Here is a 144,179-nt window from a genome sequence, read left to right as displayed (position 1 = left end):
ACTGCGCACAGGAGTACAATTAAACCCATGCCGTTTCTGGACACCTTATTGTGTGCCTACCCACTGCCCAGAAATCTGGCCCAGACATATTGCATGCCTTCTGGGAAACGGCTTGATAAGAATTTTACAAACTAATGGAAGTGATGGGAGTATGGGCTGAAACTGCTATGACAAAAAAATATAGGTACTGGGATCTTAAAGCTATCCTGTTACTGTGACCCTAAAGGTTGAGCTTGCATGGCCTAATGGCCAACTAATGTCAATGACCCCAATCCCCATAACCAAGGCCCCAGACCTTTTAACCCATACATAATTCAAGATAGGGACCTGGTTGTCACACGCAGTGCCAAGGATAGAGCCCAGACCTGAGGAGAGCAGGTGGGGGCTGGCAAGCCAAAATAAGCAAGGAATATGTAATCCTCCCTCATTCACCTCTCAAGCTGTTGTAAATTGTGCCCCCCTGAGGCTATGTCAAATTGCCCCTAAAAGAAAACCTTGTACCTCTTCTGTATAAATAAAGCAGACAGCTTTCTCACATGGTCCACGATGATCTTGGAAATGTAGTGGTCCATTTCTTTTCTCTCTATGCCTCTTTCACTCACTCCTCTCAAGTTCCGAACTCAGCTGGAGCTGAACTCCGGCAGTTTGATAAATGAAAAAAAAAAAAAAAAGCATATCCTATCATCTTACTTGTATTAAAAAATATTCTTACATCACTTATTGCTCACTCAAATATACTTTTTCTAGTTTTGATTTTTCATGATACAGTTCCATAGGCTCATGGATTTCCCCTTCCACGCCCCTCATACCTTTTGCCCACAGTATTTTACCCCAAATTATTACAATAGTATAGTCCTTATCAAATGCTTAACCCCAACATTTTATTCAAGAAATTCGCCCCAAAATATATGCCCTACTCATCTTGTAGCATTGACTTACAGAATTCTGTTTAAGAAATATTTTTGATACAGAATTATTTCATTGTTTGAATCATTAGTGATGTTTAGAGAAAAGGAATGATGGTTCATATGCATGGTATCATTCTCAAGCATCTCTTGGATTTAAAGATTTGATTTCCACTATACCTTGAAATGTAAAAACTTGCAGCAACATTGCCCTGTCTCTTGGCTAAGAGTGGCACACTTCCCACACACAGTTGCTTTCTTCTGCATGGTATGTTGCTGTTGCTTTCTGGCTAAACATGCTTGTAGCACTGATGTTTAATCTAAACTGAGCCGTTGCTAATAGCTGGTCCTTAAAGTGACTGACACATTGTTTCTCTAATCCCTTCTATTTTTAGCATCTTCCATCTTTACACTGAGTAAACATTATCCATAGTACTCACTTCATCGACATCTTTCCATTTCTTAAAATAGAATTAAGAACTTTGAAAAAGCTACATGTTCTTTGACCGTTTTCCTTTATTATTTTGTACATTGTTGCAGGGCTATCAATCTGCAGACCATTTGGAAATATGCTTTGATTAAAATGAATGAAATAAGAGACAGCAACAATTAGCCATTTATCCATATGAATTTCATTAAGCCGTATTCACTGAATTATTAAAAAAAAAGAAATGATTCCGTGAATTTCTAATTTTCAGACTATGCTAAATACATATTCTTTATTTTGATCAACTGTGCCATGATAATGCAACATAATCAGGCATTTGAGCTCATTGTGACATGTTCAACTTTGAGCAGTGTTAATTAAGAAGTTGTTTTCACGTTATTAAGTGATGGTTTAATTTAGTGGGGAAGATGATCATATTATTCAGATCAGTGTTTCAGGATTCCAAGTACATTAGACCAAGATGGTTAGAATGAGTGACACAATATTCATCACTAACATTTACACATGGTAAGTTAAATAAAACAAAACACATTTGCCAGTGTATTTGCCTATTGCTGGCCAAATGATGATTTGAATTATTTAATTTTCTTCTAGATAGACACTTCTCTTAATAAAACAAAGATTTACTTTTAGAATGATTTTACAATTCCAAAGCAAACCTCATTTAGCAATATAGTGTTCCCACATAGCTGCAGCCAATTTCCACACTGCTTAACATCTTATATTAGAATGGCTATTGCAATCTCCAAACGTATTCAACTAACTTTATTAACATCTCACAGTAGCATGAAATACTTTGTCATAGTTGATGAAGCACATTCAGCTACCTAACTCTCCTATCCTTGACACAATTCTCAATCTGTAGCAATTACACATGAGGGAACACATGTGGTATTTGTGTTTCAATGAATGACTTCTGTCATTCATCATGATCTCCTCTCTTTTCCATCTCTTTTACGGAAGTTATAGTATTGAATTGTTAATAGCTGCATAATATTCCATTGTGCATGTCTACCACATTTTCTTTACCCACTCATCTGAGGGTATATATACATCATGGTTGATTCTGTAGTTTGGCTACTGTGAAGGATCTACAATAAACATGGCGGAACTAATGTCTCCTTGATAGAATGGTTTTGAGTCATTTGGGTTTTGTAATAGGGAATAAAAGAAAACTAGTTTCAACTTTCAGAGTGACCTTTTTAAGTTAATGCAATGCCTCCTAACGATTAATGTGCACTGCTTCATAATTAACAAGTTTTTGTGATTTACAGTAAGAATAGACCCTGACTGGTAATGAGATTAACATAAATTCAAGACAAATCAAAAATTATACTATAGAACTATAGGATTTTGATCAAGCATAGTCAAAAGTAATCAAAAATTGTAAACTGGATTTTCTTGTAATTCTGATAAAGCACTGCATCTAAACTCTTGCCAAAAATTACAACAAATGTACCTGCAGAGCATTTTTGGTAAAATATACTTAACAGTTTTAAACATCTTTTATTCAATGATATAAAATGGAAACTCCCTATAATTTTTATAATGGGATTATCTTTATCCCAAAAATTAATTAGTGTTATGCTTTCATTGCTAAAGATAACAAACTCTTCATTTGAGGTACATTTATCCACAAACTACTATTTTGGAAAATCTGCCAAAGCCTTTTTTTTCCTCACATAATAATTTTAACAACTGCATTCTGATCATAACATGCAGAGGCTAAACTTTGGTGAGAAGATAGCAAATCAATTATCATATAGTATTCTGGATTTCTAGAAAGTGCATTCAACCTAAGAGTCTGCTTTGTGAGAAATTGTTCCACACGAGGAGTAGCTGAGAACGCGGGAAGCTTCCTGTCCTCCCTCGCCAGCATTTTCCTGTGTCTGTGCTGTTTTATTGAACAATAGCACGTGAAATGTGTCTCTGCTTTCACCGACATTTCCCAAGGAAGGCACCAAGAAATGCGGAGGAAGATTTGATTACAAGTCAATAGAAAACAGAAATGCACCGTGTCCTGAAATGCTGGCCCTCCAATCAGCACGTCTTGGTTGTTGGTACTCCAAGTTCCAATGATGCAACCTGAACAAACATGCTAATACAGACCAAAATTAATTATATTTCTACAATAAATATTAAAAATATGCCCTAAAGACCTCAAATACATGTTATCAATGTTGTCCTAAGGCCTTCAAATGCTTCCAACTGTCAAATATCCATGAAGTACAAAACTTAAATTCATATCCAATTTTATCTTTATGAGTTTAAATATTTTAACTTTTAGATCAAGGTTATTTTAATATGAATTACTTCAGAGTAATAAATGCAAGGTCATCATTTTTGTATAAAAACAAAATCCTATACTTTAAGTATACACACGTATTTATGTAGACTTGGTTTATACAAGGCAGTATGTCTTCAGAAGAGTGAAGAAAATGTAGAGCCTACTTTTCATGCGTCTAAGGATATAATAAAAGTTTGAGATATACTGTTTTTGGTCAACACGTTAGCTCAACTGACCAATCCTCCACTTGCAACCACTGGCAATCTACATGGGTGCCAGTTCCTGTCTGGGTTGCTTGATTTCCATCCAGATCCCTACTTATGGCCTGGAAAAGTGGTAAAGTGTGACCCAAAGCCTTGGGACCCTGCACCCACTTGGGGGACAAGGAAGAAACTCCTGGCTCCTGGCTATTGGCTTCAGATCTAGTCATCTTGTCTGTTTCAGCCACTTGGAGAATGAAGCAGAGAATACAAAATTTTTCTGTGTTCCTCCTCTCTCTAAATCTGCCTTTCCAATAAAAATAAATAAATTTATTTTTAAAGATACAATAATTTATAGACAATGGTAAAACCATGAATTAAGAAATAATATTTGGCAGTTCATGAGTCACGTTTTATTTCCAGCACTACATGTTTGTTTCCATTTACTCCATGAATTTGTAATTCTTGTTTCATTTGCATGTTTTACCATTTTATAGCACATCACAGTGTATGTATCTCAGTAACAAAACAAATGTAATTCATCTTTATCTACTTTTTAGTGTAGCCCTACCATTGTTATTGAAAAACTTTTTGCCAAGAAAATGCATGATTATAGTCATTGTTGTGAAGTTAAAAGAATGGTTGTTTAGTGCTGAGAATATACTTGGATGTTACAAATTCCTTCCTTTTGATACACCTTTCAATTATATGCTAAATTCGTCCACTCTCTTTTGCAGTTGTTTTTTTACATGATGATTGACCACAAAAAATTGAATTCAGTTGACACAGGGACATAATTTGAAAAGATATGCTGACCGAACTCATGTGAGTCACATGATTTTCGAAATTAAATTATAAAACCCTAAAATACCCCAATTGTTTTCCTGCTGCAGCTCTTTCTCTAATTTCAGTGTTATCCAAATGTTTGAGAAAATCGTAATACCTACTAAATCCACTAAAACAAATAAAAATTTTCAGGGTAAAATGTAAACATTGGAATGATCCCAGGAAGCCCTGCTATGTGATTTAACTAAAAAATGTCATGTTAAGCAAAATCTCTGTGCCACAGATCATAGGTGCATTACCAGAGTTGGCATTTATTTCAGATACTTAAATCTAAACATGCTTCAAAAACCTTTTTACATTTTAAGACTTTTGAGACAGAAGTGAACCCTGGCTAGAGGCTCACAGACAACATTGCAGGGGCAGGTGAATAAACTGGACGACACCAAAGTGCTGACACTTGAAGGCATTAGAAAGTTTCCGGGACAGATGAGGTTGAAGGGTCAGCGTAGCAGTGAGAAGGACAATGCAGCAAGGTGAACATGCTATTCTCCACTGCCTCTTTCTTCCGTCACTCACTGCTTCTTAATTGATACTCAGAAGTCAAGAATGAAGGAGACCACTCAGGGCTTCTGGTTGTCTTTCCGATGACGTTGGTTTCTGCACGGTAGTGTTTGGACTTCTTCCATCCCCTGTGGAAGCTCCGGTTGGGGGGGGGTGACCTCAGAGTACTCGGCCTCCGAGGGCATCCAATTCCCTGTGGCCTCCTTGGCAGTTGGGATATAGTCCTTGTTGCTCGTATTAATAGTTTGTGGTGAAGGTCTGGGAGTCTTCATGGTTGGGATCCAAGCTTCCTCCTTACCACCTGCTCCACTCTGGAGTGCCCCCCCTGCTCCACGCACATGACCTCCTGTTAAGAGGTTGTCAGGATCGCACCCGAATCCCCCCTCATGCATTGGTATAGCAGTTTTAGTGTTGTTTAGTGCCGCTTTGAGTCTGTTATCTATGAATTACCAGATTTGATCTTGATAGGCTATTTTGTACTTTTTTCTCACTCTTTTTATGGTCCTGAAAGATTTCCCTGCACTCCCCCCCCATTACAGGTTAACATAGCGTATTGAGGGTATAGTAGGTTTTACAGTTTTTCGATGTAGATCTTAAGTATTCTGACATTAATTGTTGGTTTATAGTCTGCAGAAACAGAAGAACAATAAACGTCCTTCGGGACCAGGGAGGACAGCTTTCTCTGGTCCGAGCCTGGCTCCACCTCTGGACCCCCCCTCCCTCGCAATGACCATCGGGATCGCTTCGAAAACCCCTCATAGCAAACAAACAATCATACAAACTAAAAAAAAAAAAAAAAAAAAAAAAAAAAAAAAAAAAAAAACCTAAAATAAATAAACAACAGAAAGTAGAACTTGAAATCTGACAGGAAAGAGCTGGCATGGATTGGCTCATGCCTCGCTGGGTGGGTCACAAAGATTAGTTTTACTCCTCACCATGGTGTTGAGGATTTTCCTGCACACCCCCCCCCCAAAAAAAAAAAAATGTTCTGCACCTAAAATGTTGACATATATCTTGTTAGAGTTACAAGCCAGTCTGGATTATCCTAAAATCTGCCAAGATCAGCAAAATTTTACTTCAACACAACAACTGGCTAAATACTAAGATGAAATGGACACGAAACAGCTGAATGGTGCCTTATGGCCATTTTAAGGTATAGAGCAGCCGGTCCTGTATATGAACTAAAATTGAAATGTCAATGAGCTAATCATAGGTTGTGGCTAGGACTTGTTTTCCTTTTTTTTTTTTTCTTTTTAATACACTGGTTACTCAAAACCATGTCAACTCCATAACATTGCAAATTGCTGTTGATGTTATATTGGGACTCTTAATTGACTGTGATGATATTCTGCCAGCTCAAACTTCAGACCAGAAAAGGTCTCCCCAAGAAACTGTTCAACCAATCTGGACAATAAGTAGCTGGACTCTATGCTTGGTATATGTTTGCAATGAAAGAATCTTGATTGAATTTGAACTGTAATACTGCATCAAGGTGGAGGAATCCACCGGGGGGAGGGGAGGGGGAGGGAGGGGGGGATTCCCAGAGCCTATGAAACTGTCACATAATGCAAAATAATTAACAATAAAAAAAAAAAGAAAAAAAAAACAAACAAACAAAAAAAAAGAATGAAGGAGATAAAGGCCTCAGAAGTCTCACACAGCTGGAAAACACTGTGACTCAGATGCCCCAGGCTGCACTGGACGGCAGGGTCAAGATGCCAGAGAAATTGCAATCTCTGACAGGTGAACCTGGCATTGTATCGTCAGTTATTTCACAAACTTTGAGCCTCTTTAGCGTTTCCTCTTTCTAGAATCTGATAACCAATCCAAAATTGTGACAGCTAAGGAACTAAACAGACAAGAGGCGGTTCCGCTTTGGCAGAGAATGGAGCAGAACACAGGAAATCAGCGGTGGAGTGAGAAAGCACAACGATTTCTGGAATGCCAGTGTGAAGGGCTCAGCTGGTTCAGCTCTCGGCGATACCAGCATTTAACAGCTGACATATAGGTAACAAGAAGGGCTTTGGTCCCAGTTCTGAGGTGTATAGCAAATAGAGAAACATTCACTCTTTAAGAATAAGTCTGCAATCAACATGCTGTTGTCTGTCACCTGGTCGTAGCCTCCCCTGTCTGACTTGTTATAGCTAAATATGACAGCAAGTGGACTCGAGGGGACGCAAACACAACAGGAACCTTAATCCTCCCCCAGGAAATCAACCAAAGTTCATTTTGCATTCCAAGAAGTGAGGATTCCTGTCATTTATCATGACACTATTCTGAGCAGAAATGGTCCAGAGTAACAGGTCTCCATTTCCTGGCCATGTCTTCACTCAGAGGGAGAGGGCTGCTACAGACCCAGCTCACGCCGGTAGCTCTGATTAGCGCTGATGTGTTCCGAATTCAGTTTTGCTCACTCGTAGAGGAAAGCTGGGTCGGGGATTATCAAGCCCCATCTGCTGCTCCATTGGGGACAGGAACTGATTCTGAGAAAGTGGGTCACCTTGCCTTCAAACAGCTCTGTGAAATTGGCCCAGATGTTATGTCAAGAGAAACCCAAATAGTATAAAGGAGGTCTTGTTGAATGAACTGAAATAGAAGGTGGTAGGTCTATGAAGGCAGTGGAGCAAACAAAACAGTAAAATAGATCAAATGTCTTACATACCAGCAAAAGAGAAAATTCACAAAGGCCCCCTTGGCACTGAACAACTTTCCAAGCCTGACAATATCCTGCCACTGCAGAAGATTTCTGTTTTAAATCAGTCCTTTGTGGAACTGTTTATGCCCAGAGCATTTTTTAAAGAAAGCAAAGCAATTACTTAGCAAATCATAGGAAGTTACTAGATGATTTTTCCTTAGGATTGAGAAGATAATTCTAAAAGCATGATTATATGGCACTGCTGTCAGAAAATTAGGAAATTCATATATAGATAAATATAAGGTCAGAGGTCTAGCAGATACTTATTTGAGAACATTCCTCAGTGCCTACAGTGATGAATCCATGTGGTCTTGACCTAAGAATGAACATCTAGACAAACGATATGTAAGAGTCCACAAATAATCTTTTGGCTGTACATGATGTCCAACTGTAGATACAAGACAGTCTGCTAAAGATGAGCTGTCTTTTCATCAAATGTTGCTGGGATAACTGGTCACCTTTATTCAAGAGAATAAACTTGGCACCTTGTGCACAGCATCTAGAGAAACAACCCCAGATGAGTAATAGGCCTACATGTCTCAGAATAAAATAGATGCATAAAAAAAAGAAATTGAGTGCAGTATGCAATGGAAAGAAAATAATGACATATTTCACAAGGCATTTGCGTTCTAAATACACAAAGAACTCTAAGAATGATTAATTTCAAAATGGCAAAAGTATAGAGAGGAAACTTCATAACATACAAAATATATAATGACAACTAATTAGCGTTTGCTGAACATGATTAGTCTATTTGGAAATACAAGTCAACATCAAAATAACTACCATTTTGCAAACACCATGGCCATAAGAGGCCTCATCACTCCTGACTGGAATATAAAATGGTCTAACTTTATAGGAAAATAGTTTGTATGTTTCTAGAGTATTAAACTTTGAGTTATCATAGATAGATACCACATTTTTACTCCAAGAGATGTCAAAAAAAATTTCCTTTGTAAAACACTGTAAATGTGGGTTCTTGTCAGAATTATGCATAATAGCCAAATGGCAGAAACAACCTAATTACTAATAACTGGACAAATTCATCGCATTCTGTAGTCTAACGGTTGATTTCTTGCAATTGTAACTTACCAAATAATAAAAAGTATAAAGCCCTAAAACATGTAGTGAATAGATGAACACTGAAAAAAAAATCTTGCTAATAGAAACCAATTACAAAAAACAATATGTTCTTACATTTCATTTTTTAAAGCACTCAGGCCATACAATTTGACAATAACTATAGTAGGTGTTCAGTTTCATCTTGGTTTCTCAAAACTGTTCTACAATCACCTAAAAACATTTAGTAGCAAGCATTGCTGTCTGCAGCAATGAAAATGCTCCCACTGTAAGGTTCTGGAAAGAAATGTTGCTCGGGGAGGCAAGCTTGCATTTACAGCCATTTTTACACTTGCAAAATGTTAATTGCGTTGCTGGAACAAAGTAAATATTTCAGGGGTCCCAACCAGGAGCTGGAAAGCCCAGTAGAGCTTTCAATTTAAGGTGTACCAAGACTCAGTACATTATGGGTGTTCTTAGTGTGGAAGGCTGAAAACCTGGACTCTCAGAATGATTCTAGCAGAGGAACTGGAATTTTAGAATGTGTCAAAAAAGATTAATTTAGGTCAAAGCAGTAAAGGGACCCCAATCAGATAATCAAGACTCTACAAAATAATAACAAAAAGGGCATAATTTCTACAGTAAAAATAAAACGGAAGAAAACGGAGCCTTCAATGCAAACAGCAATCTGCCACACGATGGTCTTACTGCAGAAAAATATTTTTAGGAGACTATATTTTGCAGGAAAATTTTCAGAACTTGTTATCAAGCTACGAATGATAGAAACAAAAAGAGCCACATTATTGAATAAAATGACAAAGTAGAACCATACTGCCGTAGAAGCACATACTAAAGTCGATGTGGTATAACATCTATGTGACAAAGTGCTGTAGGTTGGGTGACTTGAAAGTCTGCATTCAGGGGGCTGGGAAGGTAGAGGTCTGGTGAGGACTCCCCTTCCAGTTGTAGACTGCTAGCTTCTTACTGCATTCTGGCAATGGGGCTAGGCTCTTTTCAATCTCCTCTTACAATACTGTGATGGCTGACTTTGTGTGCAAATCTGAGTTCATCTCTGAACTCAGAGATGGCTGGATAACTGTTACTACTTGAGTGTGACTGTGAAAAGGTTAGGGAAATTTCCCTTGCCACTGTGGAGTGTCCTCTATCCTACGAGTGGCCCTAACAGAACACAGTGATAGAGAGAAGTTCTGTTTTGCTCTTTAGCTGGGACACTCATCTTTCACCCTCAGACATTTACAGCTCCTGGTTCTTGGGCGATATGTCAGTACCCCCCAACCCTCTTCCGTGAGCTCTGAGCCTCTTCAAGAGGGCTCCTGCTGACTTCACTCCATATGTTCTATCAATGCAAAATGTTCAGACAAATCTTGCATGTCTGGAATAGACATTATTCTAGAAGCCTTGATTTCATTTATCAAAGATTTGACTAAGCATCAGAGAGAACATTGTGAATAAGGTTTCAATACCATTAAACTTACAAGGTTAACAGGGCCAGGAAATTTAAGTATCGCTAATTCAAGAATAAATCAGAAACAATCTATTTTATATCAGCATAGATGTTGGAGAATTTCAATCATGTGTATTGAATATATTATAAAAAGTGTGTATCAGAGGAGGAAATAGAGCAAGCTGCATTATCCAATAACTTTTCCCATTCTTATAAGGCTATTATTATTTTCTTCAGTGTAATTTGCCTGGCAATGGTTTATTGTAGTACCTCTTTATCGGTAACATGTTTGCTTAGGTTTCATGTTTGAAGGGTTGTGTCATTAGCTTTAGAGTTCTCTGTTCACAACAATTTTTCTCTCAATAGTTAAACATGCTTCCCATTGCATTACAATGCTTTCTTTGGGGAGGTGTTTTTGTTTATTTGCTCCTTATTTATCTTTGGTTTTTATTAAATTCAGTTAGCCCTTTCTTGTCTTGCCCAGTAAATAATTCTTCCTCTACATTGGTTGGTTTTTAGTTTATTTCTGACTGATATGTACGGAGCAGGCTGTGATTGTTCCCTTGTCTTGCAGAGCCATGGTTTAGGATTTCAGTTGGGAAAAAATCAGGGGTATAATTTCTTGGAAGATTTATTCTGTTTCCTCTTTTATGCTTTTGCTTCTCCAGTTAAACATAGATGAGTGCAACTCAAGAAGTGTAGAAAAAGGAAATGAAAAGATGTGCATATTTTCCATGAATATTTTGAAGAGTCTTTAAGCCATTTTGCATTCTCTCAAGTTCTTGAATACTCTTTATTTTTCATACTTTTTAATTGATCATGTGTGGTTATTATTGTCATTGGTTTTCAATTGTACTGGTTCTTTGTCCTGTTCAGTGAGCTGACAAGTCCATTGATATGCCTTAGTGTCTTTTAAAAGATTTTTTCATCTTTCATGTTTCAAATTGGCTTTTATATTTTGTTCTTACTGGTCAGTAAATTTACCTTTGAATATTGGTAGTGTTTCCTTTTATTATATTATTAAAATGCTTATAATATTTTTTTAATCTGGAGGATATTCAAAGTTCATGAAAATCACACTATAGAAATGTATAGGTTTAAAGTGTTTTGTGCCCAAGTGAACTGGAACTTTTCCTTCCATTTTCCCTGACCGTTGTAAGCGCTCTCGTTCACCACCTGATGCTTGCACTCACTGAACTATCTCTGGAGCAGCTTCCACTGTTGCATTCCTTTCTTCAAGGCATGTCACAACTTAGGAGTGTTTCTCACAATTTCTAATGTTCGTTTGAATGTAAGATTTTGAAATACGCTTATATCAAAATGTCACACTGTGGCAAATAAATATATATGATTATCCTGCAAATTTGAAATGGAAATTAAGCTAGCAACATAGCATCAGTGGAGATGAAAGCAGCTAGTGTCAAGTTGCGATGTATTTTAATAATGCATTTATTAGGAAAGGCCGTGGCTCTCCTCTGTCAGGTCATTGGTATGGGTAGCCAGGTCCAGCTGTGTAATGTGTCACTGTTGGAAGCAGCATTTTCCCTTCAGTAGAACATGAAGTGGGACACACATAGTCTGCCCTGAGCTCCCTTACATGTCTACAAGTCCCTGTAGCATTAACCTGGACATCTCTGACAACTGTCTACCAGGAAGTGTTGTCACTGCTTGCTATTCAGTGGAAGGCCCAGGGTATCCACTTGCTTTCTCTATTTGTTCCCTGGCTTGTCTCTAATATAGTGCTTAATCCTTAAGGTATATATTTGTCTAATATTCTGATCACATTTCAGCAGCAGTTGGCCTAGCATATTTATGGATTTCTCCTTGTTCTCTCTATGATTACATTTCAGCAAAATCTTGTCTACTGGGGTCTGTTTTAGCTTAGACACCCTGCCTTTGTCCAAGTGACCCAAAACAGTTGAGTCCAGTTAGAGAGAAGCTTGATGTGTTTTCTCAGACTTCACCTTTTTTTTTGAAACCTCTTTCCGTCTTCTGCTGTGCCTCCCGATTTTTCTCCTGAGCTCTATGTGGAAGGTTGGGTAAGAGAATCAAAATTGTATGCAGATTCTTGATTTTCCTTGGCCTCCCAGGAATTCAGAACTGAGCTCTCTCCACAGGTTTCACAGATGTGATAAATTCCATCAAAGTTCTTACTTGTATCCATACAGTTCCCATTACCTCCTACTGATCTGCCAAAAGTAAGAGCCTCCTGGGCTCCTCCTCCCTAATGATAGACATGTCACTTTTTGCATTTTTTATAGTGTCTTTGCCAAGTAAGCTCTCGGATTTCCTGTACATGATGGTAGAGTGAAAGAAATTCTCTTGTGATTATACTGTAAGAAAATTCTGCTTCATTTTTAAATGTCAATGGCAACACTTGAGAAACAAATATATTAGAAATTGTATCAAATTTAAAAAGGCATGCAATTTGCTTCTGATTTCCTTTACAAGATAACCTGGCAATAATGTGCAGACATCATTAATCTAAGACACCTTCTAATAAGATGAATAATAAAAATAACAGCAGTATGAAAGCAGCTGCGATTATTCAAGTATAGAGATCATGGTCTCTGCCATTTCTCTTAATAACATCCTGGCGGATAGAGAAAACTGTGCGAACAAAGGTGAAGATGGACAGGTAAGAGTCACAGTGGCTACAAAGCTGATGAAAATATTGTCTCAGGAAAATAACTAATACGTTTTTATATGAATAGTATATGTATGTGTATACATGCATGCTCTAGGGATAAGTGCAGTAATAGAAACAGTTGTTTGTTCTACTATCAAAGTTCCAATGTGTGTTCACACACACACACACACACACACACACACACACACGCAGTCCTTTCACAGGAACCAGAAACTCATTCATCTAACATGCTTTTTTGACTGTAGATTGCCCAAAACTGTTTTTCTCCAGATCCTTGTGTTGTCTTTAGATGTTGTTAAATTATAATGTAAGAGATGTTTGTGTGATACTCAGAAGGAAAATGTAATGCCTCGTGCAGCCACATCTTTGGGTTGTTCCTTCTAACCGGCAAAGGAGAGTTTCAATGACAAGCTGTTCATTTAGTTGCAAGCAGGAGTCCAGGTTGCAATCCCTTGATTATGACAATGACAAGTTTCCTTATTGTCAGACCCAAGAAAAAAATAGAAGGAAGTTTAACCTAAATTATGCCTTTTCTTTATTTAAACATTTCAAATTTTCAAACATCAAATGCTATAACAATCAACTTTATCTTTCTTAGTGATAATACACATGTGATGCCTCAAGGATACATTTTGCGTGATTTGGAATTATCCTTGTTTTAATGTGTGTTTTCAATCAGCTATTACAATGTTACTGCAGGGCCTGGCAGCGTGGCCTGGCGGCTAAAGTCCTTGCCTTGAACGCCCCGGGATACCATATGGGCGCCAGTTCTAATCCTACCAGCTCCACTTCCCATCCAGCTCCCTGCTTGTGGCCTGGGAAAGCAGTCGAGGACAGCCCAATGCTTTGGGACACTGCACCCGCGTGGGAGACCTGGAGGAAGTTCCTGGTTCCTGGCTCCAGATTGGCACAGCACCGGCCATTGCGCTCACTTTGGGAGTGAATCATCGGACGGAAGATCTTGCTCTCTGTCTCTCCTACTCTCTGTATATCTGACTTTGTAATAAAAATAAATAAATCTTAAAAAAAAGTAATCCCTTAACAAATGTAGATGTTACATAGTTAGCCTTAGTAATACACATATGAACTAGAAACCCATATATTCATCAACATATGACTAAAAGTATCTACACAGAACACTAGGTCTCCCATACATTTCTTAAATAAAGATGATATGCAGAAATATACATACTGGAATGGAATCGTACAAACAGCGATTTGGGGAGAGGCAAGCTAGCTTCATATAAAATTTTCTAAAAATAGCGTGTATGTAAAATGGATCAATAACACTTTATTAAAGATTTATTTATTTACATAGGAATGTCAGTTTTACAGAGAATGAGAAACTGAGAGACAGAGATCTTCTGTCTACTAGTTCACTTCCCAAATGATATTATCAACTGGAGCTGAGCTGATCCAAAACCCGCAGCCAGCCGCTTCCTCTGGGCTGGTGCAGAGGGCCAAGGACTTGGACCGCCTTATGCAGTTTTCTCAGTCTATAAACAGTGAGCTGAATTGGAGGTGGAACAGCTAGGAATAGAACAGGCACCCATGGAAAGCCCTGTGCTTGTAGGCAGGTGATTAACCCATTGAGTACAGTGGTGACCCTGATCAATGATTTTAAATCAAAACATTTTTTAGGGAAGAATGCTGCTACAAAGTAGGAGTTTATATTATTCAGCGTAAATGAGAGTAAATGGGAAACTTTAGAAATTCCAGGGTAAGCCAAAGCAAAGTGAATATTCGACAAAAGTAATTACGATAAAATTTAGTTATGCCTTAATGTCATTCATCACTTTCTGTTGATAGAAAAAATGGAAGTATAAAATGTGTGTTAGTATCCTGAAGATATATAAAGGCTTAACAGTAAGTTCTCATATTCTTCATCTTCCTAAGGCTTACAAAAATTACAGATTACTTCTTTGTCATGAAAATTCAAGCCCGTACCCTTCATGGTGATGTCTCAACTAACTAGGATAGATTAGTTTGTTATTTATACTAGTCTCTTCGGCCATTGCAGAAGGTATTGGAGATTTATACCTGGGATTAAAGACTAGAGCTTCTAATGGGCATTGAACAAGTGTGCTAGAGCTGATCTCTATAAAAAATAGCTTCCTGGCAAGTGCCGTGTAAGACACAGGTGCAACCCTCTCCAGGTTAATAGCCTGCACTTCCAGCTGCACAAACACATCTTCCTGTGTAACGGTAGTGCATACGACAGTGGGTACTACCATCTTCAAAATGCATTGTTTTCCACTCATTGTTGCACGATTTGTGTCCGTAGTTGTGGCATCTTCATTTTTCTGGCTTTTGCATGTAAGATGTTTGATCCAATCTCTGGTTAAAGGGTCAGGGATTGAGTACATGTTTTCCTTAGTGAACTTTCATGGTAGACATGGATAATAGTTTCTCTAGGATACATATGTATACATTTTCAGTGGAATTATTTGCTCCTACATCCAGAATCTGAAAGTGCAAATTATTCCAAATGTTTTGATTGGAGGACATTTTGATGATAATAATAAGCAATCAGATTCTGGAACTGAAGGGTTTTTTATCTTAATTGATCATAATTTCCTATAATTAGGCTGGAAACATCTGACATTTGCAACAGGGAAAAGGTTCAATAAGCAGTGAAGCATAATTCTGCTAACTGAATGCAGGTATTAAGTATCTACTATTAACAGACATTCTGAAATCTCATCATGCAAAATACATTTCTCTTGAAAACTGTAGTGAATAGTACCTCTCAAGGAAAGGTTTACAAAAAGACTTTAAATGAAGAAGCAGCAAAAATGTATTCAATTGTATGTTCTTCAGTGTGTGAATTTTTATGAATTTGGTACTTTTTTAAAGTATTCCTTGGTTAGGAGGTATAATTTTGTAATTAGAATCTTTATGCTTCTCACTTTCGCTTGGGAGAAAATAGCAACAGATTACTTGCTGAGAGGAAAATTCATCACATTGTATGGTTCATATGTGCCAAGCATTCTGAGATGCAAGGCTTCATTCCCGTCTCTGATTCTGATGTATAGCACGTGGTTCTGTTTCTGGGTCACATACTCTTAGTGGAAACTGCCTAATCTGTGACGCTTCCATTTTTGATGCCACATTGTTTTGTAAGGTTCTGAAATATGTTAACTCATGGCAGAATTTTAGTCCATGTCTGAAAATAGGGGAGATGTGAAGCCATGTATCATGAGGTAACTTATTTTTACAATGAAAGTAAGTAAACAAAATACGTAACACATACCTTGAACTTGAAGCTAGTTTACAGCTGTTTAAAAGATGGCAGAAATGATTGCTTCACATATGTTCTGAAATCCCAAAAAGGAAGTGCTTTCTTGGTAATGCCCAACATGTTGTGGATACTAAATAGGGAACAAAATTTAAAAGCAAAGCTGATAAATTAAAATAACTTCTATACTTTTCGTTGGAAATCCACAGACACATCTCTCAATTATGTGGACTCTGGTATCACACAGGAAACATTTAGATTGTGTTTTGTTTTAATGAGTAGACTCACACTAATATGAAAATATTTCCATGTAATCATAGGGCTGATTTGATAAACACACTGTTTTTACATACAGTCATGTTGGTTTCTAACTAATGCATCATAATATGCTAAAGACAAAGAGATGGTGTGTCTAAAAATCACACCTGAATTCTATGATCAAAACCAATGACTCACTTGAATAACTAGTGGAAATTCATTGCTTGAACCAGTCACAGACTGGTACAGCAAACAGAATCAAAAAGGGCGGGATGATGTAGCATAGCAATGTCTGTACCTCTTTACTTCATAATCTGATTCTATCTTGGAAAATTAATGTAAAGGACAACTGGCTGACTCTTCACACAGATTCGCTCATCAGGAGGTCTGTGAGACTCTACCTCCATTGCTCCTACTCTCAGGATGTGTAGTTTCTGTTTCTTTCTTGTCCAATATTAACTGTATTATATGACATATAACAATAAACACTGGAGATTAGAACTTATCTTAAATGGTTTTTATTTTCCTAAATATTCATAAAAAACAATAAGATGCTGGACTCTATGTTTGGTATACGCTTGCAATGGGGGAATCTCAACTGAACTTGAACTGTGGTTATGCAACAAGGTGGAGGAATCCACCATGGTGGGAGGGTTTGGGGAGGGGTGGGGAGAACCCAAGTACCTATGAAACTGTGTCACATAATACAATGTAATTAATGAATTAAAAATAATAAATAATTTAAAAAAATTTGCCAGTAACACCAGGGCTTCAGGATATCCAGAAACTCCTAAACTCACACTTGGACACTCTTTCTCCTTCTGTGACAATATGATTATAAATTAGTGTTATCTTACCACCTGTAGCAACAATAGCCACAATTTTGCCAAACAATAATTTTTAAAAAATACATAATGTTCTAGCTTCACTGAAGAGAATTTTTAAAATAATATCTGTCCTAGTAAACATCTAATAAAATACATGTAGATAATAAAAAATTATAGATTTATTGAAGCATAAGAACCGGCACCAAACTCCAACCCTAGGAAGAATTTCTTATCACTGAATAATATTTATCCTGTAATGATGAAAGAAAAAAGCAGTCTTAGAAAATTGGAAATATTCATTGTAATACTGGCCATTCATTTTTATTCTTGACTATAAGTGTAGCATTTATTTTCGTTCATATTTTTGCATTTTTCAAAATATCTTACAAGTTGGCATGTTGAGTCATTTTTTTAAGACATTCAAACTTCATGCACTTGTCTCATATTCATTAAGAGTACACAAGTTCAATAAGCAAACTGAGACGCAACACCCCTAAAAAACTAACCTTAATTTTGAGTCAGAAAGAGTGATTATTTATGTGCATCATTGGAACAACCTCATGAATTAAAACATGGCCATTATAGTCTCCAGAGAATGCTGTTTTGTATCTTTTCCCAGTAAATATCAATAACACAAATATAAATCCTGTTTACCTATCAGCATGAATTGATTTTGCCTGTTCCCAAATTACACATAAATACAATTATTCAGCATACATCATTTTATGCCTAACATCCTTCAACAACTATGTCTTAAAATTCATATATCTTAATTTTATAGTACAAAAAATGAGACAAAACCAACCTTAAAATCTCATGTATATATTTGCCCACAATTTTATTTTTGTAGCATGAATTTTTATAGCAGTGCAATATCTTGCTTTTGAATGCCCTATTTATATTTAAATTGTAAAAAGCAATATATTCTAAAACAGGGGTGAGTGCTTCGCCTAGCAATTAGGATGCCATTTGAGATTTTGTCCAAATGAGAATATTTAAATTCAGCCCCTGGCTCCAGCTGATGATTCTACCTTTCTGTGGATGGAAACCTTGTAGGCAACAGATTCAACTGTTGGGTTATCATGATTCATCTGGGAGACCTGTGTTGAATTCCTTGTCCTCAATTCATTTTGCGAGCAGATTAGAAGCCTTCTGTCTGCCTGTCTCTGTCTGTCTGTCTGCCTGTTAAATAAATAGAACACTATTTTTAAACAGGAGTAACAGCATAAAATAGGATATGCATGTCTTACTTTAGATAACCATTTTTCTCACTTGTGTTCAGCATGCTCCACCATTCAGCTAAGCATTACTGTTATGCAGCAGCTCTTATTCAACAAGCATTGCTCACAATGCTCCCCTCATTCTCACCAACGGGTTTATCTTCTCTTTGCAGACATTGGCTTCCTGGCCATTCCGTCACCAGCTCCTTCCTTGGCTAGGTTGTTTATCATTGCTGTTGTTTGATTTTCTTATGTCAAACTTTGAAAAACTGCTTTGATTTCATACTTGTAAAAGTAGATGAATGTTTCCAATACTGGATAAAATATATTTTCAATATATGTCCATCTAATTTTTTGAAAAACGTGTCTTGTTTTTCAGAATCTGAGTGTCCCATGTTGCATTCACATTTCCACAATGTATTATTCATTGGTTTTCTCTCCCGTGAATTGTGTTCCATGCACCTAGTCTCTTTTCCTTTTAGATTTTTGAGAGATTTTCTTATTGACTCAGAAAAACAGTTTATTTCTAATATAATGACTAAAGAACTGCCTTAAGTATTATAAATCTAACGTATGTTTTGTGCCATCTTACAAATATTTGCTTGTTTTTAAATAAACAGAGACTGTTTTGGACTGAAGGCTGGAGGCATCTCCTGCACTGTGGCAGGGACCCACGCCCTTGGACCACCACTGGCACCACCACAAACTGATCAGGAAGGAGCAGGGCAGCCAGCACTCTCAAGAGAGTCCAGCTTCAGTGCCACAGTGCCAACACCACTCTTCCATCTTTAAAAACTAATTTTCCACTAAACACATAATACTTAGAATTCATCAAACATACACCTCAATTAAAAGGCTTTTAAATTTGGGGATAGTCCAATATAAAATATAAAATTACACAATAATGTTTTGTCTATATAAACACTTACATTAATTCAAGAGTATATGTCCAGGGGTGGTGTGGTGATGAAACAATTTAAGCGAATCCCTGCAATAGGATTGATTTGAATACTGGCAACTATACATCCAATCTATTTGAATCTGAGAAAGCAGTCAAAAACGATCAGAGTACTTGGATCCTAACCACACAAGGGAGAACTGGATTGAGGCCCAGGCTCCTGGTTCAGCCCTGGCTAGTGAAGCCATTTAGGGAATGAACCAAGAGATAGAGGCTCGCTCACGCTCTCTCTCTCTCTTTCCCTCCTCTCTCTCTTATCCTATCCCCCCTTTTCCGTGTGCTCCTCTCCCCTTCCCCAACTCTTTCATTCAACTTTCAATTAAATGAATCTTTTGTTTTGAAGAGTATATATCAAAAATCAAAATATTAAGGTATGTCCATTAAAAATATATATGAAGAAAAGCACTAAATTACATTAATTAATTAAACTCAAAGCAACAAAGTATAAAAGTAGAGTTTCTTAGGAGCTTATTATTGTGAATACAGTTTGGTATACATTCCAGGAAAAGGTAGTGTTAATACAATAAAAAGTTACATTGAAATTAAAAACTTGTATGATTAAAATGGGATAATGCCATCATAGATGTACTCGTACTTAACATTAGAAAAGTTTACTCAAAATTATTGATTTAATTTAAATTCAAAACAATTCACTGAGGAGAATCATAGCTCCTTCCTGGTGTTTTAACTAGATTTAGTATTTTGAATTGTTATTCATTTTAAAATATGTGTTAGGTAGAAGCTGAAAGTGAAAATTAAAAAGGAGAAGTTTTACAATTATAACAAGAAATAACAATGAATGTGTGTGTGTGTGTGTGTGTGTGTGTAGTGAGTTTGTATGTTAAATATTTTAAACTGGGACAGGTGCTATGGCTCAATTATCTAATCCTCCACCTGCAATCACTGGCGTTGCATATGGGCATCCGTTCTTTCCTGGCTGCTCCACTTTCGATCAAGGCCTTTACTTACGGCCTAGAAAAGTGGTAGAGGGTGGCAGGACCCTGCAACTACATGACAGACCTAAAGGAATCTCCTGGCTCTAGATTGGCTCAGCTCTGGCCATTGAGGCCATTTAACAAGTGAACCAGTGTATGCAAGATCTGTCTCTCCTTCTCTTTGTGTATCTGGCTTTCCAATAAAAAGAAATACTTTAAAATATATTTTATACCTAAATTATATGATGACACGAAGTTAATATGTAACATAATGTTCCACTTAATAACCTAAATTTTATTTCACTGTATTAGTAATAATCTTTAAAAAATAGATAAGCCTTGTAGTAGTGTGTCATGGCGGTAATTGGAGACCATAATGGAATAACAGGATACTAGTAAAAAATGAACAAAGAAAATCGTCACAATTTACAAACATAAAATATTCCATCATTTTAACAATTATTAAATGTGAATTTATAAATCATTAATGAACAATACATTTTATAGTTTAAGTGAAACACAAATGTATCACTTTGCCTTCAATTTCAATTTTTTGATACCCAAATGCCGATTCAGTTTTTCTTTTGGTTTCTTGTAAATGAGTACCTGCAGTTCAGTATGAGCTCTTCAATAGAAATATATAAGCTGGGTTAGAGATCCCAGCGTACCAAGCAATTGCTTCTTTGATATGTTGTTGCCCTAGAGTCCGGAAACTTACACTATAAATTTTTCAGTTGATCCAGTCCCATGCCTCAAACAGGTGCTTACAAGTAACGGTTAGGAATGGCTAATATTGTGCTTGTCTGCAGAGTGAAGGCCATGTCCCACTGCCACTTCTTTTCAAACATCACTGCAGACTCCTTCAGAATGTCAAGGGAAAAGAAATAGACATGGAAAATTAACTGTAACTCCAGGTCAAATTGGAGCAGTCATTTCTGTTAGTGAATTTTCTATTTTTCTCTTTCTTAAGGTTATGAAATATTGTTTGGCTTATATAAACATTTCATAAAGAGCTAATGTACATACTTGCAAAGAAGACATTTTCACTTATTATAAAAGTCAGTTATTCAAAGTATCGCCATGTAAGAATTTGTCAGTGAACATTTGAGAAGTATTTTGTAAGGAAAGCCACATACATTCCCATTTCATTCCCTTTCTTTCTTCAGATGCCAAGGTGTTATCTTGCTTTAAAGTGTCTTGCTGTACATTTCTGAAAGTACAGCTCTCCACAAAGCACACATGTCAGAACGATCAAGAAATCCCAGTCCCCTGTGCTTTGCTTTTCTCAAAGTTTCAGCCACTGATGACAGACAATTCACAAGATTATCACATTTTTTAATAAAATTTTAGTTTTGAATTGAAGATAAAGAGAATATTTTTTGAATCTTGGTGATCTTCCTATAAGCCTATTTTCTATGATCTTACTGAGATGGAAACTGTGCTCCATGCATTTTAAAGATGTTGGTGAAAGTGAAGAACATGGCTATAGGCAAGGTCAGATGAGGTCATCAGGAATGTGAAACTCTTTGCAATTTTTCTCACTTGGGTACAAATGCCTACTATAGGAATATGCATAATTTCATTATGTGATCATATATAATGTATATGTATATATTTATTTGCCAGACTGCTTCACTTATGACTCATATAGATGATGAAAGATATGCTGTACCTTTCTTGTTTGAATTTCTGTATTCAACTAAATGCCTAAAATATAAATTCTCAATTGCTTCTTTCACTGATTCACTGAGGAAATAACAGAAATACAGATATCGTTTGTGGCTTATCCCCACCAAATATGGATTCCCCTCGTGTTTTTACTACAGCAGCTGTTGCCTTGGCTTGCAACAGAATCACGGTAGAATGTGCCCACTCCTACCAGGGGCTGTCTGTGACGTCTTCTTCCAATAGTTGTCTTTGCCTTCATCGCCTCAGTAACTCAAGTCAAATTATGTGTAAGTCATCATGAATTTTTAGTGATTATTCTTGAAATTACTGTGCTAAAGAACTAGCATTATTTAAAAATTCATCATACCTAAAATGTATGCAGCTTCCTGATGCATTTCATCCTGTGCTTGGAATATGCCTGTCTATGGAGTGGAAGCACTGTCTAGGTCTGCTCTCTCTCAATCAAGCTCAGTGCATGGAACACACAAGGCATCTGTATGCTCTGTTTTGAATGAATGGCCAGCACTCAAATATCCAGTCTTGAAGAGGTGTCTTGTTATCAGATGCAGTGTGCCACAGTGTATGTATAGGATAAAGGTTATAAATAAGTATGTCTCACAAGATTCTCAACTAAAAGCTCATGTGTCAGGTGTAGCCATTTCATGTACTTTCATTTGATAGCAGAGTCGGCCAACCAGTGTAATTAACAGATTATCCAAATCTGAATTATGGGTTTGCTAAACAAAACTATGTGCAAAATTGGATCTTTTTCTTGAGTCTGGTACTACAGGAGTAGTTTTAAAATGTTTAGAAATACTCCACATCTCTGAGAAGACCTTGGGCATTTTGGTGTCTCTGTAGCATGCAACATTAGAAAACTTGTGGCTTACCCACTTTCTAATTACCAGATTTCAGTATTTAGATGGCCTGATTACTGATGGTAAAGACAGGAGAATTTGTCTCTAAGATACTTTTACTTTTCTAACAATCATTTATATACTTTGACTAGGACACATAAAACAATTCATTCTATTTCAGGGTTGTGTTTTAGTTTACTTAAATCAAACCGTCATATTTATATATGAACTTGAAACATTTGTGTTCAAAAATTGCAAATATTGTAAAATTGTTTGATCTTGAGCTTTCATTCATAGTGTCTCGAAGAGATTGTGGAAAAATAGAAATCTAATCATTCCTTTTACCTGCTAACCACGTGTGACAAAATTGACCTAGGCAAGATCACAACAAAATAAACTTAATACCAAGACAGGAACTCACCTGGCCCAAGCTCCCTGAGATATTTCTTGAAGTATATATTTTAGAATATATAAGAACAAGCACACTAGACTGTTTTCCTTCTGCATTCATCATGTGCTACAAACCTTCATCCAATCCAATAAGGGAAACACATCCTTGAATTACGCTTCCTATGACCAGTAGTAACACATAAACTATGTGGATTTTGAAAGAACTGATGGAGTCCTCAATTGTGCAAAAGGGAAATGTGAAAAATGGAGTAAGAAGTCAATAAATCACATTGAATAGTTAACGTAGGCCTATCTCTAAGTGGTCAACCCCAAGACAGATGTCACACACATTCAATCAACTCTAACGATTTACTACACAGAGTTAGCACGCTCCTGTCACACACTTTTCCCTGAATCTATTAATTGTATGGGTAGACCGAAAGTCTAGGATGAAACTTCCTTAGTCTGAGCGATAGAATTACAGTTCAGGGGTGCATTAATTGCTCTTTCACATATAAGACTGCTACCAGCAAAGTATTGACATTCAGAGGAACAGCTTTCCTTCACTTTCATTTTTCTATAATTCACAAGTCCTTTGTATTATATATTTATGTGACTATATTTTTATTGCAATCTTTGAGGAAATATTCCTTCTTGTATAATGTACTTGCATAACTATCTCTAAGTGTAAAATATAAGGAAATTTTTGTTGGAAAAATAATTAAAGCCAAGCCCAGCATTGTGACATAGCAAGCTAAGCATCTGCATACAATACCAGCATCTCATGTGGGTACCACATTGAGAACTGGCTGCTCTGCACCCAGCCCAGGACCCTATTCATGTGCCTGGGGAAACAGTAGAGGATGGCTTGAGTCACTGCCCCATGTGATAGAGAAGGAGGACCCTCCAGGCTTTAGACTGGGTCAGTTTTGGCCATTCAGCCATTTGAGTAATGAGTGAGCCAATAGACGTCAGATTCTCTTTATCTCTCTTCTTTCTGTCTTTCTCTCTTTGCGTGTGTGTGTCTCCTCTCTTTGTAGCTCTGGTTTTCAAGTAAAAAAATAAACCTTAAAACATTAAAATCATTTTACAATTAATTTCGATTTTTTTTGTATTTGTTCCAGTATCATTAAGTTATTTGCATATATATACCATAAATAGATCATTATATAATATAAATTGATGAGTCTCATCTGTTTTGTTAATTTTTTAAAGTTTTATTTATTTGAATTGCAGAGAAAGAATTAGAGATTGGAAGAGAGGGGGGGGGAGAGAATGGGAGAGATTTCACATATTGGTTCACTTCCCCAAATGACACCACCACTCAGGAGTGGGCCAAGCTGAGGCCAGGAGTTTCATTCTGACTTTGCAGGTGGGAGCAGGGCCAAAACACTTATTACATCTTCTACTGCTTTCCCAGGAACATTAGCAGGGAGAAGGTTTGAAACTGGAGCAACCAGGACACAAACTGGCACCCATCTGGGATGCTAGTATTACAGGCAGAGACTGAAGTTGCAATCCCAGGAGCCAGGACACTCTGGTGACATTTTTAGGAACAATAATTTAGGAACCTACTTCAAAAATGCTTCTTGTAAACTAAAAGTATTCCTCGTTAAAACTCAGAACTGTCAATACTTATTTAAATTTGGTTTTATGAAAGTATTCTCTGAGTTTCTTGAATATTCTTTTTGATAAAAAATTGCAACATTTGCTTTTGATAGATCTAAGAAGAAAAGCTCAAAATAATTAAACAAAATTGAATTATGTCTGGTATTGTACTTTAAATGTAAGTTCCTAGAAGGAAAGCATGATATTCCCTGTAGATTAATTTAATTCAGATCAAGCCCATAAATTTTTCATATTATGGAAATAATCAACTTGTAAGCATCAAAAGCAATCTAAATCAAGTGATATTTTATTTAAATGTACTAAGAACAAAAAGTATTCACTGCTCCTTCCATAAAAAATATGAAATTCATCACTTTTTATTTCAAGCTTTAATTTTGGCTGAAGTAAACATATTGAGATGAATAGCAGTCCTGCTCAGAATGTTAAGCTCACATTCCTGAGTAATTTAAGCAAGGTGTGATAGAACATGTAAATGAGGTAAACATAAAAAGTAACAATAATGTTCCTCTTTTTTAGTAATCACCTTAACAAAACACAACAGCATGTTTTCCCTAGTTCTTAAGTCAAATATTCAGATGTAAATAACTAAATATTTGTCCATTTTATAACTCACTTGCCAAACTGAGAAAAGCATTGATATGAAAAACACCCTGAAAAAAGAGAAGGTATTACGATTGTTTTTGTAGTTTTGTAAGAGTGTTGGGAGCATTTAAAAGTGATCCTTTATTGAAATGAGAAGGACTGGAAGTTTGTGTGGACAAGGTTACCTATCTTGGGAGATTCATGAGGTGTGTGTGGCTGGTCTCAACTAAATGTGAGAGGCTAGATCCTGTCTAATTATTCTGACCCTGACTTCCTAAAGTTGTGACAATTGCTTCATAAAACAATACTTATCTTTTCCGAAGGCAATTACCCAGATAGAATAATGGACTCGCAGTCTCTTGAAGTCCTGGGGAGGACACTGGCTTTGCAATTCACTATGCAGGTTGGGTGTCTGCTGTGCAGAATATGTACTGAGCTCCTGATTTTCATGGCATAAGTACCTGGTAGTATGTGGTAAAGATTATCAGAAAAGTGGCCATAGTCATACCCAGCTCACCCCGTCATTTGTGATTCAAGACTTACTATTTATATTAGGGTTAGTAATCTCCTTTCTGAAAAGCAAACATTTTGACAAGTGGTATAATGCCAAGGCATTGTTTTGAGGGTGGAAACAGCATTTGCCCACTCTGAGTTACAACCTTCCTTGAAACCTTGGGATGGCCCACTATTGTTTACATTATTGGCTGGGGTTTCAACCTTCATTGCCATGTCCATCTATGGTTTTGACTATAAAATAGAACAGAGGTAATTGCCTGGACACAGGGTGTGATAAGCCAGTAGTGAGAGTTGAAGTACAAGAGCACCATGCAAACAAGAACACTTAGGGTTGAAGGGCTGATTCTCCCCATCCTGAAACCCAACGCACCAAGGTTCTAATTAAAAAGACTTCTGGGATACATAATGGGAAAGAACATTTAATTACATTCTCTGAAAAAGCCTGCCGAATAAATTTCACAGCTTGAAATGTTATTCCTTTATATTTGTCTGCATTTTTCTCACGTTCATGGCCTGTTTCTATTTCTTCTCTCCTGACAACAGGCCATATAATAAATACACGTTCAGCACTGTGTGGCCTCAGTTTCTACATTCTAAGAAACCCAGACAAAATACTCCTGATGAACACAATTATGTTGATAGAATATAGAGGTGCAGCTATAGAAAATAGATTCTATTTAGTATAAATCTGATATGTGGGAGTATATGAAGACAACTAACCATAATTATCAACCCTTCTAGTTAAATACAAGATAAGTGTAACCCTTATTTGCATTCTTTGTGCATAATTCATTTGCAACTTTAAGACATTTTACCTTTATTAAATGTATTTAAACTTAATTTTGTGAGAAAAAGCTTCAACATCAAGCATAGTACATGGCATGTATTCTTTGCAGAAAGCAATTCTCAGAGTAATTAATACAGTCAGACAATGGAGTTTCCTTCATAAAAGAAGTTATTTAGGATCGCAAGTGCCCTTTATAATACTTGTTCATTTTTACAATAGACCTTATTATACAGACTCCAAAGAATTGTCTAAAGTCAAAAGAAATGACTTTTAAGGAAAAGGAGTGTGTGTATGTGTGCGTGTATACACGGTCACTTGCTTTTTTCCTCCAGTTTTAAAATAGCAAATTCACATTCTTCATCCTTAGATATTATATCCTGACTTAAGGGCTTAAGGAACTTCTAATCCAAATTGTCTATTATTAATACTGTATATGCGTCTATTTGCACACATAAACTGTTGAAATTTCAGATTATTCTTAAATATCTAGTATGAACAATTTCTTATGAAGTGTGAAGAATTAAAGAGCATTCCTGCAATATTTGATGTGTCACTTTGTTTCTAGTTTTATCACAATACTACAAATGATGCTGTATTATTCCACTTCCTATTTATTCTTTCAATTAATATATATAAAATTAATTCTTCATAGTTGTGCACCTAAGATTAGCCACACAACTTTTTATTCTATGTGTTAATTTGTGTGCAGATATGTATATAATTATATGTGCATGAATATATATCTATGAATAAAGATGAATAAAGTACATTCTATGTTAAATTTATTACTGGAACAGAAAGAAAGACAAGAGAAAGACAGACAGATTGGTCTTCCATTTGCTGATTGATTTCTCAAGTGCCCACAATAGCTGCTGCTGAAGCTGCTGGCTAGATCGAAGCCATGAGTCAGAAATATAATCTGCATCTCACATATGAGATGTTATCTCCTGACTCCCAGGAGGTGCATTAGCAGGTAACTTTGTATAGGGAACAGAGCTGGGAATGGAACTGTGCATTCCAACAGGGGCTTCAGACTTCAAAGTGATGTCTTAACCACTACACCAAATGTCATCCCAGTAGAATTTGGTATTTTATCAGGACTGTGTAATTTGGGCTCCTTGTTTTCTTTTTTTAAGATTTATTTTTCACTTGAAAGCAAGTTTACAGAGAGAAGGAGAGATGGATAAAAGTCCTCCTTCCGATGATTCACACCCCAAAAGCCACAGTGGCTACAGCTAAACAAATCCAAAGCCAGAGCCAGGAACTTACTCTGGGTCTCCCATTTGGGTGCAGGGGCCCAAAGGCCTTGGGTCATTCTGCACTTCTTTCTCAGTATACGTGTTTGTAATGTATCCTTTAGAGCATGATGACTCAAAAACTGGTGTCATGTCAAAGAGGGATATGTGATGTCTCAAGAATTTTTTTCCTTGGAAAACTAAGAAAAAATAATAATTCAATTTAATGTTTCACTGGAACATGTGGGTTCTGGGAGCATGCAGGGGAGCTGATGTGAGTAGATCCAGATGTGCGTACCTCATTGTATATTTCTTTAGTGAGATTAAGCACAAAAATAGACTATGAAATATTGTGTTATTTAAAACCCTAGTTTAAGGATTGGCATTGTGGCTTAATAGGTAAAGGCTCTGCCTGTGATATCAGACTAACATCCCACGTAGGTGCCAGTTGCAGACCTGGCTGTCACACCTCTAATCCAGCTCCCTGATGATGCTCCTGGGAAGTAGAAGATAGGTCAAGTCCTTGGGCCCCTGCACCTATACAGGAGATCTGAAAAAAAGAATCTCTGGTTTCAGCCTAGCAGAGCATGGGCCATTACAGCTAGTTGGGGAATGAACCAGTGGTAAGAAGATCTCTATATCACTTAGCTTTCCTTTCTCTGTGTTACTCTGACTTTTAAGTAAATAAATACATAAATCTTCAAAAGCAATCTGTTTCGCAGCAACATTGTGGATGCCCTGTTTGAGATTCATGCTGATTTTCCTGATGCAGCCTGCAACGAACATTTGTATTATTAAAAAATGGGCAATGCTCCCCTCACCCGCAAGGCTTGCTGAGTAACAATAAAGAGGTTTCAGATTTTACTACTTAGACTTCTTGTTCTCTATTATTCTATCACAGCTACGTTTCTAAAGTTACACAAGTTTTCCCTCATTTTGCAAATCTTGTAAACATTCTCTCAAGAAGAACGCAAAGTGGAAATGAACAAGGACTGAGTTGTTTTTGTAAAAGACAAGGTACACTAGTGAGTGAAATAAGAGCTTCTACAGGGGACCTCCAACACCAGGTGGAATATTTTGCACTAAGATAGCTTTGGCAATGTCAAGGTGTGCTAAACTTTTGGATGGTTATTGATGGCTACTATACACAGGTTCTAACGATGTCCATGGTGAAAATCACTGTCTGCCAAGTGCAGCTCTGTGTCTTTCTGATTATCACACCAAACCTCTGCTCTGTACTCATTCTGAACTCCGTGGGCTCCTCAACCCCAGGGCAGAGAACTACGATCTGGATCAGTTTAGAAGTTTTTTTCTCTTGAATTTTATTCTTGGCTTAAATAAGTATTCTTTGTTCTCCAGTTCCTGTCTAACAATTGTTACTTCTTTTCAAAACTCTGGAACAAGTAAGGAAACGTGTAAGTTAATGTTCAAACTATAAACGTTACGTATGTATTAGAACTAGGATAAACTAAAAGACACCAAGTTCAAGTTGTTCTAAAAGGTATAATACAGAAGGAATTTTCCTAAGATGTTTGCTCTTGGACACAGTAAGTATAAAGCAGATGGCTGTTCCTCAGTTGAAATCTTCCTTCTAGAAGACTGCCCATTTGTTTGTCTGATACTTGTTTGGAATAAGGACAAGTATCATTGTAAATCAGCAAGCCATCTGGCTGGAGACATCTTTTTATATAAATTATTTTATTTTGAGATATGTTTCATTGATGTATAATGATTGCACATTTTGGGGGGTGCAATGTAGAATTGAAACATACTAACAGTATAAGCAGAACAAGCCAGGAAATCAGTCCTTCCATTTTCTTATCTCTCCTTTGTGGGGGAAGCCTACCAGCTGCTTACCATCTTCAGTCATTCCATTGTGCTGGGGAGGATTGGCATCATCTTCCTCCTTCCCAATCTTGTACCTGCCATCCACCTTTTTATTCTCCCTCCCCCAAACTTTCCAGTTTCTCAATGCCACTGCACCAAGTTCAGATTGAATATGTATTTTGTTTTAAATTTCCCTCATGACAGAGAATATATAATAGTGTCTTTCAATGTCTGACTTCACTTATATTACCTTGATGATTGGATGAGAGCAGGCAACTAAATATGACAGGGACCAGATTGGAATTTGAATACCCAGAAGATGAGACTTTCGCCTTAGGATAGTGTGAAGCACAGATCTCCAACATCTATTTGTGGCAAAAATTATTTTTGCCAAAGAGACCAGCAGAGCTAGATAGAAAGGGACAGACTGGGCGATAATTACTTTTTTCTGTTAAGTCTAATGGTTGGGCTTTCCCTGTCACAATAAGGTCATCTGTCTCCTCACTGGGCCAGCACTAGAGGATTTTTACTTTTTACAAAAGTGCCCTGTCAAATATGGCCGATAAACATGTGGGCACAGGATGAAGTTGATAGTCTTACATCACTGACTGTATATTGGATAAAGTCTTGCCAGAAGGTTGAGGTTCAGATGTTTAGATGTGAGCCTGTGCTGTTCCAATAAATATTCCTTGTTGTTAAGAAGCAGCAATGCAAAGTGGTCTTTATAAAAGCATGCAAGAAACACAATGCAAGGATATCTCTCAGGTAAGAAATCTGGAGTAGGAACAGGTCAGATAATGATATGACTTAGAAAATTGCCAAAGTATGGGGAATCTGTCTGCTCCAAGATAAAACTGTGACAGCAAACAGTATTTTTAACGTGAAATGAGAGTAAGGGATAACATTAGGACCCAAAGAAATGGGAACGCATGCACTTCCTGCACCATCCAGTGCTATTCCAAAATCATAGTTGAATATTTGATGTTCCCGTTAAGTGTGCAAAATATACTGTCTTTCAAAAATTGTGTTAATATAAGAAGGTGAAATATTTAAGTAAGTGTCTTAATATTGGTTACATATTGAAATGATAATAGAGCAAATTTATTGGGCAGAATAAATTCATGTAAACTAGTTTCACCATTAGTTTTATCTTTCCTAATTTAGACTTCTAGAAAATGTAAGGTTGTATATACATGGCTCGGATTTGTGGCTGTTTTATGTTTCTAATTACCAGTGCAAATGTATTTTCTAAAATATTAAAGTGCAAAGTGAAATTACATTATACTGAAAAAATTCAGACATAATCAAAGATATCTCTAACCTGAATTATTTTCCAGTGAGTTACAATGTTGTTACCAGAAACACAATGTTTGTCAATCCAGTTTGGTCCATTGTCCAAATTTAAGCCAATAGACCACAGACTGAACAGAGAGCAAATGTTATAAAACAACACTAAGCAGATATTAGAAACCAGCGCGCCACCATCCGATAACTGAAACTGGACACTAAAAGTAGTTGCAGCATTCCAGAGAAAGTACCTGGAAGGGACAGCAATTTCTCATCATTATTAAAAGTAGAATCTAAGAAATACAATTTTCTGGTGAGCAAATCAGGTAACAGTCAAAGTCATTGATGTAAGCCAAGATGGGATCTCTCTCTCTCTCTCTCTCTCTCTCTCTCTCTCTCTCTCTCTCTCTCTCTCTCTCTCTCCGTTTTATGGTTTGCCTTTATGATAAAAATAATGCAGTTTATTTCCTCACACTTTTTCTGCAGAATCTCACTATTACTGATTTTGTTTGACGCCATCATTGTGTTGCTGCATGGTGAGGATGGACACATTATTTAGTGACAGAGGGATAGTTTTGGAAATCACAAACAGAATGCATCTTACAAACCACATAATGCTATATGAGATTTATGTTCTTTTCGGAAATTATAATTTCCAACGTAGTTACAAATAGAGTATAGTTGTAGTAGTGAATTTGCTGCAATTGAGTATAGATAATAGGAAAATATAATAATAAATATATGCTGGGCAATATAAAGTATTTCAGTATAGATGCTTAACTATTCAAGGAAGTTTTCGGCCCACTTATTCTGATAGTGCATACTTCCCTTTATTTGCACAGTTTTCACGTTGTGGTCTCAGGAATCTAAAATCAGGTTTTCCTTTCTCCTCCCTTCCCAGATACACTATGAAGTAATTTTTACTAATAAACATATCTATATGGAACCTGAAACTGTTGTGAGAAATGTAGAAAAATAGGAAAAAGATGAGACGGAGGGAGATAAAATAGAGAAAGGAGCAGAAGAAGGGATGGAAGAAAACTAAGTGAGGACTCTTTCTTAGAAGAGTTCTGAAACAATTTTTGTGATTGCATAAATAGCAACCCTTTCACCCATAATCCAATGTTTACCCAAAGCAAATAGTTCTGGTGTTTGCACTCCAATAACTCTAATTCTCAGGTTTTATTGAAAATAAACTATCTCCTGCTTTTCAACTCTTTGCTCAGCTATATTGGGGCTTATGGCTTTGAGTTTTCGTATATGCAATCTCATGTAAGAGTAGGTGTTGAGTCCATGTGTTAAGGACTTCTTGGGACCAGTGTCAGAATACCTGGGAGTCCAGGCATTGCTTCCTGATTCCAATCTCCGCTCAATGGCAGGCTGGGAAGCAGCAGCTGATGGCTCAGATCCTTTGGTCCTCACGCCCAGGTTAGACCCTCAGGTCGATCCTGAGGCTTCTGGCTTCAGCCTAATCCAGCGCCAGCTTTATTGTGGGCATTTGGTGAGTCAACAGGAAAGGGAAAACTCTTCATTCTTTGTGTCTCTATTTCTTTACCTATTAAATAAACTACATTATTAAAACTATTCTATAACTAGTTTATAGCTTGTTATACATATTTCTTAACATGTTATAACATTAATCTCTAGAAAATATTGGTTGTAACTTTAGTTTGCTGCAGATGCCCATGCTTCTGTTTTTCAGAATGGAAAACGGAAAACAAGATTATCTATCCAAAAGACCGAGCGACAGGGCAGGATGCAGGATTCAACTCAGGTTTCCCTTTTATGTAGCAGGGACTCCACTACTTGCACAATCAGCTGCTACCTGTCCAAGTGTGTCAGCAGGGATCTGCGTAGTAAATGGAGTAAAGCGGCAATGCCAGTCCCACATGCTGTAGCTTAACGCACTCTGCCACAGTGCTGCTCCAGGAAACCTTGATTTTTAATGGTGGAATTCGAATGTATGAAAATTATCTCATACTATGGATCTGATCAGACTACTCATGAGCCTAAGCTCTATTGGCAATTTACATATGTGATACAAACTTCCTGTTCAAATGCCAATCATGTTTCAGCACCCTGACTCCTGCTGCACTAATACAGAATGACAAGTTATTTTCAAGTGCATCATGAAACCATATTGACGATGGGATTTGATTGCCCATACATTAGCTTATTTTTCTGAAGATGTTGGATTGCAATTAGAACGTATAGCAAACTTATGCATATTGAAATTAAGCAAATGATAACACACGGAGAACATCATGATAAGGTGTATATGTAGAAAGAAAAATATGCAAAATCAGACTATCTAGAAAAAAACTGTGGTTGTTGGCTTTATTATAAAGAAAAACTCACACTGATTTTCATTGTTGTTTTATTTTCATAACACATCAAATTCATGTAAAATGACAAGTATATTTAGGGCCTGGCGGCGTGGCCTAGCAGCTAAAGTCCTCACCTTGAAAGCACCCAGGTCCCATATGGGCGCCGGTTCTAATCCCTGCAACTCTACTTCCCTTCCAGCTCCCTGTTTGTGGCCTGGGAAAGCAGTCGAGGATGGCCCAATGCCTTGGGACCCTGCACCCGTGTGGGAGACCCGGAAGAGGTTCCAGGTTCCAGGCTTCGGATTGGCGCAGCACTGGCCGTTGCGGCTCACTTGGGGAGTGAATCATCGGACGGAAGATCTTCCTGTCTCTCCTCTCTGTATATCTGACTTTCCAATAAAAATAAATAATAAATCTTAAAACAAAGATGTCACATGGGTTATGTGGCAGCTTACAGAGTGTTGGTGTCTGAAAATGCATTAGTATGAGCTAAAGCAAAAGACGATTTCAAACAAGGAGCTTAAAATTAGTAAAGGGCCAGCTACCGTAAGATATTAAACCTTGACATCGTAATGACTCATTTTTTAGAAACCATGCTATCTTTGTTCAGCTGCAGGTGCATATGGGTTGATATTTATTGGACAGATAATATAGCTCCTCACCAAACAGAAAATCGTTGTGGACCCAACCTGGTTAGAATGTACTTTGCCTGTGTCCTCACCAATTGTCTATTGTTAGATTACTTGGCTATTCCCACCTGCACAGGACAGTGTACGTGCCGGAAAGCTGTGGGCTCACACAGAAAGGATTGTCTTCTCAGAGTTTTCTGGTCTCACCCAAAGCACTTCAGGAAGCACTGATATTCAGAAATCATCCAAAGGCAACATAATCAGGGTGACCCTGCTGTACTACAGATCAAATGCACAGACAGTACGTGGATTGTAGGTGGGGAGACAGAAGGTGTTCTGGTACAGGGCCCTGAATAAATAGAAAAATGAAAGCAAATGGGTAGAGCAGAAAAGTATCATTATGGACTAGGAAAGTAAGAAGTGTACACAAGGGATTGACTTAGTGACTAGATATTATGAGTACTATTCTCAGTTGAGTCAAATATTGGGTTTCCATACTTGTACTTCTGTAGCTCACCAATGGGTGCTGGGATTAGGGTCAAATCTAGTAAGAAACAGGGAGGACTAAGAATCCATGTCTTATTGCTCACAGCTGAGTGAGGTCAGGTGTCATCCTATGACCAATCACATATCAACATTCTACTAATTTCATTAACTTTTTAAGTTCAGAGAGTGTATCAGATATGACACTTGCTCTTTATTTGTTGATACAAAAATAACTAAAAAGAGTCCTTCCTTCTAAATATTTCCAATTATCTGTGAGAATAAGTTTTCTGTTTACATTTTACATTGAGAAATTTTATTGTAGTATTATTTAAAAAGCTCACATTTAGTGAACTGCTTCATTAAAAGTGTTAAAAATTATGATTTCTAAAAATAATTTTAAACTCTGAATATCCGCTGATTTTAGCTGAATGATTTTCATATTAAGTAAAATTTAATCAATTCAATCTTTTAAGCATTTATTTATTTTTATTGGAAAGTCAGATATACAGAGAGGAGGAGAGACAGAGAGGAAGATCTTCCGTCCAATGAATTCACTCCCCAAGTGAGCCGCAACGGCCGATGCTTTGCCAATCCAAAACCAGGAGCCAGGAGTTTTTTCCAGATCTCCCAGGCAGGTGCAGCGTCTCAAGGCTTTTGGACTTCCTCAATTGCTTTACCAGGCCACAAGCAGGAAGCTGGATGGGAAGCAGGGCTGCTGTGACAAGATCCTGGCATATATAAGGTGAGGACTTCAGACACTAGGCTACCACATTGGGCCCGAAATTTCCTAAAAATAAGTGATTTCCATTAATATAAGGGTCCAGATGATTACACTTTGATAAATAATTAAATTAGACTATTCTGTGGGTCCCTCAAAAATTTTGTATTATGTGTAGAGATAAACATAGTTATAACCACTTAAATATGACTTAATCAAATAAAAATAGATACATGTAACTTCTTTCTATTTGTTTACAATAGTTTGGCAATGCGAAGCCATGTGTTGACATTGATGATCACTATAGTTGTTAATGACTAAAACGACACAACAATTATCATCACAATTAAGTTTCTTAATATCAGCATTACTCTGACAGTAAAATGTAGGCTTACACAATTGGAAAAAGTGAAATTTATGAAATCAATAACATTGTTTTAATAATCCAGTTAACTCTTAATATGATCAAGTTAGCTAAATGTAGGGAGACGGATACAAAGTTCTTTTTAAGAATCTATTTTAAACGAAAAAAAAAAAGACTATTTCAGTGCTTCCCCATGAATATAATAATGAGAAAATAAATTAAGTGAATATGTACTTGGCCTTTGCCTGAGTGCTGAATCTGATGGCCATTTTGGCTGTAATCCCAATAAACTGAGAAAAGAAAATCAGTTAATAGGCATATAAACGCACATAGACTCCAAACATGTGAACATCAAGCAAATGAATCAAATATGGGTTACGCCACCTTGCACCATGTGCACCATTCAACAGAAATTTCTGGTGAAAGATGTTGAACATAACAGAAATAAATGAGGCAACTGCCTTCCCGCCTAACTTGGTATTCACCATCCAGCAGCGAAGCATGAGGGCTGTGGAGCAGCACTGAGAGCTGGGAAAGATTGTGATGAATGAATGATCCTGGGCTTGGACGCAATCCAGATGAGCCGTGACGGACAGCATTACATAACCTAACAGTCTAGCTGAGACAGGAGGAGAGGAGACAAAATCACATTATGAAGCTCCAAAAAAAGGTGGAACATAACTTCAGACACTTTTTTAGCTTCGTATTTTTGGAATTAACACAGCTTACAGTAGTGGTCACAGTTGAGACTAGACATGAGCAATTGAATCAAGCATCAATAATTGAAAAATCTAATTCTCCACTCTACGCATTGCTATTCCTGTGGCTACCCCTTCAAATTTACCTTGGATTGATAATATCCAGGCTCTGATGTCTCTATACTAGGTATTTCACAGTCTAGGGAAAGCATTTTATCCAAGCTTATTCAACCCAGAATAAGCCCTACTTTGAAACCCAGCCCATCCCTCCTATTTGTGAAAGCTCTGAAATCTCACTTGTTTTAGAATTCATAGCCAACTCCATTGAAAACGTACAGCAATATCCTAAATCTCATTATTTGTTATCAATAACCCCCCAAGTGGCTGCAACTGGTCAGAGCTGTGACGATTCAAAACCAGGAGCCTGGCGCCTCTTCCAGGTCTCCCACACAGGTGCAGGGAGCTGGAAGGGAAGCAGGGTTGCCGGCATTAGAACCGACACCCATATGGGATCCCAGCGCGTTCAAGGCGAGGACTTTAGCTGCTGAGCTACCTAGTCAGACCCTTACTTCACCTCTTGTTAGAAGCCAGCTTTCACATGACTGGCACGTGGTAACTTTTATAAAGAAAAGTCAACCTATGTATACGTAATGTAATGGTTAGATAAGAATAATTGACCTATCATCTCAATCATTTACTATTTCTCTGTGTTGAGACATTTCCTCTTCAGAATTTGTATGTTTTGTAATACGCAATTAGGTGTTTTCACCACAGCAATCCTACTAGGCAGCCCAACATCATAAGGCACCCCTCCGGTCCAACTACAACAGCTATAAGTTGATGCTCCGCTCTTCCCCTGCCTCCCACAACGCCTTTCCCTATTCCAGTGCGTCCCACCACACCCCCACCCCTGCCTCCAGTGTTTCCTACCACCACCCCCACCCCTGCCTCCAGTGCGTCCCAACACACCCCCACCGCTGCCTCCAGGGCCTCCCACCACACCCTTTCCTGGTTCCAGTACCTTCTACCACAGTCTCTCATGTTTGTAGTGCCTCCCACCACACCCTCCTTTTGTTCCAATGCCCACTCTTGCTTGCTACTCTTATAAGGTGAACTTGACTTCCACATTAAAATGAGGTATGTAATATTTATATTTTCCTTTCTGACATTTCACTTTTGTATTGTCATTCAGTTCCATCCCTGCTGCAATATAAGAGCTTCATTTTCTTTATGACTGGATGATAGTCGACTATATATCTTTATGCATATATTCACATATCACATGCACATATATATACACTTCTGTGCATATATACACATGCATATATGTGTGTAAGTCTCCTTTATTCATTCATTATTTCATTGAAGGTTGTCTGTTGAGACTGATATCCCAGGAAATATGATAATGTCTCTTTGAAATTCTGATTTCCTTTCCCTTTTGCCTAAACCCAGGAGTGCGAATGCGTGATAATAAACATAGAATTGCTTTTCCTACTTAATTGCCAGATTGTTATTTTTGGTCACTTTAATATGATAGGTTCTGGGATCACTCTTTGCTTTTCAGTTTCCAAATTGACATATTGCTACAGAAAATAAGCAATCATCTCTTAAAACTTTGTTGGAAATCATCTTAATACCATTACTCTGTATTACTATGTTACTGATACATAATTGAATTATCTGCTCAGAACATTTATTAAGTATTATATTAGGCATTCAGATAAAGACAAAAACTAATATACATATATACATATAAATACATATATATTTCTTCTCATTGATTTAGGTATATACCAAAGAACAATAAGAAAACCTGATAATTCTTAACATAGACATCTGAAAAAACAATGGAGATCCTGAATTTAATGTTTTTAATGCAGCGTGTGCTGTTCATTTCTCCTCCTGCGTTGTTCCCTTTCTTACTTTCTCTGTTGCTCTTCGCTTCATACATATAAATACATACAACATAAAAAGAAGATCCAGAAAAATATGCATAGGTTTAAAACTACCTTGAACCAAGGCAAATTTCTGTGTTACCATTTTCCCACATGAGCTGTGTCAGGAGATTGATTATGTTGAAGCCTCATTGGAACTTTTAAAATTTGTTTCAAATTTACCTTTGATAGGGCCTGGCGGCATGGCCTAGCGGCTAAAGTCCTCACCTTAAACAAGCCCGGATCCCATATGGGCGCCAGTTCTAATCCCGGCAGCTCCACTTCCCATCCAGCTCCCTGCTTGTGGCCTGGGAAAGCAGTCGAGGATGGCCCAATGCATTGGGACACTGCATCCGCGTGGGAGACCCGGAAGAAGTTCCAGGTTCCAGGCTTCGGACTGGCGCAGCACCGGCCACTGAGGCTCACTTGGGGAGTGAATCATTGGACGGAAGATCTTCCTCTCTGTCTCTCCTCCTCTCTGTATATCTGACTGTGTAATAAAAATATATAAATCTTAAAAAATTACATTTGATAACTGAAAAGATTTGCTTTGGAATTCATGATATTTCTGTGATAAACAAAGGAAACCTATTTTGGATAATTCTGATCATACACTTTACAAACTTCTTTGATGATCATGGCTTTCCTACCCTGGGTTTTCTGCACCTGTGTTCTAGTCACACCTCTCTCTAGAATGATTCACTCAGGTTAACAGCCCCAATAACTCAATAGTCTCACAGCTTCTACAGCATGTCTTCAACTGTTTTATTCTGAGACCTTCTTTGAGGCCATGCAATCAATATATTAAAATAAGACATGTGCATTATAATCATTTTAAGTTGAATGATATGAAACTGTAGAAAAAATTAAAAGCTGGTTTGAAAACACTAGTTATATTCATTTGTGTTTATTTGGGGTAGTAATATTATTGCGATTTTATGATCAATGGAAAACATTTTTGACAAAGGGAATTGTGAATTTTTAAAGGTTTAAAAATCACAGAATGCAGTCCAAAAATACATGACATAATTTCCACTAACAAACAACAAAGTCTTTGGTATACTAGGGGGAAAAAGGTCCTTTTGATGGAGACAAAAATCAGAAGTTTGCTTATTTTATTCCTTTAGAACACAAACAGAAGTCCATTTATCCAGCAGTTCTACCAGAGAATAAATACTTCACTTTGAGTATAATATTCTAAGATTATATATAGTAGACTTAAATGTAAAAAAAAGTCTGAAAGACATGAATGTAGCAAACAAGTTACAAAGAAAAATAAGTGAACCAATCATCATGTGCTGAGAAGACCACACCCAACAATGATAATCCCAAGAGAGAGGCCAGTGTGCCTGATGGAACCAGGAAGGCAGGTGTTGATGGGACAAGCTTGGGACACTGATGGCAGCTATGATGTTGACCATAAGAATCAATCAGATGTTATACTTCACAATTTGCAAAGGAAAAACAAATTGGAAACAGTTAAATAGCTTCCTTCATATGCATGTGATGAGGTAATGTACAATCAAAAATAAATAAGTATTTAAACTAGAGATGTGGCTATGTAAATAAACATGGGTTTATCTGAAGACTGTAATAAGATATGGACCGGAAGCCTGAAAATGTAAAAACAGGTATATATGAATTTACTACCTGCTAAGCTAGCAGCAAGTAACTGATTTATATTCATGAATCCACTGAATTGTTCAGCAGAGCCAAAAATTGTTATTATATTTTCAGCAAAGTAATGCTCAGCATGATGATCTCAAAACTGAAAAAAATTCTTACTGATTTTATTTCAAAAAGGTTTTAAGGTGCACATATTAAAACTGTAAAAGCAGAAAATATGTGTGATGACATCTGTTTCATTCATTGAAAGGAAATTGTAGAATGATCTCTAATTTTGAAAACAAAAAAAAACAAAAATATATTGTCAAATTATTTTTAGTCTATCAAACAAATACTGGTAAAATAAACTGAACAAAATAATTTTAAACCTAAATATGTTTAAATGTTCTGAATTATTGGTTAAATTAAGGAAACTTTTTTTAAAGATTTATTTATTTTTATTGGAAAGTCAGATATACAGAGAGGAGGAGAGACAGAGAGGAAGATCTTCCGTCCAATGAATTCACTCCCCAAGTGAGCCGCAACGGCAGATGCTTTGCCAATCCAAAGCCAGGAGCCAGGAGCTCTTCCAGGTCTCCAACGCGGGTGCAGGTCCCAAGGCTTTGGACAGTCCTCAACTGCTTTCCCAGGCCACAAGCAGGGAGCTGGATGGGAAGTGGAGCTGCCAGAGTTAGAACCGGCACCCATATGGGATCCGGGTGCGTTCAAGGAGAGGACCTTAATCAATATGCTATCATGCTGGGCCCAAATTAAGGAAACTTTTAAATATGTACAAATAAGTTCTGAGAGCATAATATTGAACACATTTAATTGCCTAATTTAAATCAAGTGTTACATATAATGTGCAGCTATTATAAAGTCAAGTGTCACCCAAATGTGAAAACTTTCTGTGAACAAATATATCTTTAAAGTACTATTATGGTTCATGGAAGATTTGTGTCCGTTTGGTTTGTACGTTCTGCGCTTAATTTTTTTTTCTAATTTCAAACTTTTCAGCCAATGCAAGTTCCTGACATATTTATTTTGAATACATCCCTCATCTATAGCATCCCCACTTAACAATCTATACATAAAATGTGTACCTGGGAGTTACTGAATTTGTACATGGGACATTATATAAACCTTATAATAAATCCTTTTAATTTGCTACTGTTACACCAATTGTAAATGTTTATTTTATTTTATTTTGAAAGACCAAGTGTCAAAAAGAGAGGGAGAGACAGAGATCCTCCACTCTCTGGCTGACTCCCCAAATAGCCACGGTGACTGTGGCTGGACCATCTTGGGCTGCTTCCCCTGGCGCATTAGCTGGGAGCTAGGTCCTGGTGAGTGCGACTTGTGCATATTCCCAAACTGGAGTCTGGCATTTCAGGAGAGGCTTTGCCTCACGGTGGGACAACGCTGGTGCACTACGTTCATCTTACAAAGTGGAAAGAGAAACTCATAAAAGCCTTACTACTTAACTGACCATTTATTAAGAAGTGACAGGAGAATTTATCGCTCCATGGTAAGGCTTATACTTGTACCTATCATTATATGTGAAATGCTTTGATTTGCTTACAAACTCATCTTTTATTTTCACTCATTTCTCCATTTATGGGTGATTTTGATTATATTGTTTGGGTGAAATCCCTTCCTGAAGGTCAATAGCGTATACATTCAAAGTTAAATGTTGAAGTGAAGGCACTCCTATCATTTTATAAACTTTATGTAGCACTTAATAAATCATTTTGAACATCCTTAGAATTGGTTAACACAATAACAAGTTTGAAAAAAAAGTGTATATATATAGTTTGTGTATCTGAAAAAAATGAAGATACACAGAGACATATCCCTTTTCCTGAATTGCTCTTCAGATGGCTGTAACGGTCAGGGCTAGGCCAGAATGAAAACAGGACTTGAGAACTCAGTCAAGTTCTCTCCCACGGGTAGCAGTTTCTGTTGCTTGGGTCATCATCTCATGCTGCTCCAGCATGCCTCTGATTAGGAGCCTTCATTGAGAAGGGCAGCTGAGACTTGGTGCTTGACCATCTGGTATGACATGTAGGCTTCCTAAGTGATCTCTTAGTCACTTACCAAATCCCCAACCCAGTAACAGGTGTCTACGTTTTTCATGTGATCCACCTTTTCCAAGGGATGGACATTGGATGTCTACACTCTGGTGGAATACCTGGATGTGAGACCTGGCTTCACTTCGGATCCAGTTTCCTACACACCCTGAGAGGTAGCACCTGAAAGATCAAGGCCTTCCGTTCTACTTCACATGGGGAACTTCTAGCTGAATTTTTAGCTCCTGGCTTTAGTGCCCTTAAATCCTGACTGTTGCAAGCATGAACAAATGCTGGTGAGATCCATTCTCATTCTCTCTGTATCTCTGCCTTTCAAATAAGTAAAATAAGTTCAAGGTTTAAAAGCCCAAATTTTCAACTTAGCACTTGTATCACTTTCAGAATGAGGAATCATTTTCTTCAATGTAGCTTTCTTCAAATAGTACATTTGTATAAACCAGCATATCCTTGATTGTTGGAATGGGGTGATCAATGTCCCTTGATTGCCGAGTGTGCTTTGTGGTCACTGTTTACATGATCGGATGGGAAGAGGGAGATATTACCAGAGAATGGACAAAAATCAACAGCAGGTCTACAATTTGATTGCTGACAGCAAGATAGTAATCAAGAAGATGAATAGACGAGAAATTCCTAAACAAACTACCTTGATCCTGACTACTACTGAGAAGTATAATGCTATTGGAAATGCGACTGGATTCTATAAGCAAATAAAACAAACCATTTAAGAGACCAGGGTTTTTACCAGAAGCTTTCGTCACCCACAAGGAGACCAGTGATTTTCTTGCCTTTAAAATGTTGTTTATATGATTTTTAGTTTTCATAGTACTGACATAATTTTTACATAAGCCATGAATATCATACCAATAATAATTTAGATGTCTTTTTCTCGATACAGAGATTTTTTTTTTAAAGTTTGATTGTCCAGGCCTCGCGTCTATGAATAAATACAATAGTTGCATACAGAACAAAGCCTTTACTTTTGTTATATTGCGTGGTCTTCAACAAAGTTAAGCTATTCAAACATCTCTATTTAACCTGTTTTTTTTTCTCTTTTGCATAGGAAACTAGGATATTCGATTTTTTCATGCATAAATATAATTTCTGAAACAATGAGAAGGCGCATAATCTGAAAATGAATCTGAGGCATTCTCATCAAAGGCAGAAAAACAAATTGGAGGCCATGTTTGTAGCAGGGTCCAGTATTGTAGCGTAGTGCATGAAGCCATCATCTGCAACACCAGTATTCCACATAGGCAATGTTTCGGGTCCTGGATCTTCTTGTTATGACCCAGTTCCCTGCAAATATCCTGAGAAACCAGAGGGAGATGGCCCAGGTGCCTGGGTCACTACGTCTGCCTGTGAGATCTCCGGGCTTTGGCGTGGCTCTCTCCTGGCCTTTGTGGCGATTTAGGGAATGAACCAAATGGTGAATGATCTCTCTCTCTCTCTCTCTCTCTCTCTCTCTCTCTCTCTGTATCATTGTCTCTTTCCCTCTCTCTGTAACTCTGACTTCCAAATAAATAAGTAATCTTTAAGAGAAAGAAGCTGTCTCTGAGAGGTAGGCAACAGTTTTTCTGGCCAAAGGGATATACAGAGGACTTCAGAATAAACATAAGAGGTCAGCACTTTCACATGGTAGCAAAAATCCTATAACATTTAGAGAGTAAATTATCACCCAACATGTCCCTGGCTGACCACTTGTTTATAGAGCAGAAGTCTTTAGGTCGGTCTACCTTGAGGAGACATTTGCAATGCAGTTTCTTGGTTCCATGTTCACAGGTTCTGTTTCTTTCTGACTCATGAGTAATGAGCAGGAGCCACAGAAATGCCATTGGTTCTGTTGTCATGTACATGATGATATTTAGCGTGCCCTGAAGCAAATGTTTTAGTGTTTTGATCATATTGTAATATACATGATCTGGTTGAACGCCATGTTGAAGTTTTTCCTTGACCTAATTTACACTGGATCAGGGATGGAGGAAAAGTGAGAACAGACGTCTTCATAACCATTAATTGTCACAAATGTCATTATCATAATGCCAGAGAAATATTTCATCTTGTATCTGCCATTAAAACACATACAACTCAAAGAAATGCTTTCCCTGCTTCCGTTGCTTTATCTGGAAAGGTGAAATCCACTTTCAACTATTTAAGAAATTGTTACTCTAGTGTGTGCTTCTCTGACACACTGTTTTGAGTTAAAGGCACTGGAAAAACAGCAGTTACAAGAAGGTCCCTTTGACCTTTATACTGTTTCTTCAAAGCAGAAGATGAAGCTCCGCTGGGAAGTCCGTCCTCCCTATCTTCGGACGTAATTACCATTCTTGTCAGCAAGGGCAGGCTTGGGAGGTCAAATAAAAGCTCTACCAAGAAAACTTTCTTTCTTCGTTGCATCCCATTCCGTTGGTTTCCTTTTCCGTTCCCCTTTGCCTTACCACACACTGGTAATGTGTCTAGCTGGTCTATGTCAAGTTAAGACCCCACTGGCCTAAATCAAGTTAATTTTTCACACCATATATTTAAAAAAGATTAAACCCTGAGGCTAGAAAAGAAGTTTGCTTCCCTCACATTTGTAGGTGTTAATACAGAGCTGGTGATCCATACACTGCACTTCTCAGAGTTATTAGTTATAAGGGGCCAGCCTTGCGGTGTAGTGGGGTAAACAACCATCTGTAGTAAGATAGCCATCAGTTGCGATGTAACATCCCTTATTTGCAACAGTTTGGGTCCTAACTGCGCCATTTCTGATCCAGCTCTCTATTGATGCAGCTGGGAAAACAGAAATAGATATCCCAAGTACTCTGGCTCTTGTTCCCCTGTGGGAGACCTGAACGAAGCTCCTACGGCTGCCTTCGGCCCAGGCTTGATCGTTGCACCCATTTGGGAAAGTGAATTAACAGATGGAAGAAAATGTTATTTTTATTATGCCAGAAAGCTTTTTCTTTTTGTTATTCTTGTAAAGAATTTGTCTTACTTTCTATCAGTACTATAGGACAAAACAGTAAATTATTTGTGGATAAAGTTTTCCAGGAAAAGGAATATCTATCAGTTAATGGTTTGTGGTTTATCTCAAAAGAATTTGACATGTGGCTGTGCCTAAGTGCAGTGGAGGATGGCAATGTTGCTTCATTTCACCCAGACGCAAATGGAGCAGTAGAACATTTTTTCACATCATTAACCAGGCAGCCTTGCAAACTCAAAGTTGCAAGAAAAGTGGAGTTTGACACACTGTTTGGTAGCTTTACTTCTTTACATTGTAAACGACTGTTTTTCACTTTAAATAGCTCTTGCACATCAGTGTGAACTGAAACAGGCAGGCAAGAGTACTTCTCATTATAAAAGACAAGTAGAGCTCTGATAAATTTCCAGAAAGTCATTAACATTTTGGGGGGCCTGACACGATAGTCTAGTGGCTAAAATCGTTTCTTTGTATGCACCAGGATCCAATATGGGTGCCAGTTCATATCCCGGTGCCCCCACTTCCCTTCCAGCTGCTTGTCTGTGGCCTGGGAAAGCAGTCAAGGATGGTCCAAGTCTTTGGGAACCTGTACCCACATGGGAGACCCAGAAGAAGCTCCTGGCTCCTGGCTTCGGATTGGAGCAGCTCCAGCCATTGTGACCAATTGGGAGGTGAATCATCAGACAGAAGATCTTCACCTCTATTTCTCCTCCTCTCTGTATACCTGACTTTCCAATAAAAAGCGATGAATAAATCTTTAAAAAATCAAAAACTCCCATTTTTTAAAAGAAAAAGATCCATGGCACTTGTTAAAGATAGGCTGGCTTATTCAGAGTGTGCCAGAGGTAGCTCTAGGCCCCAGAAATGACTTTGCACTTGGAGAAAAACTGGACTCAACTCCAACAAGAATAAGTTGACATCTACAGACATGAGTAGGGCGGAGCTTAGTGGATGAAAAACTATAAAGCAGCTGCAGAAGGGAGAGACTGCCACCAGACAGCACAGCCGGATCGCGGCTGAAGTCTCTGGTCAGGTGACAGGTTGAAGACAGATGCCAAACCTGGAGTGTGCCAATGCACAGCCTCGGGGGTTCTTTCAAAGAGAATTCTACAAGGAAAGAAAGGAAAGACCCCGTCTGACAGAGGGCAAAGGGACATGCAATAGTTTTGATGGAAAGAGACAACCTGAGTCACTTTTCATGGCAAACATTATGTTTGTTTCTTTGAGCAAAATCCGTATTTAAGAGACTCTAGACTGAAGCGGGAGCTTAGAGAATCAAAGGTGAGGACAGTAGCCACTGAAACATTGCACTGGACCTGTTTCAATATTTTTAAAAATCATTTTTCTGTACCTTGTAAGCTTGGATCTTTTCATGTTTCTACACCTGATTCTGTTTTATTCCTGTGCTATTTTTGAAAGATGGCATTGTTTCCCTACTGTTTGTTCTTGACATCATTGAAACAATTCAGATATAAATATGTCAGTTGGCATGAAATTGCATCATTTACAAGTCAATGAATAAACCTAGAGCACATAATCTATATTTTAAAATAGTATTCATAGTATGATTGTCTATTCTTAATTTGAAAAGTAATTTCTGTTAGTTCCTATTAATGGCACTTGAATTCTTCTAGGTATAATGTATTAAAATCTTAATTGCAGCTTTAATCAGCATATGTTTATATATTATTTACAATATATTTGATTTCTATTAATAACATTGTATGCAATCTGCGTGTATGTGCTTTTATTGTTTATATATAATACAATTATGTGTGTATAAATAGAAATTTTATTAAAATAAATGAGACTTATTTCATAGTTAAATTATTAAAAAGATTACTGTAGATCCTTCCCTCCACCACTTCATGAGATTAAGATTATAGGATGTAAACTCTAGAGTGGGCGTTTAGTGTAACCTCTGAATAGCTGTGTGGGTTCCCTGCATTCCATATCAAATTTCTGAGTTCAACTCCAATCTCTGCTCCTGATCAACCTCAGACTAGGGCATAACACAGAAGGCAGTAGGTCACGAAGCAGGTGTTTGGATCTTATGCCCCACATGGGAGGCCCCGCTTGAGTTCCAGGATTCTGCAAGGAGCTAGTTCAGAAGCATAGTAGGTGGAGCTTGAACTGCTTTGCCAATAAAGCATGTTGTTACTACAAGAAGTAGTTTGATTAACTGACGTTCAACAGCCAATCAAGTTTTTCTTCATAATGAAAATCTACTATTTCATCAGTCCCGTTAAAAACTATCTTACCAGAGCTATAATTCTGAAACTTTATCATATATTTTTGTGATATTAGAACCCAAAGATCTGTGCTGATAATATGATGCTCTGTTACAAGTATGTTGTGTTTGGAATTGTTAGGCTCAAGCATATTTTGGAGTAGTTATAAAATAAACTGCTTTCAAAGCTCATCACTTTTTTATTTCTTTTTGATATAAACATCATTTTCATGTACAATATAGGAACTGCTTTGGGAAGTCTGTTTAGAAGCTGTTATAATAAAAACATGTGACAGCTGTTAATGATGGAGAAGCGATCTAATCCTCTCCCTGTGGGGCTGGAATCCCCCATGGGCTGCTGTCTGAGTGTTAGCTGCCCCAATCCTAATGGAACAGACTGGGAAAGTAGAGGATGCCCCAAGTCCTTGCAGCCCTGTACCCGTGTAAGAGATCTAGAAGTGCCTGGCTCAAGATCAATCCAGTTTCATTGGCTGTAGCAATCTGGAGTTAAACTAGCAGTTGGAAGATCTTTGTCTCTCTCCCTCTCTCTCTTTCTCTCTCTAACTCTCCCCCTCTGTGTCTATCCCTTTCTCTAACTCATTTAAGTAAAAACACATAAATCTTTTTGAAAAGTGATAGTACTACAGTTCTTGAACATTCTAATTTTATTCAATTAAACCATTGAAAATAAAATACTTCTAGAAATATATCAAATACATGGATCAATATAAATTCATAAAGAATTAGATATATTTACCTTGAATTGACCATGAAGCAATGTCTACATTTATCAGGATATTTTGTCTCACCAAGTTTAAAAACTTTGTGTTAATTAGAAACAAAATATTATTTTTTGAATTTTTATTTAGTCCAGGATTAAGCTTGTGGTTACAAAATGGAAAGTGTCATTGTGAAAATTAAAGGAAAAATTGAAAAAAAAAAAAGAGGAGATAGGGTAGGAATATTGGGGAACAGTGGGGAGATGATGATATGCTCTTCAAACTGTACATGAGATGTGAAATCTGTTTCCTTTATATGAATAAATAACAAGTAATCACTTAGTTGTCAAAATTGCAAATAAACAATATTAACTATATGGTAAAATACTGAAGCTAACAACAATAGTTATTTGCATTTCTGGTTTTAGTGATGATGATAAGGATTTTACAAGTGTGTATTTACTACATGAAAGCAAATATGATGACCAAAATGAAAGCTATGGAAATGCAGCGTTTTTAACATGTTTTAAATCACTCAAGTTTCTGAAAATATAAGTGGTAAGATAAGAAAAAGGATATGTTTGTCAAGCATAAGCACAAGAAAGTTGCTAGAATTGCCTGTAACTGACAAGGTCGTGCTCTTGCCAACTGATCTGGTCAGGCCTGTTGGAATGATGGCAAAGGACTTGAGCAGTGACAGAGAGGAGAGACGCTTAACGTGGCTAACATGGCCTCAGTCAGTCTACGAAATACGCGTCCTGATTCTGAATTCCACCGTATAACAATCTTTAGTTTATTTGCAAAGACCAGTAAAGGTTGTTTTATTTTTATAGATAACCCTTTTCGCTTTTAGGCAGTATTTCTTACAGCAGTTGCAGGTATGACTTGGATAACTTTGTTTTTTGATAGACTGATAGATAAAAGTATGGTTTTTGCTGAGATACCTGGCACAGTTACATCAAAGCATCATAAAAAGGAAAACCGTGGATGTTTTCATGACAATTGGAGAACATGGTTTAGCATATCACAGTATTGAGAGTTTTTAAAAATAAGAACATAAAAAGAAATAAAATATAGAAACATCAAAAAGATAATTAAAATGTTTTATTTAAAATTATAATGGCAATTTCATGGACATGAAGTCTGTAGAGACTGTAACTTAAAAATTATATATAGAGAACAAATGCTCCAAAATCATTTTTCACTTTCTTTTTAATTGTTTAGTATATGGAATATATTTATGATACATAGTATGATAGTTTGATCAATCAATCAACAATCAATTGTTGAAATATATCTAGCATATACATTAACTCATGCATAAATAACATGAAAAATAGCTAAGTATCAAATATTTGAAATTATGAATGCAATATCAAACAAGAATCTTTACTAGAACAGATAGAGGAAATGTCTTGAAATTCAGTAATTTGCATCCTCAAGTTATGTTTTTTATGCTTAATTGTGTTAACTGTAACCTTCTGTGCTTTCCCATGAACTTCAGAATTACTAGTTATAGTTCTATAAAGAATGTACTTTGCATTTTTTTGGAAACTGCATTAAATCTGAAAATTTATTTGGATATTATGGGTACTTTAATATGATTAACGCCTTCCGAATTTGAATGTCTAAAGACTTTTCATTGTTTTGTATCTCTTTTCAACATCATTTGTCAGTTTGTAATTTAAACTGTAAAAATCTTTCATACTCTTGGTTAAATTTATTATGAAGCATTTTGGTTTTAGTGGCTTTTGTGAATAGAATTGCTCTCATAATTTCCAAGCAAGTTCATTCCACTTTCCAGTTATTTTTGTGTTTTGATTTTGTTTCTTGTGACTTTGTCAGTTCTAATTGTCTCATGGTGGAGCCTTCAGATTTCTTTCTATATAAAATTATGTCATCTGCATATGCAAAATTGTTTGACTTCTTTCTTGCCTCCTTGAACGATTTTATTCCATCTGTTGCCTAAAGACTCCTGCAATTATTTCGAGTATTATATTAAATAATTATTGTGAGGGCAGAAACAATTCTCTATCTACTTCTAAGTTTTAGAAGTCTTTTATAGCTTTTCCTCATTCAATCCAATGTTGCTTGTTCAGTTGTTATATGTAACCTAATTTTATGACTAATAAGTTCAGTTTTATACTATAATGAAACAGATGCTGGATTCCATCAGAAGCATTGTTTTGTATTTGTTGAATTTGTGCTATGATTTTTATCCTTTCTTCTGTTCATGTGCTGTTTTACAGAGATAGCTTTACATATACTGAGCTATCCCTACAGCTGGAAAGATTCCACTTGATCAGGGTCAACCATATTTTGTGTATGTTGTTGATTTGCATTGGCCATTTTTTGAAAATATTGGCATTGGCTATTAGTCTATAATTTTCTGTTTGTTGGGTTCTTGTTTGGGATTGAGGTCAAGATTGTGAATTAATTTTAGAAGAATCTCTTTCAATCATTTGGTGTAATTCAGGAATTGTTTTAAGTTCCTTAAAAATGTGATAGAAATCAGCAGTGAAGCCCTCTGTCCCTAGTCTATTCTTTATTGGTGAATTTCTTCTTGTTGACTCACTGTAATTTTTATTTGTTCTTTCAGTTTTTTCAGTAATTTTAGAAAGTTTTGAGTCAAGAATTTGTCCATTGCTTTTAGATATTCAGATTTGCTGGCATGAATTTGTTTACAGTAGTCATGAATGCTTCGTTATATTTCTATTGTATCAACTTTGCTATTTCTTTCCAACTATAATAACACTTAGGTCTCCTTTTTTTTAAGTTATGTTAGTTTCTCTGATTTTTTTTTTTTTTTACATTTTCCAAACACCCACATTTTGCTTCAGGACTTTCTACTAGTTTTTATTACACTTCTTTCTACGTTAACTTTTACTGTCTCTTTTCTTCTACAGGCATTTAGATTGCCACGATTTTTTAAAGCCCTTGGGATACATTGATACATTATTTAATATGATTTGGCTTTGGTGTGGGTACTTTTTAAGAAAGACTTCCTTAGCACTGCTTTTGCTGAATACTATAAATTTTGTACTGTTTTGCTTTCTTTTTCAATAGGTGTAGGGAATTTTAAAGTTTACTTTACATGCCTAAGGATGCATTTTCCATTCAAGAACCTGCTATGCAGTTATACATGTGTTTGTATAATTACTAGTTTCTCTTACATATTTCATTTTTTGTTCTATTGCGTTTAATTTTTTTTGTCTTAATTTGTTGATATATACAGTCCATTCTAGAGCGATTGTCATGTGCCAGTGGAAAGCAGCAGTGTTGTACAGCTGCTCTATGGACTATCCTGTAAACTCATGCTAGGTCCCTTTCATGCAGAGCAGATGGTTGTTAATATTTCTGGAGGCTTACAAAGGCAGAGAAACAGAGATAGGGAGGAAAAAAGAAGGAAAGGAGAAAGAGAGATCATTGATCAATCTACTCTCTGTTACTTCACTCCACAATTACTCACAGGAGCCAGGGATGGGCCAGGCCAGTAATCAGAAACTGTATCTGGATCATTCACAAAGGTATCAGGTACTGAAATATTTGGGCTATCATTTGTTGAGACTACAACAGGGTTGCTGCAATGCAGTGCAGTGCTGGCATCACGGCCTTGTTTTTGTTTGTTTGTTGATATTTATGCTTATTGTTGATAACTAATGACTTTCCATTAAACATCTTTTTATTTCCAGTATTCTACATGGCAAGAAAAAAAATAACTATCTCAACAAAATTGTGTTAAAGGATGCTACCCATAAGAAAAAAAAAAAAAAAGAATACTGTTATACCACTTTTGACATACCAGTTGTTGTGAACCTGATTAATTCTCTCAGTTTTACTTGGCTTGGAAAGTATTTATTTCTCCTTCATTTATAAAATATGATTTCTCTAGGAAAAGTGACACTGAACAGTATGTTTTTCCTTGCAAAATTTAGAATTTACTCTTCTAATGCCCTTTGGACTGTAACGATCCTGTAGAAAATGATATTCCTAACCTACTCAGTGTTTTTTTGACTCAGTGCTTTGCTCTTACATCTGCCTTCAAGTCCAGATTCCCTTCCTTCCATTTGATAAGCTTTTTACTCGCTTTTCCTGTTTGACTTACTGAGTTTTCTTTTCCAAATTTTGGTTAGTTTCAAGAAGTTTCTTCTCTAAATACCCTCATCCCTATCATGTTTCTTCCAGGTCTCCCACGTGGATGCAGGGTCCCAAGGCCTTGGGCCGTCCTGGCCTGCTTTCCCAGGCCACAAGCAGGGAGCTGGATGGGAAGTGGAGCTGCCGGGATTAGAACCGGTGCCCATGCGGGATCCTGTTGCGTTCAAGGTGAGGACTTCAGCCTCTACACTATCGCATTGGGCCCATTTGTTGCTTTTCTATGTAATGATTTACAAGCTAATTATAACCTGTACTGGTAGACATCATTGAATTTCAGGAAGAATTATTTGATAGAAGGAATGGACTTGTTTAGGAGAAGGGCTATGTGTGAGACAGGGTCTAGCAAGTTCAAGGCTCTAGACAGAATGCCTCTTCTTCAAGGAACATGTAGGATTTTTGCATCATTAGGGAGCAGGCATTCGGCTGCGTCAAGACGATAGGCAGCTATAGTTACGAGGAATAACCCAAGTTTTACAAGTGTGAAGACATGGAGAATACAGTTCATGTACGAGAATATATATTTATATATGTATGTATGTATATATGTATGCCTGTCTACCTAAAGAAAAGGCAGACAGCAAACTATTTTCTAGGAATCAGATGTTCTTAAAGGGCTGTGTTTCCTCAGGATCAGATATTTTTGTGTCATGTTTAATAAGAAATTAATTTTTCATAGCAGTGGCATGAAAATGGGCTTAATACTTCTTTTTAATAAACTGTTTTACCTATATGATATATTTGTACATATATACATACAAGCATTAGTATGTTTCACTTTTAGTATTGTATAATATTTACTGTTTAAATTGTATATATAAACACTTCTTTATCATGTGCTTACTGTATATTTTGTTTGTGTATAAGAATATTTATTTCTATATTACCTGCTAGGAACCCTTCCTATGGCATCTCAATGGTGCGTAGTGAAATGCTCATGTTTTCTTCAAAACAGTTAAGTTATAATACAGAGAGGATTCAGTAACTCACGAAAGAATGTGTTCTTTGTCCAGCAACCAGTGTTGACTTACAAACCTCCCTCGATAAGAGATCCGCGCAATCTTCTGTACCTTGTAATGACTCATCTCAAAGGGAACGGCCATATGGCCGCACAGTGTTTAGGCAGGGAGGGACACATCAGCTGACTTTGTCTCCATTCACTCTTGGTTTTTATGAGGCAGATCTAAGTTGACTGATTTTATTATCAGCAAAAGTTATTGGTTGATTCAATTTAGTTTGTTTGGGATAAGAACTTTGATACTGGAAGACCATGTTATTTATAAACATCTCATGATGGAATCAACACCTGGTTTTAGGGAGAAAATTTATTATGACTTCCATAGGCAACTGTGCTTCACAAACACTTATTTTAGAAAGACAATTTTCTGTGAATTTTCACAAAGGGTAAGGAAGGTAAGACATGCTTGTTTTAATCATTTGAATTCTTTCAAGGAAAATTTTCTAAAGCGTAATTACATGTCATCTCTAAATTTAAGAAAAACAGCAACATAAAAATCTGTGATCAGAAATGCATGCTCTTAAACGATAAACAACTTACAGTAAAAAAAGGAGTTTATCGAATGACAAGAGGATTTTTAACGACATATGAAACATCTATTTAAAGACACAAGACATTTGCGGAGAATTTGTGATTTGAATAATCTCATTTCTGGATTTAAAGCTGCAGCTATTCTAAAGCTGTCATTTGCCCTTAGCTAAGATATAAATTCAATGAAATTCCAGTTACGAATGCTAGGCACAGAAGTTTCCTTAAAGCATAATAACTCACAGGGACATTTTATACCAGATATTTTGAGGCTTTTTAAAGTCACATAATTAAAACCATTTTACTGCAACATAACAGAATACATTTTAGTAGTACAAATTATATGAATTGTTTTTGGTTAGGAAGCAGCAAAGAAAATCAATAGGGTGCAATGTTATGTACATAACAGGAATATAAGAGACAAAGCTTTGTGGGAAATATTGAGCTCATAAATCATTTCTTCATGCAAAGTAAATTTCAATAAATGAAATATATGTAAAAATAATGAGAACTTTAAATGTGGATTATGAAAGTGAATTCTTTTGTGATTATGGTGCCAGATATTTATCATGATAACTATGTTAGTGGGTTTTTTTTTTTTTTTGGCGGTGGGCGGGAGGGTGCACATATAAACATTATTGACAGGTAGATACACAAGTATTGAATGGATGTCAATAATTAAAAATCTTTAATAATCAGAAAAGTGAAACATTTCAGGCAAGGGCTGTTTTTGATATAAGACACATACTGCCTGATGTTGGTAGTTCATAGGGAAGAGAGACGCATAGTTAGAGACTTGGCGTATACCAGTTAGAGCATGTCTCCTTCGGTTAGTGTCTTGGGGTTACACGTTATGCACCCTGAAGAATGCATCTGAGATCGGAGCACCAGCGTTCTCAGACCGAGGGAGCAGTATCTTTATTTCTTTTAATTTCTTCCAAACTATACACAATTATATCTAAAATTTAGAGATCTGTTGATAGACTTCCTCAAAATGAAAATCTTGATGATGATATACTCAGTCAAAATAGCTTCCTTGGTTGCTTCACCTATTTCCACGCACAGCTGTACCTGTATATCTAGTGTTGAAATCTGAAAGTCACCCCTTGGCTTCTTATTGTCTCTTCTGACTATGGTCAAGCCATTCAGGGCTCCCTCTCATGGCAGTAACCACAAGATTCCAAAAGGAACACAGAGAACCATCCTTGTGTTGAAAAGAGTGTTCAGGTATTTGCTTTTACTAGTTTTCTGCTTATTTTCGTCAAAATAAATCATTATGCAGAGAATGGAGAATGGATACAGAGTTAACTAAAGAGACAGAAACTGAACATTATTGTAGTCCCTAACAACTCTCTGTGGAGAAAACACTCAAGGACTCCTCATTACAGAGACAATACTATAATGTCATCGGATTAAGACTGTGCTCTGCATCAAACAAGAAATTATCAGAAAACCTCAAATATTCCTCCCCTGTGCAAATGCAAAAATGCAGTAATTCCTGTCTAGATCAGCAACATGTATCAAGGTTATAAACAATGATGAAATGGATTTTATAAATAGGACTGCTAGGAAAAATGGAAAATAGAATGATTTAATGTACCACCTTGCAGACAATGAGGGGAAAAGAAACCACAAACACTTCCAATAACTGCATAGCCGTAAGTATGTTGAAATCAATGTTTATACATATAAAAATGTCCAGGAAACTAGAAGAATAGAAATTCTAAAAACTGACACAGAAAATCTCAGAAAAACCTACAGGTCACTTCTCTGCAGGTAAAAACATTGAATTCATTTTCTCAAAGATTTTGAAGATAACAAGGGTTTTTCCCTTCACTTTTTTTTCCATTCAGCATTGCAAAAGTTAGAGATGCTGCGAGGGAAACCCATAGAAAGTTACATATTGGAAAGAAAGAAGAAAATTTCCTTCCTGAATAACTGCTTTGTGTACATAGAAAATTTTAAAGATTCTATTATAAATGTTCCAGAAATGATTTGAATAAGGTTAGAGATTACAACCTATTTATCAAAAAAATTAACAATTTATTTCATCTTACTTCTGCATTTTTTAAACCTCTAGACTTTATTTTTGAGGAAGAGATGAAAACAAAAAGTAAATGCTCTGGAAAGGAATAAATACATAATTACAAGGGATAATATTAATTTGAAAAGGAATACTGAACTGATAGAATTCTGTTTCCTTCCCCAAATTCCTAGTCCCTTGTGTACATTTCATTCTAATCCTGGAGGTATGGATGGAACATTGAATACACATGTATGTTTAAATAGATAGATAGATAGATAGATAGATAGATAGATAGATAGATAGATATGAAGCTCCACTTCTATGATTGACTTTTGGCTTGCCTTGTATACACAAAGGAATTCCTCAGAGATGACCATAATTTACTTCCAAATCATATTACTTTGAGACAAGGATACTGAAATCACCCTAAGGAATGTGAGACATGCACACGTGTCCTCAAGGCAGATGGAGTCTTCCAGGATGGAATCCATTCTGGGGGAGACCATACAGCAAGGATCAGAAGGACACTTCGACCACAGGTAGCCAGACATTGCCGATGCACTTTCCCCTGGTACTGGGAACTGATTTCTGCAAACAATCTCGTAGAACCTCCAAGATCTATCCCATGTACAGACTCCAGATGAGGAGTTAGCCAGATCATACTTTGATTTCATGTTGTTGTTGCATGTTCTATCTCTTATGTATGAAAATTAGGCTAAAATAGCATGCTTTTTTTATCTCACTAAGTTTCTGATTATTTGCTTTAAGGCAACTGAAAACTATCAGCAAAATAAATATAAATGTAATTATATAGCAGTGTTGGTTAAACACAGAACAGCTTATGAAAACATTCTTGTAAAGTCAGGAATAAAACAAGAACCATTTTTGCTGCCTGAGCTTTGCTGATTGGTCTGCTGATGAACTGAATAAAGTGAATAAACAATTAGGACTTCAGAAAAAAAATGTTTACCGTTTGGAAATGATGATACATCTGAAAATTGGACTATGAAATTCTGTAGACTTGCATGATTTACCCAATTTAGAGACCGTTTGGAAGGGGGATATTTAATCATGATCTTTAATATAATTTCATTCTATCATTTACTAAAAGGGCAGCCTGTATTTTTTTATGGAGAAAGAAAAAAATTTTTTTCTTTTTTCAAACAAAGAAGCTGCCTAGGCATGCAGACAGATACGGTGTGGATAAAGTGACAGTGCCATGTTTTTTTTTTTGTTTTTTTTTTTTAACCTAGATCTTTCTAAAAGTTAACTTGAATTCTAGGAAAATTCCTAATAGACTTTTTAATTTTCTTTGGTGGAGCTTACCAAAGTAGAACTGGATGATAAAACGTGGGGAAAACTATAATCCCTGCAAAAAAAGTGAAGGAGAAAATGTGAGCGCGCTGCCTTATCAAATATCAGAATTTACTGCAAATGTGGTGAAAACCAAGACAATTCAGGATTGGCGCCGATGTGACAAATGGGCTCACAGAACAAAATACTGAAAAACTAGTGTCTGTTTTCACAGAAACGACATATTGCATACACATTATGGCAGAAAAATGGACATGGATCAGCTGTTCAATAAAGCAAATAGATGATTATCCATTGGGAAAAATAATTTACTTCCACACTCAGAGATTTGTTCCATTAAGAGTATGTAGCTAAGTGCAAACGTAAGCACACACACACACACACACACAAACACCATACAAACAATCCTTCACACACACACACAAACAATTCTTCACATTTTTTAGAGTACATTACATAATGTCTTTGTGACTTTTAGGGAAGGAAGGACTTTCTGAAGAGAAATAAAGAACAACAAAAGACTTGGCATAAACCAGTTAAGAAAAACAAGGATTAAAAATTAATAAATCTATTTCCTTTGCCTCCTTATGAAGTGCAAAGCCTTTGACCTCAGATAGGAAAATAAAAAAAAAACCTTAAAACAATTAATAAATCTTTGTGAGTCAGAACAATCACATATTGAAAGATGAAATTTGATACAGATAATTCACAAGAATTTAATAGAATGAAATAAGGAGGATAATACGATAAGTCTGATTAGCTCTCTTCCTTTCATGCAACCTGATAACTAAAAGACAGGTAAGGATTAATGTAAAAGGAATCTCAAATCCTGCTCTGGCACTGGAACTGGCTGAACTTGACCTGGCTAGTCCTTTAGCTAGCTCATGAATAATGGGAGACTGAAAAAACTATCCTGTGCAAATTTCTGCATGTCAAAATATTTTACGGTAATTTTTATTTTTTGCTGTGTGTATTATTTAACAGGGAGAGGAATGGGTGGGAAAGAGAGATTAAAAATAGGCTTCTGGGCCCGGCGGCGTGGCCTAGCGGCTAAAGTCCTCGCCTTGAAAGCCCCGGGATCCGTTATGGACGCCGGTTCTAATCCCGGCAGCTCCACTTTCCATCCAGCTCCCTGCCTGTGGCCTGGGAAAGCAGTTGAGCACTGCCCAAGGCTTTAGGACCCTGCGCCCCCGTGGGAGACCCGGAAGAGGTTCCTGGTTCCCGGCTTCGGATCGGCGCGTCGGCCCATTGCGGCTCACTTTGGGAGTGAAACATCGATGGAAGATCTTCCTCTCTGTCTCTCCTCCTCTCTGTATATCCGGCTTTCCGATAACAATAAAAAAAAAAATCTAAAAAAAAAAAAAAATAGGTTTCTCACATATTGGTTCATCCCCAAATTTCTATAGCAGTGAGGGCTGCAGGCTGAATTGGGGAAATGGAATTAATCTAGGTCTCTTACATGGGTGGCTACAGCCCAACCAACTGAGCCATCACTCTGGCCTCCTGGGACAGTGTGATAGGAAGCTACAGTAAGAGCAGAGCCTGGCCTCGGGATACTCCAGTGTGAGATGGAACATCAGGTTGAACACCCGTCACCTATTGTTTTTAAATGTTAAATTTTATTTTAATGTTTCACTTTATCTTTAAATCATTTCTTTTAAAAAGATTGTATTTATTTTTATGGAAAGGCAGATTTGTGGAGAGGAGGCACAGAGAGAAGTTCATTGCCTCAGCGGCTGGAGCTGAGCCAGTCTCAAGCCAGGAGCCAAGAGTTTCCTCCAGGTCTCACACACTGGTGCAGGGTCCCAAGGACTTCAGCTACCCTCTACTGCTTTCCTGTCCAGCCAGCCCTTAAACATTTTTTTTTCTTCTGCTTCTTTAACTGTGGCTCCTGTAGGGTGTGTAGTGGTAAATCATCATGATACTGATGCGCATGTCCCTAATGGTTAGAAGTGATAAGCATCTTTCAGGCACTCAGCCATTATCATTGCTTCTTTGGAAAAATATCCATTCTAGATCTTCTGGATACTTAAAAAATATATAATTTCTACCACAGAGCTATAGGAATTCTGTATTAATTTAGGTAGCAAACCAGAATCTCTTCTTTGTTTTTTTTATTTATTAATTACATTGTATCATGTGACACAGTTTCATAGGTACTGGGATTCTCCCCACCCCTCTCCTAACCCTCCCACCATGGTGGATTCCTCCACCTTGTTGCATAACCATAGTTCAAGTTCAGTTGAGATTCCCTCATTGCAAGCATATACCAAACATAGAGTCCAGCATCTTATTGTCCAGTCAAGTTCAACGGCTTCTTAGGTATACCCTCTCTGGTTTGAAGACAGAGCCAGCAGAATATCATCCCGATCAATTAAGAGCTCCAACATACCATCAGTAAAAATTTACATCATTATGGAATTAATTGACATAGTAATGAGTAGGCAATACGTTAAAAATAAATGCGAGTTCTTAACCACCTTCTGTGACCACCTCATTGACATTTCAATTTTAGTTTATACACAACATATAACATACATAACATGTTATACATAACATCATATCATCTTAAATTAAGGCAAACATGTGGCATTTAACCTTTTGGGATTGGCTCATTTCCCTTAGCAAACAAGCCATTCAAGAAATGGGCATGGGAAATAGGCAGATACTTCACAAAGGAAAAACCCAAATGGCAAATAAACATATGAAAAAATGTTCAAGTTCCCTGGCAATAAGGGAAATCCAAATTAAAACATCAATGAGGTACCACCTAACGCCAGTAAGACTGGCCCACATGAATAAAAGAACCAACAACACTTGCTGGCGAGGTTGCAGAGAAAAGGGAACCCTACTCCACTGCTGGTGGGGCTGCAGGCTGGTACAGCCTCTATGGAAATCAGTATGGAGAACATTCAAACAACTCAAAATCAACATACCGTATGATCCAGCAATAGCACTCCTAGGAATATATCCAGAACACTTGTTTTATGAGAAACCAACATGCACCCCTATGTTCATAGCAGCACAATCAGTAATTGCAAAAACATGGAAGCAGCCAAAATGCCCATCAGCAGAGGATTGGATAAGAAAGCTATGGTTCATCTACTCCATGGAATACTACTCAGCTATTAAAAAACACAAAATGCAGTTCTTTGTGGCCAAATGGGCCCAACTGGAAACCAGAATCTCTTCTTTGTAAACATTTTCGCAGCCAGCAGATGTCCTGCTTCCTCTCGGCCACGGTCTTGGTGATTCAGCTTAGTAGACCAAAATCAAGTCATAAGCCTTAAAACCAAAAATAAACGCTACTACACTAAGCTTCAATTTTCTTTTCATGACAAACACAACAGGTTTTTTTTAGTTAAATTTTAACTAGCACATTCAAATTTCCATGAGATACTGTGTGAGTTACCATGCAATGTTTTGACACATGTTTAATATTCATTCAGGATAAATGTATCTATCTCTTCAGTCCTTTATCATTTAGTTTCGATTAACAACTGATTTTTCGGCATGTTATATTTTGTACCTTGCAACTTTACTGAATATATTCCTACAATTTTGTCATGACATATTCTTTCTGATATAACTGACTTTTAATATTAAAAGATTATGTTTACATTTTACTACCCGAATGGGAGATTCTTGTGGTAACAGATTTTAGTTTCCTGATGTTACAGCTGCTGTTTCCCAGGTTCTTGTGTCTGGAAGGAGACAGTGCAGAGGCATGTAAGATTATGAGCGTGCTCTGAGAACTGCGGTCCCCATATCAGGTCCCCTGCAGTTCACCCCGCCTGCATCCCATCTATGCCCTGCTTGGTCTCTTTGAGTATTTCCTGGGTCCAAGTGTTTTCGTAGGTACTATTCCTTCAACAATAGCATGGTTTGCAAATATTTTTTTTTCCCATTCTATCTCTTTCCTTTTTACTTTTTTGAGATTTTCCATTGCAGTGCAGACGATTCTTAGCTTGGTATAGTCCTATTTTGTCTTTTTTCTTCTTCTGTTGCTGTCTGTGCTCTGGGATCTTTTACAGGGAGTCTTTGCCTATGCCAATAACTTACAGAGGCTCCCTCATGATTTCCCATTAATAGTTTTATGATAGCAGTTTAGGAAGTTAGATCTTTCTTTGATCCATTTAGAGATGGTTTTTGTAAAAGTTTAAGGTATCCTTCCAGCTTCTGAATGTGTAAATTAACTTTTCCCAGAGTCATTTGAGAAGAGATTGTGCTTTCTGTGTGTGTTGACTTTAGCTTGCTTGTCAAAGATCGGTTGGTTGTAGGTAGGTGAGTTGGTTTCTGGGGCTTCTTTTCTGCTCTTTGTCTGTGTTTGTGACAGTACTAAGGGTTTGACTTAGTATGACTGCCCTGCAGTACATCATGTAGTCCATTACTGAAATGGTTTGGGCTTTGTTTTTGTTATTTAAGGTCACTTCAACTCTTTGTATTTACTTGATGTGATTCATACCATCATTTTTTTGTCGATCTGAGAATAGCACTCTTGCTGTTTTAATTGGGAATGCATTGAGACATTAAATTGCCTTGAGAAATACGGACAGTTTGAGAGTAATTCTTCCAATCCATGAACATGGAAGACTTTTCTGTATTTTTGTGTCTTCTTACATTTCTTTCTTTAATGATTTGTGATTTGTGTTGTAGACATCTTTCAAATTTCTTCTTTAAATTTATTCTGAGATATTTAATTTTTTGTAGATATTATGAGCAGGACTGGTTATATACATTTTTTTTCTCAGCCATGGCATTGAATGTGGATCCAAAGGCTAATGGTTTTGTTGGTTTGATTTCATATTCTGCAAATTTTTCAAACACTGTTAGCAGTTTCCATAATCTTACTGGAATCTTTTATTCCCTTATATAGAAGATCATGCCATCACAAACAGAGATAATTTGACTTTTTTCTTTTTAATTGTATCCTTTTGATTTGTATTTTCTTGCCTAATGGCTCTGATTAAAACTTGGAGAAGTATATGGAATTGCAATAGTGAAAGTGATGATTCTTATCTGATTCTGCATCTTTATGGGAATGTTTCCAACTTTTCTCCATTCTACATGTACTGGCTCTTGGTTTCATCTATTGCTTTGATTGTGTTGAGGTATATTATTTCTGTACCCAAAGGTTTTTTTTTTCCAATCATGAAAGCATGTTGCATTTTAACAAGTGATTTATCTGCATCTGTTAAGATAATCAAGTGGTTTTATTCTTTAATGTGTTAATATTATTCATCATTTATTAATTTGCCTATGTAGACTACCTCCTGCATATCAAGTAAACTTGGTTTAGATAAATGACTTTTTAATGTGTTGTTTGATTTGAATAGTTTTTGTTGTTGTTGTTGAGAGTTTTTGCATCTATGTTCACCATGGATTTTCTTCTATAATTCTTACTTTGTGTTTTTATTTCTGGTTTAGGCATTAAGGTACCTCTGACCTCATAGAAGCAGTTTGAGAAGATTCACTCTCATTCAGTTCTTTTAAAAAGTTTGAGAAGAATTAGAAATAGGGCTTTTTAAAAAGTATTTGTGGGGCCCGGCGGCGTGGCCTAGCGGCTAAAGTCCTCGCCTTGAAAGCCCCGGGATCCCATATGGGCGCCGGTTCTAATCCCAGCAGCTCCACTTCCCATCCAGCTCCCTGCTTGTGGCCTGGGAAAGCAGTTGAGGACAGCCCAATGCATTGGGACACTGCACCCGCGTGGGAGACCTGGAAGAGGTTCCAGGTTCCTGGCTTCGGATCGGCGCGCATCGGCCCGTTGCGGCTCACTTGGGGAGTGAATCATCGGACGGAAGATCTTCCTCTCTGTCTCTCCTCTGTATATATCTGGCTGTAATAAAATGAATAAAATCTTTAAAAAAAAAAAAAAAAGTATTTGTGGAGCTCAGCAGTGGAGCCTTCTGGCCCTGGGTATGGCTTCCGTGGACGGACTGTTCGTGAGCCCATCCCCACCCTGACCTGTTTAGATGGACTGCTCCTCTCCAATCATAATTGTTTGTTTCATTCTCTCCACTAGTTTCAGGGAGGTTTTTTTAGTTTTCGTCTAAGACCTTGAGGTGCATTTCTTTCAGATGCCTTTTCAGATTTGTTGACGCAGGGACTAATGGTTATAAACTCTGTGCTGAACACCGCTTTTTGCTTTTTGGGCTTTCTTTTTGTTTGTTTGTTTGTTTATTGCTTTTGTCTGTGGAGCTTCTAATGATTTGTCTTCCAGCTCAAGCGTTATTTCTTCTACCTTATCAATTTGTTAAAGACTTTTCACTGTATCTTCCATTTGATATATAAAGAATTATTATTTTCTGATAATCCAGCTTAATTTATCTTTAGTATCTATAACTCCCATCAGAATTTTGCATGCTTGTCTTCTATGGATTTAATTAATTCATATATGTGCTTATTTGCATTTTTGAATAATATTATTCCAATTCTTTGGAATTCCTTTTCAGGCATTTCATCTTCTCTATGTTCATACATGCTAATATTGAAGTGTTATTTTTGTTCCCTGTGGGAGTCATGTTGTCTTCCCTGTTCATGATTCTTGTATTTCCACATTTTTTAGGCCTTAGAAACTTCTTTTTTGTTAGAAGCTTGTTGGTTTTCTCCTGTTAGGACTTTGATCTTTGAAATATGTCTTTTCGGCTTAATGGAGGATCGGTTGTTTAAGTGGATATCCACAGGTGTAAGCAGGGTGGGGCCAGGGAGCTCCGATCAGTGCCGGATCAGAGTGTAGGTAACACTCCAGGCTGATAGCCAAGCTGGACGTCATTGATCTCTATTATCTAAGCAGGGTGTGTGCCGATAGCCAAGCTGGACGTCATTGATCTCTATTATCTAAGCAGGGTGTCTGCTTGCATAATTACAGTGCAGTCCTCTCTGTGAAGGAGAACCAGCTACCCAGGGTGAACACAAAGAGCTTTAGTACTTCACCCAGATAGATGCATAACTTCACAAAGAATCTGTGTGTCCCTCAGTTTAAGTGTGGAATAATGAGGCTCCTGTGCCAACACAGTGGCTGGCCAGAGCTCTAGCAATACCCCACAGTCCAGTCAGAATGTTCTCAGAATCACAGGGCGTAGGTCTCCCAAAGTCCTAGGGAACAGAGAAGCCACTTTCAGCCCAACAAGTCACCTCCATTCACAGGAAAAAACAAACAAAACCAACCAAACAACAAAAAAAATGGCATTCCCAGAATCCTAAGTGGTAGAAATGTGTCAGGACTCTGCCTTCCCACTGCCTTGATAGAGCGAGGGGAAGGGAACGCATAATGTGTCTATGTAGAGATCCTGCCCTGTGCCAGCCCTCCTAGATAGACTCCAAGTCGATGGGGACCAGGGTTTCACCACTCCAATAAAATCCTCCAAATATCTGGACCACAACCACCTATATTATTGTTATTAAGATGGCATTTCCTCCAATCCTCCATGCAGGTTGCTGGGTGACCAAGAAGTCACCTTCTTAATGCTGCACATGCTGCGTGCCCCACTCACTCTTTAATGTACAGTCTCAGCTAAAATCTTTATTGCAAATATCTCTAAAACTGTCCCTTGAGAATGCATTTTTTTCTCCTTTTACATGTTTTTTTTCTTTTTCTGTAATCAAAGTTAGAGTATCCTGGGTCATTATGAAATCTTTCATAGTTGATATGTTGCTTTGATTTCTCTGTACATCTACATAAATAATCTCCGTTGCTGTCATGTAGTTTTGAAAAAAAAAGTCAATTTGTTTCATCATTCTTCATGCCTTAATAAATAAATCATTGTTTTTGAAGGCAAACATGCCGTGCCTCTAAACTTTAAAAAATATTTTTTAGAATTAACCTTGAAAGTCGTTAATATTACCCTCTTGAGGTCAGTATTTCTTTGCAATATTCATGAACTTCCATTTCTTTGGGGGCAGAAGAGAAAAGGAACTTGGAGTTTTTTTTTAAGTCTACTCATTCTCTGTTTCTGAATCCTTGTCAAAATCTTTCTGCTGAACTCAAATTTGCCTGATTTTCAGAACCACGTTATACTTCCAATCTTCTTATTTATTGCAAGAAGCAATAAAAATTCACTATCATGCTCAGTGCTTCTGCATTCCTTATATTTGTGATTCTCCTGAGGAAAGATGAATATGAATTGGTAATGAGCTTGGATTTACAATCAACACAGCCTTAAAGGTCATCATGCAATAAGATCAACTTAAAAAATGAGAAGTCCAAGTAATAAACAAAATCTTTCATAAAAAAAGGTCAAAGCTCTTTGATAATCAGCTAAGTAAGGTGTTTTCATTTATGCCCCTATGAACAGAGCTTAAGATAGTAGAAAATGTTTAGTAAGTAATTTGCTAATAAAGATCATTAGCAGGACTGAATAATCTACAAAGAAGTGTGGTCATTGATAGCCATCAATACTGACTGCAGAAAGATGATATTTAGGAAATTACGTGGTATGTGAGTATATGGTTATTTAAAATCAGTTATCTCCTGTTATTATTTAAGCTTATTATATGTGCATGAAAAATGAACATATGAACAAAGGAAATAAAAGCCACCCAAAATAGGAAATGATAATATTTTCATAATATCACTGAATGGTATAAAAAAGAGACACTGAGATTGTGTGCAATAATGATTTCTTTGCAAAGCCCTTCACTTGCATTGGATGGATTTAACCACATTATGTGACTGCTAGGTATCCTTAACAAAGCAATTTCTGTTTCTCCATAACAAATCCTTATTTATTTAATAAATCCTGTATTGATTTTCATAAAATCATCTTTCATAAATTTATCTTTCAATGATTTAAGATTTTTTTAAACTGGAAAGCCAGATTTACAGAGAGAAGAAAATACAGAAAGAAATATTTTCCATCCACCGGTTCGCTCCCCAGGTAGCCACAACATCCAATACTGTGCAGATCTGAAGCCAAGAGCCAGGTGCTTCTTGTGGGTTTCCCACAGGAGTGCAGGGTCCCATGGCTTTGGGCCATCCTCTACTGCTTACCCAGGCCACAATCAAGAGCTGTATTGGAAGTGGAGCAGCAGGGACACAAAATGGAAGCCTTATATGAAATCGCAGGACGTACAAGGTGAAGATTTAGCTACTGAGCCATTGTACCATGTCTGTGAAATAATCTTTCATAGTGAGAGAATATTAACATTTCTGTTTAATTTCCTCCAAGATTTTTTGTATGGTTATATTCCTAGAAGTAAAGATATCACAATAATGCATATATATATATATATATATATATATATATATATATATAAAACCTTTGTTAATGTTTCTTTTTTTTTTAATTGGAAAGTAAGATATGGAAAGAGGTGAAGAGACAGAGAGGAAGATCTTTCGTCTGCTGCTCACTACCAAAGTGGCTGCAACAGCCTTAGCTGTGCCGATCCGAAGCCAGGAGCCTGGAGTCTCTTCCTGGTCTCCCACGCGGATGCAGGGGTCCAAGGCTTTGGGCTGTCCTCGACTGTTTTCCCAGGCTACAAGAACGGAGCTTGGGGCACGACGCCGGGGTCTAGCGGCTAAAGTCCTCGCCTAGAACAAGCCAGGATCCCATATGGACACCGGTTCTAATCACGGCGGCTCCACTTCCCATCCAGCTCCCTGCTTGTGGCCTGGGAAAGCAGTAGGGAAGGGCCCAAGACTTTGGGATCCTGCACCCACGTGGGAGACCCGCAAGAGGTTCCTGGTTCCCAGCTTCGGATCGGCACAGCACCAGCCGTTGCGCTCACTTGGTGAGTGACTCATGGGATGAAAGATCTTCCTCTCTGTCTCTCCTCCTCTCTGTATATCTGACTTTGTAACAAAAATAAATACATCTTAAAAAAAAAAAAAAAAAAAACAGGGGAGCTTGATGGGAAGTGGGACTGCCAGGATTAGAACCTGTACCCATATGGCCCTATATGACCTTTTAAAATACTGTCTTCCAGACAATGCCTGACACTTAACAAGGCAACATAGTTAATGGAAAAAAATGGATTGAAAGTTGTCTAGATTTTTGACATCCATGTAAGCAAATAAACACCTATTTGCCAACTATGCTTATGCTATGTGACGGTTCATTCTCAGTACTAAGATGCTGCTAATGCTTATCAACAATATCTCTTTTAAAATTAACAGGATAAGTGTAATGTTTGACATTAAAAAGAGATAATGATTGGATAAGTACTAAGGGCCATGATACCTAATGAGAGAGTGGTAAAATATGAAGCAGTTGCTGATTAATAATTACTGCTTTTACAATCAGATAAAGCCGAGGACAATTTTCATGACCCCTAATTACACCTGTGTAGTGATTTGCTGAACTGCCTATAACACAAGCTCTCATTTGTAAGACAGATTGCAGTGACATCATCAACTTGTGTTTAGAATTAAATGAAAACCCTAGTGGCCCACAAGGAGTTCCGCATGTGTGATTGTTCTGCCGTAAGATGTTGATGTGAATTATCGAAAAATAACACATAAGAGAACCTATATAATTTATCATGTACTTCGGTACAGGAAAATAATCAACTGCAATTTATTTTTATATATCTCACTTGATTGCTGTAGAATAATGAAAATGTTATGTATTTTAAGCCAGATGAAACCCGTGGGAAATTTTTCCCTTGTAAATCCACTCGGGGGAAATAAGAGAAACTGCAAATTCTTTGATTATTTTGACAAAAAAAAAACTACTCTTTCATTCCTCATAGCTCTTAAGAACTATTCATGATCATTTTTAAAGTCAATGTATTGGGAACAGATGAATATACCTCGATTCAATGAATACTCACTTAATCTGAATATTTTTCCTGCAAAGGAAAATTGTATGTAATTTAGGTACCATTTAAAATCAGTATTGTATGTATTTTTCAGAGGTTCCAACTTTTGTCGCAGTTGTCTCTGCTAATATCTGCAAAATTTTTTCTTGCAAGTGTAGCATCATTATACTAGAAGTTTGCTAGAATGTGCCATATATATGAAAACGTAGGGAGATAGCCATCTTCATTGTCTGCTCACCATCAGCCATGATTTGTTCATGTCAATGCTGTGTGAAGATTTCTTTTTCTTATCAGCCATAAGGAACACTCTCTTTTTACTCCAGGTTGTATGGTATTCTGTGTGATGCTTGGAGTAGTACTGTGAGTTCTACTATGTATCTCCTAATTTAAATTTGCTTACGTTTTTGGAAACGTAGGCCATAAAGATGAAAATTAGAAAGCAAAATGATACATTATGTTTTTAATAAATCCTGTGGATTAAATGTTTAGCTTAAGAGAACATAAAATAACGGATGGGTTTGTCAGAAGCGCATTCCCTTGGGCTGTGACATTTTTAGGTTTGCGAGCAGAGAGACAGAGAATCATGAAGTAGGAGTAAATACAGTGTGGTTCAGAGAAGTAGGATTCTGCTATTTCAGTGTATCCTGACACTGCAGGCATGGATTATGGTGTAGCTAAATGATAGGGAACAATACGCAACAGGGGGTATAAAATTTTCAACAAAACAGATTGAGAAAGTATAGAAATTCACTAGCAAAGGTGAAAGCCCGGGAATTATTCTGATTTCAAGGGTGAGTCATAGAAAATTTTCAGTTAGAATAATGCCATTATCTAATTCATCTGTAGTGTGATTGTGACTAGTTTGTATTGCCTCTCAGATGGGAGGACATTGAAAGGGAAAGGAAATAGAGCTGATGGGAATCATTCAGATGACAGAGAGAAGTAGAAATTGAACAAGCATGATACGGACAACATGAGGAAGACTTCTGCTAGACAGCCTTCCATATTAATGCCTACAAAGCACTTAAAATCGGAAAAATACAAATCTGCCATGATAAGGTTTGAAGACATCAACTGGTAAATAATCATGGCCATCTCATACAAAGTATCATTCTCAACATCTTATTTGAATATTGCAAGCATAGATATGGTATAGTGGGAAGGCAAAGACTGAAAAAGTATTCCTTAAGCAAAGTCAAGTTTCAACCTCTGACTTTTGAGAAAAAAGATTTAACCAATGAAATGAAGATGGCAGATATAAGCCTGCATGTGAACAACCATGCTTATGGAAGGGTGAGGGTGGCACGTAGGATTCATAAATGAGAATTTGTACTCCTCTATGCTTTATTTTACTTGGAAACATAAAGGAGCATGTTGTACTTGGTGATCACAGTGGATTCAAGAACAAAGAAGCTTCATCTCTAGGAGGATACATACTGCCAATAAGTTCTTAGCCACATGGGTGCATGGCCCCAAACACCAGGGTTGTCCTCTGCTGCTTTTCCAGGTTTTAAGCATAGAGCTAAATGGAAAGTGGAGCATCCAGGACATAAAATGTCATCCACATGGGATACTGGCTCCATAAGGCATAGGATTAATCTGTCGCACCACCACATCTGACCCCGGGCTCATGGGAAAGAGCTCTAGTACTTTAACATTGAGCAGATGGACTGTCAGTGTGGTGTAATGAACGATGCCTCTGCCTGCAGTGCTGGGATAATCTGTGAACAGTGGTTTGAGTCCTGGCTGATTCACTTCTGATTCACTTCCTTGCTAGACAGCCTTAAACAGCAGAAGATGGCCCAGGTGTGTGTGTGTGTGTGTGTGTGTCTCCAGTAAAAATTAGTCAATGTGTTGAAGAGACATCTGCCCTTGCATTTTTACTGTAGCATTACTCATAATAGCCTAGAAATAGAAGCAACCTCTATTCACTGATGAATGGGTAAAAATAGTGGTACTTACACCCAGTGTAACACTCTTTAGTCTTAAAAAAAAACTGACAATTAGTAAGCAAACGTAGACATGGAGAGAAGTAAGTAAAACCACTTGATGCAGTACAACCTAACACGTTGGCTTTTCCAACTCTTGTTTCCCCATATATGATCAGAAAATTCTGCTGATCCAAAAGAGATGAGTTTTTGGCTTCCTGCAAGCAGGAGGGATGTTGTCTTAACAGCACTATATATAGTGACTTGCATGGGAAACAGCCTTGCTGTATGGGATGTTTGGGTTCTGGGTCATGGTGTTTTATGCAGGTGTCTTAAGGTAAGTGTCTGTGATTTACTGATAACCGTTTCTCAGTTCTCAGAATGGCTGACCACAGTGTTCACCACACTGTTAGCAGCCTGGAGGCGGACCTCACAGGTGAGCCATTTGTTAAGTGGTGAGGAAGCCAAGGAAGCTGCTCTGTGGTCAGAAGCAGGCTGTATACATGCACCCTCAGTCTGCTGCCAAAGAGGATCACTGTGTGCGTGGAGGCATTCAGTCAGGAACTTATTAACTGTAGATTGTTCAATCTAATCCTTCTTGGAAAATCTCTTGCAGAAGCAACTATCAGAGTCACATTCATGCAGACAGTCTATATTCTCTGTACAATCCAAATTAGGTAGGCTGTGTTCCTAGTGAGTACATATTTTGAGAAGTTTCAGCACATCTGAGGGTCTAATTAAATAATTTATTATAACTAGTGAATTGTAGAAACGCCAAGTTTTTAGTATTTTAGTACTTTCCAATGATCATATTTTATTTTTTTTTAAAGATTTATTTATTTATTGTTACAAAGTCAGATACACAGAGAGGAGGAGAGACAGAGAGGAAGATCTTCCGTCCCATGAGTCACTCACCAAGTGAGCGCAACAGCCGGTGCTGTGCCGATCCGAAGCTGGGAACCAGGAACCTCTTGCGGGTCTCCCACGTGGGTGCAGGGTCCCAAAGCTTTGGGCCATCCTCGACTGCTTTCCCAGGCCACAAGCAGGGAACTGGATGGGAAGCAGGGCCGCCAGGATTAGAACCGGTGTCCATATGGGGATCCTGGCTTGTTCAAGGCGAGGACTTTAGCCACTAGGCCACACCACCGGGCCCTAATGATCATATTTTATTAAAAATGGACCAAACTGTAGAATCGTAAGAAACTCTTTGCTTTTTCTTATTTTGTTTTCATTTTTGTTTCTCTTTCTTTCCGTGTCTTTTGTATTTCCCTTATATTTTGATGTTAAAGGTCATGTACAAAATACTACACATACAGCCCACTTATGCTGACCTTTGGCTCCTTAAAGATCACAAGACAGTATACTCCTAAACCATATGAAATACTTGTGACGCTTTTCTTAAACAGGTGTTATTTTTCTCTGAGTACTGAGTTCAGATGTTCATGAATTATCTGCATTCACATTTGCAAATGAAGGCATTTCACTGAAATTACCCAGTGCCACAAACAATGCAAGGAAGTGTGGACATAAGGTAAAACTCAGTTCCTCTGGATATTAATACAGTTCAGTGTGAATAGTAATTACATGTCTCAGATAATCTTGAAAATAGATATTTGTTATTATACCATTTTTAAATTATCCAAAGATCCTGGAATTTTCATTGTTGATTGTTTTTATTACCATCAAGACATGCGTGAAAAGAAAAGAGTTTCTTTATGAAAGACGTTCGCCCTTTGTTTCCGTGTGACATGTTTATTTAGTGTGTCAGAGCAGGCAGACGTCCTCTACCAGCGTGTAATTCACCCAGTGCTTGCCTGAGGATTGGCAACTCTCGTCAAAGAGTAAAAATATGAGATTAGCATGGCAATTTTTTTTTATTTAGAATAGAGATTTTTTTCTTTGAATCACAAAAATATTTTAGTGGAGCTTTATTCATTTCCTTGGGAAGAGAATGTGGTTTGTGTGTTCTGCACGTACTGACTTGGGGTCTGTGAAGACCGTTTGAAGGTTAGTGATAATTGGAATGCAAATATCTGGAAAGGACACAGTTCTGATGATCATTAGAGGGTGTGTACAAGCTCGCATTGTGTTAAACAGAGAAAATAAAATTCAAATAAATGAGTCCCATTTGTGAATACATGTTTACATTTCAGAATTTTGACATTAGAGAAAATCTTCAAGGAAACCCTTCCTTTGATTTAACTTCTATTCAAATTTACTTTCTAGATATGGTAATAAAACCACATATTAGACGTCTTGCTGTCTTCCTTGGCCACTCCAGGTTCATCCTCCACTTCCTTTACTCTCACTCTGGTTTTCAAGTTTTTTTTTTTTTTAATGCATTCCATATTCCGCATCACCATGCTTTTTGCGGCAACTTTCTGCTTGTCAATTAGCTAAGCTATATTTATATAGCTTACATATATTTGCTGATATTATATGCTAATACATATATGAAGAATTCCCTTCATTGAACATTTACAAGTCAGGTTTGACCATTAAAAAAAGTTTTGTAAGATTTGCAAGGCAGAAAAAAAAAAAAAAAGATCCATTTTTGGGCTCTGAAAAAAAAAAACCTGGCATTTGCCAATAGGTTTCAATTTGCACATTAACCACCCTTGTCAGTGTTGGGGCAACAGCTGACTGCACACTTTCAAGAGCTGCCCAATTGCCACCATTGGCACTTCAGATACAATCCTGAGCCAGGTTTACTTGCAGCTCCACAAAGCTTGTCCCTTTCAGTGGACAAGGGATTGGGACATGCATCTGCTTCCCCAGGTTGTAAGGAGGGAATGAAGATTAGAGTTGTGAACTAACTGATTCAGGAAGGATTAGATTTTGCTCTAAAAGGACTACTGACAAAGATAAAGTAGCATGAATCGTTTTGAACGAGCATAGAACACTGAGCTATTGATTTTTTGCATAAATGATCAAGACAGAATAACACCATTAGGGAAAATAAGCATTAGCAAAATAAATCAACGAATAGTCATCTCTTAGAAAGTAAATTTAGTCACGACTGTCACTTCCTAAGAGGCAGAGGCACAAAATAGCCTTGACTGTTGGGTAGAATGTATGCATAGTCTAAAAAACTTCGCTTCCAATCATTGTTCTGTTATGTTACAAACATGGAGCTGTCAGAGCAACATGATGCCAGAAATCAATAGTCCCTCATCATATTTTTGGGTGTGATCATCCAGTTTCCTACAGCAGACCAGGCTATCATACAAAGCACAGAAAATTGTTCTTGCTGAAATAGATGGTTACATTTGATGTGAACTTGTCTTCTTTAATATAAAGTGTCTGTTAAATACAGCATCCATGAGTACTGAAACAATAGATAAGATGGAGATCTTTAAAATTGTGTGTGTATGTGTGTGCACGTGCTTATTACAGAGACTAGGAAGAGATGTTCCATCTGCTAGTTCACTCTCTAAATGACCACAGATGGTTGGGGCTGGGCCAATCCAGGTACTTGGGTCTTCTGTTTATTTGGATATACAGAGCTAGTTTATTTAAAACCTAGGCTTCTGCCAAATGTTTAATATTTTCATGCTGTCCTATAATAATTTTCATCAAAAATGTATTCTCAAACTCCGTGTAAATAAGTCACCTAGACATCTTAAGAGATGAAGAATCTTTGGACATATGCTAATAATTTGCTTCAGTGGATTTGATAAGGGACCAAGGAGTCTGTATTATAGAAAATGACCAGGCAACACTGGTTCATGCATTCTGCTGAGGCTCAGTCAAACCTATCACTAAGTCAAATTAAGTAAGATGCAGCAAATTTCTACTCTAGGTAAACTACACAGTTTGCGAAACTTGTGTAGATGCTATGTGAGATACTGCCATTAAAGGAGCTGATTGACTGCAGTTCTTTGCTTGAAGCTTGCTCCCCATCCCAAGCCATGTTCAGGTTGGATTAGACAGCAAAACTACAACTTAAAATAACCCTTTAGGATGAAAGAAAACACAGCAAAGGTTGAGAAATTTCTTTCTACTAAAGGCAGTAACACTGCCTGATATCCTCACAATGCCTTACACTTTCAAAGTGTTTTCAAATATTATTTCATTTAATTCTCACACTGAAGGAGCTGGGAACGGAGTCTGGATTTTTCTGTGCCTGCACCAGGGGTAAAATGTGCCACAACAGCACAGACTTAGACTTACCTCATGGCACCTTCTGGTTGGGATCTCAGCTGATCAAAGGTTGCAGGGGCTCTCTAAGGACATAGAGCCAAGCACGGGGAAAGGAAACACTCTGTTGATCGCTTAAAATTTGTAAAGGTCAGAAACACTGAGCTAGCATGTTGTCTTTGTTTTAGAGAACAGTTCTAGAAACAAGAAAACAATCCACGGATTCAATGACATCTACATGGGAGATTTATGCATTAGCAGTAAAAAATAAAAGTAAATGAAACAAATTTATTTGGATGTAAGGATTTAAAATCCATTATTAAATTGGTGAAGAACAGTTAGCGATTGGCAAAGGTACATTATATTTTGCAGAAGTTGGTGAGCTATTATTTTGATTATGATTCTTTGAGAAGGTAAATATCCTGAAGCCACACTGGCAACTTCTGCTATGTGTTTATTAAAGACAGTATTAAAGACAAAACTAACAGAAATAGGTTTGACTCCAACTATTTTTTGTGGAATCACGAGTGAACACAAGAACAGAAATTCTGTGGTGTGTTTGACTCAACACTTCACATGATTTGATCACTGGTAAAAATTAGATTTTCCTCCCAGTATGCGTTGGTATTCATCATGCAGAGCCATCAAGAGTGCTCCTTTTTCTACACCACACATAGATGACTCAAGATCAACTCTGTAAAATTAATTTCAAATTATCTTTCTTGTGCAAACAATCTTCTAGCTTTTACCCAAGACACGTGGTGATGCAGTCTAATCAGTATATCCAGCAGAAATGAAACGTACAGAGGTTTTATGGCCACCTGTATGTATGGGTTTAGACTGTAACATTAAACATAGCTTACTTACTGCAGATTCATTGGTGAGTTGGAAACTATGTAAAGTTGACTTCTTTAGAAAAACTTTTATTGTCATCTACTTGAAAAGCAGGACTGGAGAGTCATTCTATCCACTGGTTCATTCCCCCAGATGCCTGTAGTAATCAGGCCAAAGGCTTGAATCAGAAACTTCAACAAGCACTTTTGTAAGGTGAGATAGTCCAAAGGGAGGGGTTAACTCACTACACCAGTTGAAAATCTGTCCCTAATGAGTGTCCTTCCTTTTATATATAAAAAAAATAAATAAAAGGATGTATTTATTTGAAAGGCAGAGTCGCAGAGTGAGGGAGAGATTGAAAGAAAGAGATTTCTATTTTTCTATTTGAAACTCAAGTGATCACAACAGTTAAGACTAGGACCAATCAAAGTCAGGAAGCCTGACCTTCACTTGGTCCCTACATGGGAGAAGGGACCCAAGAATTTAGATCATCTCCCACTTCTTTCTTACGGACATTCACAGGACCTAGGTCTTCAGTGGGTACTGCAATACAATGTTGGCTTCTCCTGTAGCAGCATAGCTAGCTGTACCTCTGTAAGGTTACCTCCCCACTTCCAACAACTCCCCTTGTTGAAGAAGTGGTCTACCTGCTTTTTGCATTCTCGTGTCAGAGCGAAAGCCCAAGAACAAAGCCAACTGAATAGATTTGCTGATGTATTGTTTGCTGTCATCCCTTGCTGGGTAATGCTAGTCACAGAAATGGGATCAAAGTCCCTAGCAGAAGAGATTCTAAGTTCACATCATATGGTCTGGATACAGAAAATGAATATTTGACGCAATAATACTACCAATGTTATTTACTGAAATCTCTGTGTGTCAAACACGTGAACCACAAGTACAATTGTAAAACTGCATAGTGAGATTCATAGAGGTAATGTTATTTAGATGATTGAAAGAGAATTTGAGGCTTTCATGTGGTCTCCTGTGTTTTACAGTATTGGTTTTAAACAATGTAATTTACACAACTGTCAGCAAATATGAAGAAAATACCTTTAAGCTGCTATAGAAAATACGACTCTAAACTATGTACATATTTTTGCAGCAAATGGTGACTTGCTTACAAAGGAACAAAGGCGAATTATCCCCTCCACCTCTTTGCAATGCCTAGGAACTTTACTGATCTCTCTGCATTTGCTTTTTGCTCCAGTTACTTGGATATGTACTTATTATAGTCAGAAACCTTTTATATGAAAATATTTACCAAAAATGTTTGGAAAACATTAAATTTCATAGATTAAATCTTGTCAATCTGTTAAATCTTACTTGATCTGTCCATAAATTAAATCCTTAGTTCTTTACATGTTCCAAATACATACATATATTATACAAAATATACTGTGTTGCAAAATGTCAAGTCAATTCAAGCATTTAAATATGATTTTCATCATTTTAACTACATAGTTTTTAAAATAATCAATTAAGGGCCTGGTGTGGTAACCTATTGGCTAAAGTCCTTGCGTTGGGTGCACTGGGATATCATATGTATCCATGCTGTTCCACTTTCCATCCAGCTCCCTTATTGTGGCCTGGGAAAGCAGTAGCGGACAACCCAAAGCTTTGGGACCCTGCACCCATGTGGGAGACCCGGAAAAACTCCTGGCTCCTGGCTTTAGTTCAGCTCAGCTCTGGCCTTTGCGGCCGCTTGGGGAGTAAACCAGCAGATGGAGGATCTTTGTCTCTCCTTCTCTCTGTAAATGTCCTTTCCAATTAAAATAAAGAAATGTTTTTAAAGATCAATTATATGTAATTTATGTCATGAGTGAAATTTCTCTAAGTATTGACTGAATTTATCCATAAAGCCTTTTGAATCTCATAGTTTATTGCAATCAGCCATATAAAAATTAATTTTGTATTTTCTATGCCCTGACAACAAGTATGCTTTTATTGCTACAAATGAAGCCATCTTTTATTGTGAGCTTAAAAGTGAAAAAGTACAGTTTCACATCTAGCCAAAATCACAGTCACAGAAATGGCTTATTCTTATGACAGTTCCTTCTCCCACCAGATTCTTCTCATTGCAATATGATATTTTAAATGGCACTGTAAAAAAATATCATAGCTGTTGAGCCCGGCGGCATGGCCTAGCGGCTAAAGTCCTCGCCTTGAACAAGCCGGGATCCCATATAGGCGTCGATTCGAATCCTGGGAGTTCCACTTCCCATCCAGCTCCCTGCTTGTGACCTGGGAAAGTAATCGAGAATGGCCCAAAGCTTTGGGACCCTGCACCCGCGTGGGAGACCCGAAAGAGGTTCCTGGTTCCCGGCTTCGGATCGGCGCAGTACCGGCCGTTGTGCTCACTTGGTGAGTGACTCATGGGACGGAAGATCTTCCTCTCTGTCTCTCCTCCTTTCTGTATACCTGACTTTGTAATAAAAATAAATAAATCTTTTTAAAAATATCATAGCTGTAAAACACGGGCCTCTTACAATGTCATCCTTTGATCCTTGGTCATTTGGCTGTCTCTGAGTCTGCAAAATCTCTTGTTTATGGAGGGTAGTAAAAAACAAAAGCCCTTCAATAAAAATGGTGTTATGTGTGGCATGCATCAGCAAACTACATGCTCTTGATTTCACAGGCAGTTCACGACACCAAACAGTGATACAAAAATATACGCACACATGCACAAATATATAATTTTATGCATATGGATAATGTTATGGCACGTAAAGACCAGATACAATTTTTTTTAATCAAAAACCTTCTTTATGTAAATTTATAATGTGAATCATAAAAATTTGTGTAATGTATGAAGTGCAACAATTTAATGTCTTGTATTCATCTACAGTTATCATTTTTCCTCTGGTCATACTGCAAAATCTAGTCACTGTCACTTTAAACACAAGGTCATTTTCCTCCACTTTTGAAGTCTAGCTTAAATCTCAGATTTTTTGAGTCCAAAGTTTGCCAATCTGGAGGACTCACTTCCTTGTGGTCACCTAATGTGTTTCTATAGGAAAACCTTCCAAAAATTATTTATTTTAGAGAGTGTCAATGTCATTTAATGTATACATAATCATAAAGGACTTGGTTTAATGCCTTGTAGAGAAGGTTGGGAGATAAATTATTTGACCTTTTTGTATAACAAAGATTTACAGTAATCTTTATGAGCACACATTTTATATATAAATTAAAATGAACAGAAATACAATTAAATACCACCATTTACAATGTTTTCTTTATGCGGTGTTTCCTGTAACATGCGTAATAGTTATTAACATTAATTTCTTTTATCAGATAAGGATCTGCGCTATGCTACTTATAGCATAGCATGCTAACTTTATAGCATGCTAATATATCTATGAAGGAAATATCAAGGTTCGTATTTTACACAAGGATAGAATTATCTCAAATTTTTGTAACAGTTGACTGGCACTACAATCTGTCAAGAGAAACAGCTGATTTTGGTAGCAGAACTGACAAATGCCAGGTCAATTTCTTTGACGACCCTACTGCTGTTCAAAAGGTTTGTTCAGAAAAATGCTATCTGTCTATGAGCTTTTTGAAGACCCACTCACACGTGCATGTGTGTATATACACATGCATAAATACGTAAAGGTAGAACAGTACGAACTTATATTGTAAATGCTGCTTTTCCATTTTTTCTTAAACTTATTTCATTATTCTTCATCATTGCTGCCTATACAACTTAATAATAGAAGAGATCAAGACATTTATACCACAGAAAAACATACTGCGCAAGTAGTTTTTAAGATCTATTTTAGTTTTGTTTGATTCACAGAGTTACCCAGAAGGAGAGAAGGATAGAGAGAGAGAGCGATTCCCCATCCTCTGGCTCACTCTTCAAATATAATAGCCACAATGACCAAGAGTGGGGCCACTCTGAAGCCTAGAGACTGGAACCTCCTTTGGTCACAGGAGCATAAAGACTTGATCCATTCTCTGTTGCTCTCCCTGGCATAAGCCAAGGGCTTGATTACAAGTGGATTTGCTGGGACAGGAAACCATGACTACACAGGATGCAAGTGCCACAGGCAGAAACCTAGCCTGCAGTGTTAAAATGTCAGATTCTGAAGTAATTTTAGTGAAAATGTCAAGTATTTGTAGCTAGGCGCTGTGTTACTAAAAGTTACTTACATTCAAGAAGCAAGAAAATGCAAGATAAATCAGTCTAGGAAACCTATAAGCTGTAGACTTAGAAGACAGATGTCACAGAGATAAGAGCTTTTGTTTGTATTGTCATTACTTACTTTTTATGATGCCAAATTGATGTTCCCTCATGTATGGATTCTTGTCTATACTTACTAACTTTGGGGGACTGCACCTGCAAGCTACAATAATCTTTGCTTATGCCACTGAGCTTTGCAACAGTAAAAACATAGGAAATGTTTTCTATGCTATTGTTCAATCCATGTTTCCTTTAAATTGAAAGAAAGCAAAATCATGGAACATGGAATAATCAATACAGTGAATTACAGTTTAGGGAATGTCACAGAAAGAGAGGGAAAGGAAAGGGGTGAAAGGGAGGGAACAGGAAACAAAGAGGAAAGGGAAGAGGAAAGAGGAATAATTGAAGGAAGCAAAGAGAATTCCTATCTACTAGTTCAAAATAGTTGGGGCTGGGCCATACCAAAGCAAAGGGCAGAGTTCTACTTGGGTGCCCTACTTGGAAGGCGGTTCCCAAGCATTTGAGCCATCTCCTGCTGCCTTTTCTGGTACATTAGAAGGAAGCTGGACTGTAAGTTGAGCAACTATGATTTCAACCAACAAGCTTCACATAGAAAAGAATATTGTATCAATCTGCTTAACTCACCGCTCTACAGTGCCAGCCTTTTCGCTTCTATTTACTTAAGTTTCCCTTTTTAATAAATGATACACTACCTTTTGTGTCTTGAGTTTTAATAAAGACAACATGTCAATTTAAAAAGAATCAATTAATTTTATTTTTCCACTATTATCTTTCCAATTTCGGTATCTTATCTGCTACTTTGAAATAATTATTTATTTATTCCAAATGCAATGTGATAGAGAGAAGGAGAACAGAGACAGTCTGTCTGCTAGTGCCTTCCCCAGAAGCCACAGCCGACAGCATGGGGCTCGGTCAGAATCAGGATGCAGGAACTCCCTCCAGGCCTGCCATGGAGGTAGCTAGGGCCCTGGAATTCAAGCCATCCTCCCTTGCTTACCAGGAGCCTAGGCAGGAATTTCCATGGAACACAAAGCTTCAGGAACCTTACTATGCTCTGATTGGGATGCTGGTGCCCCATCCAATGGCATATCCCCTGTGTCACCCCAAGGCTCGCTTACTGTGACTTCAGCAATGTTCTCATGGTGATTTTAGTTAGGAACCTAAAAATGAAATGTTTGAGAGATTAAAAACAAAGAAGAAAACAAAACAAACAGAAGCAACAAAAATGCCATGGCTATGAAATTATAACAAATGACACTGTCAGTGAAGTCTTAGATGTGAATAGTACTTGTCAGATGCGATTACCAAAGCAGCTAACAAGTGTGCAACTATTTTTCTGGTTCAACATATATTCAGGAACCAAACTGCTGGGCCAGATATTATTTGCAAATCTGCTAACTATATTATTAAAGAATTATTTATTTATTTATTTATTTATTTATTTATTTATTTATAGTAATAAGGACCTTATCAAATATTTTAATGATGTGTAAAATGAATTTCTATAATATCATAGAAGCATTTGGAAGGTATTAGAGGGATAAAAATCTAATTTAAACACATTAAATAATGAAGTCTGTATATATCTAGGAAGACATGGGAAGTCAGAATCATAGCTGGTTTAATTGATACAGGCGTGCACACATGAAGAATTCCAAGTCTTTTCTGTTTAGACAGGCTATGTGAATTAATCTCTGAGTTTCAGATTATTCATTTATTTTCTAGTGTTGCGAATTATGCTAATTTGCCAGATGACCATGCACTTACTTAAGATTATGTTAAAAAAAAAAAAAGATCAATCCAGAATAATCTGACTTAAAAATTGCCATTTCCAACAGAGTATATTGTATTGGAGCACTTATTTTATTTTTTGAAATATTGTATGGCTGACTTTCAGTACCAAGCAGAGTCTATATTTATTCAGCCAAAGGAAGAATAAATAATGACATAGATAACAGAAAACACGAGAAACACAAAAGAAACCTGTCTGGCATTTGCTACTTAAGTAGCTCCTGTATTGTGTATATTATCTAGGAAACAATAATAACTTTACAGATTTATGAGTTTTGTATTTGTGGGATTTAGATCAATATTGTTCCCTTAGATTTTACTTCCATTTGAACTGCAAAATACCGGTTCTTATCATTACAAAAACTTAGTTCCTGATATTCCTTAGAGATCCATGGGCTCCTATAATAAAAACCTTTTGGGAAATGACACAATTGTACAGTTTTATCACATATGAATGAGGAATAAAAATGTGGGACAAGAAATATGCCATGAACATATTATGGTGTGTGTGCTAAGTGAACATTTTAGTGTAATTTTTTTGTTAAAAATTTCAAGGTGTGGTCACTACTGTGATAGGACTTTCTTCAAAATTAAATGTACTTCCTTTGTATCATAGAATTTGGAAATGGAAATGGCTAATGATTTTATATAAAAATGATTATGTGATATTTCTTGTATAGGACTTTAAGCATAAGGAATATGTGAGGAGTAGTAAGAGCTGGATGCTCAGAAACTAACCAAAGTGAAGACATCAACTTCTCTGCTAATGAGGAGACAGTGGCACATCCACCACAAGAAGGTGCGGAGTTATGAGCAGGGCAACAGGTGGCAGTTACCCTGACCTGCTCTTGTGAGCCAATCAAACCACGAGAAGGAGATGTGTGATAGACTATCTTCTGAGAAAATGCCACAAGAGCAGTCACAAACTATCGTCAACCCCTTTATTCAAACATTACCCTGAGGCAGTTGCGTATATGCCATCCCACGTATATTTCAAAAGTCATATATTAACGCAGTTTTTGGCCACACATTAACTATCCAGTGGACCTCAGTGTACGGACCGTATCCCATCAACTGTCACTCAGCTTACCCAAATGGTATTCTTTGGTCCACTTCCATGTTTTTTCAGTGGTGAGTTTTATGTATGTGAAGGACTGAGGTTCTGAATATGGCAAGTGTCTGTCTTCATGGATAAGTGCGCTAGCAAGGCCACAATCGGGATGGAGAAGCTGCTGTTTCTCCAGATAGCCTCTTCCCACCATCCTTCACCTCACAAACAAGCATCTCTTTTTGGACATGAGTCATTTTCCCTTCTTTAAGATTTTGTCCTTGTTTTAATGATTAAATGGTAACTTTAGACATGGATCCCTTTTGTTTATCCCACTTGGAAGGTGAATTTCTCAACTGTAATGGTCATTAGTATTTTCATCTCACTTGGAAAGTATTTTGTCATTGCATCTTCAAATATTCCTTGTGATTCTCTTGGTGGTTCACTCCTAATACCCCCCACTGTGCCTCTGTTCCCTGGTTAGAGGTGTCCTGCAGCTCTCTAAGAAACTATTCAGAATTCATTTTTTTTCTTTCTTTACAGAAAAGATAATATCTATTGAGCTTTCCTCACGTTTGCCAAATCTTTCCTTCCCCCATGAAAATCTGCTGTTTAGCTATTATAGTGATTTTTTAAAAAGATTTATTTTTATTGCAAAATCAGATATGCATAGAGGAGGAGAGACAAAGAGGAAGATCTTCCATCCGATGATTCACTCCCTAAGCGAACACAACGGCCAGAGCTGAGCCGACTTGAAGCCAGGAGCCAGGAGCTTCCTCTGATTCTCCCACGTGGGTGCAGGTTCCCAAGGCTTTGGGAAGTCCTAGATTGCCTTCCCAGGCCACAAGCAGGAAGCTGGATGGGAAGCAGGAATGCCGGGATTAGATCCAGCGCCCATATGGGATCCCGGCATGTTCAAGGTGAGGACTTCAGCTGCTAGGCCAATACGCCAGGCCGTACTACAATGATTTTTAAAACATATTTCAGATATTGGAATATTCCAAATTGTCATATTGTTTTAAAATATAAATTCTCTTTACAAATTTCTTTCATTTGATGAAATATTAATGCATTAGCCCCCTTCTTTAAATACAATTTCCTATGTTTTAAAAGAGAGTTATAATTCTGTAGGATTTGTGTTACTGTTCAATTTTCAAGCAGTACTGGCTTGTTTTCCTTTGTTATGGATCATTCATTTCTAGAATTCAGCTTGTCTCTTATTTTTTTTTAATTTGGCTGATTATATTAGAAACCCTGGAGCCTGACAACTTTCCCCCAGGGGCAATCGTTATTGCTATTTCATAGATTTTCTAAGATATCTGCATCAAAAAAAGTATACTACTTGAAACCCTGGTAATCTTACCCAATGGCAGTGTGTAGCCAGTGATATCTTTGCATATTTTTTGTGCTTTTCAGCTCTCAGACATACTGGTTCATCCGAGTGAATGATGTGCTAGGATGTATGAAAACTCGAGTTCTAGCACCTTCAGCCTATACTGTTTCTGCTCATTGCCAAACTGTACGCGCAGCGGCAGAACATTCAGTTTTCGGGCAGCTTGCAAGCCTGCGTCAGCTTTTTCATTTTCCCTTGATGAGGACTTCTGTGCAGCTAATGTTGAGATGGTTTCTCAGGTCTGGGCAGTCTCTCATGAATGTGCTTAAACCTGGGTGCCGGCGCACTGGAGGCAGTCAGTTAAGTCTCTGTGCCATTGACATTCTCTTTGGGTGCCTATTAGAGTTCCAGCTGCTCCACTTCCAATTCAGCACTATGCTGATGTGCCAGGGAAAGCAACAAAAGATAGCCCAAACCCGGCAGCTCTGCAACCATGTGAGAAATCTGGAAGAAGCTCCTGGTTTTTGTGACCAATTGGGGAGTGTGTGTGTGTGTGTGTGTGTGTCCTTCTCCCTGTGTAGTTTTATTTTCTGAACAAATCACTAAAGTAGAATAAAATAAAGCAGAAGTTCTTACTGCAAGTGCAGCCGTCCCTGTTACTGGGGTGTCATACCAGGACCACTGGGCCTGTTCTCCCAATTATTCTTACTTATCTTGTGGTTTGTCTATTTCCTGTCACAACTGTTCTCACAGCTTTTCCTGGCTGGGCTGCAGTGTTTGCTCCCGGGATTATTTATAATGAGACGTAAGTTGCTCCAGACAGCATATCTCCCCAGGCTTCTTAATTTTGTGTAGTTGTGCCTTTTTTCTGTTCTTTCCACATCAAGTCGGCTCCTTCTGCCTGGGAAGCTGAGTCCTCCCTGGCCTGGCCTACCTTAGTGCAACCTGTGAATGGAGCTGTTGGAAGCAGAATTAGAAGCACAACAGACCACACTCTGACTTTACTGAGACGCATCTGTTTTTCCTTGAATTCAGGTTCTCACTCTCTGGGACGTCTTTGTAAACCACCAGGATCCTGTGAGGTTTCATTGTGAGGGCAGGAGTGTCGTGCCCAGGTGCTTTGCAAGTCAGCACCACTACCACTCCTTTTGGCAAATTTTCTCAAGATGAACTGTAGTGTCCCCTGGGTTCTAAAGGCATGCACCTGTTTTACCATTGATGATTAGCTTAGTTCTTAGCACTGATTTTTCTTCTAACTTTCAATATAGAAGAGATTCTTTCCAGTATTCTATTAACTGGGTAGAGTTGGCATAGATACAGATGTACTTATATATTCTTTCTCTTATTCTTCCATGCATCCAGTGCAAGCTTTTTTGAAATTACAGATTCTCACTTTTTAGTATTTTACTGTCATACTCATCAAACCTACATACCCTTACATGATTTCCTGTGCCCTGAGTGATGACACCGTTCTGTAACATGAGAACAAATCTCCCTTGAGTCCCAGCTGAAGCTTAGATTTCTCCAACACTGTACCACACTGATGTGAGTGCGTCCCTGGCTGCTTTCCCAAGTGACAGCGTTTCTTTGTTATGAGAAGTCAGAAAAACAGTTGCATGGCCCACTTGTGACTGATATTGAAGTAAATGCCAGAAATGAGATAATGAAGTAGTATGTTAGAAGAGTTACTGCAATTGGAAAAAATCCAGTAAATGGAGTGGGAGGAAGAGATCAAAAAATTTTTAAGCAGAATTCTGGAAATATGGGACAATTACAAGCATAGCAGATGCACAAAAAGTAAGAGCTAAGCAAATGCCTTAGGGTCTGGGGGAAAGCCAAGCGGTTGAGGCCTTCCACAAGGAGCAGAAAGAAGGATCTAACTAAGGAATGTGTTCAGAATCGTTGATATGCAGCACAATACAGTGACTGAATAAGCCAAGAGTTAAAAAAAAAAAAAAAAAGAAAAGAAATAGCATGTTAAGCCAAAAAGCTGGGTCCAGCTACATGGGATACGTGGCTAATATCTAAATGTTAGCACTTCTTCTAAGTTGTCCTAACTTATTAGAGTAATGAAGCGATATTGTGCTATTTCTATTTTAAAAGAATCATTTCATCTTAAGCATCTTTAACACTGAGCAGACTTTCAGTGTTAAAGTTAGACTGTTCATTTCAGCTACCAAATTGGACATTATGGGGTATTAATAGCTTGAGCAATGAAAATCACTGATTCAGCTTATATTATGAGAGTAGAACTAGCAGAATTTTCCATTATATACTGAACATAATATTTCTAAACAAAGTTTCTTTATTTTTATTTGAATGAGTTGCAGAAAGAGAGTGAGAAACAGAAAGAGAGCTCTCCATGTGCTAACATGTAATGTCTGATATTTTTATAATCTACACATATACTCACCCACTCATGCAACACATATTTTTTTCGGGGTGGGAATGGAATTAAGAGACAAATTTATGTTGATGCGAAAAAATTTGAAATCAGTATACATGACGATTCATCAAAATGTTGATGAAAATTCATATTATGTAAAACCATTGTATGGATTTCAAAAGAGCTTTCACCAAAATCAAATTATCTTTTGAATACTTTTTTCCACAAAGTTTTTTGAAATATCCCTCCCTCCAAATGAGATGAGCTCAGAGTACATGAGAGAGTGCAGCACTTGCCCACATTTTGAACTTGTTTGCATACAGTTCATATGTGAAGTTTCGGGGCACTAAGATATCATGTAAAACACCAGTGTCAGGATGGAAGAGGAAGGCTCAGAATGGAGCTCCAATCACACAGCGCAGAGGAAAGGCACTAACGAGGCAACAAGACAGGATGCATGGCCTGGAAGCCCATGAGGAAGAAAACACGGACAGGGAAGGGCTGCTGCTCTGCTCTGCATGGAGAAAGCACACAACTTGGCCTGGACCTTGGTTAGGTGCCTCCCTGTATTTACAACTCAACTGTATAAAGTGTGCATTGAGAAGTTTAATCTCCTGTCTCAGGAAGATGGAGCTAGTAAATCTGAATTACTGAATATGAGGCACTTTGAGAAAATCCATATTGTTAAAGTTCTGCATTTTATTTCTTCATCAGTTGCATAACAAAAAAAATTTCTCTTGGAATATTTATAATACTTTGAAAGTGAAATTTAAGAGAGAGAAAGAGACAGAGAAAGCATTTTGTTGTGGGAAGGACATATCTCATAGAATCCTCAATTTGGATTAAGTGACTCATTCAAGTACTGATTAGGTCAACAAATGCTCTTAATGGTACTAGGAAATATTCTAGATGTTCATGGTAATTTGGTGAGCATAGCTGACAGTAACTTTGTGGAGGCTGTAATCAGAAAAAAAAATAGATACTAAGTTAGCAATGGCACAAAGATGCTCTGAAGTGTATGATGCTTAATTTGAGGCACAAACACTGGAATAAAAGTCATAATGGGAAGAAACTTTAGTCACATGAAAATAGTCCATCTTAGATGTTGATTATTAAATTGTAAACTTCAAGATCAGGGATGATTACCCTCCCGATTCTAAGCAGCTTGAAATGACCCAGGTTTGAAATTGCATATCTTTGTGAGTGTGTGAATAAGCACTTTCCCAATGCGAGTAGCCTGTAAGCATTACGTACTGTCAAATATGCCTTTGACCCCAGAAGATTATGGAACAACTCTGGATTAAAGCTAAATTGCTATTTCAAATATCCTGCAGGATTTTGTTTTCTAGAGAGCCAGCTGTTTTGAAGCATGGCAGCACATACATAAATGATTGGCTAAGTTTCTGTTGCATATGGATGTTCTGACAGCAAGTACTTTGTGTGAAAATGCAAATTAGCTCATTAGTTTGGAGATAAAGTAATTAATGCTGCACTATAACCAGACATAAAGATTCAAAGGATAGAATGATCACAAAAATTCTTCTCAAATGAAGGTGGATAAATATTGCTTAAAATTTTATAAGGGACATAAACCAAAACCATTAATGATATTTAATTAAATATCTATCCCTTTTTAATTATGTTAAACCTTAAAATAAATACAAACATAGATATGAGAACACTGATCATTTATTTCTGGCTGTGGGAATTTGCATACTTGACTATGCAACACTTAAGATAATGAGGGAACAGAGATATTTGAAGCTCTGTTTGGGGGTGGACTCTGCCCTTAACCCTACATCACCAAGGTGACCGCTCCTTGCGAGTTACAACTCGTTGTAAAAGATGATGACCTATACAATGGAGACAACAATAGAAAAGTGACTACATAAAAATCTTCATTCAGTTTTTCCTTACTTTAATTATCCATACACATCTCTTGCTTTTCTTTTATTTACGTGCCTCTGCTGGAATAAAGACTAAATGCAAACCAAGGTAATTCAGGATTTCAGGTGGTCTTGTTATCCCAGTAGCTTGATGATTAACTGAGTGTTCTAACATTTGTAGAACTGCTGTGTATGGATGTGTAGCTGAGACTGCTGTCCATCCATGTCACTTGAGTGAACTTCCCAAGACATTTCTGAAATCCTGGCATCTCCAAGACCTTTCTTAAATGTGTAAGTGCATTCGTAAAAAATACAAGGTTAAGCTATTAAAGCTGTTGTCCAAATATAGCCTGCAAATTCTTCAATGAGATTTTTCTGTGTAACCTCTTCACCACTGTTGTTTCAATTTTTTGTACCATTTTTTTTCACATTGCATCACAGCTCTGGGATGATCCCAAATTTTTGATGCACAATGACTAGTGGACAAAATGACAATATCTAAATATTGACCTGCTTATCTTTCTCCAATGCATTTATTTCTTCTCTAAAAGCAAGACTCTGCATCGACTAAATATTTTAAAGCTGCTTTTTATTGCACTGGATTATGTTCTTTCCTCCACAATATTTTAAGTAGAGATATAAGTGCCCTCCACTTGTCTTGGCATAAAGGTTTGTTTTTTTTTTTTTTAATTAAAAAAAATTTGTGGTATTGTTCCATCGGCACAGCAATCCCCACTTCTATCTTCCTATGACCTCCTTATTGTTTTCCCCAATATTAATACAGTAGTAAATTCCTTCAGCAACAGTTACAAGTCTGACATTCTGCTATTCAAGTGTATCATTGTACATTGTAGGTATAGATCATGGAAGAGCATTTGTATATAGAAAATACATCCTAAGACATATGCAACAGTTTCATTGGGTGTCTTCCTTTTCTTCTGCAGTAGAAACCCATGTCCTAACTTCCCTATATGCGAGTCTCTATTCTACAGTTTATATTTGAGAAAATTTGCATACACATATTTTCCTGTATATCGGTTTATATTTTGCATAAACGTCACCTTACATGAAGAGAAGATGATACTTGTCCTTCTGAGATTGGCTTATTTCACTTAGCATAATGGTCTCTAGTTGGGACCATTTTGTTGCAAATGGTAGAGTTTCACTCTTTTTAATGCCTAAGTAGTATTCCATGGAGTAGATGTACCATAGTTTCTGCATCCATTCCTATTTCAATGGCCATTAAGGTTGTTTTCATGTCTTCACTATTATAGACGGTGTGGCTGTAAATGTAGGGTTACAAGTCACTCTCTCACATACAGCTTTCACTTCCTTGGTATGTATTTCCAGGAGTGGGATAGACAGAACCATTTTCATTCATGTGAACAGTCTCTATACAGATTTCCACAGTGGCTATAATAGTAGGCCAACAGTGGAGTAGGATACTTTCTTACCCATATCAACTCTGGAACGGGTTATTAATAGACTTCTGATCCTAGGTCAATATCATGGAGCTAGGTGGAACCTCAGTGTTGTTTTTATTTGTATTTCCCAGAGAGCTATGCAGCCTGAGAATTTTTTCATGTATCTGTTAGCCATTTGATTTTATTTTTTTGAAAAATATCTGTTCATTTCTTTCTCCCACTTTGTTCTCAGGGTTGTTTGTTTGCTATCATTAAATTTCTGAAGCTCTTTGAAAATCCTGGAAACTAATCCCTTATGGGTTGTGTGATGTACAAAGCTTTTCTTGTATTCTGTTGATTGCTTCTTTACTCTGTTGATCATCCCCTTCGCTGTACAGAAGCTTTTTTGTTTGATGTAGTATCATTTGTTTATTTTGGCTCTGACTGCTTATGTTTTAGGTGACTTATCTAAGAAATATCCCCCCATCATATCTTGAGAATGCTTTCTAAGTTTTCTTCTAATAGTTTGACGGTTTCAGGGTACAGAGGTAGGTACTTGATCCATTTAGAGCTGTATTTTGTCTAGGTTGCAGATAGGGGTCTTCCTTCTTACTCCTATGCATTGCTATCCAACGATCCCAACAGCATTGTTGAAGAGACTAAACTATTCTCTGGCATATTTTCAATTCTCTTGTCTAAGATCAGTTGCCTACACATGTGTGGGCTCAACTCAGTAATTTCTATTCCATTTGATCTTCTTTGCTTCTGTATCAGACCATTTTGATGATGACTTTCCTGTAGCATGTCTTGTGATTCCTCCAATTTTATTTTCACTCTTCAGGATAGCTTTGACTGTTCATAATTTCTTGTGTTCCCAGGTGAACTTTTTTGTCATCTTTTCTATTTCTGAAAAGAATGTCATTGGGGGTTTGGTTTGGATCACATTGTATAAGTATTTACTCTGGTAGTATGGACATTTTGATGATGTTGATTTTTCCAATCCAAAAACATGGTAAATTTCCCCATCTTTTAATATCTTTTTCTATTTCTTTCATTAATATTTTATAATTTTAATCGTAGATGTCTCCCACATCTTTTGTTATATTTGTTCCAGTGCACTTAGGGTTTCTCTCTGCTATTTTAAAGAGAACTGTAATTACAATTTCATTTGCAGTCATGGAGTTATTTGTGTGTACTAAGACCATGCCACATTCTTTTATAAGCTCCAAGAATTTCTTTATTGAGTCTTTTGATTCTCCTTTGTATAGAGCCATGTCATCTGTGAACAGGGATAATTTTAATTCCTTATTTCATATCTGAATTCCTTTTATTTCTCTTTCCTTTCCAATAGCTCTAGGGAGGACTCTGATACGATGTTGAATAACAGTGGTGAGAGTGAAAATTCTTATCTAGTTCCAGATCACAGTGGAAAATCTTCCAGTCTTTTTCCACTCACGATGAAGCTGTCACTGGGGTTTTCACGCATTACTTCGTGTTTTAGAAAGTTCCTTCTGTGCCCAATTTGCTTAGGGTTTTTAGGATGAAATGGTGTTGGATTTTATCAAATGCCTTCTCAGTATCTACTGAGATGATCATATGGTCTCTATTTTTCAGTTTGTGAATGTGGTTTATCACATTTAATTTGTGTATGTTGAAGCATTGATATTAACCTTTGGTTCTCAGCATCACTTTCAAAAATAGCATTAGATAACTTCAAAAAAACAGTTCCAAAAATTATACAAAACTCAGAAAAATGAAAATATTGCCATTTTCTATATTTAACTGAGGATATCCCTTAATGTCTCACAGGTAATTCACAAGGACAATTTTCTACTATGGAGCAAGAAAACATTGTCTATGATGCCTAGTGCTGAAACACAGTCCCTGTCTTTTACAAGTTTTATGACATTGTATTTATTTCAAAAACTGACAGGCAGAAAGACGGGAAGTGCCTATCTGGTGGCTCATTTCTCAGATTTCCTAATGGCCAGGCTGGGCTGGGACTGCTTGTCTGTATATGCATGCACTCTGTTCTGTGTTCCTTTATGAGATGGCCAGCCAGTGTGGCAAAAAAAAAAAAAAAGAAAAAGAAAACAGGAAAATAAGGCAACTGGCACTCACAGTTCCTGTGCCCACAAGAAACCTGCACCTTTCAGGATAAGTCAGGGAGGCATCAGGCCAGTGAGAAGGAGAGCCCAGGCAGAGGTCTTGCTGTAGCTTATCTTGAGGTTTCTGTGAGAAAACATAGCCGAGGAAGCACGCTTGGATGGGCAGTCTTCATCTCGGCAATTGGTTTGCAACTAGAGACATGATCTTTCCTCTGGAACCCGGTCCTGAGAGGAGTAACAGAAGGAGGATTGTTTGTTGCTCTGGCTAGCCTCCTAAAGTAGGTGACCCTCCACATTGGTTACTTGTACATCAGAGGCGTTAGCCTGCCTGAGATCATTCAATGTTTTTAATGCATGTAAAGGACCTACTATGCAGAAACATCAAAACACAAGCAGTGAAATGTGTAACATTCTGGTTTTTAAAGAGGCCTTTGTGGTGTAATTGGTTAAGCCACCAATTGTAATACCAGCATCATATATTTGAATACCAGTTTGAGTCTCAAATACTTCTGATCAGGCTCCCCAATAATGTGCCTGGAAAGGCAGCTAATGATGGGTATATTACCTTGGAACATTGCCACACCCATGTGGGTAACCAGGGTAGAGGCTTCTGGCTTCAACTTGGTCCAGCTCTGCTGTCTGGCTGTTTATACATGTGAAGAGTGAACCATCAGATGGAGGATTCTGTCTCTCTAGAGAGAGAGATAGAGATAGAGATACAGATAGAGAGATAGAGAGAGAGAGAGATCTGTATTTCTCTCTCTGTGTGGGTGAGGAGCATGTGACTTTGTCTTTGAATGAAGTTAATGTACCTGTTCTAAAAATCGTTCTTGGGGGAAGCCATAATCTTTAGTCATAAAACAAAGAGAAAGGAATGTGTTTAGTATGTTCCGACTCTGGGTTGGCATCGTTCTCCACAAAACCAGAGACTGAAAGGTGATGTACTGTTTACACAGATGAGAAGAAAATGTATGGGAGGAAATTATTATAAAAATGAAAAATGTTTTATTTCCAAGTGTATGAAAATGAATGCTAACTAAATAATTTATGTGCTCTTTCCCCAGCATACATTAATTTGTCTGTATCCACAGCCTTGGTTTCAGAAATCGTGCAGTTCGTCATTTCACCTGAATTTTACGGTTTGCCTTCTTTTAGTCTATGCTGATGAAGTGAAAATGCTATTTCAGAATGGGACATATTCATTTCACTAATCAATTAGCTTTTACTTTGTATGCATCTGTGAGAGAAACAGATTTTTTTTCTAAATTTCAGTAACAACTAACTATTGCCAGAGGTGGATTATTTATTTCCCCAAAACAAACTGCAGTAATTTTATCCACTCAAATCCATGTCAGAAATTAATAAATTACTAAAATTAAAGGAATACCAAAAGGCTATAATGTGCACATTGACATTCATTTACTTCAAAATTTAAAAGGAAGGCAGCTTCTTTAAAATGTGTGGGTTTTATTTATTTCCATATCCTAAGTCAAGTTTTAAACCAATAAATATATATAAATGAATATAACTCTAGCTTATATTACAACTGCATAGCTATTGATGGGTTGCAATAGAACAGAAGTTACTAAATGCTGCAAAATTATTCAGAACACACTTGCTGGAAAGAACAATAACTTCTGCTACTCAACATCCACTTTTTCAAAATAAAACAAGATTTATTTATTTGAGGTGCAGAGCAGCGGAGAGGGGGAAGAGTGAGAGGTCTTCAATCAGCTCACTCATCCCTTAAGTGGATTCCAGGCTATGCTGAGTTAAGCCAAAGCCAGGATGTAGGAACTTGCTCCAGGGCTCTCGCATGGGTGTAGGGACCCAAGAACATGGGCCAGCCTGCTCTGCTTTCCCAGGCCATTAGCAGGGATCCGAATTAGAAGTGGAGCAGCCAGAGCACAAAACGCTGCCCACATGGGATGCCAGCACTTTAGATGCAGCTGAACTCTGTTTTCATAGTGCAGGCACCTGAACAGCCACCCTCAATCACAGAACAATGAATGTGTCATTTTAACCCCATGTCTTTTCTCTGTATTTTTGATAGGAGAAAGACACATGGCCTTGATATATCATAAAATGTTCAGAATACTGGAGCATGTACTTGGATAAATGAAAGTGTAGCTTAACCTTAAAGCACCTGGCTGATACAGAATAGCTTTTCTTGTAACCATGGAATTTTGTGTCAGTGTAACTCATCTCTGAACATCAATCCTAGATTCTTTTTTTTTTCTTTAATATTCATTTATTCATTAATTACATTGCATTACATGACTGGGATTCCCCCCCCTTCACTCCAAACCCTTCCCCCATCATGAATTCCTTCACCTTGATGCATAACCACAGCTCAAGTTCCGTTGAGATTCCCTAATTAAAAGTTTACACCATACAGAGTCCAGCATCCCACTTGTCCAGTTCAAGTTCAACGGCCTCTTAGGGAGGCCCTCTCAGGTTTGTAGGCAGAGCCAGCAGAGCGTCACCTCGATCAATTAGAAGCTCCAACATATCATCAGCAACAGTCCAGGTATGATGAGGCTGGTGCAGAGTCCACTGATTGACATAGTCCGTCTTAGGGTTTCCCCTTGTCCAGTTTTTCGCTGCAAGCATAAAGCTGAGGTGGTTGATTCATCTACTCCATTTTCCATCTTTTTTTGATTAATGCTTTGATTCCTCCATTTTGTTCAGGGGAATCCCCCTAAAAAAAACTTTGAGGCATTCCCAGTCCAGGCTCCTACATGTACTACTAGCAAGCACAGTGCCCGCCACCGTCCATCACTCCGATCAGCTGAAATGTGCTTTTTATTTATACTCCTAGAAGCATTTTAAAATTGATTTTTAACATTTCATATTCCCTTTACATATAGATATTATATATATATTTACAATGTACAAGCACACACTCATATATATATATACATGCACACATGTCTACATTATTTTTCTTGAGAACAGAGAGATCAATATCACATAATACAGGATTTATGATAAAATAGAGGGAAATATTATCACATAAATAGTCTGAAGATAATATTTGAAGAATTTATATACCAAGCAATATGACACCCACATCCCACACAATTTTGACCTCCCTATAAATATTAAGAATGTGTGTTATTCATCTTTCTGTGTCTGGCTTACCTCGCTTCTGCTCTGACTAGTGCGAAGCTAACTCTTCTGGATCCCACGTAGATGTAGATCAGAGAACCTATTCCTGTGGCGTACCATGTCATCCAGCCTCATTTGTGATATGGCAAATGGTGAAGTTTCATCCATGGTGCGGCTGTGTGTTTGGCTCTCAGTTTTCTTGATTCATCCATTGATGGACAGGTTGCCTCCATGTCTTTCTGTTAACATTCATTCTATGAGCATGGGATTCTGGACAGACTGCAGTTGAGTCACAGTAGGCAGTGAGACCGTGTGGGTTCCCTGCTTCAGAAATGGCTGTATTGATCTACATTGCAGCTAAAAGTAAGAAAAGTTCCTTATTCTCCATGTCCTCACCAACACTGACCTTTCATCTTGCTGATGTCACACCCTAAACCTAAGTTAGAATATCAGTGTGAGGTTTATTTTTTCTTAATTTTTCTTCTGGCTCTACCAATATTTCTGGGACAAGGTTAAAAATTCTATTCCATTTTGAGTTGATGCCGATATACTTCGTGAGATAATGAACATTTTATTTATTGGAATGAGGATTGGTATAAAACTCCCTATTTCTTACAAATGTGCTCTTTCAAATATACATACTTGGTACCTTCTCATAATATTCAATTAAAATATTACAACAAATAGATATATCTTAAGATGAAGTAGCAAATGACATATAAGCAAATGCTGCTTAAGTAAACCCTGTGGGAGTTTGCCAATGACATAAATTAAAAGACAAAGGAAAGGAGGTGTCTCCATGAATTTATTAAATGCATTTATTATTCAAGACTGTTACTATTGAAGATTCAATGATACTAAAATGCAGAATTTGGAAAATGGAATGACCACACACACACACACTCATTCTCAACATCAACTGCCATCCAGGCAATGCAATGCAAATTGTTCCAGTTACATCGATTATTATCAAAATGACACAAATGAGTAATGGCTGAAAGGACTGTAAGAAAAACATCCTTTTATACTCTGGATGGACATTAATCTAATCATTATAACACACTATGACTGTTGCATAAAACACTGAGGTTGAGCTGCCACGTGACCCACTTACCCCACTTCAGGTTACATATCTTAAGTTTACAAAATTGGCGTAAGAAAGAGACACCTGCACCCTCATGTTAATTGTATCATTATTTACAATAGGCAAGATACGGTTTTAACCTAACATGACCATTCATAGATGAGTGGGAACAGATAATGTGGCGGATTAACATGATGAAATATTAGCTGACCATTTGTAAGAAGGAAATCTTGACATTGGCAGCACAACTGTTGGACCCACAGTTCATTAGTAGAATGGCCCTTACATACATATGAGTTGGATTTAAAATTGTGCATTGGAATCAAACCCAAATAAGCTTCACCAGTCAAATGGTGTATGCCATTTATTTTTGTTTTGTTTTGTTTTTGTTGTTGTTGTTGTTGTCTTCTAGTAATTTTACAATTTCAGAGCATATGCTTAAAATTTTAATGCATTTTGGATTTAGTTTTGTGTATGGTGTGAGATGCCAAACAAGATCAAGGAACTGGTAAGGATAGTAGATTAATGAGTGTCTGGGTGCTTTGCAGCAGTGTGTCAGCTCTGCTCACAATAAAGTGTTGTTTTTCTGTTTTTTGGTTTTTTTTTTTTTTTTAAGTAACTAGAAGTGAAAATCTGGTGGATTCAGCACAAAGTAATGACTAACATATGGAATGGGTAGTTGCTTGGTATGTTTAGTCACGCTATGTTTATGTATCAAAATGTCGTCGTGTATCCAATAGAATGTGCTTGTAGTAATCCAAAATCTAAAACTTATTATAAGTAAAAGTATTTACACTAAAAGTATAAACTAAAATGTAAAGGAAAGTTAATTTTTATTTTTCATATGCTTTTATTATTAACTGCTTTAAGTGGAATCTACACACACTAAAATGCATAATCTTTCAGAAATAAAGTCACCATCATGGTTTACTATTGGAAGCTAGACAAAATTAGGCACGTTTAGGATGGTATGGCCATAGACACTATTGGAAGCTAGATTTGTATGATTTCAAATAGCAAAAAAAAAAAAGCTTTTTTCGAATTACAATATCAACTGCATGTTAAGCATAAAATAATATGCCAAAATTTTTCTCCTATTTGTGACTTCAGTGATTAAGAGAATATGGTTTTTGTTTGTTTCTATTAAATATCTGTATTAGGTATCTATTATTTCAGGTTAATAAGAAATACGCAATGCTAAATGGCTACTAACACTACTCCAAAATTAGATTCAAAATGTGGATCTGAGACCTTTCATTGAGATCTCTCCCTAATTCCACAGCAACATGTCGAATACAGAACCATTTTATTGATGAAAATGGAAATGCTTGCTCTGCGCTGTACGTGAAAAGTCAAAGCTATTTTATATCTGCTTCTACAAGACATTTTACTTCCATGAAATACCTTGATTAATATTTTATAAGAATAGATTTATTCCTTAAATTTTATTTTTTAGAACTTTGCCCTTTCACGTTTATCTGATTCTAAGAAATCTTATTCCATGTCTTCTTCTGAAATAGCAAAATGCCAGGGGTGGAGGAAGCTGTTAAGACAGCATGCCACCTGGTGAGTTCTTGGATACCCAGACAGGCATCTACACCTGCTTGGCACACAACTGTGAATTAAGCAGCCAATATTTCTACAACTCAAAAGCACAAAACCTTGTATATTTTCTTTTCCTTTATTTGTGTATTTATACACTCATAGTATACATGCTGTTAAATCCCAAAACTGTAATAAATAATTTGATTTTCAGTGAACGCACATGATATGGTAAATTTTAAACAAAGTGCAATAAATTGTAATGTACATTATTTATAACTTTGCTTGAAATAATTATGAGTACATGATTTCAGTGGGCTTATTTTTGCCTGAGGTATTTTCCATGCTTGGAAATGACATGCAATAGTTTCCAAAGAAATTAGCAACACAACCAGATGAGTGCATGAAAGCAATGATCAGTAACCAATACTAAAGGATCACACAGCAATACTACTTTCCTATTTATTGATGAATAAGCTGAAGCAGTATCACTAAAACCTATGTATGGTTATAACTTACTCATGGCCTATTTGATACATTCATTATAAGCCTTAGTACTTGATGTGTTTGATACATTTTTACTCAAAATCTCCAAATATTATAGTAAGTTTCATGATACTATAACACAGAAAGTCACAGGTAAGGTGAGTATTAAAGTACCATACATGATTGAGGAGTTGACATAATTGCAGTGATCATGGCCTTTAAAAGCTGTCCATTTTCAAGACACATTTCACAAATACAATCTGAACAGAAAAACAAAAGAAAACAAGATGTAACAATATGCGAATGTACATGCAAACACGTAAGAGTAAAAAATACTCGGTGTGCCTTATTAATATGTAAGAATAAGTTTGAGACAAAAGTTTTACTTGAGCAAATCACAAGAATATATTAATATTAAACCGGAATATATAAAGCAACATATTCTAAATGTAGGTTCCACACATTAAATATTTGAAAATTAATACAGTGAACACTCACATGTAAGTATTTTAACTAATATTTCTGGGTTCAGAACTGAGAAAACAGAACTCAGCATGAATTGCTAGGGGTGAATGTCTGTAAGGGCATGCCCGTACTGCGTATCAGAAGTGTTTGGATCAACATTCTGGTTCCATTCCCAATTTCAAACTCCCAGTACTGTGCATCCCGGGAAGCAGCAGCTCGGTGGTTCTTCCTCTTTCAACCTGACGGGCCCTCTGGACCATGTCCCTGGCTCCTAGCTCTGCAACCTACTCACTTTGCAGAGTGAACTAGAGCAGGGAAGCTCTAAAAATAATAATAGTAGTAATTAATTGATGAGTTAATTAACTTTAAGAAGCTGGGTAGAATTAAAAACATGCAAACATGGGGAAACATTGAAATATTTCATATAGGTTTTTAAAATTTAAAACAAAGTTTATAGTTTCTGGCAGGTGACAAGAGTCACTCATGCCAATGCAGACCAAAACACTTTACTAACTGGACCGAGTACTAGTAAAATTGGGGGAAAAAAATCTGTTAATTAGATTTTCATAACTAAAACTGATTCATCAGAAGTACAGCTACTATTACAAGTAATAAGTATTTATGCTATATACATACATATGAAAAACCTGCAGTGTCTGAAAAGAGAATGTATTATCAGGAAATTGGATCAGAAGCAGAGAAAACAGGGCTTAACTGGTGTTGTGACGACACAGGATGGGGCATCCAAAGCAACAGCTAACTTGCTGCTCTGCAATGCCCGCCCTGCGAAGTACAGTATTTTATGGGAATAAAATCACTTCTATAAAATGCAGTGATACAGTGTTAAGAAGTGGAAAAAGTAGGAAAAAATAAGCTAACAAGTAAAGCATTGCTGTTTTCAGTGACTGGTAATTATTGACAAAGTGCAAACCCAGAAGGTGAAGCTAGCGCTTGTTGAACAGGAGGCACTTGTGCATTCGTTTGAAGGTTTTAGAAGTGACCCATGTGGCTTGCAATAGAGGATAATCTCGGTAGGAGGAGAAGGTAACAGCAGAAATGAGACATTACTTCATCTCTTCTGTATAAAAGAAAATAATTCAAGGTGATTACAGAGAAGTAATTGCAGGAAAAAATGTAGAGTTTAAGCCAAGAAGTGACGAAGTAAGGGGCCTTGTAAACAACATGAAAATATGAGCTACCGTGCCAAGAGTTTAAGCAAAGATGTGGTGTGCTTCGAAAAGATAAAGCCAATATGATTTGCAAATTCAATAAATGGAGCTCAAGTGGAGAATCAGCAATGGATTCAAGACATTCTGAAGAATGCAGACTTCAACCAAGGAGAAGTGAGTATAAACTAAATTTCAAGGAGGGATCAGCTCCACGGTGCCTTGACGACTATGAAACATGTTGAAGCAGTTGTTCACGGGGATTTGAAAACACACTTGGGAGCTCAGGCATGAGGCTACAAGTGCGTATCTGCATTTAAAAGTTTTCATTCTCTATGTGCTGTGTCCACGGAGCTAGAGATTACCTGAAAAGAACTGTAGAAACAAAGAGGAGAGCTTCAGGGACTGAGAGCTCCCAGGAGATTCCAGATTGTTAGTTTAGGGGGACACTGGGACAATGAAAGGTGATACAAGGCAAAATAGTTAGGGTGAAACAGGACTCACTGAAAGTCAAATGGGAAAAGCTTGTTAAGGAAGAAGTCCAGCTGTGCCAAAATCTTGCTCTGCATCTGGCAGATGTGTTAAGAAAGCTGATGAAGACAATGATCGCAGAAGCAACTCCACAGTGGACAATGGTTTCTTTGGTTCTTATACTGATACAGGTTGCATTGTTGTAACATGTAGTGAGTGAATCATTATGGCTCACAGATTTCATTGAAGGTCAAATGAAAAACAGCTTTGTAAAAAGATTTTGTATATTAAATGAGTTTAAAAGATTGCATTAAATAAAACAGAAAGAATACTATTTATGCAGCATACCTTAAAAGACAGGCTCACTGTCTTACTGTTCACTTCCATGTTACAGTCCTATGGGCCTGCTGATACCATGGGGTCGATGCCCTTGGACAAGGCAATGTATTGCATAGAAGTAGTTTGTACCCTTCTTTAGTAACGCGGCTTCATCCCAATGGTTCAGGAAGTCTTTACAACATCAGTGTCCATATAAACACCTCTCAAAGCAGAGAAAACTATAAGCATGGTCTGCAAAATGACAACACAGTCACATGGACACATGTCATCTGAGCATACACACTGACCACGTGGCCATGAACTATCTTATCAAAGATCCAACACACTAACAAATTGACGAAGAAGTGTCTTATTTGAATCTCACACAAGGAAACAAACCCTTACATTTTTAGACTAACAATCTAAGATAGACTAACCATCAGTAAATAAAAACTGTGAATCATTTAAAAATATTTTAAAATCTATAAATAACAGAAAATTATGTAAAATATTAATGTCCATATTCATCTGATGAATTTGCTTCAGTGGAACTGGAGAAACACTGCAGGGAGTAATTTTTCTCTTAGAGTCTGAGTCTATTATTTTGTCACCCAATTAGTCACCCCACCAACCCTTAGATTGCTCCTCTGATGTCAGACTGCTGCTGATAACAAGTTTGCAAGTAATTTGAGCCATCTTTGCTTCTGTTATTAGTACTTTTACCTGTCATAGATTCCTTTGAGATATGTCAGAGTAGCTTGAATAATCAGGGTTAAGCATACTTAATTGTATGTATGATTTTAATACTTTCTATCCCATTAAAATGTCTTACAAATGAATAGTAATCTAGTTCATGATGAGCAAATGAATATGTCTTCTTCTTTCAACAACTCCAACTTGACCTAGTGCAAAAAAGGTGTCATTTCCAGATGAGACGCAAAGCAGGAAGCACAATTTTAGTGAAATAAAGCAATGAGAATTTAAGAAGTTAGGTAGGTATAATCAAGTTAATGTAGAAAGTATAGAAATGTTTAACTTGCTTCAATGTGTTACAGGTAAATAAAGGTTGACAGAAAACATATTTCATAGGAGAATTCTGTCATTCTGATTTAAAAATATTTAAAAATATCAAATATTTAAAAATATCAAAGAAGGAAAAAGAAAAAAAGACTAGTCATTACAATCATTGATAATAATTGTTCTAATACCTCAGTTCTCAGAGTGCTGACTTTAGCTGTTTATTGTTTGTTCTACCAGACAATCATGGCTATGGATAAGCCTGAAGAATCTGCTAGAAGAAACTGTCAAAGAACGGGCTGTGCAGAAAAGAAACAATATCGTGGATAAAGGGGGAAGGTGTGTCTCAGCGGTTCCTCAGATCCTTCTGAAAACTAGAGTGCAGTTCCCCAAACATCGAGACAGAGTCCATGGTCTCCCACCCACCTCCTTCCTATGGCAGATCACGTACAGTTAATTTACCCACAGGTGTCCCCGTTCACCCAAACACCTGCACACGCATAGAAAGTAACATCCTGAAGAGCACATATGGAAGGACCAACCTGTGCTTCCATATTTTTTTTAATTTCCTTCACTTTTCATGAAAGAAAAATGTATAAGAATACAAATAAAAAGTATTTGAACTTAAAAAATATGGCAACAAAAATAAAGTATAAAGCATTTTTATGTAGTGGTTTTCTACATAAGAATCTATAGATTGGATGGAATAATTTATACTGAAACTGAAGAGATGCTCCAGGTCTCCAAAATGTCCGAAGTAGAAAACAGCATTCATTTCTGCAATTAATATTTTTTGGAAATAGTATATATCATACCAAGATATATGATTAAACTTTGGAGCAAAATGGATGAGATGTGTCTTTATTTCCTTTTTTTTTTTTTTTTTTGGTATACTTAAATAATGACATTTTGAAAAGAAAGAAAGTAGCCTAGGAGAGTGGAGATTAGAGAATCTTTACCTTCTACAGCTTACTGGCTTTCTTAGATTTACCCAAGGAGCCAGCCATTAACTAGTGACCTGAGTATGAATCAGGGAGTTTGCTGCTGCAGAGCATGCTGCCTGTTCAGGATGAAACCAGAAACCTCATGAGGCATCTGGAGATCATTTAATTGGATGTTTATAGAGCAGGAAGGACAAGATGCGGCTGCTGGTGGCTCTGAGTGCTAGTTGAGATCTGTGTGTGTTGCTGTGGGTTTAGTTAGATGACGACTCACCTTCACGGCTCTAGGATTCAGATGGGAAACAAAAACTGTGTCTTACCATACACTTCCATATAAATTAATTTATGAGCTGTGTCAGATGCATTTAGATGGTTTAATGTCCAGGACGTAGCTTGAATAACCACAGGGAAGGATACTGTCAGGCAATTGAATAGGCAGAATCAAAGTAACACTAGGAGGGTGGTTGATAAGCTTAAAGAAATATGTTAAAAAAAACATTTAAAAGCAAATAGAATTCCAAACTGAGAAGCTGGAATATGATCAAAGCTAACTTATAACAGTAGAAAAAGATGATACTACACTTTGATAGTCCCCAAATTTATAGATAGTAAAAAGGAAGATTTTAAAACTAATACAGTGCATGTGTGCTTAGAAAGCATAGTCATATATAATTGAATCTAAGTATAAAGCACTGAAAATGACATTTATTTAAAAATTCAGAAATCAATAAGCATATGTTTATAATACCATAAAATAGTATCAGTGTATTTGAAAAATTAAATTTCAATAAAAATGCTAATGTTTAATTAATAGAATTACTTAACTTGAATAAAAGTTGACTTTTCTAAGTTCAAAATATTTATTTGAATTACAGTATATTTATTTATTTGAAAGTCAGAGATAGAGATCTATGTGTTACTTCATTCCCAAAATGGCCATAAAATTCAGGGCTGGGTCAATCCAAAGCCAGGAGCTAGGCGCTCCCTCCGGGTCTCCCATGTGGTTCGCTGATACCCAGGCACTGGCACCATCACCCGCTTCCTTCTAGGCAGGAGCTGCCTTTGTACCAGAGAGATGATAGGCTATTAGAACCCTAACTGGCAGTGTAACCAATTATACAATGATACCTACCTCTGGATACATTGCAAAGAAAAATTGGCAGGTGTTCTGAACTTCACATATTTCATTTATATAATTTTGAGGCGTCATTACTTGGTAAGATATTAAGGATGTAGAAAATGGTGCGTATGACGTGGTGGTTTCATTACAGAAATGCAGGGACGTTTCAATGTTAGAAACTCTACGGAAATAATTCATCGTGATGCATATTTAGAGAAGCAAACCCATTTGGATATTCCAAGAAAAACTGAAAGTCATTCGATAACATTAACCAAGCATTCGTGAGATTGACTTCTTTAAAAAGAGAGAAAAAAAAGAAAACTGACTTAGGAAAAAAAAAGCACCAATGCTTAACATTGCGAGGTGATTAAGAATGCTATTACTGTCAAAAAAAAGTTTACTTTCTCCCATCATTGCAGCCTTTGACATTCTTCAGTTGCCATGCAATGAAAGAAGATAAGTGAATGCCGTGTTTGAGCATAGAAGTTGGGAAAGGTGCAGTCAAAACCCACGAGGGCACATTCAAGAGAGCCACATCACAAGCATTAGTAGAAACCCCAGAGACAAGGACCTTGCCCGTGCATTCCACTTCCTCTAAAAGGAACCACTAAGACCCAATGCATAGGTATGAGTTTGCTTCTACTATACACAAATGATCCCAAATCCAAGCTCAAAGTGGTTCAGCACAGATATTGCAGGCAAAATAGAGGTTGATCAGTGGATGAAATATCTTTCCGTCTAGCTCTCTTCCTTTTTCTATCATTTTAGTTTTCAAATAAAAATAAGTAAAATTTGAAAGTTGGCAGTGTTAGCAAAAACTTCATTTTTAGAATTTGATCTTTCACAACTATAACACTTTAATGAAATTTAATGCAGAACATGCATAGAAATGCATAGATATCATGTGCAAGTTGTGTACAGACGTAGTGTACTAACATGAGAAAATGATTTGAAAAGAAACTGAAGACAAACCATGTGGATTACAAATACATGTGAATTTCATGTATCTCAGAGTTCTCTACTGTGTCTATAGAATTGTTTAGAGCATTTAATAAGTTAAAAAAATGTACTTGGAACTGCAAATGGTAACCGTTCCTCAATGTAAAAATGTAGAATGGTTTCATTTGAAAATACAATGTAAACCTTTGGAAAGCTGACAAAGATTACAAGGTTTAGGTGAAAGATTAAATGCTAAAGAGAGAGTCAGTGATTTTTTTTTTCAAATGGAAAACGATTATGTCTATAGTAAATATAGTACCTTACAGAGAAAGTAATTGTGTCATAGATGCAGATGAGATCAGTCATTCAGTACTCTATGTCAGGCACTTGTTCGGTGCTGCATGCCAATGAAGCAGCAAAAGAACAGACACAAGTCCTTGAGTGGATCCTAGAGTTGTACTAAGTGAGCTAAATCATCTATGGCATTGTAATAACTATGAGCTTGATTCTAATCATCCGTGTTTATGTGGATAAGCGTCCTTTTGTCGTTTATTTTAGTCTGACAGTGTGGCTTGCCATACTATTTTCTAGATATGTCAATTTCTTGAATAGAATAGAGGAGCTATTTTTATTGAGCTTTGCTATTTTAAATGATATACACAATTATAACATTTATAGGGTACCATATGATGTCCTGATAGATATGCACGTTGAATCATGTTCAAATCAAGGTGACTGTGAACTCTTCACTCTTCAGGATTTTCTGTCCTTCTGGTGCAAACATTTGAAATTCTTTCTGCTGTTTTTGTAGAAGCATAAATAGCACTCTGTTGAAATGTACAGTCTCTCTGTTGTGCAATAACACACAGCTTCTTTATCATATCCGCAAATTAATAACCATCAACATGCTCAACTCTCCCTCCCTGGCCTCTGCCATCCACAGGCTACTCTCAAATTCTAAGATTACCGTGTTCAATATTGTACATACTTGCATTCATGTTTTATCATATAACCTTTATCTTCACTCCAGCTCCATATTGTTGGAAGTAATATTATTTTACTTCTGGTGACTCAACAGCATTCTGTTGCTTGTGTGTACTGGGCTTTTTTATGTGCACATCAGTGATGGACACTTTTTACTACCTGTACATGACAGATAGCTCTTCAAAAGACTGAATTTGTTTTCCTTGGAAATGCACTGCTGGAATCCACGGTAGCTCCATCGTTAGCTTTTCAAAGAACTCTCATATGTTTTTCACAATGATTGTGGTCACTTACGTTGCAACAATCTTCTACAGCTTTATCTTTTCTCCATGTACTCATCAATCCCTATCTTTTATCTTTTTGTAAATGCCAGTCTCACTGATACTTTACCTCACTCTTCACTCCTAAGACCTCTGAAAACAAAAATAGTATTTATTCAGCTTTGTATTCCCGTGACCATGGGCCAGAATAAAAGTATAAGTGAATAAAAGCATACTTTCACTAGGTCTTTCAAAAACGGAGATAGGTAGTATTTTAAAATGTAATTGTAATATATTTATTATATATGTATTTATAAAAATGTAATATATAAAAATTACTGATTTTAATAAATTCTCAAAAAAACAAGTGCAGAGAAGCAAATTTGTACAAATGTTAGAGAAATAACAGCATGTGAAATTCAGTTCAGAGGAAGAAACAAACTAAATTACATACTATTATATATTTTGAGCTTTTTAGTAGCTGTTTTACAACAAAAACTTCTTATGGTCAATTTTAACTTATTTAAATGTATCTTAAGATGTGAATTTTCTCATGTTTACATAATTATGCTTTTATGTGATATATCAATGCTGACTTTATTAAATAGAAATGAAAATATTCAAACAGAAATGTTCACTCTTAACACTATATCATCAGCTTTTTATTCATCTTCTTTAAACTTCACATTATATTTGAAGAAATAGGTGAAGGAATTTAAATTCACAAAGGTCATGTAATTAGCCCAACACCATACATTTGTGAAGCTTTTGAGTTAGTGTTGAGCTACAATTTGCATTTATCTAAAGCTTATGCTCATTAGCATCTATTTTTCATAATTGGATAATGGAAAATGTAGAGATGGAAACGAGGAGCTGAGTCCTAACAAATATTTTAATTGCATTGAAATTACATTTTCTATTCAGTATTTCTCTATGTTTACTGTTACACATGTATAGATGAACATGTGTTTTAAATTTAAAATTGGAGAGCCCAGCATGGCAGCATAGTGGCTAAAGTCCTCCCCATGTACAAGCTGGAATCCCACATGGGTGCCAGTTCATATCCGGACTGTCTTGCTTCCCATCCAGCTCCCTGCCTGTGGCATGGGAAAGTAGTAGAGGATGGCCCGAAGCCTTGGAACGCTGAACCAGCATGAGAGACCTGGAAGAAGCTCCAGGCTCCTGGCTTCAGATTGCCTCAGCACCAGCCATTGGGGCCACTAGGGAAGTGAACCAGCAGATGGAAGATCTTCTTCTCTGTCTCACCTTCCTTTGTATATCTGACTTTCGAAGAAAAATAAATAAATCTCTAAAAAAAAATTTAAAATTATGAACAAATGGCTTTAGTTACCATGCATGTTTACACATACTCTGTTATTATTGTCAAGATTTTATGATGCTCATCTTTGGTGGTATATGTAATTATGATCTGCCTATAAAATTGAAGACTTAGGTGGTTTTACATTTTTATACAAAGAAACAAACCTGCATTAAATGGTGTTACCTGCCTCTAGTATATGTAAACAAGGATGAAATCATTGGATGGCTGTCACGGGAGGCTTTGTGTATCTTTCATTTTGCAAGACACTGCCAGGTTGGCATTAAGTTTATTTGGCAAGCTCACATTCCCACCAGCATCCAGACATTTCCCCTGTCCATGCTCAGTAATAGTTGTTATTATCAGACTCAGATTTTTCCAACATGAGGCCACGAAGATCTTTTGACACAATTGATTTCTGCCAATTTCTCCGAAACACCTAAATATTCACCTAAAAGAAAACTTTCAAACTCAAAACCAGAAACAAAGAAGGCTAAATCTATTAGGTACAAACAAACTGGAAAAAAGTTTAAGCAGAGTTGGCATATACACATTGGCATTTACTGGAGGAAACCCTCCATAGGTAAGGCTGTTTTTATAAATTTCAAAAGCAACAGGAAAATATTCAGCTGGCTATGCATCATTAATTAGGGGCTGGAGTGGAGTGCCAACTTGCTACCAATTAACTTACAGCATGCATTCTTACTGTTTGTCATCTTGTCCATCTCTAAATAAGAATAAATTGGGAATTTTTTTTTCTGTAACAGAAAATTTCCCACTAAAATGTCTAAAAATAAGAATGCAAGACTATGTTTTCAGAGAGATTTATTTCTGTCCCAGTGAAATGAATGTGTACCTTGTATTTGAATTGTCAGTCATCAAGGCAAGCCTACAGTAGCCATGAGAACTGCAGCAACAGCAGTCTATGTTGTCATTAACACGTCTCTCTTATTTCTAAGAAATCATTAAACCTTCAAAACTTTAAACTCACTAGCAGCATATCCCCATGAGTTACAAATATAAAAGCTGATTTCCTTTCACGTGTTCTAAGAAATTATGGATCCTATATTTACCTGATGTATATGACAAAATAAATCATCGTAAGTAATTTTATTTCTAAACATTCAAAATGTTATTCCTCCATGAAACAATAAAATATATGCCATATGTGTTATGTAAAATTTACAAGAATGTGTTGATATCTGGCTGCATATTTTAATCTTATTTCTTATGAGCTATAATAAGCCTTTGAAACATTGTTTTTCTAATTTGAGTATTTTGATATATGGATTAAGTTGTACAATTCCCTTAAAGGGCCTAAATTACTGTCTGTTTTTAAAGCATAAAGCAGAAAATGACAGGTCTGTAATAACTTTTTATCATACTTAGACATTTTTGAGTGAAAGTTCTGACCCATAATAATATAAATAACTCAGAATAATTCAAATTTTAAAAACTTGAGCCTCTTAAATTACAGTATCAGAATCCATCTTAAAAGTGAAATGCCGTTAAGGTGACCTTCAATTATGAACTATGACTTCTGAGTAGAACTAATTACACCCCATAAAAAAATGAAGCTCTTTTGTAAAGAGGCTTCCTTACTTTATTGAATTCAAAGTAAACCTAAAAAATCGTCGACACAAAACAGAACAGCAAAAAATTATATATATATATATACAATTTTACAGCAAAACAGTTTCTAAGCTATCAATATTCATTTCTAGCATAAAAAAGGATTCTGTTGAGGTGGGCATGCTTCCCAGTGCTTAGTCTACATAGAAGATTGTTATTTTTAGTGTTTCTAAGGTATTAGCTTTAAAAAATTCAAATACTTTAATGTAAGAGATCATTTTTTGTTTGCAGTGTTTCTTTTTTTAAAAAAAATTGCATTGCGGGCCTGGCGGAGTGGCCTAGCCACTAAAGTCCTCGCCTTGAACGCCCCGGGATCCCATATGGGCGCCGGTTCTAATCCCGGCAGCTCCACTTCCCATCCAGCTCCCTGCTTGTGGCCTGGGAAAGCAGTTGAGGACGGCCCAATGCATTGGGACCCTGCACCCGCGTGGGAGACCTGGAAGAGGTTCCTGGTTCCCGGCTTCGGATCGGCGCGCACCGGCCCGTTGCGGCTCACTTTGGGAGTGAAACATCGGATGGAAGATCTTCCTCTCTGTCTCTCCTCCTCTCTGTATATCCGGCTTTCCAATAATAATAAAATCTTTTAAAAAAAATTGCATTGCATCATGTGACACAGTTTTATAGGCTCTGGGATTCCCCCCGCACCTCCCCAAACCCTCCCCCCATGGTGGATTCCTCCACCTTGTTGCATTACCACAGTTCAAGTTCAGTTGAGATTCTTCCATTGCAAGCATCTACCAAGCATCTAGAGTCCAGCATTTTATTGTCCAGATAAGTTCAACGGCTTGTTGGGGAGACCATCTCTGGTCTGAAAGTAGAGCCAGCAGAGTATCATCCCGTTCAATTAAAAGCCCCAACATGTCATCAGCAACAATTTGTAATGTTATGGAGTTAATTGACATAGTATTGATAACCAATATGCTAAAAAAAAATGCAAGTTCTTAACCACATCCTGTGACTTCTACATTGACATTTCAATTTTAGTTTATATACAACTGGGTTCTATACACCTTAAAATGGCTATAGATTACTATTCAGCTGTCTCGTGTCTATTTTCATTACAGTATTTAGCAGTTTATTGTGTTGAAGCATAATTTTGCTGAACCAGACTTTTTCTTTAGAATAACTTTAGTATCTGCTTGAAAGCTTGTGGAAAAATATCAATTTCCTAACAAATAATTTTAAGTATGGATATTAACATAATTATTGTTCACTCAGAAGTCAATTTGTAAAAATAGATGGGGAGAAACAAAAGAAAAACAGGAATGGCTTTGAGTCTGTCAAATTTTTTAAAATGTAAGTGATTAAAACCCAGATACAGGCATCAAAATAATTTCAACCCACCCTTCCTGTACATGTATGCATGAAGGATCTTCAATCACTGAAACAGTACTCAGGGAATCATTTTGATAATACATAAAGCAGCATATATTGAAAATGTATATATGAATGGGGTAACCGAATATAAGCAAAATATTTCTCAGCAAACACTACCATCCCAAGTAGACACTTGGAAAATAAGTATTCCCAAATTGTGTTAGCAAAACTAAAATTTTGTGTACTGAGAATACTCAGGCATTTCAGTATAGCTGTTTTCTCCGCATTTGCAGAGTGGTGTGATTTCCCATATAGCATCCATTTAATAGCTCCAATAGCTTCTGTTATTGATAAAGTATCACACTTAAGATTCAAATGAATGATTGAGTGCTTTTTGCCCCATGGAAGACCACTGGAGATAGGAGATGACCAGGATTCAATCAACCAACCAATTGAAGCTTACATGCAGGGTTATAAACAGGAAGTCCAGTGCGTTAGAAACAGTAACCCCATTGGTTCTCCCAACCTCCATAGCCAACAATCAACTTATAGATCAGTTTTAGATACAATGTTTCCTGAGGAGAGCAATCTTCAAACCTGACCTGATCTGATGGCAGTGACCCCTAACCGGTTCTCTCAGTTCCCCACTGCAAGGTGGCGGCCTTCCAGGAAGAGGAAGCAGGAGAAGTAGGACATGAACATCTGGCCCCAAGCTGTCTGTCAGCCATCCGGTGACAGCAGGGTCTCACTTTGCCAAGCCTCCTTCTGGTTTCCCGGGGGAGCAGTGTGCTGTGCCCTCATGATCTCTGGCACAGGCAAGGATGTCTTGGATCCACAGAGGACTACCCACAAACGATGCCATTATTTCTCTTTTCGGGATTACACATAAATTTAAGAGAATAACGTGGTGTCATGAACTCAAGCACTTGGGACATCATCAACTGCCTTCCTGGGTTTCATAGTAACAGAAAGCTGGAATGGAGAGCATAGGCAGAACCAAAGCCTCAGCTCTCGGGCAAGGGTAGACGATTAACTGCTCTGCAAATTGCCCAGTCACTGATGTGATGCCCTCTGTAAGTAAGATGCTCTTTTCTTTCCCTCTGGCTTCTGTGATTTCTCTGTATCATTGTTTTTACAGCTTAAATATAGAATCATGGGTAAGACCTGCGGGGGACACCTACCAACCTAAGACAGGGTGTAGAGTTGGAAGCTTTGCCACCCAATGATGGGTAAGGAGATAGTCCTGCTGTGGGCTACCTAAGACAGGCATGGCCTCAATTAAATAAAAAGAGGGGAGTTGTGGGGAGTGGCCGACCCCACATGAATTAGGGGCTTCAAGATGGCGGCTGGCCGAGTGCCAGGAGGTGGGACTTGTTCCCGCCAGGAGGCAACCAGGAAGTCACAAGGATAGGCTAATTCTCTCTGGCTGCGATTGGCGATTGCTGGCCTATCAGATAGCGCCCCGTGGACCATGTGCAGAAGTGATTGGTGGAAGAACTATATTTAAGCAGCTCGTTTTTGGCAATAAAGCCCTTTTTGGTTCGGCAAAAAAAAAATATATATATATATATATATAGAATCATGACATGAGGATGTTTTACCATGTATTTTGCCTTGGATTCTCTGAACTTCCTGGATCTGTGGTTTGGTGTCTGTCATGGGAAAGTCTCAGCCTTTGCTGTTTTTAATAATTTCCTGTTCCTTTATTCTTATGTCTCATATTTGATGACGAACATGTTACACTTTCCAGAATTATTCTATTGTTCATATATGTATGTATGTATATACATTTTCTCTTTCACTTTATTTAATTTTCACTTTTAAGATTGCAGTGTTTCTATTGGCATAGTTTCAGGTACATGGATGCTTTGCTCGGTCCTATCTAGTGGATGAATACATCTATAACTCAGTTCTAATGCTGTTGGTTTCAGCATGCCCTTCAGATTATTTCTTAGTGGGTTTTGTTTTATTGTGTGTATAAAGAATTTCACTTTTATTATGGTTGGAGATTTGTCACAAAATGCGAAATATAGAAATTTCCACTTAAGCCAACTATATATATCAGACTTCTATTATCATGACAGCATTGCATTTCTTCCTTTTAGCATGTCTTGTGATATTTCATTGAGGACTGGGTGCTGTGAAACAGGGCTATGGAGAGTCAGTGTTACATGTGAGGTTTTGTATGGCAAGGAGTCAGTGTGTTGAGATTTGTTGGGGCTGGAAATGTCAGGGGTTCGGATTTCCTCTAGCGCCCTTATTTTTGTTTCATCGGTGGCCATCAATTTTTGCAAGTGACCATGTTTTAAGTATAGCTTAACTGTTACACATCTTCCTATTGTAAGTACCCTTCATTTTCTGGACTCCCCACTGATGTGGAAGTGTAAGAGGCAGTGGTCATTCTCTGACCCTTTGGCTGAGTCTCTGCATGCCATCAGCCTGTGCTTCATGACTGTAGAACTTTCACAGGGATTCTAATAATTTCCCTACTCTCCAATTTTCAAGACAGTAGTTTGTCATGTGACTTCAGCTTTCTTACAGAGAAAAAAAAGCTTCAGTTGTCAGTTTGTTAAGCTTCTTATATGTTGTAAAAACTGAATGATGACTAGCAAACTCTTAGTATATTGGGTAAGAAATTAGAAAAGTTTGCCTGTTTGCACATAGAATTTTCATATCGGGGTGGCCGTTAGGCTTTGCAACTGAAACGTTGCTTGGGCTTGGGACTTGTTTTCCCATACTGCAGTGTCCAGATTCTAGTCTCATGCTTCTAGAATTTTAGCTTCCTGTTCATGCGGAACCTGGAGGGCAACAGGTGACTGCACATCTTCCTGGGTTCTTCTGATCCATTGCAAGTTCCTGGATTCTGCCTGGTGCACTCCAGTTTCATTGTGGCATTCGGGCTGAAGCAGCTGTGGCTCTCTGTTGGTGTTCACTCACTCAGTCTTTCTGTTGAACACTATTAAATAACTTTGAAAAGTTTGAACAACTGAGTAAATTTGTACTAACTCCACATTTCCTGTTTCCTTTAACCTCAAGAACATGGCTATATTGAACAACTATTGTTATTTCATGCCTGTCTGTTTGTTTGTTTAGTTACTTATTTTGGTCTGAATTCTAACTTTCAAACTGTTCATGGGATGTTTTAAAATTAAAGGTTATGATTGAATATAATATATCATTATTTATGCACAGGTGTTTGAAGCAAACAACCCAATTAATTCTTTTTGTTTCCTTGTGCCTCTCCTTTACTGCATCATCACTTTAACACTTTCTAATCTTTCTGAAATGCCACCATTGTCACTTATATATGTTGGTGCTAAATCAACATGCAAAAATATAAAGAAATACAAATATCCTGCACCTTAACTTTCAACAATAATATATTTATCAGTTACTTGAAATGTACAGTTACAGAAAGCTTGAACTATGGATAGACACTGTGGGGAAAAGGATTTCTATCTGTTGGTTCAGTTCCCAAATGGCCACAATGACGGGAGTCAAGCCAACCTTCAGCCAGGAACCAAGAGATTCTTCTTTTTTTAAAAAAAAAAAAAGATTTTTTATTTTTATTACAAAGTCAGATATACAGAGAGGAGGAGAGACAGAGAGGAAGATCTTCCATCCAATGATTCACTCCCCAAGTGAGCCGCAACAGGCCGGTGCGCGCCAATCCAATGCCAGGAACCTGGAACCTCTTCCAGGTCTCCCACGCGGGTGCAGGGTCCCAATGCATTGGGCCATCCTCGACTGCTTTCCCAGGCCACAAGCAGGGAGCTGGATGGGAAGTGGAGCTGCCAGGATTAGAACAGGCGCCAATATGGGATCCCGGGGCGTTCAGGGCGAGAACTTTAGCCGCTAGGCCAAGCCGCAGGGCCCAAGAGTTTCTTCTTGACCTCCCACGTATCTGCCAGGGTCTTTGCAGGGGCCTTTGCAAGGGTTCTTTGCAAGGGTTCTTGGTCCATCTCCAACAACTGCATTGCTAAAAACCAAAATTATTTCATGAAATTTGGAATAAGATAGCTTCTGGCTCATTCAACAAGCAACAATCTTTTGCATATCAAACTCCTTTGTTAATTTTTTGTATAATTTAAAATAACTTTGGTTACTAAAGGCATTTAACCTACACAATTGGGCAGGATCATTTCCTAAAGAATGTGGAAAATTAATTTGATTTTCAAGATTCTTCTTAAAGTTCAATGACCAGATGCAGTCCCTGATGCATTTATTATCCTGGCCTTATTTCTCAGTACTGATTTTTGAATGAATAGCTTGGTCCATATACAGTTTTCACCCTTTGTCTAACCTTGATGGAATTCTCTGAAAGGGAGCCTGCTTATGGCTCAATACAATATACCTCAATGACACATTTTATTAGCATCTTGGTACCCCATTGTTAGTAATACTCAGGATTGTTTCAGCATACCAGACAAAATTACTTATTGATGATAATACCAGCAGAACAGAAGACTGAAGGATAAATCTAAACGTTGACAAAATCCTTCAAAATTTTTAGGAAAACAAATAGGTACACAAACATGTTGAGTAGAATCAAGTACGTCATTTTGAGACTTCAGGGTACCAGTCATAATGTTGCATATTTAGGATGTCAGTAGCATTTTCTTTCTTCTTTGTTATTGTATCTCAACACTAAACAACTTCTCTCTCTCTCTCTATATATATATATATATATGTATATATATAATATATAATATATATTATAATCCTTGCTTTCTGCCTTTCAACCTAAATGCATCAGTGTTCAAAGTGCCAAAATTTGTCTGAAATGTTTCCCAGCTGCTCCCCTTTCAATTCAACTTCCTGCCTGTGGCCTGGGAAAGCAGGCCCAAAGCCCAAAGTCTTGAGACTCTGCAACTGCATGGGAGACCCAGAAGAAGCTCCAGACTCCTGGCTTAAGATAGGCTCAACTCTGGCCATTCCGACCATTCGGAGAGTGAAGCAAGCAGCAGATGGACAATCTTTTCACCGTACCTCCTTCTCTCTGCATATCTGCCTTTCCAATAAAAATAAATCAATCTGCCATTTTCTATGCCACAATGACTTATGAACGTATGACTGTTTATGAAGAACTACGCTGTTGTACTAATACAGAGGAAATCAGTTTAGAGGGAGAGGTTTTGGAAATCCCAGTGCCTATGGAACTGTATCATAAAGCAATAATAATAACAAATGAAAAAAAATGGATAAACAAATTCACTCTGTAAAAGTCCACAAAGGCTACAACTGGGCCAGGAGAAAGGCAGAAGCCAGATAACTCTACCCAGATTTTCCAAGTCTGAGCCAGAGATTTACACCGTGAAAAATTTCAAACTGTTCACAGGGTGTGTGCTTCTAGAAAACTGGAATCAAGTCGAGCTCACCAGAACTCAAACCAAGGTGTGTCCAATGGCTATGGAAGTGCACATCATCTACTTATATGCAAAAAGCAAGTAAGGAAAAGGGAAGAAAATAAAATTTCAGTCTAAAAGTATAATTAGGTGCATAGGAAAATGGGTTGATATTTCATCAGATGCAAATTTTAAGAGATTTCAGAGAAAGCCCAATGATTTCATCTTATTAATTAATTCTTACTTCCCTACTTGGAAATTCAAATCTATATATTGATTTTCAGTGCGGGGTAAATTTTAAAACCAAAAAAAAAAAAAAAAAAAGAAAAGAAAAAGCTTCAAATCGATGGATTGGCTTTGATAAATCATTTTCAATTCAAAAACTTCTAGTTAGGAAATCTTTATACTTCTTCCAATATAACATTCGGTTGTATGTTAGATTTCAGTTTCCACTGTCAAGTTTAAGTTATATTTTAACTACATATATTCATTTCACAGCATATGGCAATCGAAGTAACTTTTAAATCAGGGAATGGCTTCATATATGCTCCATGTAAAATAAAATGATAACTTCATGTGTGTGTTCCTGTCGATGGTCCTAGCCTATTCTCTCGCCCATCGACCTAAACTGCTGGTGAGGGTACCGTCTTCCTATTAGAAATCTGATTGTGACCTTTCAGGCCCTGTCGTCAGCACTGGCAAAGCGTGGACCGGGAGGACTCCTGGGAGGAACAGTCCCTGCTTTGCACAGGTGCACAGCCAGCCATGGCCTCCCTGATGGGTGAGCAGAAGTCTCAGGTTCCAGGGGCCAGCTTGTGTTCTTCACACCTTTGCATCCTCAGCTTGCTGGCTACATCTTGGGTCTGTTTATTTGAGAACCTGGGCAGAGAGGTCAGTGGCTTCTGTAGTGAATCCTCCTGAAAAATCAAAGCGGGAAGCAAGACCAAAAAATAAATTGAATCTTTGCCTTCCTTGTATTTGTGTTCCTATTCCCACCCTTCCAGCTTCTCCCATCTCCCAGCCTGAAATTCCTACTTTGGACTTCGTCAACAATAACATGATCCCTGCACTAGTTTTAATCCACTTGACCATCCACTCACGTGCCTTTTTATGAGAAAAGATGGAACAAAGATAGGTCATGATTCCTCTGGCTTCTAAACTTGTTTCAGTACCAGGGTGCTATTAGCCCCGCCCACATTCCTACCTCCTCACCCTAACTTCAGCAGAGCCCCTCACAGCGAAATGAGATGTGAGAAATTCTTGACAAAAACTTCTGTTTAATGAGTGTGGGTAGGAAATCTCTACCTGCACTTAAAAGAAGCTATTGTCAGGCCTGGCGCAGTGGCCTAGCGGCTGAAGACCTTGCCTTGCACGTGCCAAGATCCCATATAGACACCGGTTCTAATCCCAGTGGCCCCGCTTCCCATCCAGTTCTCTGCTTGTTGCCTGGGAAAGCAGTCGATGACAGCCCAAAGCTTTGGGACCCTGCACCCATGTGGGAGACCCGGAAGAGGCTCTGGGCTCCTGGCCTCTGATCGGTGAAGGTTGGGCCGTTGGGGCCGCTTTGGGAGTGAATTATCAGACAGATCTTTCTCTCTATCTCTCCTCCTGTCTCTATATATCTGACTTTGCAATAAAAATAAATAAATCTTAAGAAAAGCATTTGCAGTAAATTCATTACCCCCTATCACTGTCATTGGCATCCACTTGTTTATATTCATATGACATTTAGCTTTTTGTAACACAAATCTTTTAAATTCTGTTCTATGCCTCAGTCACCTGAAGAACATATTCCTACCTAATCATTAAGGAGCGTGATCATAAATATGTTTTGTAATATTCCAGATTGAATGTCTGAGAACCTTTAGTGCTTTAAAGGTCAATTGCTACCCTAGATTTTGCAAAAGGTGGATATTGTGGACTCACCCTGAGCTAGAACTAACCATTGGACATACATCAGCTACTGTAGTAATTATTCCTTAGAAGGTACTTATGGCATCTTTAGTATTTGGTCATATGTTTTCAGTTAGACTAGAGCTTGTAATGATCAATGAATTATTTTTTGATTATTTTGAAGGCAGGCAACAAGAGAAAGAAACAGACACAGACTAGCAGAGAGGTCCTTTTTACTCTTTCAATCCCTAAATTCTTATAATTGGCAGACAGGACTGGGCAAGGCGAAACCAACAGCCAGGAACCAGCATAGGTCACCCACAGGGATAGCAGGGACTCTAGTTCTTGAGTCATCAACTGCTGCCTCCTGGGGTCGGCATTGGCAGGAATCTGGAATAACACAGTGAGGACTCAACTCCAGGCCATCTGACCTGGGATGTAGGCATCCCACGAAGCATGTTAATTGCTAAGTCCAGTGCTACCCAGCGCCTGCAGCTCATCGGATATTTTCTCCTGTGTTATAGAAACAACATGAACTGAGCTCCTTGGAGCTGCACCCTTGACCTTTGCAAAGGTACTGTTTTAGTTACAATTTTGTTCAAGGAAATTGATACATTGCTTGCTATTTGCCAATGATAAATAAATAATAATGCTTATTTTATATATTAAATATTAACTTTGATTCCTGCTATAAATAAGCAGAATTTAGAAATTATGAAAACCCAGTGTTTGTCACTTGTTTCTGTTTTTTTAATTTGAATATACTTTTATTATATTTTTGACAATCTTTACATAGTTAATTAGGGTAAAAAGGCACAAGGGAAATAGGAAAGTGGGTAAGACTATTTCCATATTGTTTCCTTCATATATCTGAGGTAAAGGGAATATTGAGGGAGAAGCCCCACCCAGTCTCCCACCCACCCACCCCAGGTCCAGATGTGGGGCATACTCTGAGGTACTTGGTCAAGTGGTTTTGATAGTTCACCAGTTATGAATCGCTGCCAATCTCACTACTCCAAGCACGATAAAGTCGTTGAAGAATCCACTGATTGACATAGTCCATCATAGAGTCTCCATTTGTCTTGTATGTACCACCAAGTTCAGGGGCCGCCACAGCCCATCGCCCCAATCAGCTGCTGGTTGCAATTGCTGGGTTGGTTCTGTTTTCAGCCCCGACTTCCACTGGAACCAAAGGGTGTTGCAGTCCAGCCTGGTTCCGCTCAGCACATACTCGGTCCTCACATAAACCAGTGGGAGCTGCAGCCTAGTCAGAACGGCCCACAATAACCCCCACCGGGCCCACCCCTACCCTGGTTTGCCAGTATGTGTGGCAGACTAGTCCAGTCTGTCCCACATCCCATTTGACTCTCCTACATGTCAATGGCTATTGAAGCTTAGTTCCATCTAATCAGCTCAACTATCCAGCCCTCACGGATGTGGTTGAGTGCATCTCTGTCTAGACACCCCAGCCCCTGTCCTAGTTTTTTTTGTGTGTGTGCCCTTCCATGGGAGTGGTAACCCAAGAGGGAGCAGCCCACTATTTCCCTCCCAGATCTCTCTCACTCCCGGATTATGCACTCTCCAGGTGGTTCTGTGGTTAGACTTCACAGAATTAGCTCCCAGTGCCAGCTGATGTTGCGGCTAAGCCCCAACAACCCTCACCCACTCTAATTGTAGATTGCACCAGTAGGAATAATCAGCCCAGCCTGACTTTTCCCTGATCTAGGCCACATGAGACGCACAGGTGTTGTAGCCCTGCCTAGTCTGGCCTGCCCCCATCCCAGCTCATGCTCTCCAGTGGGAGTAGCTGTCCAGCAAGGGAACCACCCCTTCCTCCCCCACAGGCTCTGCCCCCTCCCTTCCTGGTTCTTACGCATGCTGGATGGGCGCTATAGTCACATCCGGTACAGGCAAACTCACCCTGGCATTCCGTAGTGTGGACTGGTTTTTGTCATGACCAAACCCAGCTTGACCTACACTCTGTTCCGGTGCTCAGATTTGCCAGTGGATGACATGAACTGATTCAGCCTGGTCTGCCCCCAACCCATGCCAAATGTATGCCAGTGGGAAACTTTCCATGGCCTCTTCTGGGCTATTTCCTATCAAGCTTCTTGCGCTTACCTGCAGGGTCTGTGTCCTGTCAGAGGAGTTGCCCAGGCTTCTCCATCAGAACCCCTCCCAATGCCATATTTTGCGCATACCAGTGGGTCCATGAGCCAGCCCTACTCAGTTCACCTCCTGTCCTAGCAGGAACAGTGGCTTGTCCTGACTGGCCTTCAACCCAAGCTGGTTCTTGCTGTTGGATGGTTCAGCCCAGCCATGGCTCGTCCATACCCACATACGGCTCACACATGGTTCAATAGGGGTTGAGATCTAGCCTAGTCCGTCCCACTACTACCCTGGTCCTCCAGGACACCAGGCGGTGTTGGGATCTGGCCCAGCTTGGTGCATCCAGTCCCAGTCCAGACTTGCACCAAGGGAAACTACAACTGTTTCCTGACCAGGACGAAGCCCCCATTCCACGCGCCCCTTGGTGGGAACCTCAACCCAGTTAGGGTGTCCCCTTAGCTCCCCAACCGGGCCTGTTCCCAGCCATAGATCACGCGCATGCCAGTGGTTGCTCTGACTCAGTTTGATTCAGCTCCTCACCAGTTGCGGCTTCTGCCTTAGACACTGTGGCTTAGCATCCCTGACTCACGCAGACCAGTAGGTGCAAGAGCCTAGCTTGGCATGACCGGTGTTCCATCCTGGTTTCTAGTTTTGCTTGTAGTCTAAGGTTTGCTCAGTCCTGCCCAGTACATCCCGTTCCATTACCAATTCACACGTTAGCCAGCCGTTGGAGCTACTTTGCCCAGCTTGCCCAGCCCCCAGGTCTGGACCACAGGTTCACCAGCGGGAGCTATGGTCACTTATTTCTATATTGAAATCTATAGCTTATTAGTACTGAAAAGGTATTGTAATAGTTTAATCCCTCTGAAGTATTCTTGCTTTCTGTTTCACTAAAAAAAAAAAAAACACAGCGATCCATCTGTGTTGAGAGATGAAGTATATTTGGTGAAATATTTATATTCTGAATGCATTATATGTGATTCATATTAATCTATTTATATTTTTAAATTGGTTTTGCATTTGGTAAAGAGAGCATGTTAAAAAGTCTAACTCTGAAATAATGCCTGCCACATGAAATCTGCAAGTTATTATGGGAGCATATAACCAGCTCAAGTATAAATTTTTAATTTATATAAATAGAACAGATTTCGTATGTAAATATCAATCACATGACGATACGCTCCGTGATCACAAACCTCTTCATTCCTTGTCATTCCCTTTTCATTTTCGGAATAACATGCTTTCAATTTACTTTATACCCAAAGGCTAATCCTCCATTAAACAAAGAATTCATCAAGCAAAATGTAAGAAGACTATTGTTCAAACTCAAAATATTAAGTTCACTCATTTATTTGTGTATGCCTATACACACACACACACACACATATATATAACATGTTGCATTCTATACATTAGTATGAATCAAAGAACACATGTTTGTTTTGGATTTGGCTTTTTCACTAGCTAAAATATAACTGCTAGGTACATCTGCAGGATGCATTTTTGATCATATAAATTTAAAATAATTCTAGATGTGTGTTTATGATAGGGATCAATGATCCATAAGCAGATAACCAAACTCCTCTTTGGGCAATTTGAAAATTCAATTATCTTGTTATTAATGTATGATTATTCATTTAGCAATATAATGTTAAACACTGTATGCCTCAAAAAGTTCCAAGAGTATTCAGTGGCAGACTTTTCGTTTAAATCTTGTGCCACACAGCTGTTCTTAATATTCTCTGTGATCTTTTCTTTAAGGATGTTAGGTCATGCATATTATTTTCTACCTATATTATTATTGCTTTCTTCAAACAAAATTATTCTTAACAGATGCAACATTACAATAATGAATGACCAGAAATAGCAAAAAAATTTTTAAAATAACTATGTACTAGGTAAGCTAAAGCCCAAATCATTGTTAGCATGAGCTTATGCAGTCCTGTCAGTATTTAGAACAGCTGGAGGAAAAGGGGCTAAAGTAGTTTTGTCACAAATATCATTTCATGGTTTTGACAGACATAGGAATTCTCAGAATGTTCAGAATTGTTCCTTTCTCAAAGCTGTAATTAGGGATGTGATTTCATTCATTCATTCATTCATTCAATCATTTTCATGCTATGACATTTGAAAATGCCTGGTTGTATATCATTCTGTGTCACACATGATGAGAATCCCGAAGTATATTTGCATTTTAAATTCTTCAATATTAAGTAATTTCTACTCAATGCATTCTAGACATTGTAGAATTTGGACTTTTTCACTTTAATCAGACAGAATTAGACAGTAGTATGTGCAAATATTATTTTTCCTTTAAAAAGTTTTGTAAGTTTGAAGTGTTTGATCTCCAAAATGAAATCATAGCAGATTGCAAAACCAGAGTAAATGTCATAAATATGAATAGATGAATAGAATCAAATATCTCCAAAAATAAAACATCTTATACCCTTGCTGACAGTATTTTAAGAAATCTCAGTATTCTTAAAACCTTAATCTCTATCTTTATTTTGAACATTTAAAATTCAAAATGTATCACCTACATTTTGACAACTGTATCATGTACATGCAGTTATGCCTAGAACAAAAGAAATCTCTGAGGGCAATTATCACAGAGAAAATAGGAGAGACTGATGATTTGGCATAACACAACCTGTGTTTCTCAATGAAACACGTGTTTCTGATTTTATCTTAAAAGAGGCTTGGACAGTATCTCTCAATACAAACAAAAAAGAACAAAGATTCAACCTAAGCTCAGAACCTAAAAAGGAAAGGCAGTCCAATTTTGTTAAGTTTCTTGTGGGTTGCCACTGTGTGTTTCTATGAAAGCAATGTCATTGGTTCCTTCTTTCACTGGATATATGATGTGATAAGTGCGCAATACACAAACTATAATGATCAAAATGTTGAAGTGTTCAATGCTTGGGAAAGTATAGAGTGTTGTAAGCACAAGGGAGGTAAGGATGTGGTCGCAGGATGTGTGCCGACATAGAAGAAATGGTACCTATCCTACCATGTTGAAACAGTAGATGAGTATTTTAGAAACGATCAAAAATGTGCATTTCATTGGGATGTTTTCTTATAAATACATGGTGAATCTTGGCTATATTGTTTGTATGCTTGTTCAAAAGACAGTAAGGTATTTGTTCAAATATAAGCATAACAACCCCAGGTATAGTCAAAGTACATCTTCTTTGTCAATATTAGCACTTTTTTCTTTGTCTACATTTACACATTTTATAACTTATTTTATTATTTTCCCAAATAAAAATCATATATCTGTGAATCCATAACTTTTGGCCTTAGCTTCTCCTGGCTCTTGACATTCACTTAAATGTGTAAAAATTCAGATCTTTACCTACATGAATCATGTTTTAAAGGTCCGGTAACTGTACACTGCTCTTAGCTTCCACTGGATGCAGAAGCTTACAGGCATTGTGGAGAGTAAAGCAGCAAATCCTGAATTCTGACTGAAAGAAAGGTGTTTGCAGGTAAATACTCAAATGCACCTATACCTTACATTTACGCGAGCTGATTGACTTGGTCATTTCATCTAAAAGCAAATTTGCTTTATAAATTAGCAATTTATATCCAAGACTTTAAATGTAATCATCCTAATAAAATGGTTCCTCTCAATGAATTAATTTTACATGCCAAATAAATATAGAGATTATGAACAAATGAAACAGAAGGTTCACAATTGTAACTCAATAAGAGCACCTAGAAACTGATCAAATGCACCAAAGTTTCATCATAACAAATTAAATCAGAGTTTCTCAGGGTGGGACCTAGACACCAATACACTACAACACTTCAGAAATTAATTGATTATCGGATTTCACTTGGGGACATTTACATTGTAGTCATTGTAAATTTCCTGTATTGTGCTTGAAAGTTACCTTGATTCCCACAAATCACATGTATGTAAGGATGTATATGTGCACACACAGATATTCAACCAAGTATGCGACAGTCTTTCCTTAAGTTTATGAAAACATGCATCGTGAGAAACCTATGCATGGATTTCAACTTGTTCTGTAACCGAACAAGCATTTTCCCATTCCATTTGCAGGAGCATTTTGAAGGCTCCTCGTAAATTATAAGTATATATGTATACACACAGATATATACATATATGTGTGTGTGTGTATGTGAACACAGGAACTAAAATACATAGACATGATTATCTGTTAATATATTGTGTTTTATAATTTCATTTCATTAGATTTGTCAACATTATTGAAGGTGCTACAAATATTTCCTATATATCTGGCCCTCTGACTTCTGACACTAAGTGAACATTTGCCACAACTAATAAATCAAGATGAGTCTCTTATTACAAAATCCTGTACTTGGTCCAGACTTCACTTGTTTTCCTGCAAATGTACTCTTGCTCTTTCTAGATGTGAGTCCACAGGTCTAACCAGATTCCTGTTAGCTTTAACACCTGCTCTGCATTTTCTTACACTTATGATCTTCACAGTTTTGAGAAGTTCTGTTTAAGTGGCTTATAGTTTGCAATATCCCTCAATGTAAAAATATCTTAAGTTTTCCCCATGTTTAGAACGCATTTGTGGTCCTAGGAAGAAGACCATGAAGGTGAATTAGAGGCGAGTGTCTAGGACAGTTGTTGAAACTGTTCTTGTGATGATCAGGACCCGCATTGCCTGGTTGAATCCTCATTCTACCTCCAACTCCAGGTTCTTGCTACAGCATGCTTTGGGAAGTAACAGGTAACAGTTTCTGTATACATAAATCTCTGCCAGCTAGTGGGTAGAAGTGAACTGAATCCTAGATTTCAGATTTCAGAGTCATTCAATATAGACTACTGTATACATTTGAGGAAGAAAGAAGATGGAAGATCTCTTTCTGTGCCTTTCTCTGTCAGTATTGTTTTCATTTTCAAACAAGAAAAAATGCAATTTTTAAAAAAGTGAACACTTTTTTATTCATTTTTTATTTTATTGGAAAGGCAGATTTACAAAGAGAAGGAGGGATTGAAATATTTCCCATCTATTGGTTCATTTCCCAAATGACTACAACAAGCTGACCCACCACCAAGACACCACAATGAGACCTATAAACTTGACCTATAAACTTGACTGGTGAGTTGGTTCAAAGGGAACATTTTAAAGCAATGTATTTATTTGTTTAGTTATTCAGTTATTTAAATGTAGAGTATCAGAAACAGGAGTGATGGACAGATAGAGATAGGACGAGGTGTAAGAGAATGAATGAATCTGTCCTCCACTGGTTCCAATCTCCAAATAAGCATAAAAGCCATGCCAGGCTAAAACCAATGTCAGCAATGCCCACGTCACCATGTACCCCAGTCAAGCAGAGGGACTAGAGTTGAAAAGAAGACAACACGCACTGGGTCATTTGTGTAAAGAGAATGCCATTTATTTGAACTTCAGCCTGCGCTTTTATACTCTGCCTAGTTCCTCCCAGTATTTTTCCAATCCTAAAATCCCCCAGGGGCATCTTGACAAATGGGAAGCAGGGAAGCAGGAACTTGTGGTTAAGCCAGGGGCTAAATGTATTGGCCAAGATTATGCATCCTGTGACCCCTTGAGAAACAAACTAAGCTGTGGAGTTAACCCTTGGGAGACCGGGCCCTGCAAGCCAAGAGCCAGGTATTTTATCCAGCTTTCCCATAAGGGTTACAGGACTTAAACTCTTATACACTCCCTCCCAGGCACCTAAGTAGCAAGTTGGAGGTGGAGCAGAGATATATTAAAAACCTACACTCCATTACAGAATGCTAGTGTAACAATTTGTAGCTTAACTCACTAGACCTCAATGCCAGCCCATATGTAGTAGATTTAAAAACCATTCTATTGTTAGCCATAGACGCGGCATGACATCTTCCAAGACCTTTGCAAATTGAATTTTAAACCAAGAAAGAATGCCTTGTGTTTTCAGCCAAATGTATTGTCAATCTGTGTATTTGTGAAAATAGTAAAATGATTTCATCTCCCATTTTCTGTTAACAGAACACAGTGTATCACCATTTCTTCCCACTGTCCTTCCCATTCTCAAATAGATAACTTGGTTTTTACAATTGCATCTTTTCATTGTTGCTATTTCCAAGGAGTTCCCTTTAAATTGAGAGTAAGATTTGACATCTTTTGCTTTAGGACACCATGCACTGGAATCTCTCCCTAGTACTGTGATGTGTTATGCCACCTGCTGCAATTGATTCACAGCCCAGTTGCAACTGTTGCTGCAATGGTTGCTCACACAGCACTCAGCTCTATGTAATTTCTCAAACATGGCTTCCTTGACTGCTTGAAAAAAAATTGCCTGCATCCTGCGTGGCAACCAAATTGCTCTTAGCTTGTCTGATCACGTTTTATCTTCATCCAGAATGATGGCCTGTTGAAAAAACGGAAGTTTTGCTGTCATAATCACAGCCATTTCCTTAAACTAAAGACGACAGCTAGTTCAGGGTAGTGGAACTGATAATGTGCACCTCATAAACAATATTTGCAGCTGTCTATTTAAATATCATTTTTCTCACTAATTTACTTGGCTTTATCCACTAAATTTTGTTTCCTTTAGGAAACTAATCTTTGCTGCCTTGGTACCTCTTTGACCTTACATGTTGTATCATGAAATTGCCATACCCTGCATCCCATCCCACCTCCTTCGATGATTATTACTATTGCTACAGCTATTACTTCTACTACCACTTCTGTTACTACTACTACTACTACTAATAATGATAATAATAATGATTCCTTTGCTCCCTCCCCCTCCTTCCTTTCATCATCATCCTTGCTTATCCTTCTTTTTCTTCTTTCTTCCTACTTTCTTCTCTTCCTGTTCCTTGTTAGCTTCTTTTCCTTTCTTTTTGCTTTTTATAAGTTGTTAGAGTTGAGCTTTAAGGAATTACTTCTTTGTCATCTGAATCTCCTGATACAGAGCATTGGTAACCTGGTACCTGCCCAGTTATCAGGGATTTGGATCCTTCTGTATTTTGTTTTTCTTCATCCGGTGTTAATGTTGTGATTCAAAGTTGTTGCCTCAGCATCACATCCGAAAAGCAGCAAGCAGAGAACAAGGGAAGCTTCTATTTACTTCCTGTGGCTGAAAGTAGATTCGATGGCTTCTGCTGATATCACAGGGAAGTTGTACAGTTGGTCTTCATGATGTAATTTACATATGACTTCTATAACTCAGCAGTTCTTCTCCCAACAATAAGATGGGCTGAATCATGGTGAATCCAAACATTCAGCCACGCCACTTAGAAGATACTCATTATTCTCTTTTGTGGAATCATATTTCAGAGCCAAAAAGTCACACACATTCTCAGAATGCAGATTGTTTTTCTATATTTTGTGTTTACTTCAGCCTCTTCTTGCTCTATGATAATTTCCATCTTCCACAGAAAATGTCTATTTCATCACATTTCTGCATGCTTCATACAGCTGGAATTTTATAAGTATTGAATAACTATAATTTCAGGAGATAGGCATTAAGGATTGCTTAGAAATACTTTCAGCCATATATAGTGAAAGGATTCGGCTTGAAGGATTATTATCTTGTGTAACCTTTTGTACTATTTGTAACAAAGATAGTAAGTTGAAACAATGTCTTACAAAAGAGTTAGATTTTTTGAAATATATTTTCTGTGTGATATCAATAAATAAATGATCATTTCAAAGTTTTAGTTTCCTGTTTAAAACTACAATATAGAGGTAAATAAAATGTTTGAAAATGATAAATTTTATTTGTTAGCATATCATATAGAAAATTAAATTCTATGAAAATATTGAGTGAAATTCTGATTTAAATCAGCAGGCTCATTTCAGAGAAACTTACATTGCATGAATGTATTGTTTATGTTAGTGTTGCCATCTTTGATTTTCTGTTCAATGATATCAATTCTCTATAACATCTGGCACAGTTTGAATGCAAATTGCAAAACAGTATAGAAAAGAAGAACAAAAGTTTTTAACCTTCATCTATATGCCTGCAATGTAACAGCTAGTTTATATTTATTATCAGTTTCAATGAGTAAGGCTCTTAATACATTGAAATGAATTACAGGTGTTCAGAGTCCTATTTTTGCTGGACAGATGCCTCTATTTCAAAACATAAGATTAAATAACTTTTTATAACTTTTTGAGGTTATTCATGTGTTCAGGTTTTAAAGAGATCATAAAATAGTGCAAAATGTGCAGGGTTGCTGTTCTGGAAAACATGGACAGCAATCATGGTCAAAAACATGCTGTTGGCCTCCCTGTTTAACATTATTTTCATTGCATTGCCAGAACAATAAAATGAAACTAAATTAAAGCTGCATTATCTGAATTAATGCTTATAAAATGTTACAGATGCTTTGCATGAAGGAATTGCTACAAGATTCTAAGGAACACTATTATTGATGAAAGAATTCACTGTGTGGAAAATCTAAAAATCAATAAAATATAATTTTGTATTATGAAAAGTTTAGTATGGTGTCTTACTCTATTATTAGAAATTTTTTTTAAAAAGAAAGAAAGAAAATGAATGCCAGGGCTCAGCATGTTAGCCTATAGGTTAAATCCTCATTTTGCACGTCCGGGGTCACATATGCACACCAGTTCATGTCCCAGCTGCAGCTCTTCCAATCCAGCTCCCTGCATATGGCCATGGAAAGCAGTAGAGGATGGCCCAAAGCCTTGGGACTCTGTATCCACATGGGAAACCTGGAAGAGGCTCCTGGCTCCTCAATTGGGATTGGTTCAGCTCTGGCCACAATGGCTATTTGGGGGAGTGAACCAATGGATGGAAACTCTCTTTCTCTCTCTCTGTCTATCTATCTATCTCTCCTTCTCTCTGTAAATCTGACTTTCCAATAAAATTACTTACATCTTGGTTCAGTTGTGGGGTTGGGTGGTGGGAGCTTTCAGCAGCATAGTGGCTTCTGAGGGTACCTGAGCCAGGTCGGACTCAATGCTTGGGACGCTGGCCACAGTCATCACTGGGAAGTGGTGAAGGAGTTCCAGGGTTGCCCAGGTTTGAAAGGTTTATCACCTCAGGGTAAGTACACCTTGAGGGAATCTCTCATGAATTAGGCTAGGTCCCCGGTTCTGTTCTACTGCCACCACCTTGCTGCAGAAGGGACCTAGGGGGAGTTCGGCCACAGGGCTTGGGTGGTGGGAGCTTCCAGCAGCATAGTGGCTGCTGGGGATACCTGAGCCAGGTCAGACTTAAAGTTTGGGGCCCTGGCCATGGCCACTGCTGCCAAGCGATGAGCGAGTCCTGGACTTTGGGCAGCCAGCACACCAGGTAGTACTGGTCTCTGTCCGCTGACTGCCCGGCAGTGAGTTCTATGGTCTTGGGGATATATAATAGCTGCCTAGGGACATCCATGGATAAGGCCACTGTGCGCATAGATGAGGAATGAATACTGTCTGACACCCAGCAATGGGGTCACTGTACTTGCAAGTAAGCGAGAAGTTTGAGGCCTGGTGGTTTGTAGAGGAGAGACCCAAAGATTTGCATCAATCAGAATGATTCACCAGCCACAGGGGAGTCCTGAGATAGGCTATTAGTGCAGAACATTGCTTATCCCCACACGCCAGTCCATATGAAATTTATGGCTGGGGGCCTATCTGGCAGGGCTAGATCCAAGCACCTAACTGAGTGTCAGAGCAGGGGACGGGTCAAATTAGGCAGGGTCATCACACTGACCAGCACGTGAGAGAACCAGGTCCAGAGGTAGATTCTGCAGGGAATAAGTGGGTCAAACCTGTGGAAATACAAGTCCCGCTGGCTTAGCTCAAGAGTTGGGGTGGTGATGTGCTGAACAGGTGTTAAAATGCAATGTGCCAACACTCATAGATATTGGGGCTGAGAATAGGATGGGCAGGTCCAAGCTGTTCCACCTGCAGGTGCATCCTAAAACAGGGGGTATTGTGGACTGGCCCACAACATCCTCCAGGTCATACAAACGCCAAGATGGAGGGGGAGGCTATGCCGGGTAAGGGCTTACCACATGCTGGCACATGTGAGATCTGGGTTTGGGAGTGTGCCAAGGGGGGAACTTGGGATACTCCCTATGGGGCCATACTCCTGCTTATGAGTATGTGACCCAGGTCTGGGTGTTGGGCAGCCTCAGCAGGGTAACTACAACTGTTGGCTAATGTGTGGCTTGGTTTTGGAGGGGACGCACCAGACAGTGACAAACAAACCTTAGCTTACCGGCAAGAACAGAAACCAGACTGGAGCACAGGTCATGTTAGGCTAAGTTGTCACTGCTACCAAATTTCATGAGCCAGGGGTGGGAGCACACTGAACAGGGCCAGGTTTCAACATCCGCCAGTGAGAGTTGGGACTAGGTACAGGCTGGTTCAGGCCAGGATACAGCATCCAAAGGCAAAGATCATGAAAGGTGAGAGAGTCTGCCAAGTTGGTCAGAGCAACCACTGGCACATGCAAGATTGAGTGCTGGGAACAGGCCTGGCTGCAGAGTTAACGGGACGCCCTGGCTGGGTTGTGGTTACCACTGGCATATTGGGATGGGAATGGCAGCTGTGTATTGGTCTGAACATGGCTGCTGTGTCCCTCGCACAAGTGTGGAATGGGGCTGAGTGAACTGAATTGGGCTGGACTCCAGCATCAACTGGTGTTCATGAGAACCAGGGTAGGTGTAGGATGGGCTAGGCTAGACTTTTGTTCCTGCTGAGCCAGGCTGATTTGTGTCTGCATGTGGACCAGACTAGGCTGGGCTGTAACACCCAACAATAATAACCAGAATGTGTTGTGAAGGCCAGTCAGGAAAGGCCATTGTTCCTGCTAGAACAGAATGTGGATTGAGTAGAGCTGGCCCATGGGCCCACCAATGGGAGTGAGATTTTCCACTGGGAGAGGGTCTGATGGAGGAACTTTGGAAATTCTTCTGTCAGGACACAGTCTTTGCAGGTGAGTGCAAGAACCATGATAGGGAACAGCCCAGACCAGACCAGGTAAAGGTACCCAGTGGTATACATTTGGAACAGCTCAGGGCAAACCAAGTAGGTTGGGTTGAAATAGCATTGGAATGGAGTATGGGTTTGCCAGGTTTCGTCATAATACATGCCAGTACATGAGGGCTGGGGACTGGAACCTGGCTGGGATGAGCTAGCTGTAGCCTCCACAAGCTTGAGCTGGATTGGGGCATAGGCTGGGCCAAGCCAGGCCACAGCACCACCTGGCAAAAGCCAAGGTGAGGCAGGCCATGCCAGACTGGGTTGTGGCAACCAACCAACATACATGAGACCCAGGGGCAGGGGGAGGGAAGGGCAAAGCCAGTTTTAGGGCTGTAACCGACTCCCCTGTTGGGTTGCCATAACCACTGGAGAGCATGAGTTGTGATGTGGGCAGACAAGACCAGGCAGAACTATAATCTTTTGGCCTCATGTGAGCTGGGCTGACTGTTCCTTCTAGTGTAAGTGTAAGTCTGAGTGGGTGTGGGTTGGATGGTCTCTGACGCAGCATCAGCTGGCAGATGTGGGCACCGGGCACTAATTTTGTCAAGCCAAACTGTAGAACCACCTGGAGACTGAATGATATGGGAGTGGGATTGGGCCCAAGCATGAAACAGTGGGCACCTTCCTATTGTTACTCCGACTGGTGAGCTTGAGAACCAGGACTGGACAGACATGACTAGACAGAGAATGGCACCCGCCAGCACATGTGTGAGCTGGACAGTGGATTGGTTGGGTTGAACCACGCTTCAAAGTCCATTGACATATATGAGAGCTGAATGAGATGTGGGACAGACCGGACCAGTATGCTATACATACTGGCAAGCACGGGAACCAGGGCAGGGGGCAGGCATGGTGCGGGTTATTGTGGGTTGCTCCAACTAGACCGCAGCTTCCACTGGTTTGTGTGAGGGCCCAGTGTGTGGTGGGCATGATCAGGTTGGGCTCCAGTACCCATTGGTTTGTGTAAAAGATGGGACTTGAGACAGAACTGACCCAGCAATTGCAACCATCAGCATATGCATAGACTGACTGGGGCAACAGTCTCTGCCGGACCCTTTACTGGCTAGCACACACAAGAATCAGGTCTGGGATCACCTCAGATGAAGTTTCTTTAGTGATTCCCCCAATCGAACTGCTGGATTAGAATCCCAGCCATGGAGAGAATTGCAGGTTCCATGGTCTGACAGAGGGGTGCATGTGTCAAAGCTGAGTCTTCAGTGACTCAGACAGAGCAATGGGCAGCATATCTAGGTGCACATGGAAGATATGACAGTCTATTGGCACCTGCAGAGGACACCTGGTAGCACAGCAGAGGATGAAGAACAGAACAAATGAATCAACTATTCCAGCCAAGTGTTTACAGTGAATAGCTGGGCAAACGGAGACTCTCAGGTGGACTCTGTCAGCCAGTGGATTCTAGAGAGATTTCATCGTGTTTGGAATGGTGAGATTGGCAGCAGTTCAGAACTGTGCAACTGTCAAACTACTTCAGTAGTGCCCTCGGATCATGCCCTAATTAGGGGACACTGGGATGGTTGGGAGGCTAGGTGTGGCTTCTCACTTTATCTCCCCTCTTCCCCCAGATACAGAAGAAGAAAAGAAAAAGAGAAAGAGAGCGAGAATGTGGAAACAATGGTCTTAGCCACTTCCTGTAGCCCTTCACCCTTTGAACCCTAATCAACTATGTAAAGATCATCAAAATAATAAAAAAGCCCCAAAAATACATAAATACATCTTGAAAAGAAAAATGAATGTCAATAACCTTTATTTATATAATCATCTAAGTACAACACAGAGGCATTCTCCTTTCATGGCATGGCAATATGTATGTATGTTGCAGTTAGAGGCATAAATACAGTGCTAGACTAAGTCAGACCACGTCTTCTAAAAGCAATTTAATGATATCTCACATTCTGTGCCAGTTCTGAGCTGCCATTCCTCTCACTGAGAAGTGAGGACCATGTACGTGTGCCTCAGTGTGGCAGGGTGGTAAGTCAATTGTAAACAGAAAGGTGACCATGCACATCTTCCAAGGCTAGGACACAGCTAATGCACGAGGGACTTAAATTTTGTTTGTGACAGTAAACTTGAAGCCCTGAAGAGCAAAATAAGAAAGTCAATTGCTTTAAGGCCTCCACTATGTAAGAAATAACAAACCAGGTAAAAAGGGGAAGGTTCCAGATTTTATGAAGGAATTCTGGCCGACATCCAGAAACAACAGCTCCGACTTTTGCAGCGGAAAGTCCCCCAGCGAGAACCAGCTCCAAGTCCTTGTGAATTTACTGTCCCTGAAAGCCAGGCGTAACAATGAAAAGGAGTGTTCTTTCTTTTAAAACATTCAGGGTTGGGTCATTTGTTGTGCAGCAATCCATAAATGGAACAACAAGTGGAAGAGATTGTCAAATGATGATAAATGATAAAGAAAAATAACAGAATGTAGCAGGAAAGCTGGATCACAGATTTATGAAGTCAGTTCCACAGCTGGGATATGATGGTTTGGTAGGCATTTATGAAGTGATATTTGGTAGCAAACCTGAAATGATGGAAGGAGCTGTTACAACAGACTAACTGATTTAATCAGAAACTTTGATGCTTTCTTTTGATGGAAGAAATTTCTGTTCCCTCCAATTGTGTAAATAAATCAGGAAAGCCTGGAGATATCTCTTAGCAGTTACCATGTGAAGGTGACGGTGCTCCGACAATGCTGGCGCTCTAACCTTGCTTATCCAGTGCATGATGCAACCAAATTCCCAACACTAATCATCGACTGAAGAGGAAAAAACATTTCCTTTATTTCTGTTTACTTTGATTCATTTTTAAACACATATTAAATATATATATACATATATATGTGGAACAAATACAATTAGTACTCATTACTTTTATTTTTGTCCTTTTACTATATCCCTTCCCCCTTTGGGGATAGTTATATGTATTATATATACATAAATAATATATACAATGATATGTATTTTATACAATGGCAGTTGTATATAATACATAGTTATATATAAAACTATTGTATATATATTTATATACATTTTACAACTTGTTATAAGCATGTTGAGAAGTAAAAGGCACATACATATTCAAATTCCAAAATGCTCTTTTAAAATTTTTTTAAAGATGTATTTTTTTTTTTTACAAAGTCAGATATATAGAGAGGAGGAGAGACATTCGATGATTCTCCCCAAGTGAACCACAATGGCTGGTGCTGTGCCAATCCGAAGCCAGGAGCCAGGAACCTCCTCCAGGTCTTCCACACGGGTGCAGGGTCCCAAAGCTTTGGGCCGTCCTCAACTGCTTTCCCAGGCCACAGGCAGGAAGCTGGATGGGAAGCAGAGTTGCCGGGATTAGAATCAGTGCCCATATGGGATCCCGGAGCGTTCAAGGCAAGGACTTTAGCCGCTAGGCCACGCCGCCAGGCCCCCAAAATGCTTTTAAAATAATGCCCCCAATTCCTACTGAATGAAAGGAGTATACTTTTTTTATTTTTTCAGCTACTGATTCAAAGTTTGTAGTTCATCACTGCCTGGGCAGGATAAGCAGGGTAACTAGTTCTGGGTCTGCTTTCTGGGTTCCAGCTGTGCCCACTGTATTTATTGCAGGGAGGAAGCTAAAACTAAGATTTCTAATGAGCTCCCTGGATCATTTTCATGCACAGTTTATGGCATTGCTTTAAAATGTTCTACCAGGATTAAGTAGAAATGAATACAGTTTGAATTAAATTTATGATAATTTGCTAACCATCATCACAGTGGAATACAGGAAATATTGTCTTAATCTGCTGTCATTATTTGTGCTAAAGATATTTCAAGACCTAAAAGATTGAGTATTCAGGAGAAAAAAATGTGAGGTATGATTTTCAGAAAAAAATTAAAGCCTAAGATTAGAAGCAGGCTGATATGCAACCCTAAGGAATTTCAGCATTATCAACTCTGCACACACACACACACACACACACACAAATTATGGGAGGTCAAAAAAACCCCAAAAAATTAGCCAGAAAGTTGTAAGCTGTATGATGGATTCAAAATCTTAGTGAAATTGCTGTCAGAAAGTGTTTTTTTTAATTACCTTTGAGATTACAGCAAATAGCATCATTAAATGTCAGACCAAAAACAAAAATAGAATCTCCAACTTTTAGTTCATAAATATGCTCATTAAAATGTATCACCAATGTAGGAAATAAATTTCTTCTTTCTCTCCCTCTCATGTTCTCTCTCCCTCACCCTACTTGCTCATTCATTTCTTTCTCTCCCTCACTCCTTTCTCTTCCCCCTCTGATTCCTCCCTTCATCCTCCCTTCCCCTCTTAAAGTCAGAACAACAGAAAGACAGAAACACACAGATCTTTACCTGCTGGTCTAATCTCCAACTAGCTGCAGCAGACCGTGCTAGCCAGGCAGAAGCCAAGAACTTGGAATTTCATCCAAAATCCCCCGTGTAGGAGGCAGAGACTTGAGTACTTGGGCCATCTCCTGCCACTTTCGGAAGTGCACTAATAGAGCTTAATAAGGATTAGTTAGTCAAAGATTAATTTGTCAAATATTTTTTGATTTTTATTTATGCTTAATCTGTTTTTCTGGGAGAGGTTCATATCTGAAACTTGGCAACTTTAATTCTTATGTTTTTTTCCCGTTTTAGCCAGCCTTATTCAGGTTGCCAGCAAAGGGTAGGAGCATCACCTTGAAAAACGAAAATGCCTTACAAAATCATCTAAAGAAATGAAGGCCATATCTCTTGCTCTGTGGTTCGTTCATGTAATAATGCCAAAGGTGAAGCAGATGAAAATAACCTAGGTGAGTGGTCACTCCTTTAACTCCATATCCCTGTGCCATTCCAGCTGGCATCATCCAATGTGAGTATAGTTTTCAAGGTTGGGACCTTAAGACAACTCCTTGTAGTCATGAGTCAAACAGTTGCCTGTCCTATCTCTGTCATTGCCATCCACATAGTCTCCTTCTATTTCTGTTCTCTTAATAGTACCAAAATCTTCCAGTCTTTGCCCTTATCTTATGATTGTATTTTTCCATGTGTGTATCAACTAAGATTTGCGTGCTACTATCTGAAGCCTTCCTAATCCTATTGATTCTTTTATTAGTAAAACAGATACATAATGGAAATGATTTCCAGATATGTGTAATATCCTTTTATTGCAAGATGCAATTTAAAAATATATTTTCACACATGTCCTGAAACAAATAAATCTTTTCTCTGATCAAAAACAGCTCATTACCATTGTGTTAGTATAATCATTGTGAACAGTAGTATTATTGGTAACATCTGTTTAAAGTTAGATATGGACTTTTGTTCATTTTTAAAGGAACTATGGTGTGCCATAGCTACACTTGCAATATATACAGTTGCCTTTAAAATATTATTGTACATACATTTGGTGAAAGATGATTTTAAAATGTTCCCTGTCTTCTAGTTATATAACAGTAGCATGAAAGACTATAAATTCAAACTTAACATTTCCAGAGTTGTGTTTATATACTAATAGTGCTCAGAAAATATTAACATATTTCAGATATAATAACTAAATATACGTATGGAACATGTATTTATAGAACTATGATTTTTAATAGAGAGCTTTTTCATCTTTCATGTTTATAAATTATGCACTTCAAGACAGTATAGGATAGGTGGCATTACCAGACACATAATGGAATATGAACATTTTCTCACTTCATATAACTTTTACGAAAGTTCTTTAGCAGTATTATTGCTTTCTTTTGGAGAAAAATGTTATATTATGTCTGCTTTAGTACATATTATGAAGACATGACTTTTCATCTTAAAATATTGAATTATTGATTTTACAGGAATAATTCCAGGGCGGGAGAAACACACACACACAGACACACACACACACACACACGAGGTGGTGGGGGGGGAGAGAAAATGAATGACTCTTCCATTCACTTGTTCATATTACAAATGAGCTCAGTAGCCAGTGTTGGTCCAATCCAAATCTAGCAGCCTTGGATTTCAGCCAATCCCCCAAACAGGTGACAGGTGCCCAAGCACCCAGTTCTGCTGCTTGCCCAGGAGCAGCAGCAGGCACTGAATCAGAAGTCAAACAGCTGACAGCTGGTGCTCACATGTGGTGCTGGCGGAGCAGGAGTAGTGCAAACTGCAGCACCACATGCTGGGCCCTTGCATCTATTTTCTTACATATCTATCAAATTCAAAAATTATGCTAGTTTAAAGGTTTGCTTATTTATTTTATGCACTAAATATAAATACAATGATAATTACATCATGGGAACCCACCTTTTTCTGTGATACAGCATTGGCATTGTCTTTTTTTAAAGTTATTTAATTATTTATTACATTGCATTATGTGACACAGTTTCATAGGCTCTGGGATTCCCCCAACCTTTCCCCTCCCCTCCCCCCATGGTGGATTCCTCCACTTTGTTGCAGTATTACAGTTCAAATTAAGTCGAGATTCTTTCGTTGCAAACATATACCAAGCATAGAGTCCAGCATATTATTGTCCAGAAAAATTCAACAATTTCTTGGGGAGACCATCTCTGGTCTGAAGGCAGAGCTGGCAGAATATCATCCCGATCAATTAGAAGCCCCAGCACAACATCAACAACAATTTACAGCACTATGGAATTAATTGGCATTGTATTGTGTACTCAATACGTTATATCAGTGCAAGTTCTTAACCACATCCTGTGACTACTTCATTGACCCTTCAATTTTTTGTTTGCACACAGAACCGGCTGCTATACATCTTAAAGTGGCTATAGGGTACTATTTAGGTGTCTCGTGACTATTTTCATTTTAGTATTTAGCAGTATATTGTGTTGATGCATCATTTTGCTGAACTTGGTAGACTTTAGGATAATCTAAACTGGTTTATAAATCTAACAAGGCCTTTGTCAATAGTTGAGGTGCTAGAACAGTTTTAGGAGGGGTGTGCAGAGAAATCCTCCATCCCCTAGTGTCCTATCTAGTAAGGTATATGTGGATCCACGCTGATTGTTTCCTGTTTGGTTCTAAGTTTTCCTTGTATTTCTCTGACTATCTATTCTATGGTTTTTTTGGAGGGGAGGGGGGCCTCCGGAGCGATCCTGATGGTCATTGCAAGCGAGGGTGGGGATCCAAAGTTGGAACTAAGTAAGGACCACAAGAAGCTCCTCTCCCTAGTTCCAAAGGAAGTTTGCTGTTCTTCTATTTCTGCAGATCCCTCAGGGCTCCTGGCTGTTGTTCCAATGACCTTGGGTCCTGCGTGGAAGAATTTGGGCCTCTTCCATCCCATGTGGTAGATCCAGACTGGTCTGGGTGACCTCGGAGTTGTCGGCCTTCGAAGGCACTCCAATTCCCCGTGTTCTTCTTGTCTGTTGGGATGTAGTCCTTGGTGGCCATACTGATAGTCCTTGGTGAGAATCCTTGAGTCTTCAGGGTTGGGATGCAAGCCTCCTCCTGTCCACCTGCTCCACTCTGGGGTCCCCCCTGCTCTATGCATATGACCTCCTGTTAAGAGGTTGTCAGGATCGCTCCTGGTTCCCCCTATATGTCTTTGTAATTTAACTTTTGTTTAATGCTGATTCAAGTCTGTTGTCTATGAATTACCTGTTATGTTTCTGATAGGTTATACTTTACGTCTTCCTCACACATTCTAAGGAGATGGAAGACTTCTTTGCCCTCCCGCCCCTTTTCTGAGTAGCTTAGGGTCTTAAGAGTATATTAGGTTTTACAGTTCTTTGATATTGAACATAATTGCATCTTGGGAACCCAATTTTTATCTGTGATACAGCATTGGAATTGTCTTTTACCAATTTAGATTTTCAAGATAATATTGTTCATAAAAGAGACAGTAATATAATGATATATTTTACTTATAATGCAGACCAACATATAGATATATGAATAGGATACACTCATATTTGTACTTAAATTTGCAGCAAAGAAAGGATTATTTGGACAGATCTATAAAATCATTTTTTATTTTGCATTTTTATCTCTTACTCAAATATGTTAAGGTATTCAATAATTCTATACTTTATCAAATGTCTTATATTTGTTTAAAAATATAACAATGCATGCTTCCTTTTGTTAACATGACTATCATACCCATAGATTCATTAAAAGGACATAGCTAAACCAACACTGTAGCAGATGATGCTAATCCTCTGTCTATGATGCCAGCATCCAACATTGGTGCTGACTGAGGTCCTGGTGGCTGCACTTCCCAATCTGGCTTCCTGCTTGTGGCCTGGGAAGGTGGCAAAGGATGGCTCAAAGCCTTAGGAACCTGTAATTGTTTTTGAAAACCCAGAGGAAGCTCTTGGCTTCAGATCGGATCAGCTTCTGCAACTGGGGCCATTTGGACTATGTGGCGAGTCAACCAACTGATGGAAGATCTCTTTTTCTTTGTGTTTGTCTCTCTTCTCTATAAATATGGCCTACAAATAAAAAAAATGTTTCAAAGAGTAAAACTTAAGAAAAACATTAAATATGCTCAGCAAATCTAGTTTGAAAAGAACTGTGTTATAAAAAAAGACCAAGTTGTTATATAAGAGTAATTAGTAACAATGATACAGTGAAAATATCTTTGCACTGTGAAATGTGGATCCTAAGGCTTTGGGCAATCCTCTGCTGTTTTTCCAGGCTATAAACAGTGAGATGAATGAAAAATGGAGCAGCTGGGACACAAATTGGCAATCATAGGGATGCTTCTATTTGCAAGTAGATGATTAGCCATTTGAACCATCCCACTTCCCTCCCCCGCTCCATTTTTTTTCTAACTATTATAGTTGGTGTCTCTGAAAACAGAGACTGACACATATTTCATTTGTTGATATAACCCAAGTATCCATACTAGAGCTTTCAAGTTAGGGCTTCATATTCCTTGTTGAATAAATGGAAAAAATTAAACCCAACAATTCCAGTAATCTTGTTAAATGTAAATGAGTGAAATAATATAAAATTCAGTAAAAGAGCAAAGATTAAGTCAGAGATTGCCAAACTCAGTTATAAATCAAGACCAAATAGATGCCAAAATTTGTTATATTTTGTAAGTAAAAAAAAAATTGAAAACAAAGGGTGTATGAATATATTTTGAAAAGTTGTGTATAAAGCACAGAAACAGTTAATGATATTTTCCCATTGTCTAATACATTTGCCTTCATTAATACATATCTCTGTGTCCATGTATATATGTATATATTTGTGCACATACTCTATAAATGTTTTGCAATATCATTTTTTTATATTAAGTTTATAAATATCATTTTATGGTATTATAGATTCCCATAAGATACTGTATGAGCTTGCAGGCTAAATGGCCTATGTGACCTTTAGCAGCCTATGTGACCTTTAGCACTAATGGGTCCCAATTCTTATGATTCAAGGCCCACCTAAGTCTGGTTATCTCACAGGTGGCTCCAGTAATTAAGTGGGTGCTTCCCTTAGTGGCTGGAGCCATGGTCTCTCCAGCCGAGATAGATAGGGAATGTGTGCTGTTTCCCCTCACCTTGCAGACTATTGTGAATTTCCTCATTTCAAGCTATTGTGGACTGCCCCTATAAAAACCCTATGAATGTTCTGTTTGAGGCCATACTCCTGTTAAGGGGAGTTGGTCCCGGCCGGCCGGCTGGCCGATTGGTCAGCGAGCTGCCTGCTCTCAACCAAGAACCCAGGCTCAGATGTGCTGAGCTTCAATAAACCATCCTTGTGCACTCGAATCAACTTCAAACTCCTGATGATTTCTGGGGATCACCAAACCTGGGCACAACAGTATATAATATTTTGAATTCTGCAGGCATTATTCTGCTATAAATTTCTATTATGGCAGAAACTGATGACTATTCTTGGAAATACACGAAACATCTTTCTATTTTGTGATTTGAGATAATCCATAAATATCCATTTCCTTGAACTACAAATACTGGAGAATAAGTAGAATTTCTACCGGTACTGTTAGCACTTCTTGACGTTTTCACATGATGACCCTGAATGTTTGTTTGCCTTCATATGTTAACAGGGTGAATTATTTAGGATTCTCCAGTTACCACTAATAGGAGATGGTGCATGCATTCAAGAATCCACTCTAAGTAACTGAACTATCTGGCTCAGATGACCATGGACACTGACAATTTCTTAGACCTTGAACTTGAAGACTGGAGATGCGGCAAATCCAGTGATATAGTCCAGTCTTAAGGCTCTGGACCCAGGATGAGCTAATGTTTCACTACCTGTTTTAATGTGTGGGAGATCGCCCTGGATCTCTGCCTGCCTAGCCCATGTGGGAGGCACATGGTGCACCGTGTCCCCAGAGGAACCAATGACAGGAGTCTTGGTTGGCTGAGACCCCAGCGTGGCCTGTTCACTGGGCATACGGCAAGAGCCATGGCAGCACCCCAGTCTCTCTTCTCAGCCTCTTTAAGAAACTGCTCAAGACTTCCTTTGCAAACAACTTTAGGAAGTCAAATGTTACATTCATCCTGCTTTTCAGCAGGTAACAAGTTTGCCCCAAGACACAGCTTCCTATGCTTCCTGTGCTTCCTGACCTTTAACTCCAATGGAGGATCCAGAGAGATAGACATATCTGTTAGCCAGTCACAATGTTGTTGTTGGGTGGAAGTACTGTTGGGACCACCTTGTGCCTGCCCCCTTTTCCTACCCTATATAAGCTTGTGACTTCTCTCAAATAAACGGACATTCCTCACCACCAGTTTGTCTTCTGTGTTTCTGCTGCAGAAGGACATTGTCATTTCACCCCGCCCAGTGGTTTCAGGGCCTGCTGGACAGAAGAACCCTGAGATTTATGAAAGATAGTTACCTATTGGAAGATGACCAAGAGAAAGAGTACCTCCTGCATTTTGCGGGTTCTTTTTTCTATGCAGGTCTTGGGTATGCTGAGGCACAGCCACAAAACAGAGACAATGTACTTCACTTGTTTTTTTAAGATTTATTTATTTTTATCAGAAAATCAGATATACAGAGAGGAGCAGAAATAGAGAGGAAGATCCTGCATCTGCTGATTCACTCCCCAAGTGGCCACAATGACCTGTGTGGAGCCCACCCAAAGCCAGAAGCCAGGAACCTCCTCTGGGCCACCATGTGTGTGCAGGGTCCCAAGGCCTTAGGCCATGCCCACCACTTTTGCAGGCCACAGGCAGGGAGCCAGATGGGAAGCAGGGCTGCTGGGACATGAACCAGTGCCCATATGGAATCCCAGCATATGCAAGGTGAGGAATTTAACCACTAGGCTACTGTGCCTGGTCCTACTTCATTGTTTATATAGATACAGTCATTAATCTTATTCAGAAGTGACTACTCAGACAAGACAAGTATCATATCTGACCAAATATATATGTACTCTATGATCTGGTCAAGTAGGCACAGAAAATTACTCACAATATAAAGCAGCAGACATGTACTATTACAGTGTTTGAGTTTTTAGTAGAAAAACATGGAACGGCTTTACATTTGTAACTCTTAGTATCCTGATGTTTTTGATGGATAATTTTTCTGTGATCCACTTTCCTGTTACTACATTGTTGTCACCGCATAAGCGGAGCAGGTGTCCTACTTTTGAGTTCTTCGTTGGATCAAAAGAATAGTTTTTAAACAGGCGTAAGTAACCTGTGACCCTGTGAACCTCCTCTTGACTGAACCAAATGGTTCCGATCATCATGCCATTGTTTCAGAAGGTTATCCTGATTGGTTTTGTCCCTAATTTGCCTTCTTCCTGCCACTCTTCCCTAAAGGCCAATCTTGTCTTTAGAAAATATTTTCTTCCTCGAAGACAGATTGCATCTGTTTCCTTGTCCTTTTACAGTGTGCACTGGCATCAGACATCCTTCTTTACATGCAGCCTACATCATGTCTTTCACGCAGCCTGGGCATGGTGAAAAGACCATGAACTTTAAAAGGAGACAGGAACTTGAAACCTGAGCTGCTCACCAATTACTCTGAGAGGACTTTGGAAAAGGGAGTTCATGCTTTCAAAGCTTAGCTTCCTCTTGTATAAGATGAAGACAAATGCACACTCATAAGGACCCCTGGGATGAGGGGTTTTTCCAGGAAATATGGGAAGGGAAGTTTCCACAGATGTGGCATGTGGCAGCTGAAGGGAGTTGGTAGCAGCATGATAGAAATCAGGACTGGAACTGAATTCATTGTGAGGAGGGCTTAAAGAGTAAGAAACGCATTGTAAAAATTAAGAAAAGAGGTAAATAAGTATAATCTAGACACAGTAAATACACTAAAGGATTTTAAACTCTTGTAAAGCAGATATTTTTGTTGCGCTTTTATTAAAGATCAAACAGAAGTGACAGAGCAACATTTTCTAAATCACGAAACTTGTAAATTTCTGAGACAAAACTCTTATTTTGTTCTTCCCCAACAACTTTACGCATAGAAACATCAATTTGACGCTTCCCCAATCAGGTCAATTTTTTAGAACATGTTTGTCAGCTATGAGGTCCTTATTTCTTTCTACAAATGCAATTTCATATCCCCAAGCAATTGCCTTATTGCTTTGAATGAGATAGAATTAGCTAACTAGAAAATTTAACACACGTAGTACCATACTGCCTTAGCATAATCCTCTATATTGGTGGGTTTTGCATGTTCAAAGAGAAATCTCTAGCCTTCCTCTATACCCCACTAAACTGAAGTTATGTCACCTAATTAAAAATGTACTTGTGGTTTTCCAAGCCTGACTGCAAGCAATTCCTGAGCTTTTATCTCTCAGATCTTACAGAGAAAAGCTGCCCTCCTCATACCAGACTCTGTGGGTGCAAGATTGCCCTGGAAGAAAGATACTGGTCACGCTTCAAGATCTCTGGATGACCTATCCACTGTGCATACACATTTCTTTCCCTGGTTCCTAATGTTTGTGTCTCTTTTCCTTTGAGGTGTTGAGCACAGATCTTAAGGTAACTCTGCAAACAGCTCCTGACCAGAATGGAGAGGAACATCACAGTGCCTCTGTATTCCACTGTGACTTGATTTACAGTACTTTTCCAACCTATGCCTCTGCTTTAACTGCACCTACAGATGTCATAAAGAGAAAATGTTATTGATAATGGTATGGAACTATTACAGATAAAAAAATATTACTGATAAATTATACTAGTCAGGTAAATAAAAGTTTAATATCCAAAACTAAACACAACCAAGAAAACAGTAATTTATATCAAAGACTGTTGAATGAATGCAGAAACACTTCTTACCAAATGACACTATATTTGCAATATTGATAATTGTATTTTCTGCGTCTGTTAATTCACTGCAATCTAAATCAATATCTAATCTTTTCTAAAGTTTAGTTGTAATGTGAAGGGCTCAATTAAGGAAAAGCAGTTTCACTGAAAAATGTTTTCCAATACAATAATTCACATAACTCTCAGGGATCCCTAATTACAGGACTAGAATTTTTTTTTCATTTTAATATATGTACAACTATGTATTTCTGAATGTCTATATTCCAATGATAATTGTTTAAATAAAAATTTTCAGAAATTCAATGGGACAATTAGAAAAATCAATAGGAGGAATTAAGACAAAAAGTGCCAGGAGTAAGTGGAAGGCAATGATATATAAATAGATACAATTGTTTACATTTTAGGATAGTACTGAAATGTTATTGATCATACAAATAAAATAGTAAAGAGATAGGGAACTTAGAAAGTGACCTTGTAATTTTTTAAGGTGCTTTTTTGTTGCTGTTTTTAATTTGGCTTGAAATTGCCAGGGAAGTTGAGCTGAGTGAGCTGGAGCTCATTAGCATTATTGTAGATAAAAGCTCTGTCCACGTAGCCTTAGAATCATGCACTAATGACTCCAAAGGCAGGAAGATCAGACAATTTGAAAGAATCAACAGACAACTTTAAAGATTTAAAAATTTTGAATATGAGGGTAGTTCAAACAAAGATTAAGTATCATGAAAAATGATACGTGGTCTTTTAAATAAATGTAAAATATACAGATTGATGGAGGTGGATATTTTTGGTAAGTGTATATGTAGTTTTGGTTTTAATTGTATGTGTTACTCAATCTTTTTCATTTTTAAACTTTAATTTATTTTCATTGGAAAGGCAGATTTTTACAGAGAAGAGACAGATCTTCCGTCTACTCATCCACTTGTTCACTCCCCAACTGACCAAAAGCCAGGAGCTTCTTCCAGCTCTCCCACGCGGGGTAGGGTCCAAAGACTTTGGGCCATCCCCCAGTGCTCTCTGAGGCCACAGCAGAAAGCTGGGTACCAAGCAGAGCATGCCGAACAGGAACCAGCACCCGTATGGATGCCAGCACTAGAAGGTGGAGGTTGAGGCAGTTGAGCCAAGCCTCGGTTGTTAGTTGTTTTTACAGATTATATTTTATTTAAAAATTCAACAATTGGATTAAGAGCAAAATTATGCAAGCTTATGAATTAGATCACTTGTAGTGAAAATATGGCTAGGTTTTTCTCGGCCTTGAGTGTAACAAACGAACTAATGAATTTGGCTGTAATTTAAATACATTTATTTTTATTAGAAAGTCAGATACACAGAAAGGAGAAGAGACAGAGACGACAATCCTCTGTCCGTTGATTCGCTCCCCCAGTGGCTACAATTGCCAAAGCTGAGCCATTCCTAAGCCAGGAGCCAGGAGCTTCATCCAGATCTCCCATGAGAGGGTTGCAGGGTCCCAACGCTGTGGGCCGTCCTCTACTGCTCCCCTAGTCCACAAGCAGGAAGCTGGATTGGAAGCAGGGCTGCTGGAACACAAACCGATGGCCACATGAGATTCTGGCATGTGTAAGGAGAGGACTTTGGTCTCTAGCCTATCACTCCAGGTCCAT

This window comes from Ochotona princeps, chromosome 10 (genome assembly GCF_030435755.1).
Source record: "Ochotona princeps isolate mOchPri1 chromosome 10, mOchPri1.hap1, whole genome shotgun sequence".
Classification (NCBI taxonomy): Eukaryota; Metazoa; Chordata; class Mammalia; order Lagomorpha; family Ochotonidae; genus Ochotona; species Ochotona princeps.
This window is presented reverse-complemented; position numbering follows the sequence as displayed.